Here is a 144,179-nt window from a genome sequence, read left to right as displayed (position 1 = left end):
GGGAGTATATTATGTGGGAGGCAAGTTGCTAGAAGCAGTGAAAAGATTTTATCGAGGACGTAAGGCATGTGTACGAGTAGGAGGAGAGTAAAGTGATTGGTTGTCAGTGAATGTTGGTTTGCGGCAGGGGTGTGTGATGGCTCCATGGTTGTCTAATTTGTTTATGGATGGGGTTATTAGGTGGGAGAAAGCAAGAGTTTTGGAGAGAGGGGTAAGTATGCAGTCTGTTGAGGATGAGAGGGTTTGGGAAGTGAGTCAGTTGTTGTTTGCTGATGATATAGCGCTGGTGGCTGATTCGGGTGACAAACTGCAGAAGCTGGTGACTGAGTTTGGTAAAGTGTGTGAAAGAAGAGACCTGAGAGTAAATGTAAATAAGAGCAAGGTTATTAGGTACATTAGGGTTGAGAGACAAGTCAATTGGGATGTAAGTTTGAATGGAGAAAAACTGGAGGAAGTGACGCGTTTTAGATATCTGGGAGTGGATTTGGCAGTGGATGGAACCATGGAAGCGGAAGTGAGTCACAGGGTGAGGGAGGAGGCGAAAGTTTTGGGAGTGTTGAAGAATGTGTGAAAGGCGAGAACATTATCGCGGAAAGCAAAATTGGGTATGTTTAAAGGAATAGCTGTTCCAACAATGTTATATGGATGCAAGGCGTGGGCTATAGATAGGGTTGTGCGGAGAAGGGTGGATGTGTTGGAATGAGATGTTTGAGGACAATATGTGGTTTGATCGAATAAGTAATGAAAGGGTAAGAGAGATGTGAGGTAATAAAAAGAGTGTGGTTGAGAGAGCAGAAGAGGGTGTTTTGAAATGGTTTGGTCACATGGAGAGAATGAGTGAGTTAAGATTGACAGGGAGGTTGTATGTGTCAGAGGTGGAGGGAACAGGGAACAAGGAGAAGTGGGAGACCAAATTGGAGGTGGAAAGGAGTGAAAAAGATTTTGAGCAATCGGAGCCTGAACATGCAGGAGGGTGAAAGGAGTGCAAGGAATAGAGTTAATTGGAACGATATGGCATACCGGGGTCGACGTGCTGTCAATGGATTGAACCAGGGCATGTGAAGTGTTTGGGGTAAACCATGAAAAGTTGTGTGGGGCCTGGATGTGGAATGTGATCTGTGGTTTCAGTGCATTATACACGACAGCTAGAGACTGAGTGTGAACGAATGCAGCCTCTGTTGTCTTTTCCTAGTGCTACCTCCCTAAGGCGGGAGACAGCGACAGAGTATAATAAATATAGATATGAATAAATAAATGTAGCACTAGGGCCACATTCGTTCACACTCAGTATCTAGGTGTCATTTGGTAAAGCACCGAAACCACAGCTCCCTTTCCACATCCAGAGCCCACAAAACTTTCCATGGTTTACCCAAGACGCTTCACATGCCCTGATTCAATCCACTGACAGCATGTCGACCCTGGCATACAACTTCGTTCCATTTCACTCTATTCCTTGCACGCCTTTCACCCTCCTGTATGTTCAGGCATCGAACGCTCATAATCTGTTTCACTCCATCCTTCCTACTCCAATTTCGTCTCCCACTTCTCATTCCCTCCACTTCTCACATATACCCTCTTTGTCAATCTTTCCTCACTCATTCTCACTATATGTCCAAACCATTTCAACAACACTCTTTTTATTTCCACATATCTCTCTTACCCTTACGTTACTTACTCGATCAAACCACTTGACACCCCATATTGTGCTCAAACATTTCATTTTCAACACATCCACCCTCCTCCGTACAACCCTCTCTATAGCCCATGCCTCACAACCATAAAACATTGTCGGAACTACTATTCCTTCAAACATACCTATTTTTGCTCTCTGAGATAATGTCCTCTACTTCCACACATTCTTCATCACTCCCAGAAACTTTGCTCCCTCCCCCACCCTGTGACCTACTTCCACTTCCATGGTTCTATCTGCTGTTAAGTCCACTCCCAGATATCTAGAACACTTCACTTCCTCTAATTATTCTCTATTCAAACTTACATCCCAATCAACTTGTCCCTCAGCCTTACTGAACTTAATAACCTTGCTCTTATTCATATTTACTCTCAACTTTCTCCTTTCACACACATTTCCAAACTCAGTCACCATCTTCTGCAGTTTCTCACATGAATCAGCTACTAAAGCTGTATCATCTGCAAACAAGCGACTCACTTCCCAGGTCCTCTCAGCTACAGCCGACTGCATACTCGTCCCTCTCTCCAAAATTCTTGCATTTACCTCCCTAACTACCCCATCCATAGACAAACTAAACAACCATGGGGACATCACACACCCCTGCTGCAGACCGAAATTCACTGGGAACCAATCACTTTCCTGTCTTCCTACTTGTACACATGCCTTACATCCTTGGTAAAAACTTTTCACTGCTTCTAGCAACTTACCTCTCATACCATATACTCTTAATACCTTCCACAAAACAGCTCTATCAACCTTATCATATGCCTTCTCCAGGTCCATAAATACTACATACAAATCCATTTGTTTTCCTAAGTATTTCTTACATAAATTCTTGAAAGCAAACACCTGATCCACACATCCTCTAACACTTAAAAAACCAAACTGCTTTTCCCGAATCTGAGGCTCTGTACATGCCTTTACCCTCTCAATCAATATCCTTCCATATAATTTCCCAAGAATACTCAACAAACTTATACCTCTGTGGTTTGGACACTCACCTTTATCCCCTTTTTCTTTGTACAATGGCACTATACATGCATTACGCCAATCCTCAGGCACTTTACCATGGTCCATACATACATTGAATATCCTTACCAACCAATCCACAGCACAGTCATCCCCTTTTTTAATAAATCCCACTGCAATACCATCCAAACCCGCAGCCTTGCTGGATTTCATCCTCCCTGACCATTTCACTTCGTACACCACCCCGACCAAAAAACCCTATGTCTGCCACTCTATCATCAAACACATATAACAAACCTTCAAAATACTCACCCCATCTCCTCACTCCTTTACTATCTGTTATCACTTCCCACTTGCTCCCTTCACCGATGTTCCCATTTGTTCTCTTGTCTTACGCACGTTATTTACCTCCTACCAAAATAATTCTTTATTCTCCCTAAAATCTAATGATACTCTCTCACCCCAACTCTCATTCGCCCTATTTTTCAACTCTTGCACCTTTCTCTTGACCTTGTGCCTCTTTCTTTTATAAATTACCCAGTCATTTACACTACTTCCCCTGCAAATAACGTCCAAACACCTCTCTTTTCTCTTTCACTAACAATCTTACTTCTTCGTCCCACCTCTCACTACCCTTTCTAATTAGCACACTCCCACCTTTCTCATACCACATGCATCTTTTGCGCAAGCAATCAATGCTTCCCTAAATACATCCCAATCCTCACCCACTCTCCTCACAACATTTGCTCTCACGTTTAGGAATTCTACACTCAATCTCTCCTGATACTTCCTCACACAAGTCTCCTTTTCAAGCTCACTTACTTTTACCACTCTCTTTTCCCCAACATTCTCTCTTCTTTTCTGATAGCCTCTACAAATCTTCACCTTCGCTTCCACAAGACTAACATCCAAAAGTCTCTCTTTTACATGCCTATCAATTGACCATCTCTCCCACTGACATATGTAAAGTTATGTATATCTGTCTTTTTTAACCAGGTATTCCCAATCACTAGTCTTTTTTTCAGCACACATATTCACAAGCTCTTCACCATTTCCATTCACAACACTGAACACCCCATGTACATAAATTATACCCTCAACTGCCACATTACTCACCTTCGCATTTCAATAACCCATCACAATAACCCGGTCTCGTGCATCAAAGTTGCTAATACACTCACTCAACTGCTCCCAAAACACTTGCCTCTCATGAACTTTCTTCTCATGCCCTGGTGCTTAGGCATCAATAATCACCCATGTCTTTCTATCCACTTTCAGTTTTACTCACATCAATCTAGAATTTACTTTCTTACACTCTATCACATACTCCCACAACTCCTGCTTCAGGAATATTGCTACTCCTTCCTTAGCTCTTGTCCTTTCATCAACCCCTGACTTTACTCCCAAGACTTTCCCAAACCACTCTTCCCCTTTACCCTTGAGTACCGTTTCACTCAGAGCCAGAACATCCAGGTTTCTTTCCTCAAACATACTACCTATCTCACCTCTCTTTTCCTCTTGGTTACATCCACGCACATTCAGACACCTTAATCTGAGCCTTCGAGGAGGATGAGCACTCCCCGCTTGGCTCCTTCTGTTTTCCTTTCTAGAAATCTAAATAGCGCAAGGAAACAGACGAAAGAATGGCTCAACCTACCTACAAACACATGTATATACATACACGTCCACACATGCACATATACATACCTATTCACTTCAACGTATACATACATACATATATACATATATATATATATATATATATATATATATATATATATTATATATATATATATATATATATATATCTATATATATATATATATATATATATATATATATATATATATATATATATATATATTAGGTACAGTAGGGTTGAGGGTCAATTCAATTGGGAGGTGAGTTTGAATGGAGAAAAACTGGAGGAAGTGAAGTGTTTTAGATATCTGGGAGTGGATCTGGCAGCGGATGGAACCATGGAAGCGGAAGTGAATCATAGGGTGGGGGAGGGGGCGAAAATTCTGGGAGCCTTGAAGAATGTGTGGAAGTCGAGAACATTATCTCGGAAAGCAAAAATGGGTATGTTTGATGGAATAGTGGTTCCAACAATGTTGTATGGTTGCGAGGCGTGGACTATGGATAGAGTTGTGTGCAGGAGGATGGATGTGCTGGAAATGAGATGTCTGAGGACAATGTGTAGTGTGAGGTGGTTTGATCGAGTAAGTAACGTAAGGGTAAGAGAGATGTGTGGAAATAAAAAGAGCGTGGTTGAGAGAGCAGAAGAGGGTGTTTTGAAATGGTTTGGTCACATGGAGAGAATGAATGAGGAAAGATTGACCAAGAGGATATATGTGTCGGAGGTGGAGGGAACGAGGAGAAGAGGGAGACCAAATTGGAGGTGGAAAGATGGAGTGAAAAAGATTTTGTGTGATCGGGGCCTGAACATGCAGGAGGGTGAAAGGAGGGCAAAGAATAAAGTGAATTGGAGCGATGTGGTATACCGGGGTTGACGTGCTGTCAGTGGATTGAATCAAGGCATGTGTATGGGGGTGGGTTGGGCCATTTCTTTCGTCTGTTTCCTTGCGCTACCTCGCAAACGTGGGAGACAGCGACAAAGCAAAAAAATATATATATATATATATATATATATATATATATATATATATATATATATATATATACATACAATGTGTGGTGTGAGGTGGTTTGATCGAGTAAGTAACGTAAGGGTAAGAGAGATGTGTGGAAATAAAAAGAGTGTGGTTGAGAGAGCAGAAGAGGGTGTTTTGAAATGGTTTGGGCACATGGAGAGAATGAGTGAGGAAAGATTGACCAAGAGGATATATGTGTCGGAGGTGGAGGGAACGAGGAGAAGTGGGAAACCAAATTGGAGGTGGAAAGATGGAGTGAAAAAGATTTTGTGTGATCGGGGCCTGAACATGCAGGAGGGTGAAAGGAGGGCAAGGAATAGAGTGAATTGGATCGATGTGGTATACCGGGTTTGACGTGCTGTCAGTGGGTTGAATCAGGGCATGTGACGCGTCTGGGGTAAACTATGGAAAGCTGTGTAGGTATGTATATTTGCGTGTGTGGACGTATGTATATACATGTGTATGGGGGTGGGTTGGGCCATTTCTTTCGCCTGTTTCCTTGCGCTACCTCGCAAACGCGGGAGACAGCGGCAAAAAAAAAAAAGAAATATATATATATATATATATATATATATATATATATATATATATATATATATATATATATATATATATACACACACAGACATATACATTTATACAAATGTACATAATTCATACTTGCTGCCTTTATTAATTTCCGTTGCCACCCGCCACACATGAAATGACAACCCTCCTCCCCTGGCACACGTGCGAGGTAATACTAGGAAAGAAAAACAAAGGCCACATTCATTCACACTCATTTTCTAGCTGTCATGTATAATGCACTGAAACCACGGCTCCCTTTCCACATCCAGGCCCCACAAACCTTTTCATGGTTTACCCAAGACGCTTCATATGACCTGGTTCAATTCACTGACAGCACGTTGACCCCAGTATACCACATCATTCTAATTCACTCTATTCCTTGCACGCCTTTCACCCTCCTGCATGTTCAGGCCCCGATCACTCAAAATCTTTTTTACTCCATCCTTCCACCTCAAATTTGGTCTCCCACTTCTCCTCGTTCCCTCCACCTCTGACACATATATCATCTTTGTCAATCTTTCCTCACTCTTCCTCTCAATGTGACCAAACCATTTCAAAATACCCTCTTCTGCTCTCTCCACTACACTCTTCTTATTACCAAACATCTCTCTTACCCTTTCATTACTTATTCGGTCGAACCACCTCACACCACATATTGTCCTCAAACCACCTCACACCACTTACTGTCCTCAAACATCTCACTTCCAACACATCCACCCTCCTCCACACAACTCTATCTATAGCCCATGCTTCTCAACCATACAACATTGTTGGAACCACTATTCCTTCAAACATACCCATTTTTGCTTTCCGAGATAATGTTCCCGCCTTCCATACATTTTTCAATGCTCCCAGAACTTTTGCCCCCTCCCCCACCCTGTGACTCACTTCCACTTCCATGGTTCCATCCGCTGCCAAATCCACTCGCAGATATCTAAAACACTTCACTTTCTCCAGTTTTTCTCCATTCAAACCTACCTCCCAATTGACTTGTCCCTCAACCGTACTGTGCCTAATAACCTTGCTCTTATTCACATTTACTCTTTGATTTCTTCTTTCACACACTTTACCAAACTCAGTCACCAGCTTCTGCAGTTTCTCGCCCGAATCAGCCACCAGCACTGTATCATCAGCGACCAACAACTGACTCACTTCCCAAGTTCTCTCATCCAGAACAGACTGCATAGTAGCCCCTCTCTCCAAAGCTCTTGCATTCACCTCCCCAATAACCCCATCCAGAAACAAATTAAACAACCATGGAGACATCATGCACATCTGCCGCAAACCACCATTCACTGAGAACCAATCACTTTCCTCTCTTCCTACTCGTACACATGCCTTACACCCTCGATAAAAACTTTTCACTGCTTCCAACAACTTGCCTCCTACACCATATACTCTAAATACCTTCCAAAGAGCATCTCTATCAACTCTATCATATGCTTTCTCCAGATTCATAAAAGCTACATACAAATCCATTTGTTTTTCTAAGTATTTCTCACATACATTCTTCAAAGCAAACACCTGATCCACACATCCTCTACCACTTCTGAAACCACACTGCTCTTCCCCAATCTGATGCTCTGTACATGCCTTCACACTCTCATTCAATACCTTCCCATATAATTTCCCAGGAATACTCAACAAACTTATACCTCTGTAATTTGAACACCCACCTTTATCCCCTTTCCCTTTGTGCAATGGCACTATGCATGCATTCCACCAACCCTCAGGCACTTCACCATGAGCAATACATACACTGAATATCTTCACCAACCAGTCAACGACACAGTCATCCCTTTTTTAATAAATTCCACTGCAATACCATCCAAACCCGCTGCCTTGCCAGCTTTCATCTTCCGCAAAGCTTTCACTACGTCTTCTCTGTTTACCAAATCATTCTCCCTAACCCACTCACTTTGCAAACCACCTCGACCAAAACACCCTATATCTGCCACTCTATCATCAAACACATTCAACAAACCTTCAGAATACTCACTCCATCTCCTTCTCACATCACCACTACTTGTTATTACCTCCCCATTAGCCCCCTTCACTGATGTTCCCATTTGTTCTCTTGTCTTACGCACTTTATTTACCTCCTTCCAAAACATTTTTTTATTCTGCTTAAAATTCAATGATGCTCTCTCACCCCAACTCTCATTTGCCCTCTTTTTCACCTCTTGCACCTTTCTCTTGACCTCCTGCCTCTTCCTTTTATACATCTCCCAGTAATTTCCACTATTCCCCTGCAAAAATCATCCAAGTGCCTCTCTCTTCTCTTTCACTAATAATCTTACATCTTCATCCCACCACACACTACCCTTTTTAATCTGCCCACCTCCCACGCTTATCATGCCACAAGCATCTTTTGTGCAAGCCATCACTGCTTCCAATTCCTCCCCTAATCCCCTCACGTTCTTTGCTCGCACCTTTTTCCATTCTGCACTCAGTCTCTCCTGGTACTTCCTCACACAAATCTCCTCACCAAGCTCACTTACTCTCAACACTCTCTTCACCCCAACATTCTTCTTTTCTGAAAACCTCTACAAATCTTCACCTTCCCCTCCACAAGATAATGATCAGACATCCCTCCAGTTGCACCTCTCAGCATATCAACATGCAAAAGTCCTCTTTCACATGCCTGTCAATCAACAGGTAATCCAATAACGCTCTCTGGCCATCTCTCGTACTTACATCATACGTACAATCATGTATATTTCTCTTTTTAAACCAGGTATTCCCAATCACCAGTCCTTTTTCAGCACACAATTCTACAAGCTCTTCACCATTTTCCTTTACAACACTGAACACCCCATGTACACCAATTATTCCCTCAACTGCCACATTATTAACCTTTGCATTCAAATCACTCATCACTATAACCCGGTCTCTTGTGTCAAAACTGCTAACACACTCACTTAGCTGCTCCCAAAACACTTGCCTCTAATGATCTTTCTTCTCATGCCCAGGTGCATAGGCACCAATAATCACAAGTCTCTCTCCATCCACTTTCAGTTTTACCCATACCAATCTAGAGTTTACTTTCTTACAGTCTATCACATACTCCCACAACTCCTGTTTTAGGAGTAGTGCTACTCCTTCCTTTGCTCTTGTCCTCTCACCAACCCTTGACCTTACTCCCAAAACATTCCAAAACCACTCTTCCCCTTTACCCTTGAGCTTCGTTTCACTCAAAGCCAAAACATCCAGGTTCCTTTCCTCAGAGATACTACCTATCTCTCCTTTTTTCTCATCTTGGTTACATCCACACACATTTAGGCACCCCCAATCTGAGCCTTCGATGAGGATGAGCACTTCCCGCATGACTCCTTCTTCTGTTTCCCCTTTAAAAAAGTTAAAATACAAGAAGGGGAAGGTTTCTAGCCCCACGCTTCCGTCCCCTTTAGTCGCCTTCTACGACACGTGGGAAATGCATGGGAAGTATTTTTTCTCCCTTATCCCTTATATATATATATATATATATATTTTATTTATTTTGCTTTGTCACTGTCTCCCGCGTTAGTGAGGTAGTGCAAGGAAACAGACAAAAGGATGGCCCAACCCACCCCCATACACAAGTATATACATACACGTCCACACACGCAAATACACATACCTATACATCTCAATGTATACATACATATATACACAAAAACATATACATATATACACATGTACATAATTCATACTGTTTGCCTTTATTAATTCCCATCGCCACCCCGCCACACATGAAATAACAACCCCCTCCCCCCTCATGTGTGAGAGGTAGCGCTAAGAAAAGACAACAAAGGCTACATTCGTTCACACTCAGTCTCTAGCTGTCATGTAATAATGCACCGAAACCACAGCTCCCTTTCCACATCCAGGCCCCACAGAACTTTCCATGGTTTACCCCAGACGCTTCACATGCCCTGGGTTAATCCACTGACAGCAAGTCGACCCCGGTATACCACATCGTTCCAATTCACTCTATTCCTTGCATGCCTTTCACTCTCCTGCATGTTTAGGCCCTGATCACTCAAAATCTTTTTCACTCCATCTTTCCACCTCCAATTTGGTCTCCCACTTCACCTCGTTCCCTCCACCTGACACATATATCCTCTTGGTCAATCTTTCCTCACTCATTCTCTCCATGTGACCAAACCATTTCAAAACACCCTGTTCTGCTCTCTCAACCAAACTCTTTTTATTACCACAAATCTCTCTTACTCTATTATTACTTACTCGATCAAACCACCTCACACCACATATTGTCCTGAAACATCTCATTTCCAGTACATCCACCCTCCTGCACACAACTCTATCCATAGCCCACGCCTCGCAACCATATAACATTGTTGGAACCACTATTCCTTTAAACATACCTATTTTTGCTTTCCGAGATAATGCTTTCGACTTCCACACATTCTTCAGCGCTCCCAGAATTTTCGCCCCCTCCCCCACCCTATGATTCACTTCCGCTTCCATGGTTCCAACCGCTGCCAGATCCACTCCCAGATATCTAAAACACTTCACTTCCTCCAGTTTTTCTCCATTCAAACTTACCTCCCAAATGACTTGACCCTCAACCCTACTGTACCTAATAACCTTGCTCTTATTCACATTTACTCTCAACTTTCTTCTTTCACACACTTTACCAAACTCAGTCACCAGCTTCTGCAGTTTCTCACATGAATCAGCCAACAGCGCTGTATCATCAGCGAACAACAATGACTCACTTCCCAAGCTCTCTCATCCACAACAAACTGCATACTTGCCTCTCTTTCCAAAACTCTTGCATTCACCTCCCTAACAACTCCATCCATAAACAAATTAAACAACCATGGAGACATCACACACCCCTGCCACAAACCTACATTCACTGAGAACCAATCACTTTCCTCTCTTCCTACACGTACACATGCCTTACATCCTTGATAAAAACTGTTCACTGCTTCTAACAACTTGCCTCCCACACCATATATTCTTAATACCTTCCACAGACCATCTCTATCAACTCTATCATATGCCTTCTCCAGATCCATAAATGCTACATACAAATCCATTTGCTTTTCTAAGTATTTCTCACATATATTCTTCAAAGCAAACACCTGATCCACACATCCTCTACCACTTCTGAAACCACACTGCTCTTCCTGAATCTGATGCTCTGTACATGCCTTCACCCTCTCAATCAATACCCTCCCAAATAATATATATATATATATATATATATATATATATATATATATATATATATATATATATATATATATTCATTTATTTCATCCCTGGGGATAAAGAATAATTCCCACATATTCCCTGCGTGTCGTAGAAGGCGACTAAAATGGAAGGGAGCGGGGGACTGGAAATCCTCCCCTCTCATTCTTTTTTCTTTTAATTTTCCAAAAGAAGGAACAGAGAAGGGGGCCAGGTGAGGATATTCCCTCAAAGGTCCAGTCATCTGTTCTTAATGCTACTTCGCTAACGTGGGAAATGGCGAATAGTATGAAAGAAAAGAATTCATTCATTAATCATACTTATACATATATATATATATACACACATATACATATATATACACACACAGACATATACATATATACACATGTACATAATTCATACTGTCTGCCCTTATTCATTCCCGTCACCACCCCGCCACACATGTAATGACAACCCCCTCCCCCGCATGTGTGCGAGATAGCACTAGGAAAAGACAACAAAGGGAATGGGGTGCCTGCCGCTGCAGGTTTGGGAATGTCTTACGAGTAAAGTCAGGGGTTGATGTGAGGGCAAAAGCTAAGGGAAGAGTAGCACTACTGCTGAAGGTGAAGTCATGGGAATGTGTAAAAGTGTTAGGAAGTGAGTTCCAGTCTGATGTGGGTGAAAATGTAGGTGGATTGCAAGACAAGGGTGATTCTTAGCATTTATTCACCTGGCCACAAGATGAAAGATGATGAGAGGTGATTGTTTTGTAAGTGGTTGAGCTAGTGTATCAGCAGTTTTGATGTAAGAGATTAAATATCAGTGATGGGTCATTTAACTACAAAAGTGAGTAATGTGGCAGTGCAGACTATAACTGGGGGTTATGATATACTCAGTATTATGAATCAGAATGGTATCAGTTGTTCATTCACTTCTCTTATAACACTTAAGCACATCCACCTTAACCTCAGTGGTGAGGGCCTCATGCTCCTTAGCACAACTAGTATCAAGAGACTCTAAATAAAATTCAAATGAAGTTTTGGTGGCATGACACAGGGGGTGAAGCATATGCAATACAGTACACTAGAGCACAAAATACAGTAACACACCATGACTACAAACTATATCCTTGCCAATGCCTCATCAACACTCTGCCAGTCCAATGATGATCACATTTTTTCACACATAATCCCACATAACTTGAAAATAAAAATTTGGAAGCACACTTTACCCTAAAAACACCATAAATCAAACATCTCTGCAGTTGTCTGTAACAAAAGGCATCTCAGTATACTGAGAAAGTACATCTTTAAATCTAAATGAAGGAATGAAGATGCAACCCATACCCATGCATGTATGGAGAGGTACAAGAACAAATACAGTCCACTAGGGTGATCTCTGCCCATTTTGATACTGCTGCTACTCAAATGAACTTTACACAGTTTAAGTTTACAATATTTACAGTACACACTCATATCACTGTCATCCTCTTTCATCAAGCAGGTCTTTTTATTCTTAAGAGTTTTATCCATAGCACAATCTAACTCATAAAATTCGCATGATTAACTGTGGATTTTCCTCCAATAAATGAAATACTAACAAGATATAATGAATTAGTTGATTGACATAAAATTTACTCAATAAAGTTCTGTGATTGCAGGCAGGTCTCTTTTGGATGTTAAAGCCTCATTCTGCATGGGAATCTATGGACCCTCCTCATTCTGCTATACAGTGATCTATGGGATAATTTCAGGCTTCACATGGCCTCATACTACTATACCAAAGACCTATGAGCCCATCTTAGGTTTCACATAGCTTCACTGCTAAATTGGGAATCTATAGGCCCACTTTCAGCTATATCTGGCCTTACTCTGTTGTACTAAGGATCTACGGGCCCATCTCAGGCTTCACATGGCCTCATTCTGCTGTCTATGTACCCACTTCAGGCTTCACGTAGCTTCACTCTGCTATACTGGTGATCTATGACCCCACCTGTCAAAAACTTAAGTGTATCATGGGCTATAATAGAGAATTTTATAAAGCCCTTCAGATTCGATGACACTAGTATGACAGAAAAGGATATTCCTGTTCAATCTTGTCTTGCAGAACCATAATGGTAATGAGGAAAAATTTGAAAATTCAAGATAATTAAAAAATAGATGAAGACGGATTCAAAGCCCTTGGAAATAATAGAAGTCAGAGCAACAGATCCATGGTTGGAAAGGGTATATAACAGTAACCTTCTTTGGGAAAGGCTATACACTATACACTAATGATAAGAGGAAGAACAGTAAACAAAAAAGTGTAAGTGTGGAGGTACACTCCTTCAAAACACAGGGATGAATACCAGCTGGTCCATGTGCCTTAATTGTATCCAGAGAGAGAACAGCTTTTTGGACAGTATAAATAAACAATACAAGGAAGGATATAATGTTAATAAGCATTAGGGGATGAGGAAATATCAGTCTCTATGGCAGAGTGAGAAAAGAGAACCAAAGGGTTGGTTCATCACTGGGAGAGAAAACTTTTGTACTGTCATAATGGAAATATAAAGTACCTAAGAAAGAGCCATGTAGTTCTTGCCTGTGTAAGACACTTTCTATTGTGTAAACTGGCCTAAAGGCATTATCAGGAACTTATGCCTTAGTTTTCTCACAATGTATATGGCACCAATTTTCATCTATTAATGGTCCTATAGTGTCTTTCACACTACAAATACTATAGTGTCCACATATTCAAAATATGGCTCTTTTTCTCATCCCCATCAGTAAGCTGTTCAGTCTTCAATTAATCAATACAAATAAAAGAATCTTTTGTGATTAACTTTCACTTTATAATCACTTTTCTCTTGTCTCAGAAATCTTTTACATTTCTCGTTAATCAACCATAAGATCATTAGGTTAAATTCCACCTTTTCATCATTCTGCAGAATCCACTTTTTCTGGTCTTAAAGTTCCTTTTCATATTATTCATTTGTCTAGGAGTGTTACAATGCTATAGTAAGTTCTTCCTAATCTTCTGTGAAGATGTTGTCTCTTTCCCTTAATATTTCTAAGTGCTGTTCCACATCTCTTGCCTCGCTTTCTATTAGTGTTAGGTCACCAATTCCTATTCGCCCAAGCTCCTTCTCTTACTGTATTTTAAATCACTGTAAATTGTTTATATGAAATCAACCACTCTAATAATATGTTCCCTTCCATGATTTTGCAATGTCAAAAAAAATTCCCATTAAGTACTTAATTCACAACCGATCTAAGAAGTTCTTATAAGCCTGACTCTGTATGTGGTAGTGTAGAGGAGTGTGCCATCTGGGTGTAAATGGAGTATGTGGAATGCACGTGTGAGTACACTAGTATGTGATATGTGGGTATAGATTATTGATGTTCTCTTGATATGCTGACTTTATGTGTGATCCCTCATTCACACATAATACATTAACTCGAAAGAGAAAAGCTAGTTTTAGAGGGATGATTTTTTTTATTTATCATTTCTGTGATATTGCATAGGAGAGAAATAGTTCTAGGCTTACAATTTTGAACTCATATTGATAAACAGGAAAACCAGCACCAAATATGTGACCTTACATATATGGTGTACCTAAACATAAACCAGAATATATGCCTCACACTACGGCAAATATTAATAACATTGGTCAACAAACTTTTTTTCCCCACAAACTAAAATAGGTGGACCTTAAAGAACTTTTTACACTGAATTTAAATATCTTTTTAAAATTTTCTATCAGGCATGGTTTTTAAGTGATGCAGCAATCAAATCTTATAATAGGTATATATTACTCATTCATAAATAAGGCTGGTATTACGCCTAAAAACTTAACTCAGGAATACAGAAGTGTATAACTTTTGGCTATATTTGGCTTCAGGAACATCTTCCTTAGTGTCCAGCAGTAGCCTGCGAACATAAAGGGGATCCATTTTCCTTGGTACCACATTTCCTTGTCCAAAATCTCTTGGTGAAATCTTTTGTGGTGCTCATCACTGATATTTCAAGAAAAAGTCTAAGTGCAAGTCCAAAAAACGAATTTTTAGACTAATATTGGACCCCAGAGCTTTCTATGAAGTCAATAGATCTCTTACATCACAGGAGTTTTCTGATCAGAGATTACCGAAAAAATCTTTACAAACTCTATAATGACAGCCATGTAGGTTTTTCAACTTCATTTAGCTCTTCATCGAACTTTTCATCCTGAAGCAGTTTCATGATCTGTAGTCCCACAAAAATACCCTCCTTGATTTTTGCATCACAGACTCTGGGGAATTTATTCTTCAAATATGTGAATCCATGGCCAGTTTTATCCATACCTTTGGCCTGAGCTTAATGTACAAAGGAGGCAAATAAACTTTTTCAAGATCAACAAGTGGAGATTGATGACAGTCTTCTTAGATGGAGTCAGTGATGTTCATTTTGGCCACACTTTTTTTACATAATGATTTTTCTTCTCCCAGCTGTCCCATTCACAGAGGAAGCAACAGAACTTCATGTAACCAAGTAGCATTCCCAATAAAACTGTCACTACCTTTATGTCACCACATACATTCCACTTAAAGTCCCCATCCTAAATTTCTTCCAAATAAGCTTCATGTTATCATGCAATTCCTTTATGTTAGCTGCATGAGCCAGAGGAATGAAAGGGAATTCATTTCCATTGTGAGTAGAACTGCTTTCACACTTACTTTTGGAGATTCAATAAACAAGCACTACTCATCTGTGTTATATTCATGGGCAAATACCTTCATAACAGAACAAACATCACTGCAAAAAAACAGACCATCTTCAAGGGAGAAAAATTCGTTGAAAATGACATGGCGACCATGATAACAACAAACTTTAGTTTCATTCTGGAGAAGATTCTAGCTCTTTAACATGGAACCCAAAAGTTTGCTTGCTTCTTGGACAAATTTAAATTGCAGATGAGATCATTAAGATCTCCTTGACTCAACAAATGAGGTTCACTTGAAGAACAGCTTGCTTCAGATGTTGGATCCATATTGTCTTCTATGGATTCCTGGATCACCAGATTCATTGTTACTCAGTATCATGTTTCTTCGAGGCTCTGGCACAGGTAATTCCTGATTGGAAGGTACTGGCCTCATAGCAGATGGTGAATTACGATATCTAACAGTAAGCCTGGATTTTGATGTTATACCATTTATATTTGTCAGGCAAAAGTAGCATTCCAAAGCATGATCTTTGGGTTCTCTCCAAACCATAGGAATGGCAAAAGACATATTGCGTGAAGCTTTTGCCCATGCTGTGAGAAGCCTGACACATGTGACACAATAGATATGGGGGGCCTAACTCTTATGCTGGTCGCCCACTTTACAACCAAAGTAATGCTCATAGCATTTTTTAATGAGGGGTGTGAAAGAATGTCTTTGCAATGGAATTTCAATTCACTGCAGATGTAGGAGAAAGAATTCAGACTATTTACACAGTTTCTTGGCATTATAATTGTGGATGGGGTATCAGCACAACACTTGAATACACAAAAGCACAATCTGTCAACAGAGTGGAAAAGACACAGTTTACACATTGAGTTCTAGCCTGCAACTGACAGAGAACTACTACTCAGGAGTGAGCACTGCCTGAATGTCCCATTTCCAGTTGTGTTTCTACAGGCCCTTAGTGATTCATTTATCAAAATCTGTTCTTTAAAAAAGAAGCTATTGCACTTCACAAACAATGAAAAAACAGTGTTAAACTCCTTGTTTCAAATGCTCTGCGGATCACTGGTACATATATACTGTACTTAATGATATGCGAGTATGCTGGAACAAAAAATTCTTGGTGACAGAGAAATTCTGAAATCATATTTGTATTCAGTGTGCAAAAATTCATAAGAAACAGTAAATATATTTCTGGGACAAAATCTTTGTTGACCAGTGTAATGAAATGTGCTATGAAAAGTGCTTGGCAGAGCAGACACTTAATTGTCCAAATATGTCTAATCTCTTCAACAATGAATAAAAAACTCACATATACTGGGTATCAATGATACTCTAGTTAATATGTTCAAGTAACAGACACTTAGTAATCATATTTCTGCCTTGTATGACTTCAACATTTATAAAATTGATAAGCTTTCATTCAATTCATTATCGATAATAAAAATATACACAACCATTTCCAGGTGTGGTAGTTCCTAACATAGTTTTCCTTATAATGAATCACCATATAAAATATATATATACAGATTGATTCAACATACAAACAATATTACTACTTTACACAGGAATATGATGCAACAGACACACATTTCTCCCTCAACATACTGAAGGTAATTTGTTTTTTAAGGGAACCATAAACAAGTTTATAAACTTTTGTGTGAATCGCCACTTACCTGTTTGATAAATCACAGAATGAATGATGTTTAGATGCACTCATTAATGGAAGAACATTTATAATCCTCTGTTATGAATTTAACTTCAAAAGGCTCAGAACTCTTCCTTAACAATGTCACGATCATCCATTTGAGCCTTTATAGATGGTGGAAAGAGAGTTTTGGGCTGTTCTGAACAATGCTCTGTCTTTATAATGATGGATTCAACACCATTATCGCTTTCTTGTTTCATTCCTTCAGGACTATCAGATTTCTGTACTGCTGAATACATCTGATGTTGAGATGGTTTCATTTTTGCATGAAGACTCAAGTGTTGAACCAAATTACTTCTATGAGAAAAGGCCTTTTGACAGTGTGAGCATTCATATGGTCTCTCTCCTGTGTGAACTGACATATGGTACCCTAAGCTACTCCTCTGGGAAAAGGTCTTTAAACAATGCGCACATCCATATGGTTTCTCCCCAGTATGAATTCTCATGTGCTGCACTAGTGTAGTCTTCTGAGAGAAGGTCTTTGGACAATGTGGACATTCATATGGCTTCTCTCCTGTATGAACTGTCATGTGCCGCATCAAATTACCCCTTTGAGAGAAAGTCTTTTGGCAATGTGAACATTCAAATGGCTTCTCTCCTGTATGAGTAGTTATGTGTTTCACTAAAGAACTTTTTTCAGAGAAGGTCTTTTGGCAATGGGAACATTTATATGGCTTTTCTCCAGTATGAATAGCCATATGCTGCACTAAAATACCTCTTTTGCAGAAAGTCTTTTGACAGTGTAAACATTCATGTAGCTTATCACCTGTATGAACAGTCATATGCCGAACCAACTTACTTTTCAGGCGGAAGGTCTTTTGGCACTGCGAACATTCATATGGCTTCTCTCCTGTATGAATCGTCATGTGCTGCACTAAAGCACCTTTCTGGCTGAATGTTTTATGGCACTGTGAACATTCATATGGCTTTTCCCCTGTATGAAGAGTCTTGTGCTGCATTAAGTGACTCCTTTGTGAGAAGGCTTTTTGACAATGTGGGCACTCATATGGCTTCTCACCTGTATGAATTCTCATGTGCTGCATTAAATTACTGCATTGAGTAAAAGTCTTTTGGCACTGTGAGCATTTATAAGGCTTTTCTCCAGTATGAATAATCATGTGCTGCTTTAACTTACTCCTCTGGCAAAAGGTCTTTTGGCATTGTGCACATTTATGTGGCTTTTCTCCTGTATGAACAGCCATGTGCTGTACTAAAGTACCCTTCTGTCTGAAGGTCTTTTGGCACTGTGAACATTCAAATGGCTTTTCTCCTGTATGAACAGTCATATGTCGCACTAAATTACTCTTCTGGGAAAAGGACTTTTGGCACTGCGAACATATATATTGTTCCTCTCTTGTATGAAATGATACCCGCTTTCTAAGACCATAATGTTGAGTAAAGCTTTCCTGGGTTTGTAAATCCTTGAAGGGCTCCTCAGCTTTGTGTGGAAGCACATGCTCTTTCAAGAAAGAATCCTTTAAAAATGTTTTACTGCATGCTGAACATGCCACTTGGTCACCCTCCATAATGCAGTCCTGTAAAAAATACTGCAGTTCAAAGTACAGCATATGACAGCCTTAAATGTTCAATGAGTGAACAAGAGAGGTAGAGTGAACAACCCTGACAGCTGGAATGTGTAAAGTGAGAATGACAAGACTGGTGAGCGGTGATGTAGTATATGAACAGTTAACCCTACATCATCCAGGATTAACAGCAGTGAGATGAACTGTTCATAACCTGTGCCCAGTGGAGTAAACAGCATCTAAGCCTCAGGTTTGCCTCTCCTATTTAAGATCAAGTGAGGTCAGGTTCACCCACCCCATCCTCAGAGAAACACCAAACCCTCATCAGAACCTGCTGGGAATTAAAGTTCCTGTGTTTTATAACATAGATTATTCCCAACTCATGAGAAGTTCCCACATTTCTTACAAGCAAAATATAGCTAGACTTTGGACATACTTTCTTGTAGAAAACCTGTTTTTTTAAATTGCAAGTCTGCCACTTATGTCTGCTCCCAACTAATGGTGACAATATATGATTAATGTCTTTAAGGTTAATTCCAACAAAAGCGAAAGAAATTTTTTGTTTACACATACCCTTACAATCACCTTTGTTCACATATATCTCAGTCTTTCCATTTGTGATACACATGTCCGGAGTTCATGTTGTGACTTTTGCCAGAAACTTCATATGGCACTGGAAGCAATTAATGAAAAATACACAAGTTCACTTTGATTGTCTAATTCTACCAAACAAGGATATGAGTTCTAAGAAAATACACATATAAATATATTTCAGGACAATATTTCATAAGATCATTTTATGAAAAATTAATTATACAATGGTTCTAGTCACAGAAAGAAGTAACTAACAACAGCATACTTTTTACTTTTTAGTGATTTTGAAAATTACATTAAAAATAAGGCAGTCTTTGTCACTAAAGAAATGAGGCTTATCACAATGCTCTCTAAATGAACTAACTGAATTACATATAAACTGTGGTCCTTTTCATTTCAAAGTTCCTTCCCTCACAATATTCTTTTTACTACATTGCTTGTGATTTACTTACATAATGTATAAGTGCTGTTCCTACTGCCTCTGGTGTTACTATTTCTATATACTTTTACTGTCACTGATGTTTTTCAGCTGGTTCTACTGTTGCTCTTACTTGAACCATAATACATAGTTTCTCATTCATGCACATTTTTTCCTTGTGGCTGAGCAGCTGAATGTTGTTACAAGGCTCTCCATACTAATACAATTATCAAACTACTTTCTTATTGCAGCTTGTCAATTAGGAATGCTTGGAGGCTTATATCACAATCTTCTGAACACCAGGACCTGCCAATGATAGAAGAGTATACATTAGCATAATATATTGATGGTATGACAGATGAGACTGGGCTGCCAAGCCAACAGGAACAGATCACAAATTTACATGAAACCCTGACAGCATACTGAGACAAAGTCAACAACATTGAGATGACAGTATAGAGACGTATAAAAGAAAGAGGCAGGAGGTCAAGAGAAAGGTGCAAGAGGTGAAAAAGAAGGCAAATGAGAGTTGGGGTGAGAGAGTATCATCAAATCTTAGGAAGAATAAAAAGATGTTCTGGAAGGAGGTAAATAAAGTGCGTAAGATAAGGGAACAAACGGGAACATCAGTGAACGGGGTTAATGGTGATGTGAGAAGGAGATGGAGTGAATATTTTGAAGGTTTGTTGAATGTGTTTGATGATAGAGTAACAGATATAGGGTGTTTTGGTTGAGGTGGTGTGTAAAGTGAGAGGGTTAGGGAGAATGATTTGGTAAACAGAGAAGAGGTAGCAAAAGCTTTGTGGAAGATGAAAGTCGGCAACAAGGCAGCAGGTTTGGATGGTATTGCAGTGGAATTTATTAAAAAAGGGAGTGACTGTATTGTTGACTGGTTGGTAAGGTTATTTAATGTATGTATGACTCATGGTGAGGTGCCTGAGGATTGGTGGAATGCTTGCATAGTGCCACTGTACAAAGGCAAAGGGGATAAAAGTTAGTGCTCAAATTACAGAGGTATAAGTTTGTTGAGTATTCCTGGGAAATTATATGGGAGGGTATTGATTGAGAGGGTGAAGGCATGTACAGAGCATCAGACTGGGGAAGAGCAGTGTGGATTCAGAAGTGGTAGAGGATGTGTGGATCAGGTGTTTGCTTTGAAAAATGTATGTGAGAAATACTTAGAAAAGCAAATGGATTTGTATGTAGCATTTATGGATCTGGAGAAGGCATATGATAGAGATGCTCTGTGGAAGGTTTTAAGAATATATGGTGGGAGGCAAGGTGTTAGAAGCAGTGAAAAGTTTTTATCGAGGGTGTAAGGCATGTATTTGAGTAGGAAGAGAGGAAAGTGATTGGTTCTCAGTGATGATGGTTTGCGGCAGGGGTGTGTGATGTCTCCATGGTTGTTTAATTTGTTTATGGATGGGGTTGTTGGGGAGGTAAATGCAAGAGTTTTGGAAAGAGGGGCAAGTATGCAGTCTGCTGTGGATGAGAGAGCTTGGGAAGTGAGTCAGTTCTTGTTCGCTGATGATACAGCACTAGTGGCTGATTTGGGTAAGAAACTGCAGAAGCTGGTGACTGAGTTTGGTAAAGTGTGTGAAAGAAGAAAGCTGACAGCAAATGTGAAGAAGAGCAAGGTTATTAGGCACAGTAGGGTTGAGGGACAAGTCAATTGGGAGGTAAGCTTGAATGGAGAAAAACTGGAGTAAGTGAAGTGTTTTAGATATCTGGGAGTGGATTTGGCAGCGGATGGAACCATGGAAGCGGAAGTGAATCATAGGGTGGGGGAGGAGGCAAAAGTTCTGGGAGCATTGAAAAATGTGTGGAAGTCAAGAACGTTATCTTGGAAAGCAAAAATGGGCATGTTTAAAGGAATAGTTTTTCCAACAATGTTATATGGTTGTGAGGCATGGGCTATAGAGGGTTGTGCGGAGGAAGGTGGATGTGTTGGAAACGAAATGTTTGAGGACAATATGTGGTGTGAGGTGGTTTGATCGAGTAAGTAATGAAAGGGTAAGAGAGATGTGTGGTAATAAAAAGAGTGTGGTTGACAATGCAGAAGAGGGTGTGTTGAAATGGTTTGGAGAATCAGTGAAGAAAGAGGTGGAGGGAAGGAGAAGTGGGAGACCAAATTGGAGGTGGAAGGATGGAGTGAAAGAGATTTTGAGCAATCGGGGCCTGAACATACAGGAGGGTGAAAGGAGTGCAAGGAATTGGAATGATGTGGTATATCGAGGTTGACGTGCTGTCAATGGATTGAACCAGGGCATGTGAAGCATCTGGGGTAAACCATGGAAAGGTCTGTGGGGCCTGGATGTGGAAAGGGTGGTGTGGTTTTGGTGCATTACACATGATAGCTAGGGAGTGAGTGTGAACGAAAGTGGCCTTTTTTTTTGTTTGTTCCTGGTATACCCTCGCTGGATGGGGGATGCTATTTTGTGTGTGGCATGGTGGCGACGGGAATGGATAAAGGCAGCAAGTACGGATATGTTCATGTGTATATATGTATATGTCTATGTATGTATATGTAGGTAAATGTAGAAAAGTACGTTTATGCATATGTGCGTGTATGGGCATTATGTATATACATGTGTATGTGGGTGGGTTGGGCCATCCCTCATCTGTTTCCTTGCGCTACCTTGCTGATGCAGGACACAGTGGTTAAGTATAATAGATAAAATATATATATATATATATATATATATATATATATATATATATATATATATATATATATATATATATATATTTTTTTTTTTTTTTTTTTTTTTTTTTTTTTTTTTTTTTTTTTTTTTATACTTTGTCGCTGTCTCCCGCGTTTGCGAGGTAGCGCAAGGAAACAGACGAAAGAAATGGCCCAACCCCCCCCATACACATGTATATACATACGTCCACACACGCAAATATACATACCTACACAGCTTTCCATGGTTTACCCCAGACGCTTCACATGCCTTGATTCAATCCACTGACAGCACGTCAACCCCGGTATACCACATCGCTCCAATTCACTCTATTCCTTGCCCTCCTTTCACCCTCCTGCATGCTCAGGCCCCGATCACACAAAATCTTTTTCACTCCATCTTTCCACCTCCAATTTGGTCTCCCTCTTCTCCTTGTTCCCTCCACCTCCGACACATATATCCTCTTGGTCAATCTTTCCTCACTCATCCTCTCCATGTGCCCAAACCACTTCAAAACACCCTCTTCTGCTCTCTCAACCACGCTCTTTTTATTTCCACACATCTCTCTTACCCTTACGTTACTCACTCGATCAAACCACCTCACACCACACATTGTCCTCAAACATCTCATTTCCAGCACATCCATCCTCCTGCGCACAACTCTATCCATAGCCCACGCCTTGCAACCATACAACATTGTTGGAACCACTATTCCTTCAAACATACCCACTTTTGCTTTCCGAGATAATGTTCTCGACTTCCACACATTCTTCAAGGCCCCCAGGATTTTCGCCCCCTCCCCCACCCTATGATCCACTTCCGCTTCCATGGTTCCATCCGCTGCCAGATCCACTCCCAGATATCTAAAACACTTTACTTCCTCCAGTTTTTCTCCATTCAAACTCACCTCCCAATTGACTTGACCCTCAACCCTACTGTACCTAATAACCTTGCTCTTATTCACATTTACTCTTAACTTTCTTCTTCCACACACTTTACCAAACTCAGTCACCAGCTTCTGCAGTTTCTCACATGAATCAGCCACCAGCGCTGTATCGTCAGCGAACAACAACTGACTCACTTCCCAAGCTCTCTCATCCCCAACAGACTTCATACTTGCCCCTCTTTCCAAAACTCTTGCATTCACCTCCCCAACAACCCCATCCATAAACAAATTAAACAACCATGGAGACATCACACACCCCTGCCGCAAACCTACATTCACTGAGAACCAATCACTTTCCTCTCTTCCTACACGTACACATGCCTTACATCCTCGATAAAAACTTTTCACTGCTTCTAACAACTTTCCTCCCACACCATATATTCTTAATACCTTCCACAGAGCATCTCTATCAACTCTATCATATGCCTTCTCCAGATCCATAAATGCTACATACAAATCCATTTGCTTTTCTAAGTATTTCTCACATACATTCTTCAAAGCAAACACCTGATCCACACATCCTCTACCACTTCTGAAACCACACTGCTCTTCCCCAATCTGATGCTCTGTACATGCCTTCACCCTCTCAATCAATACCCTCCCATATAATTTACCAGGAATACTCAACAAACTTATACCTCTGTAATTTGAGCACTCACTCTTATCCCCTTTGCCTTTGTACAATGGCACTATGCACGCATTCCGCCAATCCTCAGGCACCTCACCATGAGTCATACATACATTAAATAACCTTACCAACCAGTCAACAATACAGTCACCCCCTTTTTTAATAAATTCCACTGCAATACCATCCAAACCTGCTGCCTTGCCGGCTTTCATCTTCCGCAAAGCTTTCACTACCTCTTCTCTGTTTACCAAATCATTTTCCCTAACCCTCTCACTTTGCACACCACCTCGACCAAAACACCCTATATCTGCCACTCTATCATCAAACACATTCAACAAACCTTCAAAATACTCACTCCATCTCCTTCTCACATCACCACTACTTGTTATCTTGTGTTCAGTGTTGTAAATGGAAATGGTGAAGAGCTTGTAGATTTATGTGCTGAAAAAGGACTGATGATTGGGAATACCTGGTTTAAAAAGCGAGATATACATAAGTATACTTATGTAAGTAGGAGAGATGGCCAGAGAGCGTTATTGGATTACGTGTTAATTGACAGGCGTGCGAAAGAGAGACTTTTGGATGTTAATGTGCTGAGAGGTGCAACTGGAGGGATGTCTGATCATTATCTTGTGGAGGCTACGGTGAAGATTTGTATGGGTTTTCAGAAAAGAAGAATGAATGTTGGGGTGAAGAGGGTGGTGAGAGTAAGTGAGCTTGAGAAGGAGACCTGTGTGAGGAAGTACCAGGAGAGACTGAGTACAGAATGGAAAAAGGTGAGAACAATGGAAGTAAGGGGAGTGGGGGAGGAATGGGATGTATTTAGGGAATCAGTGATGGATTGCACAAAAGATGCTTGTGGCATGAGAAGAGTGGGAGGTGGGTTGATTAGAAAGGGTAGTGAGTGGTGGGATAAAGAAGTAAGAGTATTAGTGAAAGAGAAGAGAGAGGCATTTGGATGATTTTTGCAGGGAAAAAATGCAATTGAGTGGGAGATGTATAAAAGAGAGAGACAGGAGGTCAAGAGAAAGGTGCAAGAGGTGAAAAAAAGGGCAAATGAGAGTTGGGGTGAGAGAGTATCATTAAATTTTGGGGAGAATAAAAAGATGTTCTGGAAGGAGGTAAATAAAGTGCGTAAGACAGGGGAGCAAATGGGAACTTCGGTGAAGGGCGCAAGTGGGGAGGTGATATATATATATATATCACCTACACACATACCTACACAGCTTTCCATGGTTTACCCCAGACGCTTCACATGCCCTGATTCAATCCACTGACAGCACGTCAACCCCGGTATACCACATCGATCCAATTCACTCTATTCCTTGCCCTCCTTTCACCCTCCTGCATGTTCAGGCCCTGATCACACAAAATCTTTTTCACTCCATCTTTCCACCTCCAATTTGGTTTCCCACTTCTCGTTCCCTCCACCTCCGATACATATATCCTCTTGGTCAATCTTTCCTCACTCATTCTCTCCATGTGCCCAAACCATTTCAAAACACCCTCTTCTGCTCTCTCAACCACGCTCTTTTTATTTCCACACATCTCTCTTACCCTTACGTTACTTACTCGATCAAACCACCTCACACCACACATTGTCCTCAAACATCTCATTTCCAGCACATCCACCCTCCTGCGCACAACTCTATCCATAGCCCACGCCTAGCAACCATACAAAATTGTTGGAACCACTATTCCTTCAAACATACCCATTTTTGCTTTCCGAGATAATGTTCTCGACTTCCACACATCCTTCAAGGCTCCCAGGATTTTCGCCCCCTCCCCCACCCTATGATCCACTTCCACTTCCATGGTTCCATCTGCTGCCAGATCCACTCCCAGATATCTAAAACACTTTACTTCCTCCAGTTTTTCTCCATTCAAACTTACCTCCCAATTGACTTGACCCTCAACCCTACTGTACCTAATAACCTTGCTCTTATTCACATTTACTCTTAACTTTCTTCTTTCACACACTTTACCAAACTCAGTCACCAGCTTCTGCAGTTTCTCACATGAATCAGCCACCAGCGCTGTATCATCAGCGAACAACAACTGACTCACTTCCCAAGCTCTCTCATCCACAACAGACTTCATACTTGCCCCTCTTTCCAAAACTCTTGCATTCATCTCCCTAACAACCCCATCCATAAACAAATTAAACAACCATGGAGACATCACACACCCCTGCCGCAAACCTACATTCACTGAGAACCAATCACTTTCCTCTCTTCCTACACGTACACATGCCTTACAACCTCGATTAAAACTTTTCATTGCTTCTAACAACTTGCATCCCACACCATATATTCTTAATACCTTCCACAGAGCATCTCTATCAACTCTATCATATGCCTTCTCCAGATCCATAAATGCTACATACAAATCCATTTGCTTTTCTAAGTAATTCTCAAATACAATCTTCAAAGCAAACACCTGATCCACACATCCTCTACCACTTCTGAAACCATATATATATATATATATATATATATATATATATATATATATATATATATATATATCCCTGGGGATAGGGAATTAAGAATACTTCCCACGTATTCCCTGCGTGTCGTAGAAGGCGACTAAAAGGGGAGGGAGCGGGGGGCTGGAAATCCTCCCCTCTCGTTTTTTTTTTTCAATTTTCTAAAAGAAGGAACAGAGAATTGGGCCAGGTGAGGGTATTCCCTCAGAGGCCCAGTCCTCTGTTCTTAACGCTACCTCGCTAATGCGGGAAATGGCGAATAGTTTGAAAGAAAGAAAAGATATATATATATATATATATATATATATATATATATATATATATATATATATTACTTATATTTTATTTATTTTGCTTTGTCGCTGTCTCCCGCGTTTGCGAGGTAGCGCAAGGAAACAGACGAAAGAAATGGCACAACCCACCCCCATACACAATGTACACACACACACGCCCACACACGCAAATATACATACCTATACCTCTCAATGTACACATATATATATATACACACACAGACACATACATATATACCCATGCACACAATTCACACTGTCTGCCCCTATTCATTCCCATCGCCATCTCGCCACACATGGAATACCATCCCTCTCCCCCCTCCCCCCTCAACCCTATTGAACCTAATAACCTTGTTTTTATTCACACTTACACTCAACTTTCTCCTTTCACACACTTTTCCATACTCAGTCACCAGGTTCTGAAGTTTCTCATTTGAATCAGCCACCAGCTCTGTATCATTGGCAAATAACAACTGACTCACTTCCCAGGTCCTTCCATCCCCAACATAATGCATACTTGCCCCTCTCTCCAAAACTCTTGCATTTACCTCCCTAACCATCCAAACCATAAATGAATTAAACAACCATGGGGACACCCCTGCTACAGACTGACTTTCACTGGGAACCAATCACTCCCCTCTCTTCCTACTCGTACACATGCCTTACATCCTTGATAAAAACTTTTCACTGCTTCCAGCAGCTTACCTCCCACACCATATACTCATAAGACTTCTACAAAGCATCTCTATCAACCCTATCATATACCTTCTTCAGATTCATTAATCTCTCGACATTTCTATCAAGGTCCAGCCTAGATATGGACTTTTAGGACATTACTGGAAGAAAAAAGGAATCATTCTTACATTGGGGCATCCTCATCTTGAACACTGTGTTCAGTTCTGGTTACCCTGCTTGAAAAAAGATAGAATGGAGAGAGTTCAGAGAAAAGCTAACCAGATGATTTTCTGAGAAACACATTATATCAGGTGATTAAAAGACTTAAATCTATGCATCAAAGGGTTCTATACTCTTGATTTAATGAGCTACTTATGGAAAAATTCCTCTGATTTTATTCATAGTAATGGTTAAAAATTCATGGGCAATTATTTTACCTTGTATAAAGCAAAGTACTTTTTCAACAGAACTGTTGATATAAGTTGTGAATATAAGATATAATTAACCAATTACAGTGGTTGGAGGTAGTACCTATGTAGGTATACTTATGACCAGATATTTCATTTTCAATCCATGATTGACATTATTTGTGCCTTCCTAGCTATAGCAAATTTACAGAATCATTCAATCTATGTGTCTTTCTACTCTTAACACACTAATCTATAAGTTTCATATCTCTTCCTCCAACAAAAACAGCCTCAAAGGGATCCAGTAGTCTATTGCAGCTTAAATTCATTTGGAATCAAATTCACAGTATTTTGATGAGCATAGATCTAGTTAGTGACCAGATGGATGAGAGGAATTAATGCTCGTGATGTAAAGAAAGATATCAAAGTCTCAGGAGAAGGTTCAAAATATCTTAAATCTAAATGAGTTCAACTTTAAAAAGATATAAGGATGTCTTGGTTTCAATAAGTTGTTGATGAAAAGAAAAAGCTGCTGGTTATCATTATTTATAGAAAGACACCTAGACATTTCAAACCTAAGCTGGATTTATTACTAAACAATCACAGTAGGTGCAAACTGGAATTTCCCCTAATGGGATAAAGAGCCTATCATAGTAGCCACATTGTCTTATTTGTTGTCCTAATGAAGTATAACGCACAAAGAAAACAGTCAAAGAGGGAGTAACTGCATCTGCCTATAATCTTGAAATATTCATAGGAGAGAGAGAAATGACCAGTGCATATCTATTTGATAAACAGGAAAAGCAGAGCTAATCATACAAATCCACACCAGTGGCAGGCCAAACTATAGAAACAGTTATGGCAAAACTTTAAATACATATCTATGGCAATAATTCAAATCATAACAATCTTGCTCTCTCCCTTACCTCTCCTTCCATACCAACAAACTTACCCATGACAGCTCCAAAATACTTAAATTCTCTAACCTCTTCCAGTCTTTCTTACCCCATATCCAAAGCACAATTTAGCACATTTTCTTCTTTCACTCTATATAGTCTTACAAAATCTATACTTTCACTCTGTTTCCTTTCAAACATCATTACATTCAATCATATACTCTTACACATTACATTCAATCATATACTCTTACACATTACATTCAATCATATACTCTTACACACATCATAAAATACACTTACAACCTTCTGCAACTCCTCTTCACTTTCAGCAAATAACTATCATCCACAAACAGAGTTGCCAAATGCCACCATATCTCATCACCACATTTCATCTCTGTACCCCCTTTCCTTAGTTCTGCTTTCATTTCTCTTATCGATCCACCTATATACGTATACTAAAATGCCACAGTGACATCACACAGCCCTGATTAACACCCACATGTATACTGTAACTCACTCAACTCTCCATCCACTCTTAAACAAGCATTTGATCCTCTATAGAAGGCTTTCACACCATCCCACACTTGTCCACCTACCCCATACATCCATTACAAATCCCACAGAGTATTCCACTCAACTCACTCCATCATACACTTTCTCCAATTCCATAAAAGCTGCATACAACTTCTTAGCTTTTGCTAAATACATTTTCAGTCAACTTTACCACAAAAATCTGATCTACGCACCCCTTAACTTTCCTAAAACCCACTTGCTCCTCACTTATTCTGCATTCAGTCACTTCCATCACTCTATCAATCAATATTTTTGCGTCCAATTTTCCTGGTATACTCAACAGACTTTTTTTTTTTTTTTTTTATACTTTGTCGCTGTCTCCCGCGTTTGCGAGGTAGCGCAAGGAAACAGACGAAGGAAATGGCCCCACCCCCCCCCATACACATGTATATACATACGTCCACACACGCAAATATACATACCTACACAACTTTCCATGGTTTACCCCAGACGCTTCACATGCCTTGATTCAATCCACTGACAGCACGTCAACCCCGGTATACCACATCGCTCCAATTCACTCTATTCCTTGCCCTCCTTTCACCCTCCTGCATGTTCAGGCCCCGATCACACAAAATCTTTTTCACTCCATCTTTCCACCTCCAATTTGGTCTCCCTCTTCTCCTCGTTCCCTCCACCTCCGACACATATATCCTCTTGGTCAATCTTTCCTCACTCATTCTCTCCATGTGCCCAAACCACTTCAAAACACCCTCTTCTGCTCTCTCAACCACGCTCTTTTTATTTCCACACATCTCTCTTACCCTTACGTTACTCACTCGATCAAACCACCTCACACCACACATTGTCCTCAAACATCTCATTTCCAGCACATCCATCCTCCTGCGCACAACTCTATCCATAGCCCACGCCTCGCAACCATACAACATTGTTGGAACCACTATTCCTTCAAACATACCCATTTTTGCTTTCCGAGATAATGTTCTCAACTTCCACACATTCTTCAAGGCCCCCAGAATTTTCGCCCCCTCCCCCACCCTATGATCCACTTCCGCTTCCATGGTTCCATCCGCTGCCAGATCCACTCCCAGATATCTAAAACACTTCACTTCCTCCAGTTTTTCTCCATTCAAACTCACCTCCCAATTGACTTGACCCTCAACCCTGCTGTACCTAATAACCTTGCTCTTATTCACATTTACTCTTAACTTTCTTCTTCCACACACTTTACCAAACTCAGTCACCAGCTTCTGCAGTTTCTCACATGAATCAGCCACCGGCGCTGTATCATCAGCGAACAACAACTGACTCACTTCCCAAGCTCTCTCATCCCCAACAGACTTCATACTTGCCCCTCTTTCCAAAACTCTTGCATTTACCTCCCTAACAACCCCATCCATAAACAAATTAAACAACCATGGAGACATCACACACCCCTGCCACAAACCTACATTCACTGAGAACCAATCACTTTCCTCTCTTCCTACACGTACACATGCCTTACATCCTCGATAAAAACTTTCCACTGCTTCTAACAACTTTCCTCCCACACCATATATTCTTAATACCTTCCACAGAGCATCTCTATCAACTCTATCATATGCCTTCTCCAGATCCATAAATGCTACATACAAATCCATTTGCTTTTCTAAGTATTTCTCACATACATTCTTCAACAGACTTATTCCCCTATAATTATTACATTCTTAGCACCTTTTCCTTTGAATAAAGGAACAGTAATAGATTTCACTGAAACCTCAGATACAACCATCTGTTTCCATGCTTAATAACATATTAGATGCATCCACTCTATCCACTTTCTCCTCCATACTTCAGCATTTCAGCTCTAATCCTATCCACTCCTGGTGCTTTTCCTACCTTCAGCCTCATTATCGCCTTTCTTACCAATATCATAAATGAGAAAACTCTCATAGTCATAGGTTTAGTCATTAAAAAACCCTGCTAAGTGTAATGACTTGGGATTTCTTTTTTCAGTATCTGAGTCATACAAAAGATTTTCTTATTCTTTCTTATCTTTATTATCTTACTTCATTTGTTGGGATCTTTGGTATCACAGGCACTCATTCTTTCCAATCTTGATTGTCTTTTTCTTCAGTTCCTTCAGATCTTTGACTGGCATCATATGCTCTCATTCTTTCCAATATGGACTGTATTTCAGTTTCATTTTTTTTGCACAATGTATTTTCATCTCCTCCTTTTCTAGAATATGACCTTGGTCTTTGGATTTTTGGCAGAGAAAGTAAAATGGAGGTAAGTACAGTAGAGGAAGTTTAGTACAGATAAGTACAGACAAGTATAGCAGAGGTAAGAGCAGCAAAGGAAGTAAAAGCAGAGGTAAATACTGGAGAGGTAAGTGACAGCAGCAGTATCATAACCAATGAGGTTAGGTGCTGTTATTGTGGTAGACTTGAAATAAGGAATAATTCTAAATTTCAGTACCTCTGAGGGGTACTCTAGTTTGTTAGATTATCCAAGTTTTACCCCGCCTTCTCATGGTAACCTTGTTATTACATCCTTAGGGGTGGAACTGAAAGGGGAGGCATTCCCTAATAACCCAGGCAATAGTTGTTGTAGTTTTCTTTTTACAAACACTTGAGGTGTGCTAGAGTTTTTAGTTTTCAAATAATCGAAGAGCCCCACTGCCTCTGGGAAACACTGTGCTAGAGTTGCCCTCTGCCAGTGGCCTGTCAAAGGTGAGGCTTTTTAGCCTCACCTTTGAAGTGGCACTGGAGTCTATCAAATATGCCGAGAAATAAAGGATGAGCAATTGAGGGTAAGACACTGAATGTAAATGGGATGACTATTTAGAGTAGAAGGAGGGAGCTTATGGAGAAAAGTTATTGTTTGGATGTGCTAGGGATTAGGGAAACTCATATCATTGGACAGGATGTATGGAGTGAAAATGGATATGATGACTACAAGTTAGAGGAGGGTGTGGAAGGAGTGGTATGGATGGAAATTTATGAATGCTATCAGACAAAATAGAAAGAAAGATATGCTATTCTGCTATCACTGGGAGTCCGGGATGGTGTTGCAGAGAATAGGATCAAGAATAGTGTGGGGAAAAGGAAGACTGGAATTATGAAGTATGCATGGGTATGTGTATATCCCCTCGCGAATATGAAGAATGTACAAGGTAGGGATGAAATAAGCATTTCTTGAGAAATTTGAATAATTGTATAAATGGTTCTGAGAATGAGAAAGACTAAGTTGTAATGGGTGATATAAATGCAAAACTGGGACGGGATGAAATTGGTAAGATCATTGGTAAATGGGGAGTGCCTGGAGTAAGTGAGAATGGAAGTTATCTTGCGGATGTCTGTGCTGAGAGGGGTTTATTCCTTGTAAATAGCTTTTTCAGCACAAGATGTTCCACAGGCATACATGGATGAGAAATATTGGAAGAGAAGAGCAAAAGAGTTTGACTGACTATGTGGCAGTGGATAAAAGACTGAAAAAAGGATGTGCTAGACGCTAGAGTTATGAAAGAATTTTTTGGAGACTGACTATTTTGCAGTTTTTGTGGGGATGCATATCAAGAAAAGTGGAGGTATGGTGTAAGGAAGAATGGAGAGAAAAAAGTATTGGCAAGCAAGAAGATGAAAGAGAAAAAATGCAGGGAGGTTACCCAAAAGTTTAGATGGAAGTGCAGTGAATGTAGGAATCTAGTCATGTGTGAATGAGGCATTTACAATGTTTAAAGAAAGACTACCAAAGGTCACAGAATTAGTAGATGGATACAAGGTCATGAGACATAGGAAGAGAAAAAGATATGCATGGTGGATGGAAGAGATTAGAAATCCTGTGGAAGAGAAGAAAATAGCACATGGTGGATTGCTCAAAAGGAATTTACCAGAGAAAGTTCAACAAAGGAGGAGGGAAGAATATAAAATGTTTATGCAGAATGTTAGGAAGTTGACTAGGGAAAGCAAAGAAAGAGTAGATGAAGATTTTGGAAGAAAGTCAAGTGAAAAGTTTGGAAAATAAACTACACTGGAAGGAGGTGAATTAAGAAAGAGGAGGATGTAAGAGAGGAAATGTTAATGTGAGATGAAGGAAGGGAAGTTGCTGAATCAAAAGGAGAAAGTGAAAGGAAGATAGAAAGAGTAGTTTGAAGAACTGATGAAAGTGGGAGACGGTGAGGCAGCTGTTGTTATATGCATGGGTGCGGAAGATGGAAGAAAAAGGACACAACTGCAAGGGCCTGTAGCAAAAAGGGAGGTAAAAAGAGCAATAATGAGGCTGAAGGTAGGAAATACACCTGGACTGGATGGGATTATGGCTGAAATGCTCTAGTATGCAGAAGAAAGTGTCATAGAGTGGATGCATCTGATATGCAACTTGGCATGGAGACAGAAGGTTGTGCCTGAGGTTTGCGTGAAATTTGTTATTGTTTTATTAACCAAAAGAAAAGATGCTAAGGATGTATGTAGCAATTACAGGGGAATAATTCTGTTAAGTATATCAAGAAAAGTGTATGCAAAAATGTTAATTGATAGAGTGATGGAACATGGGGGTTTTAGGAAAGGTTCTAGGTATAAAAATAAGAAGACACAGAAAATACCAACTACAAACACACAAAATTTTCATAAAACAAATAATTGTCCATTGAAATGGCTTCAAAGAAAGTAAGTTATTTACAGTATTATGAACTTATTCAAGCAAAGCATGCAAGATCTGATGATAAGTTTTCAAGGAATGACCAAAGTATGGATAAGTTCCATGAAATTTCACAGATGAAATAACCTGAAAAATCAAACTTCTACATCAAATGGCAATAAATTACACATTATAGTTTTCATGACAGAGAGACCCTAGGTCTGATTGAGAACTAGTTTCTTGCTTTTGTTTCATATGGTCTTGAATGGTGTAACTCAAATTTCCTTAACAGTCTCATTAACATTCCAGTCATATCCAAATATAATGATGAAATACAAGATAACTATCTTTAACTGGAAACTGTAGATAAAAAGACAGTAATCTATTTAAAAATCTATTTAAAAAGCTGGACAAATCCTGTATAAAAAATCATATAAATACCTTACTACTAGTGTTTGATTAATAGTATGCCAGATTTTAACTGATACATGCAAATACATATGGCTATGACTAAGCCTAAGCTCCCTTAACTTGGATTTGATGAAACAAAACGGTTTTGCCTCAAAATACTTGATCAAAACAATCTTGAACGTATCCATTTCTACAGAAACCATATCCTTTCAATGCATTGAAGGCTTTTGGAGGTTATAATGAGTAAACGGTAAGTGTGTCAATAACAAATTTCGTGATGTCAGACCAGGATATATCTGGCAACATGATAACATCATTTAATCATCCATCAACGACGTGATACGGATCTTCGTTTCACTCACTTGCAAGAGTTAGCTATCATTATAACGCTGCGTATCGTCTGTCAGCAGTAAATCAGAACACTCAGTACCTACGTTCAGCATAATATATGCAAGAATACATTGGACAGTGGCCCTCAATGTTGTCAAACACTTTTTCTTTGCCTGTGGGCATGAGCAGGCAGCATTTTATTAAGTAACAGTGAAACTTGTCCATGACATATTCTTCTTTTTCACCCTTATTACAAAAGGATTCGGCTTTTTTTCTGCAAGGGGCAATTGGTCTAACTGTACCATTTTTTCCTGAATGAACAATAAACATATCATTGCATGTGCACAAATGTATTCTGTAACATCAGCTGGTCGCCTGCATTTACCGCCGATGGCGACGACACCCTAGTCAGCCTTAAGATATGTAATTTATACAGTATAAACAAACTACAGGTCTTACCTGATTGCTGAGTGGCAACTGCGATCTATAGCATCCAGCCATTGCACATACAAACTGAGACAATATACCCAATGGGTACAGTTTATGGAATAACACCGACTCCTGTGATCTATAACTTATCGTCAATATTATTGTTTATGTAGTAACGGATGCTGCCGCTAGATGTCACAATCTCTGATGTTGATGCACAATATAGTTGCCACCTTCTGTTTTTATCCCTGAACATAATGAATATAATCTTAGTATTGTCCAGTTCTGAATTGCATGAAGTAAACATACAATCTACCTGCCATAATTAACATCCATGTGTAGATGAGGCACAAACAACCGTTCAGGTCACTCAAATATCCTTATCCAATGACCAGCGTATATATATATATATATATATATATATATATATATATATATATATATATATATATATATATATATATATATATATATATATATATCTTTTCTTTCTTTCATACTATTCGCCATTTCCCACATTAGCGAGGTAGCGTTAAGAACAGAGGACTGGGCCTTTGAGGAAATATCCTCACCTGGCCCCCTTCTCTGTTCCTTCTTTTGGAAAAAAAAAGAAAAAAAAAATGAGAGGGGAGGATTTCCAGCCCCCCGCTCCCTTCCCTTTTAGTCGCCTTCTACGACACGCAGGGAATACGTGGGAAGTATTCTTTCTCCCCTATCCCCAGGGATATATATATATATATATATATATATATATATATATATATATATATATATATATATATATATATATATATATATATACTTAGAAAAGCAAATGGATTTGTATGTAGCATTTATGGAACTGGAGAAGGCATATGATAGAGTTGATAGAGATGCTCTGTGGAAGGTATCAAGAATATATGATGTGGGAGGCAAGTTGTTAGAAGCAGTGAAAAGTTTTTATCGAGGATGTAAGGCATGTGTACGCGTAGGAAGAGAGGAAAGTGATTGGTTCTCAGTGAATGTAGGTTTGCAGCAGGGGTGTGTGATGTCTCCATGGTTGTTTAAATTGTTTATGGATGGAGTTGTTAGGGAGTTGAATGCAAGAGTTTTGGAAAGAGGGGCAAGTATGAAGTCTGTTGTGAATGAGAGAGCTTGGGAAGTGAGTCAGTTGTTGTTCGCTGATGATACAGTGCTGGTGGCTGACCCATGTGAAAAACTGCAGAAGCCGGCGACTGAGCCTGGCAAAGTGTGTGAGAGAAGAAAGGTAAGAGTAAATGTGAACAAGAGCAAGGTTACCAGGTACAGCAGGGTTGAGAGTCAAGTCAATTGGGAGGCAAGTTTGAATGGAGAAAAACTGGAGGAAGTGAAGTGTTCCAGACATCCGGGAGTGGACCTGGCAGCGGACGGAACCACGGAAGCAGAAGTGAATCATAGGGTGGGGGAGGGGACGAAAATCCTGGGAGCCCTGAAGAACGTGTGGAAGTCGAGAACATTATCTCGGAAAGCAAAAATGAGTATGTTTGAAGGAACAGTGGTTCCAACAACGTTGTATGATTGCGAGGAGTGGGCCACGGACAGAGTTGTGCGGAGGAGGACGGATGCGCCGGAAACGAGATGCTCGAGGACAACGTGCGGTGTGAGGTGGCTTGATCGAGCAAGTAATGTAAGGGTAAGAGAGATGTGTGGAAATAAAAAGAGCGTGGTTGAGAGAGCAGAAGAGGGCGCCCTGAAATGGCCTGGGCACATGGAGAGAATGAGCGAGGAAAGATTGACCAAGAGGACATATGTGTCGGAGGCGGAGGGAACGAGGAGAAGTGGGAGACCAAATTGGAGGTGGAAAGATGGAGCGAAAAAGATTTTGAGTGATCGGGGCCCGAACATGCAGGAGGGCGAAAGGCGGGCAAGAAGCAGAGTGAACTGGATCGATGTGGCACACCGGGGCCGACGCGCTGTCAGCTGTTAATTTCGCTGTCTCCCGCGTTTGCGAGGTAGCGCAAGGAAACAGACGAAAGAAATGGCCCAACCCGCCCCCATACACATGTATATACATACACGTCCACACACGCAAATATACATACCTACACAGCTTTCCATGGTTTACCCCAGACGCTTCACATGCCCTGATTCAATCCACTGACAGCACGTCAACCTCGGTATACCACATCGATCCAATTCACTCTATTCCTTGCCCTCCTTTCACCCTCCTGCATGTTCAGGCCCCGATCACACAAAATCTTTTTCACTCCATCTTTCCACCTCCAATTTGGTCTCCCACTTCTCGTTCCCTCCACCTCCGACACATATATCCTCTTGGTCAATCTTTCCTCACTCATTCTCTCCATGTGCCCAAACCATTTCAAAACACCCTCTTCTGCTCTCTCAACCACGCTCTTTTTATTTCCACACATCTCTCTTACCCTTACGTTACTTACTCGATCAAACCACCTCACACCACACACTGTCCTCAAACATCTCATTTCCAGCACATCCATCCTGCGCACAACTCTATCCCTAGCCCACGCCTCGCAACCATACAACATTGTTGGAACCACTATTCCTTCAAACACCCATTTTTGCTTTCCGAGATAATGTTCTCGACTTCCACACATTCTTCAAGGCTCCCAGGATTTTCGCCCCCTCCCCCAACCTATGATCCACTTCCACTTCCATGGTTCCATCCGCTGCCAGATCCACTCCCAGATCTCTAAAACACTTCACTTCCTCCAGTATTTCTCCGTTCAAACTTACTTTCTCGCGGTCTCCCGCGTTAGCGAGGTAGCGCAAGGAAACAGACGAAAAATGGCCCAACCCCCCCCCCCCACATATACATATACATACATACACATCCACACACGCAAATATACATACCTATACATCTCAACGTACACATATATACACACACAGACATATACATATATACACATGTACATAATTCATGCTGTCTGCCTTTATTCATTCCCATCGCCACCCCGCCACACACGAAATAACAACCCCCTCCCCCCAAATGTGCGCGAGGTAGTGCTAGGAAAAGACAACAAAGGCCACATTCGTTCACACTCAATCCCTAGCTATCATGTATTAAGGCACCAAAACCACAGCTCCCTTTCCACATCCAGGCCCCACAGAAATTTCCATGGTTTACCTCAGACGCTTCACATGCCCTTGTCCAATCCATTGACAGCACGTCAACCCCGGTATATCACATCATTCCAATTCACTCTATTCCTTGTACGCCTTTCAACTTCCTGCATGTTCAGGCCCCAATCACTCATAATCTTTTTCACTCCATCTTTCCACCTCCAATTTGGTCTCCCACTTCTCCTAGTTCCCTCCACCTCCAACACATATATCCTCTTGGTCAATCTTTCCCCACTCATTCTCTCCATGTGACCAAACCATTTCAAAACACCCTCTTCTGCTCTCTCAACCACACTCTTTTTATTACCACACATCTCTCTTACCCTATTATTACTTACTCGATCAAACAATCTCACACCACATATTGTCCTCAAACATCTCATTTCCAGCACATCCACCCTCCTCAGCACAACTCTATCCATAGCCCATGCCTCGCAACCATATAACATTGTTGGAACCACCATTCCTTCAAACATACCCATTTTTGCTTTCCAGATAATGTTCTCGACTTCCACACATTCTTCAACGCTCCCAGAACTCTCACCCCCTCCCCAACCTATGATTCACTTCCGCTTCCATGGTTCCATCTGCTGCCAAATCCACTCCCAGATATGTAAAACACTTCACTTCCTCCAGTTTTTCTCCATTTAAACTTACCTCCCAGTTGACTTGACCCTCAACCCTACTGTACCTAATAACCTTGCTCTTATTCACATTTACTCTCAGCTTTCTTCTTCCACACACTTTACCAAACTCAGTCACCAGCTTCTGCAGTTTCTCACATGAATCAGCCACCAGCACTCTATCATCAGCGAACAACAACCGACTCACTTCCCAAGCTCTCTCATCCACAACAGACTGCATACTTGCCCCTCTTTCCAAAACTCTTGCATTCACCTCCCTAACAACCCCATCCATAAGCAAATTAAACAACCATGGAGACATCACACATCCCTGCCGCAAACCAACATTCACTGAGAACCAATCACTTTCCTCTCTTCCTACACATACACATGCCTTACATCCTCGATAAAAACTTTTCACTGCTTCTAACAACTTGCCCCCACACCTATATTCTTAATACCTTCTACAGAGCATCTCTATCAACTCTATCCATTTGCTTTTCTAAGTATTTCTCACATACACTCTTCAAAGCAAAGCACCTGATCTACACATCCTCTACCACTTCTGAAACCACACTGCTCTTCCCCAATCTAATGCTCTGTACATGCCTTCACCCTCTCAATCAATACCCTCCCATATAATTTCCCAGGAATACTCAACAAACTTATACCTCTGTAATTTGAGCACTCACTCTTATCCCCTTTGCCTTTGTACAATGGCACTATGCAAGCATTCCGCCAATCCTCAGGCACCTCACCATGAGTCATACATACATTAAATAACCTTACCAACCAGTCAACAATATAGTCACCCCCTTTTGTAATAAATTCCACTGCAATACCATCCAAACCCGCTGCCTTGCTGGCTTTCATCTTCCGCAAAGCTTTTACTACCTCTTCTCTGTTTACCAAATCATTTTCCCTAACCCTCTCACTTTGCACACCACCTCGACCAAAACACCCTATATCTGCCACTCTATCATCAAACACATTCAACAAACCTTCAAAATACTCACTCCATCTCCTTCTCACATCACCACTACTTATTATCACCTCCCCATTATCCCCCTTCACTGAAGTTCCAATTTGTTCCCTTGTCTTACGCACTTTATTTACCTCCTTCCAAAACATCTTTTTATTCTCCCTAAAATTTAATGATACTCTCACCCCAACTCTCATTTGCCCTTATTTTCACCTCTTGCACCTTTCTTTTGACCTCCTGCCTCTTTCTTTTATACATCTCCCACTCATTTGCATTATTTCCCTGCAAAAATTCTCCAAATGCCTCTCTCTTCTCTTTCACTAATACTCTTACTTCTTCATCCCACCACTCGTTACCCTTTCCAGGAAACTTATATATATATATATATATATATATATATATATATATATATATATATATGGTGCAAGAGGTGAAAAAGAGGGCAAATGAGAGTTAGGGTGAGAGAGTATCATTAAATTTTAGGGAGAATAAAAAGATGTTCTGGAAGGAGGTAAATAAAGTGCGTAAGACAAGGGAGCAAATGGGAACTTCAGTGAAGGGCACAAATGGGGAGGTGATAACAAGTAGTGGTGATGTGAGAAGGAGATGGAGTGAGTATTTTGAAGGTTTGTTGAATGTGTTTGATGATAGAGTGGCAGATATAGGGTGTTTTGGTCGATGTGGTGTGCAAAGTGAGAGGGTTAGGGAAAATGATTTGGTAAACAGAGAAGAGGTAGTAAAAGCTTTGCAGAAGATGAAAGCCGGCAAGGCAGCAGGTTTGGATGGTATTGCAGTGGAATTTATTAAAAAAGGGGGTGACTGTATTATTGACTGGTTGGTAAGGTTATTTAATGTATGTATGACCCATGGTGAGGTGCCTGAGGATTAGCGGAATGCGTGCATAGTGCCATTGTACAAAGGCAAAGGAGATAAGAGTGAGTGCTCAAATTACAGAGGTATAAGTTTGTTGAGTATTCCTGGTAAATCATATGGGAGGGTATTGATTGAGAGGGTGAAGGCATGTACAGGGCATCAGACTGGGGAAGAGCAGTGTGGTTTCAGAAGTGGTAGAGGATGTGTGGATCAGGTGTTTGCTTTGAAGAATGTATGTGAGAAATACTTAGAAAAGCAAATGGATTTGTATGTAGCATTAATGGATCTGGAGAAGGCATATGATAGAGTTGATAGAGATGCTCTGTGGAAGGTATTAAGAATATATGGTGTGGGAGGCAAGTTGTTAGAAGCAGTGAAAAGTTTTTATCGAGGATGTATGGCATGTGTACGTGTAGGAAGAGAGGAAAGTGATTGGTTCTCAGTGAATGTAGGTTTGTGGCAGGGGTGTGTGATGTCTCCATGGTTGTTTAATTTGTTTATGGATGGGGTTGTTAGGGAGGTGAATGCAAGAGTTTTGGAAAGAGAGGCAAGTATGAAGTCTGTTGGGGATGAGAGAGCTTGGGAAGTGAGTCAGTTGTTGTTCGCTGATGATACAGCGCTGGTGGCTGATTCATGTGAGAAACTGCAGAAGCTGGTGACTGAGTTTGGTAAAGTGTGTGAAAGAAGAAAGTTAAGAGTAAATGTGAATAAGAGCAAGGTAATTAGGTACAGTAGGGTTGAGGGTCAAGTCAATTGGAAGGTAAGTTTGAATGGAGAAAAACTGGAGGAAGTAAAGTGTTTTAGATATCTGGGAGTGGATCTGGCAGCGGATGGAACCATGGAAGCAGAAGTGGATCATAGGGTGGGGGAGGGGGCGAAAATCCTGGGAGCCTTGAAAAATGTGTGGAAGTCGAGAACATTATCTCGGAAAGCAAAAATGGGTATGTTTGAAGGAATAGTGGTTCCAACAATGTTGTATGGTTGCGAGGCGTGGGATAGGGATAGAGTTGTGCGCAGGAGGATGGATGTGCTGGAAATGAGATGTTTGAGGACAATGTGTGGTGTGAGGTGGTTTGATCGAGAAAGTAACGTAAGGGTAAGAGAGATGTGTGGAAATAAAAAGAGCGTGGTTGAGAGAGCAGAAGAGGGTGTTTTGAAATGGTTTGGGCACATGGAGAGAATGAGTGAGGAAAGATTGACCAAGAGGATATATGTGTCGGAGGAGGAGGAAAGAGGAGAAGTGGGAGACCAAATTGGAGGTGGAAAGATGGAGTGAAAAAGATTTTGTGTGATTGGGGCCTGAACATGCAGGAGGGTGAAAGGAGGGCAAGGAATAGAGTGAATTGGATCGATGTGGTATACCGGGGTTGACGTGCTGTCAGTGGATTGAATCAGGGCATGTGAAGCGTCTGGGGTAAACCATGGAAAGCTGTGTAGGTATGTATATTTGCGTGTGTGGACGTATGTATATACATGTGTATGGGGGTGGGTTGGGCCATTTCTTTCGTCTGTTTCCTTGCGTTACCTCGCAAATGCGGGAGACAGCGACAAAGCAAAAAGAAAAATATATATATATATATATATATATATATATATATATATATATATATATATATATATATATATATATATATATATATATATATATATCCCTGGGGATAGGGGAGAAAGAATACTTCCCACGTATTCCCTGCGTGTCGTAGAAGGCGACTAAAAGGGGAGGGAGCGGGGGGCTGGAAATCCTCCCCTCTCTCTTTTTTTTTTTTTCTTTAATTTTCCAAAGGAAGGAACAGAGAAGGGGCTGGATGAGGATGTTTCCTCAGAGGCCCAGTCCTCTGTTCTTAACGCTGACGTGGGAAATGGCGAATAGTATGAAAGAAAGAAAAAAGAAATATATATATATATATATATATATATATATATATATATATATATATTATATTTTTTTTTTTTCTATTATACTTTGTCGCTGTCTCCCGCGTTTGCGAGGTAGCGCAAGGAAACAGACGAAAGAAATGGCCCAACCCACCCCCATACACATGTATATACATACGTCCACACACGCAAATATACATACCTACACAGCTTTCCATGGTTTACCCCAGATGCTTCACATGCCCCGATTCAATCCACTGACAGCACGTCAACCCCGGTATACCACATCGCTCCAATTCACTCTATTCCTTGCCCTCCTTTCACCCTCCTGCATGTTCAGGCCCTGATCACACAAAATCTTTTTCACTCCATCTTTCCACCTCCAATTTGGTCTCCCTCTTCTCCTCGTTCCCTCCACCTCGGACACATATATCCTCTTGGTCAATCTTTCCTCACTCATTCTCTCCATGTGCCCAAACCACTTCAAAACACCCTCCTCTGCTCTCTCAACCACGCTCTTTTTATTTCCACACATCTCTCTTACCCTTACGTTACTCACTCGATCAAACCACCTCACACAACACATTGTCCTCAAACATCTCATTTCCAGCACATCCATCCTCCTGCGCACAACTCTATCCATAGCCCACGCCTCGCAACCATACAACATTGTCGGAACCACTATTCCTTCAAACATACCCATTTTTGCTTTCCGAGATAATGTCCTCGACTTCCACACATTCTTCAAGGCCCCCAGAATTTTCGCCCCCTCCCCCACCCTATGATCCACTTCCGCTTCCATGGTTCCATCCGCTGCCAGATCCACTCCCAGATATCTAAAACACTTCACTTCCTCCAGTTTTTCTCTATTCAAACTCACCTCCCAATATATATATATATATATTATCCCTGAGGATAAGGGAGAAAGAATACTTCACACGTATTCCCTAAGTGTCGTAAAAGGCGACTAAGAGGTAGGGAGCTGGAGCCTGGAAATCCTCCCCTCCAGTTTTTATTTTTCAAAAGAGGGAACACACAAGGGGGCAAGTGAGGATTTTCTCTCTAACCCTCAGTCCTCTGTTCTTAACTCTGCCTAGCTAATGCAGGAAATGGTGAATATGTATGAAAAAAAAGAAAATATACATAAATATATATGAGTGAGGAAAGATTGACAAAGAGGGTATATGTGTCAGAGGTGGAGGGAAAGAGGAAAAGTGGGAGACCAAATTGGTGATGGAAGGATGGAGTGAAAAAGATTTTGAGCGATCGGGGCCTGAACATGCAGGAGGGTGAAAGGTATGCAAGGAATAGAGTGAAATGGAACAATGTGGTATACTGGGGTCGATGTGCTGTCACTGGATTGAACCAGGGCATGTGAAACGTCTGGGGTAAACCATGGAAAGTTGTGATGAGCCTGGATGTGGAAGGGGATCTGTGGTTTTGGTGCATTATCCATGACAGCTAGAGAATGAGTGTGAAGGAATGTGGCCTTTGTTGTCTTTTCCTAGCGCTGCCTCACGTGCATGCAGGGAGAGGGGGTTGTCATATCATGTGTGGCGTGTGGCGATGGAATTGAATGAAGGCAGCAAGTATGAATTATGTGCATGTGTATATATGTATATGTCTATGTATGTAAATATATGTATATGTTGAAATATATAGGCATGTATATATGCGTGTGTGGACGTGTATGCTTTATACATGTGTATGTGGGTGGGTTGGGCCATTCTTTCATCTATTTCCTTGCGCTACGTCACTAACACAGGAGACAGCGACAAAGTATAATAAGAAAAGAAATTATATATATATATATATATATATATATATATATATATATATATATATATATATATATATATATATATATATACATATATATATATATTTGCGTGTGTGGACATGTATGTATATACATGTGTATGTGGGTGGGTTGCGCCATTCTTTCGTCTGTTTCCTTGCGCTACCTCGCTGACACGGGAGACAGCAACAAACCAAAACAAATGAAATAAATAAATAAATATACATATTATCTATTTATTTATTTTACTTTGTCGCTGTCTCCCACGTCAGTGAGTTAACACAAGGAAACAGACGAAAGAATGGCCCAACACACCAACATACACATGTATATACATACATGTCCACACACGCAAGAATACATACCTATACATCTCAACGCATACATATATATACACACACAGACAAATACACATATACACATGTACATAACTCATACTATCTGCCTTTATTCATTCCCATCGCCACCCCGCCACACAAGAAATAACAACCCCCTCCCCCCTCATGTGTGTGAGGTAGCGCTAGGAAAAGACAACAAAGGCCACATTCGTTCACACTCAGTCTCTAGCTGTCAGGTAATAATGCACCGAAACTACAGCTCCCTTTCCACATCCAGGCCCCACAAAAATTTCCATGGTTAACACAGACACTTCACTTTTCCCTGGTTCAATCCATTGACAGCACATCGATCCCAGTATACCACATCGTTCCAATTCACTCTATTCCTTGCACGCCTTTCACCCTCCTGCATGTTTAAGCCCCGATCACTCAAAATCTTTTTCACTTGATCTTATCACCTCCAATTTGGTCTCCCACTTCTCGTTCCCTCCACCTCCAACACATATATCCTCTTTGTCAATCTTTCCTCACTCATTCTCTCCATATGACCAAACCATTTCAAAACACCCTCCTCTGCTCACTCAACCACACTCTTTTTATTACCACACATCTCTCTGACCCTATCATTACTTACTCGATCAAACCACCTCATACCACATATTGTCCTCAAGCATCTCATCTCCAGCACATCCACCCTCCTCAGCACAACTCTATCCATAGCCCATGCCTCGCAACCATATAACATTGTTGGAAAAACTATTCCTTCAAACATACCCATTTTTGCTTTCCGCGATAATGTTCTCGGCCTTCACACATTCTTCAACACTCCAAGAATTTTCACCCTCTCCCCCACCCTATGATTCACTTCCGCTTTCATGGTTCCATCCTCTGCCAAATCCACTCCCAGATATCTAAAACACTTCACTTCCTCCAGTTTTTCTCCATTCAAACTTACCTCCCAATTGACTTGACCCTCAACCCAATTGTACCTAATAACCTTGCTCTTGTTCACATTTACACTCAGCTTTCTTCTTTCACACACTTTACCAAACTCAGTCACTAGCTTCTGCAGTTTCTCACATGAATCAGCCACCAGCACTGTATCAACAGTGAACAACAACTGATTCACTTCCCACGCTCTCTCATCCACAAGAGACTGCATACTTGCCCCTCTTTCCTAAACTCTTGCATTCACCTCCCTAACAACCCCATCCATAAACAAATTAAACAACCATGGAGATGTCACACACCCCTGCCGCAAACCTACATTCACTGAGAACGAATCACTTTCCTCTCTTCCTACACGTACACATGCCTCACATCCTCGATAAAAACTTTCCACTGCTATATATATATATATATATATATATATATATATATATATATATATATATATATATATATATATATATATATTTTTTTTTTTTTTTTTTCATACTATTCGCTATTTCCCGCGATAGCGAGGTAGCGTTAAGAACAGAGGACTGGGCCCTTGAGGGAATATCCTCACCTGGGCCCCTTCTCTGTTCCTTCTTTTGGAAAATTAAAAAAAAAAACGAGAGGGGAGGATTTCCAGCCTCCCGCTCCCTCCCCTTTTAGTCGCCTTCTACGACACGCAGGGAATACGTGGGAAGTATTCTTTCTCCCCTATCCCCAGGGATAAATATATATATATATATATATATATATTTATATATATATATATATATATTTTTTTTTTTCATACTATTCGCCATTTCCTGCATTAGCGAGGTTAGCGTTGAGAACAGAGGACTGGGCCCTTGAGGAATATCCTCACCTGGGCCCCTTCTCTGTTCCCTCTTTTGGAAAATTAAAAAAAAAAGTGAGAGGGGAGGATTTCCAGCCCCCCGCTCCCTCCCCTTTTCGTTGCCTTCTTACGACACGCAGGGAATACGTGGGAAGTATTCTTTCTCCCCTATCCCTAGGGATAAATATATATATGGTGGAATCGGAACTTATCCGGAAAGCAAAAATGGGAGTTTAAGGGATAGTGGTTCAACAATGTTGTTGGTTGCGAGGCGTGGATAGGATAGAGTTTGCGCAGGAGGATGGATGTCTGGAAAAAAGGAATTTTGGGGACAATGTGTGGTGTGAGGTGGTTTGATCGAAAAGAAAACGTAAGGGTAGAGAGAGTGTAAAATAAAAGACGGGTTTGAAGAGAAAAGGAGGGTGTTTTGAAATGGTTTGGGGGCACAGGGAGAATGAGTGAGGAAAGTTGACCAAAAAGGATATATTGTCGGAGGAGGAGGAAAGAGGAGAAGTGGGAGACCCAATTGGAGGTGGAAAGAGGGAGGGGAAAAAAAATTTGTTTTGTTTGGGCCGACAGCAGGGGGGTGAAAGGGGGAAAGGGGGAATAGATTTAAAAAGGGATCGATGTGGAAATACCGGGGTTGACTTTGCTGTCAGGGGAAATTGAATCAGGCAGGGTGAAGGGGTCTGGGGTAAACCATGGAAAGTTTGTGTGGGTTTTATGTAAAATTTGCTTTTTGGGACGTATGTATATAATGTTTTTGGGGGTGGGTTGGGCCCCAAATTATTTTTTCCGTTGTTTCCTTGCTTTACCTCGCAAATGCGGGAGACAGCGAAAAAAGCAAAAAAGAAAATATTTTAATAAAAATATAATATATATAAATTTAATATTAATATATATATATATATATTATATATTATATTTATAAATAAATTTTTTCCCCTGGGGATGGGGAAGAAAAAATACTTCCAACGTTTTCCCCCCGGGGCGGGTGGGTAGAAGGCAAAAAAGGGGGAAAGGGAAAGGGGGGGGGCTGGAAACCTCCCCTCTCTCTTTTTTTTTTTTTCTTAAATTTTCCAAAGAGGAACAGAAAAAGGGGGGCGGTGAGGAGTTCCTCAAGGCCCGGGTCCCGGGTTTCTTACCGGGACGGGGGAAAGGGCCCGGAAATAGTATGAAAGAAAGAAAAAAAAAAAAAAATATAATATATATTTATATATATTTTTTTTAAATATATATATGTTTGAGGGAATATTTGGGGTTTAAAAACCCAAATGCTGTATGGTTCGCAGGCGTGGGCAATGGATAAGATTTTGCGCGGAGGAGGATTGCTGGAAAATGAGATGTTTGGGGGGACAAGGGTTTTGGTGTGAGGGGGTTTTTTGATCGGGAGTAGATAAGTTAAGGGGAAGAGATGTGTGGAAATAAAAAGAGCGTGGTTGAGAGAGCAGAAGAGGGTGTTTTGAAATGGTTTGGGCACATGGAGAGAATGAGTGAGGAAAGATTTGGGGCCAAAGGGGAAAATGTTTCGGAGGTGGGGGGGGAACAGGAGAAGAGGGAGAAAAACCAAAATTTGGGGGTGAAAAAATGGAAATGAAAAAGATTTTGTTTTTTGATTTGGGGGCCCTGACATGCAGGGGGGGTGAAAGGAGGGCAGAAATAGAGTGAATTGGGTCAGTTTGGATTTTTCAGGGGTTGACGGCTGTCAGTGGATTGAAGCAAGGCAAAGTGAAGCGTCTGGGGTAAACCCGGAAAGCTGTGTTTGGTTTTTTGGGATATTGCGGTTTTTTGGACCGTTTTGTTTTTTGTACATTGGTTTTGGGGGGGGGGGGTTTGGGGGCCATTTCTTTTCGTTTTGTTTCTTGCGCTCCTCGCAAACGGGGGGGAGACCCGCGACAAAGTAAAAAAAAAAAAAAAAAAAAAAAAAAAAAAAAATATAATATTTTATATCCTGGGGGTAGGGGGGAAGGGAAAACTTCCCACGATTCCTGCGTGTCGAGAAGGGCCCCAAAAGGGAAGGGACAGGGGGTGGAAATCCTCCCCTCTCATTTTTCTTTTTTTTTTTTTCCAAAAGAAGGGGCGGGAGGGGTGGGTCAGGTGAGAATATTCCCCCTGGGGGCCCCGTTTCCCCTGTTCTTGCGCTCCTTTTCTATGCGGGGAAAAAGGCGAAAAGTTGAAAGAAAAATATTTATATATTTTATTTTTTTTTTTTTCTATTATACTGTCGCTGTCCCGGGGTTTGCGAAAAGGGAGCGCAAGGAAACAGACAAAAAAAAAAAAATGGCCCAACCCCCCCCCAACACAAGTTTTACCATACCGGGCCCCCACACGCCCAAAAAAATACCTACACAACTTTCCAGGTTTAAACCCCAAACGCTTCACATGCCGATTCAATCCACTGACAGCACGTAACCCGGTATACCCATCGCTCCATTTTTCCCCCTAATTCCTTCCTCCTTTTACCCTCCTGCTTTTTGGGGGCCCTGATCACACAAAATCTTTTTTACTCCATCTTCACCTTTCCCCTTTTGGTCTCCCCCTTCCCCCCCTCGTTCCCTCCACATCGGACACATAATCCTTCTTGGTCAACTTTCCTCACTCATTTTCTCATGTCCCAAACACTTCAAAAACACCCTTTCCCTTTCTCTCTCACCCGCTCTTTTATTTCCAAACTTTTTTCTCTTACCCTTACTTTTAACTCACCTCGTTTCAAACCCCCCCACACACCCCACATTGTCCAAAAACATCTATTTCCCGGGCACCCCACTCCCTGCGCACAACTCTATCTTTTGCCCCACCCCCTCGCAACCAAAAAATTTTACAAGGGAAAACCAAACTTTCTTCAACTTACCCATTTTTGTTTTCCCGAGATATTCTTTTTTCCACAACTTTCTTCAAGGCTCCCAATTTTTTCGCCCCCTCCCCCACCCTATGATATTTCGCTTCCTTGGTTCCATCCGCTCCATCACTCCCAGTTATTCTAAAACATTTTTCACTTCCTCCAGTTTTTTCTCTTTTCAATTCACCTCCCAATATAATATAATATATTATCCCTGGGGGTTTAAGGAGAAAGATTACTCACACGTTTTCCCCTTTTAGTGTGGGAAAAAAGGGGAACAAAAAAGTAGGGGGGGGAACCGGGGAAATCCTTCCCTCCAGTTTTTATTTTTAAAAAAAGGAAGGGAACACAAACAGGGGCAAGTGGGTTTTTTAATCTCTTCCCTCAGTCCTCGGGTTATTCTTAACCCCTTTACAATGCGGGAAAAAGGGGTTTTAAATATTTTTAAAAAAAAAAGAAAAATATAAATAAATATAAGGGGAAAAAATTGAAAAGGGGAGGGTATTTTGTGTCCAGGGGGTGGAGGGAAAAGGGAAAAAATGGGGGAAAACCAAAATTTTTTGGGTATGGAAAGATGTTAAAAAAAAGTTTTTTTTGAAGCGATGGGGGCCCTTTGAACATGCAAAGGGGGTGTGAAAGGAAGCAAGGAATGAGTGAAAAAGAACAAGGGGTATACTGGGGGCGGGTGTGCTGTCACTGGATTGAAAAAAAAGGGGATGTGAAACGTTTTGGGGTAAAACCCTGGAAAGGTTTGTTTGAGGCCTGGGTGTGGAAGGGGACGTTGGGTTTTTGGGGCATTATCCTGACAGCAGAGAATGAGTGTGAAGGAAAAGTGGCCCTTTTTTGTCTTTTCCTAGCGCTGCCTCACGGCATGCAGGGAGAGGGGGGGTTTTTCATATCATTGGGTGTGGCGGGGGTTTGGGAAATTGGGAAGAAGGGGGAGCAAGTTAATTATGTGCATGTGTTATATGTATATGTCTTGTATTTTAAATTTATATTTTGTTGAAATAATAGGGGAAGTATTTTTTAGTTTTTGGGAAGGTATGCTATACATGTGTATTTTGGGTGGTTGGCCATTCTTTCATCTATTTCCTGCGCTACGTCACTAACACAGGAGACAGCGACAAAGTATAATAAGAAAAGAAATTATATATATATATATATATATATATATATATATATATATATATATATATATATATATATATATATATATATATATATATACATATATATATATTTGCGTGTGTGGACATGTATGTATATACATGTGTATGTGGGTGGGTTGCGCCATTCTTTCGTCTGTTTCCTTGCGCTACCTCGCTGACACGGGAGACAGCAACAAACCAAAACAAATAAAATAAATAAATAGATATACATATTATCTATTTATTTATTTTACTTTGTCGCTGTCTCCCACGTCAGTGAGTTAACACAAGGAAACAGACGAAAGAATGGCCCAACACACCAACATACACATGTATATACATACATGTCCACACACGCAAGAATACATACCTATACATCTCAACGCATACATATATATACACACACAGACAAAGACACATATACACATGTACATAACTCATACTATCTGCCTTTATTCATTCCCATCGCCACCCCGCCACACAAGAAATAACAACCCCCTCCCCCCTCATGTGTGTGAGGTAGCGCTAGGAAAAGACAACAAAGGCCACATTCGTTCACACTCAGTCTCTAGCTGTCAGGTAATAATGCACCGAAACTACAGCTCCCTTTCCACATCCAGGCCCCACAGAAATTTCCATGGTTAACGCAGACACTTCACTTTTCCCTGGTTCAATCCATTGACAGCACATCGATCCCAGTATACCACATCGTTCCAATTCACTCTATTCCTTGCACGCCTTTCACCCTCCTGCATGTTTAAGCCCCGATCACTCAAAATCTTTTTCACTTGATCTTATCACCTCCAATTTGGTCTCCCACTTCTCGTTCCCTCCACCTCCAACACATATATCCTCTTTGTCAATCTTTCCTCACTCATTCTCTCCATATGACCAAACCATTTCAAAACACCCTCCTCTGCTCACTCAACCACACTCTTTTTATTACCACACATCTCTCTGACCCTATCATTACTTACTCGATCAAACCACCTCATACCACATATTGTCCTCAAGCATCTCATCTCCAGCACATCCACCCTCCTCAGCACAACTCTATCCATAGCCCATGCCTCGCAACCATATAACATTGTTGGAAAAACTATTCCTTCAAACATACCCATTTTTGCTTTCCGCGATAATGTTCTCGGCCTTCACACATTCTTCAACACTCCAAGAATTTTCACCCCCTCCCCCACCCTATGATTCACTTCCGCTTTCATGGTTCCATCCTCTGCCAAATCCACTCCCAGATATCTAAAACACTTCACTTCCTCCAGTTTTTCTCCATTCAAACTTACCTCCCAATTGACTTGACCGTCAACCCTATTGTACCTAATAACCTTGCTCTTGTTCACATTTACACTCAGCTTTCTTCTTTCACACACTTTACCAAACTCAGTCACTAGCTTCTGCAGTTTCTCACATGAATCAGCCACCAGCACTGTATCAACAGTGAACAACAACTGATTCACTTCCCACGCTCTCTCATCCACAAGAGACTGCATACTTGCCCCTCTTTCCTAAACTCTTGCATTCACCTCCCTAACAACCCCATCCATAAACAAATTAAACAACCATGGAGATGTCACACACCCCTGCCGCAAACCTACATTCACTGAGAACGAATCACTTTCCTCTCTTCCTACACGTACACATGCCTCACATCCTCGATAAAAACTTTCCACTGCTATATATATATATATATATATATATATATATATATATATATATATATATATATATATATATATATATATATATTTTTTTTTTTTTTTTCATACTATTCACCATTTCCCGCATTAGCGAGGTAGCGTTGAGAACAGAGGACTGGGCCCTTGAGGGAATATCCTCACCTGGGCCCCTTCTCTGTTCCCTCTTTTGGAAAATTGAAAAAAAAAGTGAGAGGGGAGGATTTCCAGCCTCCCGCTCCCTCCCCTTTTAGTCGCCTTCTACGACACGCAGGGAATACGTGGGAAGTATTCTTTCTCCCCTATCCCTAGGGATAAATATATATATATATATATATATATATATATATATATATATATATATATATATATATATATATATATATATATATATATATTATCCCTGGGGACAGGGGAGAAAGAATACTTCCCACGTATTCCCTGCGTGTCGTAGAAGGCGACTAAAAGGGGAGGGAGCGGGGGGCTGGAAATCCTCCCCTCTCAATTTTTTTTTAATTTTCCAAAAGAAGGAACAGAGAAGGGGGCCAGGTGAGGATATTCCCTTAGTGGCCCAGTTCTCTGTTCTTAACGCCACCTCGCTAACGCGGGAAATGGCGAATAGTTTGAAAAAAAAAAAAATATATATATATATATATATATATATATATATATATCCCTGGGGATAGGGGAGAAAGAATACTTCCCACGTATTCCCTGCGTGTCGTAGAAGGCGACTAAAAGGGGAGGGAGCGGGGGGCTGGAAATCCTCCCCTCTTGTTTTTCTTTAATTTTCCAAAAGAAGGAACAGAGGATTGGGCCAGGTGAGGGGATTCCCTCAAAGGCCCAGTCCTCTGTTCTTAACGCTACCTCGCTAATGCGGGAAATGGCGAATAGTTTGAAAGAAAAAAGAAGAAAGAATATATATAAATATATATAAATATATATATGAAGTCTGTTGGGGATGAGAGAGCTTGGGAAGTGAGTCAGTTGTTGTTCGCTGATGATACAGCGCTGGTGGCGGATTCATGTGAGAAACTGCAGAAGCTGGTGACGGAGTTTGGTAAAGTGTGTGGAAGAAGAAAGTTAAGAGTAAATGTGAATAAGAGCAAGGTTATTAGGTACAATAGGGTTGAGGGTCAAGTCAATTGGGAGGTGAGTTTGAATGGTGAAAAACTGGAGGAAGTGAAATGTTTTAGATATCTGGGAGTGGATCTGGCAGCGGATGGAACCATGGAAGTGGAAGTGGATCATAGGGTGGGGGAGGGGGCGAAAATTTTGGGAGCCTTGAAAAATGTGTGGAAGTCGAGAACATTATCCCGGAAAGCAAAAATGGGTATGTTTGAAGGAATAGAAGTTCCAACAATGTTGTATGGTTGCGAGGCATGGGCTATGGATAGAGTTGTGCGCAGGAGGATGGATGTGCTGGAAATGAGATGTTTGAGGACAATGTGTGGTGTGAGGTGGTTTGATCGAGTAAGTAACGTAAGGGTAAGAGAGATGTGTGGAAATAAAAAGAGCGTGGTTGAGAGAGCAGAAGAGGGTGTTTTGAAATGGTTCGGGCACATGGAGAGAATGAGTGAGGAAAGATTGACCAAGAGGATATATGTGTCGGAGGTGGAGGGAACGAGGAGAAGAGGGAGACCAAATTGGAGGTGGAAAGATGGAGTGAAAAGGATTTTGTGTGATCGGGGCCTGAACATGCAGGAGGGTGAAAGGAGGGCAAGGAATAGAGTGAATTGGAGCGATGTGGTATACAGGGGTTGACGTGCTGTCAGTGGATTGAATCAAGGCATGTGAAGCGTCTGGGGTAAACCATGGAAAGCTGTGTAGGTATGTATATTTCCGTGTGTGGACGTGTGTATGTACATGTGTATGGGGGGGGTTGGGCCATTTCTTTCGTCTGTTTCCTTGCGCTACCTCGCAAACGCGGGAGACAGCGACAAAGTATAAAAAAAAAAAGAAAAAAAAATATATATATATATATATATATATATATATAAATATATATCTATATATATATATATATATATATATATATATATATATATATATATATATATATAGAATGTGTGGAAGTCGAGAACATTATCTCGGAAAGCAAAAATGGGTATGTTTGAAGGAATAGTGGTTCCAACAATGTTGTATGGTTGCGAGGCGTGGACTATGGATAGAGTTGTGCGCAGGAGGATGGATGTGCTGGAAATGAGATGTTTGAGGACAATGTGTGGTGTGAGGTGGTTTGATCGAGTAAGTAACGTAAGGGTAAGAGAGATGTGTGGAAATAAAAAGAGCGTGGTTGAGAGAGCAGAGGAGGGTGTTTTGAAATGGTTTGGTCACATGGAGAGAATGAGTGAGGAAAGATTGACCAAGAGGATATATGTGTCGGAGGTGGAGGGGACGAGGAGAAGAGGGAGACCAAATTGGAGGTGGAAAGATGGAGTGAAAAAGATTTTGTGTGATCGGGGCCTGAACATGCAGGAGGGTGAAAGGAGGGCAAGGAATAGAGTGAATTGGAGCGATGTGGTATACCGGGGTTGACGTGCTGTCAGTGGATTGAATCAAGGCATGTGAAGCGTCTGGGGTAAACCATGGAAATCTGTGTGGGTATGTATATTTGCGTGTGTGGATGTATGTATATACATGTGTATGGGGGTGGGTTGGGCCATTTCTTTCGTCTGTTTCCTTGCGCTACCTCGCAAATGCGGGAGACAGCGACAAAAAAGAAAAAAAGAAAAAAAAAATATATATATATATATATATATATATATATATATCCCTGGGGATGGGGAGAAAGAATACTTCCCACGCATTCCTCACGTGTCGTAGAAGGCGACTAAAGGGGACGGGAGCGCGGGGCCAGAAACCCTCCCCTCCTTGTATTTTGACTTTCTAAAAGGGGAAACAGAAGAAGGAGTCATGCGGGGAGTGCTCATCCTCCTCGAAGGCTCAGATTGGGGTGTTTAAATGTGTGTGGATGTAACCAAGATGAGAAAAAAGGAGAGATACATAATGTATTTGAGGAAAAGAACCTGGTTGTTTTGGCTGTGAGTGAAACGAAGCTCAAGGGTAAAGGGGAAGAGTGGTTTGGGAATGTCTTGGAAGTAAAGTCAGGGGTTAGTGAGAGGACAAGAGCAAGGGATGGAGTAGCACTACTCCTGAAACAGGGGTTTTGGGAGTATGTGATAGAGTGTAAGAAAGTAAATTCTAGATTGATATGGGTAAAACTGAAAGTTGATGGAGAGAGATGGGTGATTATTGGAGCATATGCACCTGGGCATGAGAAGAAAGATCATGAGAGGCAAGTGTTTTTGGTGCAGCTGAATGAGTGAGTTAGTGGTTTTGATGCACAAGACTGGGTTATAGTGATGGGTGATTTGAATGCAAAGGTGAGTAATGCGGCAGTTGAGGGAATAATTGGTATACATGGGTGTTTAGTGTTGTAAATGGAAATGGTGAAGAGCTTGTAGATTTATGTGCTGAAAAAGGACTGGTGGTTGGGAATACCTGGTTTAAAAAGCGAGATATACTTAAGTATACGTATGTAAGTAGGAGAGATGGCCAGAGAGCGTTATTGGATTACGTTTTAATTGATAGTCCTGCGAAAGAGAGACTTTTGGATGTTAATGTGCTGAGAGGTGCAACTGGAGGGATGTCTGATCATTATCTTGTGGAGGCGAAGGTGAAGATTTGTAGGGGTTTTCAGAAAAGAAGAGAGAATGTTGGGGTGAAGAGAGTGGTGAGAGTAAGTGAGCTTGGGAAGGAGACTTGTGTGAGGAAGTACCAGGAGAGACTGAGTACAGAATGGAAAAAGGTGAGAACAAAGGAGGTAAGGGGAGTGGGGGAGGAATGGGATGTATTTAGTGAAGCAGTGATGGCTTGCACAAAAGATGCTTGTGGCATGAGAAGCGTGGGAGGTGGGTTGATTAGAAAGGGTAGTGAGTGGTGGGATGAAGAAGTAAGAGTATTAGTGAAAGAGAAGAGAGAGGCATTTGGACAATTTTTGAAGGGAAAAAATGCAATTGAGTGGGAGATGTATAAAAGAAAGAGGCAGGAGGCCAAGAGAAAGGTGCAAGAGGTGAAAACAAGGGCAAATGAGAGTTGGGGTTAGAGAGTATCATTAAATTTTGGGGATAATAAAAAGATGTTTTCGAAGGAGGTAAATAAAGCGTGTAAGACAAGGGAGCAAATGGGAACATCAGTGAAGGGGGCTAATGGGGAGGTGATAACATGTAGTGGTGATGTGAGAAGGAGATGGAGTGAGTATTTTGAAGGTTTGTTGAATGTGTTTGATGATAGAGTGGCAGATATAGGGTGTTTTGGTCGATGTGGTGTGCAAAGTGAGAGGGTTAGGGAAAATGATTTGGTAAACAGAGAAGAGGTAGTAAAAGCTTTGCGGAAGATGAAAGCCGGCAAGGCAGCAGGTTTGGACAGTATTGCAGTGGAATTTATTAGAAAAGGGGGTGACTGTATTGTTGACTGGTTGGTAAGGTTATTTAATGTATGTATGATTCATGGTGAGGTGCCTGAGGATTGGCGGAATGCTTACATAGTGCCATTGTACAAAGGCAAAGGGGATGAGAGTGAGTGCTCAAATTACAAAGGTATAAGTTTGTTGAGTATTCCTGGTAAATCATATGGGAGGGTATTGATTGAGAGGGTGAAGGCATGTACAGAGCATCAGATTGGGGAAGAGCAGTGTGGTTTCAGAAGTGGTAGAGGATGTGTGGATCAGGTGTTTGCTTTGAAGAGTGTATGTGAGAAATACTTAGAAAAGCAAATGGATTTGTATGTAGCATTTATGGATCTGGAGAAGGCTTATGCTGGAGTTGATAAAGATTCTTTGTGGAAGGTATTAAGAATATATGGTGTGGGAGGCAAGTTGTCAGGAGGGAAAAGTTTTTATCGAGGATGTAAGGCATGTGTACGTGTAGGAAGAGAGGAAAGTGATTCGTTCTCAGCGAATGTAGGTTTGACGCAGGGGTGTGTGATGTCTCCATGGTTGTTTAATTTGTTTATGGATGGGGTTGTTAGGGAGGTGAATGCAAGAGTTTTGGAAAGAGGGGCAAGTATGAAGTCTGTTGTGGATGAAAGAGCTTGGGAAGTGAGTCAGTTGTTGTTTCTTCTCATGCCCAGGTGCATAAGCACCAATAATCACCCATCTCTCTCCATCAACTTTCAGTTTTACCCTTATCAATCTAGAATCTACTTTCTTACACTCTATCACATACTCCCACAACTCCTATTTCAGGAGTAGTGGGAGTGGGAGATGTATAAAAGAAAGAGGCAGGAGGTCAAGAGAAAGGTGCAAGAGGTGAAAAAGCGGGCAAATGAGAGCTGGGGCGAGAGAGTATCATTAAATTTTAGGGATAATAAAAAGATGTTTTAGAAGGAGGTAAACAAAGTGCGTAAGACAAGGGAGCAAATGGGAACTTCAGTGAAGGGGGTTAATGGGGAGGTGATAACAAGTAAAGGTGATGTGAGAGGGAGATGGAGTGAGTATTTTGAAGGTTTGTTGAATGTGTTTGATGACAGAGTGGCAGATATAGGGTGTTTTGGTCGAGGTAGGGTGCAAAGTGAGAGGGTTAGGGAAAATGATTTGGTAAACAGAGAAGAGGTAGTAAAAGCTTTGCGGAAGATGAAAGCCAGCAAGGCAGTGGGTTTGGATGGTATTGCAGTAGAATTTATTAAAAAAGGAGGTGACTGTATTGTTGACTGGTTGGTAAGGTTATTTATTATATGTATGTCTCATGTTGAGGTGCCTGAGGATTGGCAGAATGCTTGCATAGTGCCATTGTACAAAGGCAAAGGGGATAAAAGTGAGTGCTCAAATTACAGAGGTATAAGTTTGTTGAGTATTCTTGGGAAATTATATGGGAGGGTATTGATTGAGAGGGTGAAGGCATGTACAGAGCATCAGACTGGGGAAGAGCAGTGTGGTTTCAGAAGTGGTAGAGGATGTGTGGATCATGTGTTTGCTTTGAAGAATGTATGTGAGAAATACTTAGAAAAGCAAATGGATTTGTATGTGGCATTTATGGATCTGGAGAAGGCATATGATAGAGTTGATAGAGATGCTCTGTGGAAGGTATTAAGAATATATGGTGTGGGAGGCAAGTTGTTAGAAGCAGTGAAAAGTTTTTATTGAGGATGTAAGGCATGTGTATGTGTAGGAAGAGAGGAAAGTGATTGGTTCTCATTGAATGTAGGTTTGCGGCAGGGGTGTGTGATGTCTCCATGGTTGTTTAATTTGTTTATGGATGGGGTTGTTAGGGAGGTAAATGCAAGAGTTTTGGAAAGAGGGGCAAGTATGCAGTCTCTTGTGGATGAGAGAGCTTGGGAAGTGAGTCAGTTGTTGTTCACTGATGATACAGCACTGGTGGCTGATTCATGTGAGAAACTGCAGAAGCTGGTGACTGAGTTTGGTAAAGTGTGTGAAAGAAGAAAGCTGAGAGTAAATGTGAATAAGAGCAAGGTTATTAGGTACAGTAGGGTTGAGGGACAAGTCAATTGGGAGGTAAGTTTGAATGGAGAAAAGCTGGAGAAAGTGAAGTGTTTTAGATATCTGGGAGTGGATTTGGCAGCGGATGGAACCATGGAAGCGGAAGTGAATCATAAGGTGGGGGAGGGGCCGAAAGTTCTGGGAGCGTTGAAGAAATTGTGCAAGTCGAGAACATTATCTCGGAAAGCAAAAATGGGTTTGTTTGAAGGAATAGTTTTTCCAACAATGTTATATGGTTGCGAGGCGTGGGCTATGGATAGAGTTGTGCGGAGGAGGGTGGATATGCTGGAAATGAGATGTTTGAGGACAATATGTGGTGTGAGATTGTTTGATCGAGTAAGTAATGTAAGGGTAAGAGAGATGTGTTGATATAAAAAGAGTGTGGTTGAGAGAGCAGAAGAGGGTGTTTTGAAATAGTTTGGTCACATGGAGAGAATGATCGAGGAAAGATTGACAAAGAGGATATATATGTCACAGGTGGAGGGAACGAGGAGAAGTGGGAGACCAAATTGGAGGTGGAAAGATGGAGTGAAAAAGATTTTGAGTGATTGGGGCCTGAACATGCAGGAGGGTGAAAGGCGTGCAAGGAATAGAGTGAATTGGAACGATGTGGTATACCGGGGTCGACGTGCTGTTAATGGAATGAACCAGGGCATGTGAAGCGTGTGGGGTAAACCATGGAAAGTTCTGTGGTGCCTGGATGTGGAAAGGGAGCTGTGGTTTCAGTGCATTATTACATGACAGCTAGAGACTGAGTGTGAACTAATGTGGCCTTTGTTGTCTTTTCCTAGCGCTACCTCCCGCACATTTGGGGGGAGGGGGTTATTTCATGTGTGGCGGGGTGGCGATGGGAATGATTAAGGGCAGACAGTATGAATTATGTACATGAGTATATATGTATACATCTGTGTGTGTATATATATGCATACGTTGAGATGTATAGGTATTTATATTTGCGTGTGTGGACGTGTATGTATATACATGTGTATGTGGGTGGATTGGGTCATTTCTTTCATCTGTTTCCTTGCACTACCTCACTAACGCGGGAGACAGTGACAAAGCAAAATAAAAAATAAATAAAAATAAAGATATATATATATACGAAAATGCTATGACGCACACTAACCCTCATACCTAATGATGTACTGTGGTGTGAAAGACTTCCCATTAGTAGCTCTTGTGCTTATTAGCAGCCACACTTTGCACCTAACACTTGTGTATGATATCACTTTCAGAGACAATCTCCAATGCTGTTCGAGCAATGTGCATGAAGTAAGTAGCAACGGATCTCATGTCATAGTAATGTGACAGTAGAAAATTCTCATCTAAAGTCATATTTTTCTTTGTGTATACATTTACTGATATTGTGGTTTTCAACATTAGAGACATAATGCATGTAATTCTTCCAATTCCTTCTTTATATAGACTTTCTAAATTCATGTTTTGCAGTTGATTATACCAACAGAAGAATAGGTGCTGTGACTGACAGTACTAGTAGTAAGCTGGAAATGGACAAACAACAGAAAACTCCAAACTGTTGAGGAAATTCCTCCAAAGATTATTTACAAATGACAAAGTCAGATATTCTATATAAATACCACATTTTGCATAAACAGAATTTTCAAAAGTTTGAGTCTGATAATCAAAGGACTATCCTTCTCACAACAATTTTCACAAACTTGCAAAAGAATTGACATTTTAATTTCCAATTTCATGTGTATATATACTTGATATATCAAGTCGACCAATAGCTTATGTTTTTACAGATTATGATCCACATTATCTCCTAAAGACGTGGTTCTACATCAGTGATATGGACTGAAATGCATGTTTTGAGGAAGACTATCAATAATTCTCATATCCAAAATTAATTCTATGAATATAATGAAATAATAACTGACACCCTAAATAACTCAGGAAGAATCCACATGTATTCTCATTACAAAAGCAATTGTTTCCAAGGCCAATATTTAAATGTGGGATGTAATTTCAGGAGCCAAAGGATTTAAGAATGATAATCATTTTTTTTCAAGAGAGGCAAACTAACTCCTTCAGTCTAGGAGACTGGTTATCATTAAAAATCATGTTGAAAGGGAATGGTAACTCAAACATGCTTACTGGTGAAGAAAGCGACGTCATAATACGTGATCCAATTGTTCAAGTGTCCATCACCCTCGTTAATCTTTCAGAACCTATCATTCTAAGTCGATCATATCTGTGTATCTAATTGTGCTGATATTACTTACTTATATTACTTAAATATTATTTTACCGCACTTTATGATCACTTATTTTAGTTGAAGAACATGTTAGAAAATTTGTTTTCTTTTTATTCTGTCTCATTAATTATATTTACTGAAATGTATATCTCAACAGAAATTCTAGGATTTCCTTTTCAAACCATGTAACAACACAGTGATTTCCCTGCGTGGCGTACTAGGAACCTAAAAGGGGAAAGGAGTAAAGAACTAGAAATCTTCCTTTTCTCGTCATTTCCCCTCAAAAGCTGCAGTTGGAGACCTGAATATGTGTATATGTAAACAGGATGAGATGATGGGAGAGTTGGGTAGTATGCTTGAGGAGAGGAACCTGGATGTTCTGGCTCTGAGTGAAACAAAGCTCAAGGAGAGGATGGAAGAATAGTCTGGGAATGCCTCCTGGGTAAAGTCAGGGATTAGTGTGAGGGTGGGAGTTATGAAATGGAAGTACTTTAGCTGAAGGAGGAGATGTGGGTATGTGTGAATGAATGAGCCCCAGACTGATGTGGGCAAGATGAGAGTGGAATACAAAAGGTGAGTAATCATAAGTGCTTATGCACATGGAAACAAGATGCAAATATTTTGGGAGGAGGCAAGAGAGTACATCAGCAATTTGGATGTGAGGGATCAAATGTTAGCAGGGAGTGATTTACATGTGACACAGAGTAACGGGACAGTTGAAGGATTAACTGGGAGGGATAGGCCTGGGATTTTCAGTTATGTCAAGGACAATGGCCAACAGGACAGATCCCCATTATTGCAGAAAAAGGCCACATGAAGCCATAGGCAGGCCCATTGATCACCAGTACGGCAGAGTGAAGCCACGTGAAGCCTGGGAGGGCCCCATAGATCACCAGTACGGCAGAATGAGACCACTTGAAGCCTGAGGTGGGCCCATAGATCGCCATTATGGCAGACTGAAGCCACATGAAGCCTCAGGTAGGCCCATAGATCACCAGTATGGCAGAATGAGGCCACTTGAAGCATGAGGTGGGCCTATAGATCACCAGTATGGTAGAGAGTGAGGCCACGTGAAGCCTGAGGGAAGGCCCATAAATCACCAGGAGGGCAGAGTGAGACCACTTGAAGCCTGAGGTGGATCCATAAATCACCAGTGTAGTGGAATGAGGAGGCCAGGTAAAGCCTGTGATTATCTCATATAGCACCAGTAGACTGAGGCCATATGAAGCTTGAGGCTGGCACATAAATCACCAGTAAAACAGACTGAAGCCACACGAAGCCTGAGGTGGGCCATAAATCACCAGTATAGTAGAGTGAGGCCAATTGAGGGGCCTGAGATAGGCCCATAAATCACCAGTGTAGCCAATTGGAGCCACGTGAAGCCTGAGGTGGGCCCATAGATCACTAGTATAGCAATCACCAGTAGCAGAATGAGGTCACGTTAAGCCTGAGGTGGGCCATAATTCACCACTGTAATGGAATAAGGACACATGAAGCCTGAGTTGGGCCCATAGATCAGTGTAACAGAGTTAGGCCATGTAAAATAGTATACAGAAAAAAAAATAGTTGGACATTAGGAGGGAAAGACCAAGGGAATACCTCCACCTAAATGATACATCAGCTGAGTCACTTCCATGGTAAATGAAAACAGAATTCACTGACATATGTGACACAGTTAGATGACATATAGCATATGGGTAACATAAATGATGAACATAGTTAAATGCCTCATAATAAATGAAATGAGGTGACTGATAGGCCCTTGGATAGCTATGATGTTCATTTCCTGTAGTACAGAGATGGCTGTATGTGATGACCGGTACTGCATGACATTCATTACCTATAGCACAGGGGTGATTATATGTGATGACCACTACACCATGACAGTCACTGCCTATATCAGAAGGGAGGCTTTATGTGATAAATGGTACATCATACTGTTCACAGCCTATAGCACAGGGGTGGCCACATTTGCTGAATGGCACACCATGATGTTCACTGCCTATATCACTGGGGTGGTTATATGTAATGAAAGGTACTACATACAAATATTAGGAAGGAGGTTAAAAAGGAAAGAGGTGGATGTAAGAGTGGAAATGTTAATGAGAGAAGTAAGGAAGAGGAATTGCTGAATCAAAAGGAGGAAGTGAAAGGAAAATAGACAGATAGAATGGCCATATGACACACTAAAGCATATTTCAGACTCTAGAGCAGTGTTGTCCAAACTAGGGTACATGTACCCCTGGGGGCACACAGCATTGTTCAAAGGGGTACATGATAAGATAATGAAAAAAACATTGTTTTTTAAACTATCACATATAGGTCATGTAGCATCTTGGATCAGTAACTTTACTGAACATGTGTATGTGTTCATGGGTGATTGTTAAGGAATATGGAACAATTGAATAACCACAACACTTATGCAGTTTCCAACTTAAGTAAATGACAAGAGAACATAGTAAGAATTAAAATGAATGAGAAAGAAATTGAGGGGAGATGGGAGTAGGGAGTAGGGAGAAGGGAGAGGAAACAAGACTGGGTGTGTATGGAAACAGTGCCAAACTCCTTGCTCAAGTCACTCTTGCTCAGTTTCATCTTAAGAGTGAAAGTGTGAACACCTTTTTTCTTTTCAAATTCACATGTAAGCTTACAGACACAATTATTTTCTTAACAGCAACAAATGTGGGTAGGTGGTTAAAATGTGATAACTGTAGCAGCTGCAGCAGCAATGCAAATGAAGAAAATCAAGCAACTGTGAAGAAAAAGAAATCAAACCTACCTAAATATTAGCAATACAAGGAAGATTATTTGCTTTTTAGATTTACTTCTATGAATTCTGATCCTCCAGAAGCTTTGTACTTCTTTTGTGGGGAGAAGTTGGCAACTGTAGTATGAAACCAGCTCACCTCCAACATCACCTTAACACAAAACATCAGTGTCACATTGGCAAACCAATGGAATTTTCTAAAAGAAAACTTTCTGATTTTAAGTGCTCCCAGACTACAATTAAGAAAGCCTCTGCAACATCAAGTAAAGCTCTACAAGCATCTTTAGCTGTATCTTTAGTAGTTTCTAAGGATAAAATGCCATTTAACATCGCTGAAGAACTGATATTGCCAGCTGCAGTTGTGATGGCTAAAAAAATGCTAGATAAAAGGCAGCTTACCAACTAAAGGCTGTTTCTTTGTCCCACCAAACTTTCTGAAATGAGTACAGATATTTTTGATCAAGTTGTGAACAAGCTCAAAACAAGACAATCTTTTTCACTTCAACTTGATGAATCGACTAATGTCTCATTTGTGAGATACATTGATGTAAATGATATAAATGAACATATATTTTTTTTTTTGCGAAGAATTAGAACACAAAACATGGGAAGCAATTTTCAGTGTCATAAATCAGTTCATCGTTGAACAAGGGCTTATTTGGAAATCTTACATTAGAGTATGTACAGCTGCTGCATCCATGACCGGGAAAGTGAAGGGACTTGTTGCATGGATTAAGAAGGAAAAACCTGATGTGGAGTGGACTCACTGCATCATTTACAGAGAATCCTCAGCATCCAAGAAAAAATGAGTTCAGAGTTGCATGGGATACTGAGTGATGGTGTCAAAGTAATCAACTTTATAAAGTCAAGGCCACTTCATGCTCGCCTGTTTCACAGACTGTGTGAAAGCACAGGGTCAGAGCACTTAGAGCTATTACTACACACAGAAGTGTGCTGGCTGTCAACATGTTGGTACTTGCCAGGTTGTTCGAGTTGCAAGATGGGCAGGCTCTTTATCAGAACATTGATCTTTTGCCACATTTTTTGAAAACACTACTTGGCTTGCAAAACTGGCATATCTTGCCGACAAATTTAGCAAACTGAATGAGTTAGATTTGTCTCTGCAGAGCAATGATATAAACATTCTCAACTTATATGATATAGTTGGTGGTTTTCAAAAGAAAATAGAGTTGTGGAAGAAGATATGCTCAGGGAAAGATTTTACATGTTTTCCTCTGTCAGATGCTTATTTTTCTAGTAAAGATGGTGAGAGAGAGACAGTGAAACCAGTTATTGTGGAACATTTGATCAACCATATTTGTGCTTTTAAATCTTACTTTTTTGAAATATATGAGAGATCTGTATGGCTGGATTGGGTTAGAACTCAATTCTTCCTACCTGAAAATAATATGAAGAAGCTTCCTATTTGCCTTCAGGAAGCACAGTTGAAAGTTTGTTCAGATTGTGGCCTCAAACTGATATTTGGAAGCTTAACCCTCACACGGATTTGGAGCTGTGTAAAGAAGGAAAACACTGACCTAAAAAAGAAGGCTTTGGAAAACCTTCTGCCCTTTGGATCTACCTACCTTTGTGAGGCATCTTTCTCTGCAATGAGTAATATCAAGTCAAAATAGAGAAACAGACTAAATGTAAAGCTGGAAGAAAACCTGATCACTGCAGTAGCCTCTACCACCCAGAATGGCAAAAATCATCGGTGAACATCAACCTCACATTTTACAGAGAGTTGTAAGTAATTTTCAAGCATTGTTATATTATTTCATTAGTCATTTCCCTTTAGTGTACTGAATAATAACCTTTGAAATAATTTGAACTGTCCTTCCAAATATTGAGTTTAATCAGTCATGGGAGTATTTAATGGTTAGAAAAAAGTAACATGGGGTACAATAGGCATAAAAGTTTGGACAACACTGGTCTAGAGAATGTTCTTGAGACACTGAAGTTTTGAATTAGGGCCTGAACTAATGACCAGCTGAAGTTGTGGTCAACCTCTGAACTGTTGGGCATTTAATTCCTCCTGTACAGGAATAAGACTTTCTGATTAGACTGATGTAAGATATTTTTGTCATAAGCTATGGATTGCTTGTCATACTGTGTTTTATATCATTACCATTTATGTAATTTCCTCTTCACAAAGAGTAGAACCAGTAACTTAATGTCTACCTAGGATATTTAGTCTTGTTCGTGACATTTATGATGGGGGGGCTCTAGTATTACAATATTCAAAGGTGATCTGTTTGGTTTCATGTGACATAGGAGAGATGTACGACTGCATATTAGTTTATGTCCTTGTAATACAGGTATTAATGCTGTAACCACTTTTATTAATGTTTTCTATACAAAAAAACAGTCAGAAAATATCATGGATATGAGTAAGTTATATGAAATAAGAAAGTCAATGAGTTATTCATTTGAGGATCTGAAAGAGTTCATCGAGAATAAGAAGTTCACAAAGAATAAGAAAGAGAAAGCACAGTATTACAATATTCAAAGGTGATCTGTTTGGTTACCTGTGACATAGGAGAGATGTATGACTGCATATTAGTTTACGTCCTTGTAATACAGGCATTAATGCTGTAACCCCTCTTAATGTTTTCTATACAAAGAAACAGTCAGAAAATATCATGAATGTGAGTAAGTTATATGAAATAAGAAAGTCTATAAGTTATTCATTTGAGGATCTGAAAGAATTCATCAAGAAGATCACAAAGAATAAGAAAGAGAAAGCACAGTATTAGTAAGCTGAAAAGTGGGAAGTATTAACATTAGAAATGCACTGACATGAAGAAAAGGGCTGGTGATGACGGTATTTCATTGACTGGGTCAGGGTCATTCCAGATAAAGGTGCCTAAATTTCCAAAGTTTAATTTATTTACTGAGATTTGTCCTTGTACACAGGTAAAGCCTTACATACATACTATCATTTGGATGACAGCAGTGGTGGTCTATGACACAATCGAGGAGGAACTATTGAAGAGGTTCATTCTTCTGACAGACAAAAGGCTTTACTGAAGAGGTTCATCCTTATGATAGAAGAAGAGGCACTAGTGTAGAGGTTCAACCTTGTAGCAGATAAAGAGGCACTACTGGATAGGTTCGTTCTTATGGCAGAAGAGGCACTACTGAAGAGGTTTATCTTTAGAGCAGGAAATAGAGGCACTACTGAAGTTCATCCTTATGGCAGAAAGTCTGTTTATCAAGATTCATGAAGGAACAACTGGTCTAACAATTTGTTAATAGGACGCAGAATTATGTGAAAAAATTACATAAGCTAGAGAAAGGTGGGCCTCCATATGAAAGGAATGTCAAGTGTAGTGATGAGGAAGCAATTCTGTAATAGCTGATCTAGGAAGGTGCAGTTGCTTGGTGAATGCAAGCCTTCTGATGTAGCTGGAGTGGCAGAACTTGTTGAAACAATATGAGGATGGGGACTTTGAAAGAAATGGGTCACTATAAAAATATCTTGAGATTAAAAGTGTAACATATATAACCAAGGTAAGCAAGCAGAAGTAAGTCAAGGGTTTCTGGTACACGTATTGTGTGAGAAATATGGAAACCAAGAGAAGTATTGCCACACTGCAAGAAAGGGTAAATAACGTGGCTTGACTATAGGTACAAGAACTATAAAATGAGCAGCATAAGGAAAAGCGGGTGCAGTACATATCAAGAGGAAGTAAAATGTGGACAAAAATTCAAACGCACTTCTGAGAGAGAACCAGGGACAAGCAGGAAAGGTGAAACATGACACCCAACCAAGAGAGGATATTGTTGTATGTATGGTGGTGGACATATCACAAAATGCTCTATGCATGGTGGTAGACAGATAACCAAATGCTGTATGTGTGGTAGTGGGCAAATCACCAGATATGTATGCAGCCTTAGAAATGTAAACATCATGAAACTAAGAGGAGATGGGACACATCAAGTTTTGAAGGATGTATCTGGAGTTAAAAAGATGCCAGTCATCAAAGGTAGTCTAAATGAGAAGAATATAAAGGTGCCAAGGAACACTGGTTGTTTGACAGTAGAGATTCATACTTAGTGAAGGAAGGAATCTCAAAGGCAAGACCAAAACTTGTGTATAAGTTGTGTAAAACTTGTGAGGAGAGTTCCCACAATTTGTGGCAAGGCAGATACTCCATAATACAAGGGCAACCTGCATGACTAGCCCAGTATGTGATTTAATTTTATCTAGGCAACCTTACTAAAGTCAGGGAACCTTCAAACCCCAATGCTGACATGATTCAATCTGATCAAAAAGGGTGTGCTGTGGAAAGCAGGAGCCACTGAGGGGAAGCGAGCAAGCCATGATCTCCACCAATAATTTCAACAGAAGAACTTTGGAAGAGCCAAGAGGAGGACATTACACTTGCACTAGTCCAGATGTTGGAAGAAACCATGGCACTGAAGACAAATAAGTAAAGAGGCACTATTTCTATATAGCAGGGGTATGCTATACATGGATTTACAGTAGGAACAAAGTAAGGAGACTGGGTACATCAGGTGGTGGTGCCAACAAAAAGTTCAGAAATTGAGTATTTTAACCAACTCATACATATACTTTTGAGGGTCACTTAGGTGCAAAAAAGACAACAGAGAAGACTTTACATAATTTCTTTTGGCCAGGGGTACAAGCTGATACACTAATGTATTACAGTTCATGTTGGGTCTGTCAATGCTCTATATCAAAGGGATGGGTGAAAGTTACCACCAGGAAGTATTCCAGTGATAAATGAGCCCTATCAGCCAATAATATTGGTATGTCTGTACCAGCTTCTTAGATGCAAAACATATATATATTCACCTTAGTAAACTACACAAATCTCCTACCCATAGGCTGGCCCCATAAAACATAGTGATATGTAGTCTGCAGAAGAAGCCTTGATAGATGTAGAGTCAACAGTGGCAGTACTCAGGGAGGTATTAACTGATCAGGATAAGCAATTTACATTAAATGAAAAGAAGTGAGTAGACCCTTGTCCATACATACATATGATGATATGTTAATATTCATAAAGAATGTTTCAATAATACAGATTCAAAAAGACACGATAAAGTGTTGGTTTTGATACAGAGTTACAGATGAGTGAAACAGATTACAACATAATATCAGAAGCACACAGGCACTGGGTATGAAACATAGTTTGGGTATGTGAATGAACAGTAACAGTATGGTGTACACAGAAAACGTCTGTAATGGCCAAAGTGCCAAATGCAATTTCAATATTCTCTTAACTTTTATGTGTTGTAATAAAGTTGTATTTATAAAAAGAGCAATTCTGAAGATACTTTAATGATATATGTAAGAAGGAAATAATATGACTATGTATCTCCTGAAATTGTAGAATGCAACTATGAGAGGCCAGAGAGAGGAGCTGAAAATCCTCTTCTTTTGTGATCTTACTTTCCAAAAGTAGGGATGGACAGAATCAACCAGGCATTTTCTTCTACAGCTCGGTCAAATGTCTGCTCAAGGTGCAACTTTGCTAAGCAGGAATTGGCAAACAAGTATGGAAGACTTCTTTATAATTAGAGTCTTTATTGATGAATAGGAAAAGCAGCACCAGGTACATAAGCATAGACTAATAGCATACTAAAATGTATGCTCGAAATATAAGCGTCATTCTAAAGCAGACTGTAACAATTAAATGTGTTGTAAACGTTGTTTGGCAAAAATAACTAAAGATATCTTTCGATCTTTGTATCAATAAATAACTAATTGTACATTACAATTTCTACCATATATATATCAGCCTAATAACCATGTTCAATTAACCTCACACCCAGCTCTTCCACCAATGGCTTAACACTAGTTTACTGCTATCATGAATATGATACAAAGATAACCAAGAAAAAATATCACCAAACTGACTCAAGGTGTAAAAATTGCCTTCCTCTAGCACAAACAGGTTTTAGATAACTGTTACTTGTACAGAGAAAAATGATGGAGGTGACACAATGTTTTCCCTAGACAAGACATAATTCATGTATCTTCTCAATGCTCCATTGTCTAGCAGCTCTTGGATTAGTTGCTGCTCTGTGATTTGATGAATTGCAGAATGGCAATGAGTTTTCCTTAAGTCATCATATTCAGAGAGGTTTTATATGAGTGAGATTAACTTTATAGGGATCAGACCTCTTCCTTAACAATGTCAATATTGCCAATCTCAGCCCTTAAAGACAAATAAGGGCCAGTGTTGGTTAATAGTTCTTGACTGTGAGGCATATTTTTGACAGATTCTGCACTACAATCTTGTAGTTCTTCAGCACTGCTAGAATTCTTTACTGATGGGTGAAGCATCAAATTGTCCTCAGATGTTTGGCTCTGTGAGAAATCATAAGGTTTCTCTCCTGTACAAATATTCAAGTGTTCCACCAAACCACTCTTTTGAGAAAAGGAATTTTGGCATTGGTAATATTCATAAGTTTTCTCTCCTTTATGGACTGACATGTGCTTCATAAAGTATCCCCTGTGGAAGAAACATTTTTTGCAGTGTAAACATTCATATGGCTTCTTTCCTGTATGAACTTCCATATGCTCTGCTGAACTACTCTGTGAAAATGTCTCTTGGCACTGTGACCAATCATAAGGCTTCTTTCCTGTATGAAGTCTTGTGTGCCGCACTAAAGAACTCTTTCTTGTGAAGTTTTTTTGGCAATGTGAACACTTATATGGTGTTTCTCCTGTATGAACTTTCATGTGCACCTCTACATGACTCCTACGTGAGAAGGTCTTTTGGCAATAGGAACATTCAAAAGGTTTTTCTCTTGTATGAACTTTCAAGTGTTGCACTAAAGTACTCCTTTGTGAAAAAGTCTCCTGACACTGTGGACATTCGTATGGTTTCTCTCCTGTATGAACTCTCACATGCTGCACTAAGTAACATTTCATGGAAAAGGACTTTTGGCACTGTGAACATTTATATGGTTTTTCTCCTGTATGAATTTTGATGTGCTTTGCTAAAGAATTCTTCTGTGCAAATGACTTTTGGCACTGTGAGCATTCATATGGTTTCTCTCCTGTATGAATTTTGATGTGCTTCATCAAAGAATTCTTCTGTGAGAAGGACCTTTGGCACTGTGAACATTCATATAGCTTCTCTCCTGTATGAAGTCTCTCATGCTGCACTAAATTACTCTTCATCGAGAAGGGCTTCTGGCAATAGGAACATTTGTGTGGTTTCTGTCCTGTATGAACTGCCATGTGCATCACTAAATGACTGCTACGTGAGAAGGTCTTTAGGCACTGTGAACATTCATATGGTTTCTCTCCTGTATGAACCCTCATATGCTGCACTAAAGTGCTCCTATGAGAAAAGGCCTTTTGGCACTGTGAACATTCATATGGCCTTTCTTTTGTATGAACTCTCATGTGCTGTGCTAAATAGCCCCTTTGTGAAAAGGTCTTTTGGCAGAGTGAACACTGATATGGTTTCTCTTCAGTATGTGCAATCATGTGTTGTGCTAATTTAGTCCTGTCCAAGAAGGTTTCTCGGCACTGGAAACATTCATGTGGCTTCTCTCCTGTATAAATATTCATGTGCTGAATTGAATCATTCTTCTGGGAGGACTCGGCACTGTGATTATTCATGTTGTTTCTCTTGTACACTTCTCAAGACTATAATATAAGGCACAACTTTTCTAGCATGACTAACTCATGTAAGATTTCTTACCTGTGAGTTTCATATTTTTTTTTCCTGATGAATTTTTTACAGACATGAAATGCCAGTCAGATGTCCTTCATGATGTAACATAACAATATCACAGTCCCCAGGTGCAGCCTTGGGAGCCTCAAATATTCAATGAGTGAGCACCAGAGGTGGAATGAATGATCTTGGCAGAAGTGGTGTATGGGATGTTCATAAGATGAGTAAGTAGTTTGCTGCTACCAACCTAACCAATTCTAGGTCAACCAGAGTCAACTGGAGAAAGCTGAACTGTTCACAAATCATGTGGAGAGTGTAGCAGCTGTCAATGTCTGCCTTCCCCAGTAAAGTTACAGAAGGTCAGGCCCTCCCTCCTTCTTGTCCACACATTGAAACACCACACCCGGTTAACAGTGGCAGTTCCAATTTACTACCTATACTTCTCCTGGCTTTTGTTTACATGAAAAATCATTAGTTTCTTCCCTGCAGACTGCTTGCTTTTTACCCTGATGGTCTTCCACTTAAGTCAGGTTTCTACTATTGTTGACAATAACTGAACTGATTTTTGTACTTAATACCAACATAATTTGTAGAACATTTTCTTGTATATCTCATATAATCACCTTCAGAGGACATGGACAAGCATTTACATCTCAGACTTTCCATATGTGATGTACCATTCATAGTTCATGTGGAATTTCTGGAAGAAAGTTGTCATTAACAAAGATATTTGAATATATGAACTTTAATTGCAAAATAGTAAGGAGACATAGTAAGGAGACAATTTCTCAGATAAAATACAAAGTCCCATTAACAGAGTTTTAAGACATAATATGAGCAGCCTGACTGTACTTGATATTAACAGGTTCTTTATCCATAAGAAATGTGGCTTTGATAACAGAATTTTGATAAAAATGAAGTTTGATAAACAGAATATCAATTACAGACTTTCTAGGTAAAAGGTTAAATCCTTTCCTTCAATTTCTTAACCACATTTTCATCTAATGTGTCCTTTTTATACCACTGTCACTCTACTGTTGTCATTAATGCTGTTTCTGTTGCTCCTGTTACTGATGTCACCCTTTTGATTTTATTAATGCTTATGTTTATTAATGTTACTGTCACTATAGTGTTGTTATCAATACTATTTCTGTATCTTCTGTTTCTATATTTTCTCAGTCATTATTGTTTTTCAACTGTATCTACTGTTGTTGCTGTTCTTTTTATTACAGACATGCATATTGGTCCCATTTCTGCTTTCATGGAGCTGGTAGTATAAATACCTAAGTTCAATTTCTTAACCACATTCTCATTTAATGTGCCCTTTTTGTCATTATCACTCTACTGTTGTCATTAATACTGTTTTTGTTGCTTCTGTTACTGATGTCACCCTTTTGTCTTTATCAATGGTGTTTCTGTTGTTAATGTCACTATAGCATTGTTATCAATACTATTTCTTGCTTGTTTTTATATTTTCTCAGTCATTATTGTTCTTCAACTGTATCTACTGTTGTTGCTGTTCTTTTTATTACAGACATGTTTATTGGTACCTTTTCTGTTTTCATGTAGCTGGTAGTATACATGTAGAATGTTATTGTTATAATGCTCTTCTCTTCATACTGCAACACTTGCCAAATTTCATTCCTATGGCAGCTTGTTGGTCAGGAAAGATTGGAGGCATACATCACATTCTTGTGTTAAACACCAGGACCTGTCAATGATGTGAAAGAATTAGCATTGGATATTCAGGGTTATACAGATGAGACCCTTAACATGATGGGCTACCAACAGGTAGAGATAAGACTTTTACATTACATAATGACATTATACCAAGATGAGGTCATTAACATCAAGTTCTGACAATGTAAGAATCTCAGATATTTAATGATTGATATTATTGAATGTGCAGGGATACGATTCAACTCTGCATTTTTTTTGTATTTAGACAAACAATCCTTCACATCAAATACTGACGATATAAAGAGATCAGATACCTATCATTGAATATCGAACATGAACAAAGATCAGGCTCCTTATCTTAAATACTGATGATATAAAGATATCAGATACCTATTATCAAATACTGACTATAAACAGAGATCAGACACCTTACATCATATACTGATGACCTACAAAAATCAATAACAATCCAAGAAGACTACAGGCCAATAGCAAAGACATAGCATATTACTGAAGTTGTTTAGTCTTAAGAAGTAAACTCATTATATTTATGGAATCAAGTAATCTACATAACCTAGGACATCATGGTTTTAGGGTAGGAAGATCATTTGCTTGACCACAGAAATAAAATTGCTGAAGCCCTAAAGAACTAACAAAATGAAAGTGTATTTCATAAATGTGACCAAGGTGTTACTGCACATAAAATGTGTAAGACTGGGATAACCAGCAAAAGTAGATCATGGATATACAACTTGTTAAATACAGATCACAATAGTTTGTTGTAAGTCAGGCAGTTTCCAGTGCCTTCAAGGTACACAGCTCAGTCCCCCAAGGAATTGTACTTGCAGTTGCACCCCTCTTGTTCCTCACTTTTATATCTGAGATTGACACAAACATGAATCACAGATATGTATCATTCTTTGAAGATGATACTAGAATAAGTATGAATGTCTCATCAGTAGAAGACCCTAATAACATTCACAACCATAAAAAAAATCTTCCTCTAGGCCACCAAAAGAGTTTTGTTTCTGGGATGCGGTCAATATGGAAGGGGATTATGAAGTTGCCTACACAATGAGCTATCCCTCTATCTACATCTCTGATGCCTGTTTCTTCCAGGAACTTCTCCATGGCGGTGCCCAAGGCAAAAGAGTCTCCACAAGTGGTGAACTTCAGTGCCACTACTTAGACTTTAGCGCCTCTCTCCTAACAGGCCACTGGCAGACAGCAAATCAAGCACAATGATGAAAAGTTTAATAAAAGAGTGATACATATGGGAATATTGTATCTTACAGAACTTCATGCTTTTGAGTTATTTAAACAATAAATTCAATCATAGATAGTCAAATACAGTAAAACCTCTGTTATCCGATATGCTTGGGGGAATCAGCTATTCTAGATAACATGATTTTCAGTAATATTAGGGATTTTAGAATATCAAATAATTCAGAAGTTGTAATATCTCAAAATATTTTACACATTTATAAGTACTTCACAAGGACATATAAATATATGCAAACAAGCAAATGATGAAGTCATTTATGGTGGAAAGGATCACAATTTTGTGCGTGATCAAGATATTCCTATGAGTCCACGGGGAAAATGAAACACGAAAAGTTCCCAAGTGCACTTTCGTGTAATAATCATATCATCAGCGGAGACGCAAGAGAGAAATATAGCAGTCAGTTGATATACATCAAAGAGACGAAGCTAGGACGCCATTTGGTAAACATGTGATTGTCCAAAACATACAACAAGCATTCATAAACTTATCATTTTGCAAATTTTATCAACAATAAAGTTATCTAATTTGTACAGACCATCACTAATATTAAGATTATAATTCTTTGTGTATTTAAAAATAGAAGATTCAGTGATATTTCTCTTGGTAATAGAGTTAGAGTTAACAACTGAGATGGCGTTACTCCAGTCAATACAATGATCATAGATTTTAACATGATTAAACAAGGCATTTGATTCTTGTCCTGTTCTTATACTATATTTATGTTGCTTAAGTCTAACAGAAAGATCCTTACCAGTCTGACGAACATAAAATTTATCACAGTTTCCACAAGGAACTTTATAGATGCAATCAAGAGAATTTTCTGGTGAATTCCTGATTAAGATATTCTATTGTTGCTAAAGGCAAAATTTACATTAAAGGATTTAAGCAACATGGGAAGCAAAGTGAAATTATTATTAAAAGGGAGAACTAAAAGATTCTTGGTGTCAATGGGAGGTTTGGGCTCAACTCTATAAAATGATTTCTTTGCTAACTTAAGGGATTTATCAATGAAAGATCTAGGGTACTTTAACTTAGATCCAATAGAATATACCATCTCCAACTCATCATCAATAAACTCTGGACTGCAAATACGTAATGCCCTAAGGAACACAGATTGAAATGATGATAATTTAACTTTGTCATGTTGAGATGAGTAATAATGGATATATGAGCATACATTGGTGGGTTTTCTGTATATGCTAAACTTAAACTTGTTTCCTTGTCTATGGATCATGCAATCTAAAAATGGTAACATACCATTATTCTCATTTTCTACAGTAAATTTGATGGAAGGTACTAAATTGTTAAGTAAGGGGAGAAATATTTGTAAATTTTCATTTGTTGGCCAAACAAAAAGAACATCATCTACATACCTAAACCAAATTGCATTAGAAGGTAAGATATCCTTTAGTAATTTTGTTTCAAAAAATTCCATATAAAGATTACTTAGTACAGGTGAAAGAGGGTTACCCATTGCCATACCAAATTTTTGAGCATAATAATCTCCATTAATTTGAAATACACAATCTTTTATGCACAATTTTATCAGCTCAATGAAATTAGACTTTGAAACTGGTAAATGAATATCATCCAAGACATCAAATAGATATTCTAAAAGGTTATCAACTGGAGCTTTAGTGATAAGTGAGGAAACATCAAAGCTAACTAGTTTGAAACCAAAATTAACATTGATATTGTTTAGCTTGTTGACTAAATCTACATTGTTCATGATATTAGAATTTGATACCTTACCCACTTAAAGGGTAAGGTATTTGATACCTTAAGAATTTGATACCTTAAGAATTTGATACCTTACCCACTTAATGGGTAAGGTATTTGATACCTTAAGAATTTGATACCTTAAGAATTTGATACCTTACCCACTTAATGGGTAAGGTATTTGATACCTTAAGAATTTGATACCTTAAGAATTTGATACCTTACCCACTTAGTGGGTAAGGTATCAAATTCTAATATCATGAACAATGTAGATTTAGTCAAGCTAAACAATATCAATATTAATTTTGATTTCAAACTAGTTAGCTTTGATGTTTCCTCACTTTTCACTAAAGTTCCAGTTGATAACCTTTTAGAATATTTATTTGATGTCTTGGATGATATTCATTTACCAGTTTCAAAGTCTAATTTCATTGAGCTGATAAAATTGTGTATAAAACATTGTGTATTTCAATTTAATGGAGATTATTAGGCTCAAAAATTTGGTATGGCAATGGGTAACCCTCTTTCACCTGTACTAAGTAATCTTTATATGGAATTTTTTGAAACAAAATTACTAAAGGATATCTTACCTTCTAATGCAATTTGGTTTAGGTATGTAGATGATGTTCTTTGTGTTTGGCCAACAAATGAAAATTTACAAATATTTCTCCCCTTACTTAACAATTTAGTACCTTCCATCAAATTTACTGTAGAAAATGAGAATAATGGTATGTTACCATTTTTAGATTGCATGATCCATAGACAAGGAAACAAGTTTAAGTTTAGCATATACAGAAAACCCACCAATGTATGCTCATATATCCATTATTACTCATCTCAACATGACAAAGTTAAATTATCATCATTTCAGTCTATGTTCCTTAGGGCATTACATATTTGCAGTCCAGAGTTTATTGATGATGAGTTTGAGAAGGTATATTCTATTGGATCTAAGTTAAAGTACCCTAGATCTTTCATTGATAAATCCCTTAAGTTAGCAATGAAATCATTTTATAGAGTTGAGCCCAAACCTCCCATTGACACCAAGAATCTTTTAGTTCTCCCTTTTAATAATAATTTCACTTTGCTTCCCATGTTGCTTAAATCCTTTAATGTAAATGTTGCCTTTAGCAACAATAATACTATAAAGAATATCTTAATCAGGAATTCACCAGAAAATTCTCTTGGTTGCATCTATAAAGTTCCTTGTGGAAACTGTGATAAATTTTATGTTGGTCAGACTGGTAAGGATCTTTCTGTTAGACTTAAGCAACATAAATATAGTATAAGAATGGGACAAGAATCAAATGCCTTGTTTAATCATGTTAAAATCTATGATCATTGTATTGACTGGAGTAACGCCATCTCAGTTGTTAACTCTAACTCTATTACCAAGAGAAATATCATTGAATCTTCTATTATTAAATACACAAAGAATTATAATCTTAATATTAGTGATGGTCTTTACAAATTAGATAACTTTATTTTTGATAAGATTTGTAAAATGATAAGTTTATTAATGCTTGTTGTATGTTTTGGACAATCACATGTTTACCAAATGGCGTCCTAGCTTCGTCTATTCGATGTATATCAACTGACTGTTATATTTCTCTCTTGTGTCTCCCCTGATGATTTGTAAAATAAGTTTATGAACGCTCGTTGTATGTTTTGGACAATCACATGTTTACCAAATGGCGTCCTAGCTTCGTCTCTTCGATGTATATCAACTGACTGTTGTATTTCTCTCTTGTGTCTCCCCTGATGATGTGATTATTACACGAAAGTGCACTTGGGAACTTTTCGTGTTTCATTTTCCCCGTGGACTCATAGGAAGTCATTTATGTGTAATTCCTTGGACTTGCCTTTTGCCAACCTCTTGCACAACTCCATCTTCTTTTTGAGGCTTAAAATGTTCCTTTTGCACCTCATGCTAAACATAGACAACTTCAAGGAGCTGTCAGGCGATTGCTGACAATACTTGAAAAGAACCATTGTCTACCACAATAATCCAGGGTGCACAAAATACACAAATATGCAAGACCAGTGAACAACACAGCACCAAAAAGCATATGGGAGACAGTACCCTATCACCAGCACCACAAAACATTGGGTGGTCAGTACACTAATTGCTGTAGCATGGTGTGCTCACAACCCAAACTACTTTTAAATGCTTTTAAATTTTTTGAACAACAAAAATTGAAAAACTATGTTGTTTTAAGGATTTTGTTTGGTAAAATAAAGAATAATAGAGGTTTTACTGCATACATGAAACTGAATCCAATTTTTGTGTAGAAGTAAATTCAATACAAATCTGGCAACCAGTTTAGAATAAAAACAGATTTATAATATCTAACAATATAAAACAGCTAATAGCTATAACTAATAAAACGAATCAATACACTTTTGTAAGTACAAAAATTTTTTTATTAGAGAATTGTGTAATTGTTTTCAGAAGGTGATGAAACAGACGATTTTCCATTAATCACTGAAAAAGTTAGATGTACATAGATATACATTTAGTCTCCTTTCAAGAGACTAAAGAGTTAAAATAAATAAAATAATTTAGTCCCCTTTCAAGAGACTAAAGAGTTAAAATAATTGTAAAAATATACTACTCATCATTACTGCTGAGTAAGTTTATTATGTATTGTACAGCTCAAGAGGGAAAGTACCCTCATGTCTCCCACTTAAATGTGCCCCTTTACCTAAAACAACATGCTTTTCAACATGGATAAGTTCCAACTCCTCTGATATGGTAAGAATGAAGAAAATACATGCAGTACAGGACAAGCAGACACCATCGTATCATGATTCAACAATGCAAAAGAGATAAAAAAGGGCAACAGTTTCCTCTTAAAAAGATGGTAAGATGGATTCTGGTGACTTTCATGACAATGTAGGAGTGATGATGGTTTTCAAAGCACTAAAGCTTTCACAAACAGCATACTGCTGTGTACTGACATCGACTTACAAGGATGGAGAAACTGCCAAGTTAGAAAGTGTTCAAAGATCTGTCACAGCCCATACTAACATGGTAGAGCAAAAAAACTAATAAGATTGGATGAAATCACTGAGGATGCAATCCCTCAAGCATAGACAGAAAGGTATAATATTATTTACGCTTGGAAAATCGCCTTATCTGGAACAGCGCCTTATCTGGAACAATTGGCTACATATCTAGAACAACAGGCATCATACCTAGAACAACCAGCATCATGCCTTGAATTGGCATTGTAATAGACCAACTGTCACCATACACAGAGCAACCAGCAATGTTCCTTGACCAACCAGCACCATAACTAAAACAATCGAAAACATACCCAGAACAACCAGCGCCATACCTAAAACAACTGGCACCATACCTAGAACAATCAGCATTGTACCTAGAACAAATGGCACCAGGCATAAAACAACTGGCACTATATCTAGAACAACTGGCATCATATCTAGAACAACCAGCACTAACCCTAGAACACCCAGTAATGTACTTAGAACATCCAACAATGTACCAAGAACAACCAGCAACATACCTAAAAAAAACTGACACCAAACAGAAAAACCTACAGAGTGCCTAGAACATTTGGTACGATACCAAGAACAACTATAACCAAATCTAGAACAACCAGCACCATACCTAGAATAACCAGTAACATACCTAAAACAACAGGGACCATAACTAGAACAGGCAACAAACGTAGAATAGTCACATAAGTGTATAAAACATCCAGTATAATACCTAGAACAACTGGGACCACACTTAGAACTGACACCACACCTAGACAGCCAACATAGTACTTAAAACAACCAGCACCATGCCTTGAAAAACCAGTACCATATCTAGAACAGCCAACACTGTACCTAGGACACCCAGCAATGTACCTAAAACAACTGGCACCATACCTAGAACATGCACTGTACCAAGGACAAATAGTAACATGCCTAGAACAAGAGGCAATGTACCTACATTATCTGGAACTGCACCTACAACAACCAGCATTGTACCTAGAACAATTAGCAACATACCTAAAACAACCTGCAACATATCTAGAGTCAGCAACATACATGGAAAGACTGGCATTTTGCCTAAAACAACCAGCACCGTACGTGGAACAACTTAAAATGTACTTACAACAACCAGCATCATACCTACAATAAACATCAGCATACCTAGAACAACTAGCATTGTATCTTGAAAACTGACGTCATACCTGGAATATCCAGCATCACACCTAGATCTGGCACCACACCTTGAATAAACAACAACATATCCAGGACAACCAGCATCAACCCTACAACTGGTATTGCACCTAGAACCACCCACATTGCTAAAATTACCACCACTGTACCTAGAAACAGCAAAGTAATTGAAACTGGCACCAAACATAGCATCAAACATGGCACAATTTCTAGAAAAAACAGCAGCATGACTATAACAAGACAATATACTTATATAGAAAACTTGGAGCTGTGGTATTGGTGCATTATTACATGACAGCTAGAGACTGAGTGTGAACAAATGGGGCCTTTGTTGTCTTTCCTAGCACTACCTCGCACACATGAGGGGGGAGGGGGTTGTTATTCCATGTGTGGCGAGGTGGCGATGGGAATAAATAGAGGCAGACAGTATGAATTATGTACATGTGTATATATGTATATGTCTGTGGGTGTATATATATGTGTACATTGAAATGTATAGGTATGTATATTTGCGTGTGTGGACATATATGTATATATAAGTGTATGTGGGTGGGTTGGGCCATTCTTTCGTCTGTTTCCTTGCGCTACCTCACTAACACGGGAGACAGCGACAAAGCAAAACAAATAAATGAAATAAATAAAGAAAACTTGGTACCATACACAAAACAAATGGCACCATATCTAGAACAAACAGCACCATAACTAAAACCACTGGTACCATAACTAGATCAATCAGAACCTTACTTATAAAAGCTGTCACCAAAAACAGAGTGGCCAGTATGTTATCTAAAAACAAACTGCAACATCTAATACAACCAGCATCAAACCTTAAACAACAGGTACTATAAAGAGAGCAATCAGCACCTTACTTAAAGCAACTGGAACAATACCTAAAGCATTCAGTACCATAATTGGAACAACCAGTGCCAAACTTTAAACAACTGGCACCACATCTTAAGCATCAGGCATTGTACATAAACACACAGAAATGTACCTACAACTACTGGTACTATGTCCAGAGCAACCATAACATCCCAAAACAACCAAAATCATACTTAAAATAACCAGCACCTACCTCATCCAACAGAGATTATACCTAAACAAATGCAACATACCTAAAACAGCTGTTACCGTAATCAAACAAACAGCACTGTACCTAAACAACTGGCACCGAAGCAGCAAAGTTCTAAGTTGGCCACAGAAGCAAGTGCATAGTTGTGTGACAGTGGAGGATGCTGATTTAATGTTACATTGTCAAGATGACATAATCATGAATAATCAATGAAGTGAAAATGTCTAGACATAGCTTTCAAAATGTGATGGATCACATTTACTGAAGCCAAATGCCACTTTTTTCTCCCATTAAGCTGAAGGTTGCTCACTACTCATTCAAACACTAAAAGTCCTCTATGCAGGTGATTTCACTTTACATGAGAGGGATTGGTTAGGCTCTACTCAGAATAATCTCGATGGAGTCGGAGCTCTCTCTTTTTTCCTCCTTCAAGATCTGGAACAAAAACACCAAACAAGAGTTCCCAACTGTCATGACCAGTCTTCCAATACATTTTATTTCTTTTACCTGAGATGCCTTCCCCTTTCCCCATCATGCATACACTTCTAACTAGGCATGCCCATTGTACTACCCTTGAAAACCCTAACTCTGGGATTCTTGGAAAGCTCAGCGAACATCCCTGGATAGCTTCTAAACAAATTTTCCTTGGGATGAGTACTACTTTGGTGGTTGGGATGCCTCGAGCTATGCTACCCAAATAGCAGAGATAATCTTGGCTGGAATGGAGTTCTAGGTCCCTTCTTCTACCAGTTCCTTGGCACCATCCTTCTTTAGTTTGGTGCCATCCTGCCTAGCAGTCTGCAATCCTGTGTGCTCCTCATAAATGATAATCTTGATAAGATATAATATCTTTTGCTATGTTCTTTCAGTGTATAATTACTGCATCTTTGAGCAAAAATTTTTTGAGTGTCTTTAAGCATTTAGCTAATACCGTTTCAAATTATAATAAAGAAAAGTGCTATAAAATGTGACATAAAGGGGGAAAAAGTTCCCTTAGGTTGTGTGTGCTAAAGGAACACTCTGGATTTGAGGAAATGCGAGGCTCTCTTGATGTGCAAGGGAATGTTTTTTTTGTAAGTCATCGCTTCATCTTTCCAAATAGGACTTTTGTATTTTTCTATTTTTTTCTTTTGTTAACTACTTTCATATTGCAGTGCTGAAAAGTGCTATAAATTGGGAAAATACAATAAGGAAAAGCTCACTGTCAGGTTACTTGAACTGAGGAAACAATATGATTGCCTGAAGTGTAAAAACTTGGTCACTGCTGATAAGGTTGAAAATTTGGTGACCTAAAATTCAGTTCGCTGATAAGGTTGAAAATTTGGTGACCTAAAATTCAGTTCATGTACTAAGCTTTACCTTCTTTAATCTTGAATCTCTTCCCTGAGTGCTGTAGGAATTTTGACGACCAGTTTTTCAATTATCTTGTAATGCCTTTAATTTGCAGGTTTTGCATAAACTCTACCATTCCTTCACCCCATTGCTCCTCTTACTAATCCTATTCTCCTCCCATAATCTCTTTTTGGACTTCTGAAAAGTCCTTCTCTCTCTGGACACAAGCAAGGATTATGGTCCTGATGATACCCAACCCTGTGTCCTGAAAGAATGTGCCTCTGAGCTTGCACCTGTGCTTGCTCGTCTGTTCCATTTCTGTTTAAAAAATTAAAACTTTTCCTTCATCTTGGAAGCAGGCCTTGATACATCCTATCCCTAAGAAGGGTGACCATTCTGACCCCTCTAACTATCATCCTACTGCTTTGACATCAACTATTTCCAAAGTCTTTGAATCCCTCCACAACTCCCATATCCTTAGACACCTTGCCTCTCACAGTCATCTCTCTGATAACCAGTACATTTCTGTAAGGCAAGATCCACTGGTAATATTCTTTCTTATCATACTGCTGTCCAGTCATCATCCCTGAAAGATATTTGGGAGTCTTATGTAGGTACCCTTGACACATCCAAAGCTTTTGACAGGGTGTAGCATTGGGGTCTCCTCTCTAAGCTCCCCTCTTTTGATTTCCCTTCCTCGCTTTTCTCCCTTCATATCTAGCTTCCTCTCTGGCCGATCTGTCTCTGTGGTTGTTGATGGATCAGCCTCCTCACTTTCTCCATTAACAGTGGTGCCTCTTAAGGTTCTGTCTTGTCCCCTACACTTTTTCTCCTTTTCATCAACGATTTTTCTTTTGAACAAATAACCAAAAGCACTCATATGCTGATGACTCAACACTGCATTCATCCAGATCCTTCAATTCTGCTCCTTCTCTCACTCGATCTGCATTGCGTCTTAACTTCCTCAATAAACTCAGACTTGGACAGGATACCTCAGTGGGTAGATAAAATCTAGGTAAGTTTAATGCCTTCAAGGCCCAGCTTCTACCCATTTTTCTATCGAAAACTCCTCACAACTTGTCTCTCTTTTGATAGTTCTGTTACTCTACCTCTTCACTCAATGAACATATTTGGTATTACTGTAATATTCACTCTTTCTTGGAAACCCATAATACAGAAATAGCTAAGTTTGCCTCTATGAAACTATGAGCCTTGTTAAGGTCTAAAAATTTCTTTTCTTCTGAACAGTAAGTTTTGTTTTGTTTTAAGTTGACAGCACAGGTAACTAAGGGCCTAATGAAGGCCTTCTCATTAATACTAAATATATACAAGACTAAAGGGGATGGAAGCGGAGGGCTGGAAACCCTCCCCTCCTTGCATTTTAACTTTCCAAAAGGGAAACAGAAGAAGGAGTCATGCGGGGAGTGCTCATCCTCATCGAAGGCTCAGATTGGGGTGTCTAAATGTGTGTGGATGTAACCAAGATGAGAAAAAAGGAGAGATTGGTAGTATGTTTGAGGAAAGGAACCTGGATGTTTTGTCTCTGAGTGAAACGAAGCTCAAGGGTAAAGGGGAAGAGTGGTTTGGGAATGTCTTGGGAGTAAAGTCAGGGGTTAGTGAGAGGACAAGAGCAAGGGAAGGAGTAGCACTACTCCTGAAACAGGAGTGGTGGGAGTATGTAATAGAGTGTAAGAAAGTAAACTCTAGTTTGATAAGGGTAAAACTGAAATTGGATGGAGAGATGGGTGATTATTGGTGCACATGCACCTGGGCATGAGAAGAAAGATCATGAGAGGCAAGTGTTTTGGAAGCAGCTGAGTGAGCGTGTTAATCGTTTTGATGCATGAGACTGGGTTATAGTGATGGGTGATTTGAATGCAAAGGTAAGTAATGTGGCAGTTGAGGGAATAATTGGTGTACATGGGGTGTTCAGTGTTGTAAATGGAAATGGTGAAGAGCTTGTAGATTTGTGCTGAAAAAGGACTGGTGATTGGGAATACTTGGTTTAAAAAGAGAGATATACATAAGTATATGTATGTAAGTAGGGGAGATGGCCAGAGAGCGTTATTGAATTACGTGTTAATTGATAGGTGCGCAAAAGAGAGACTTTTGGATGTTAATGTGCTGAGAGGTGCAACTGGAGGGATGTCTGATCATTATCTTGTGGAGGCAAAGGTGAAGCTTTGTAGAGATTTCAGAAAAGAAGAGAGAATGTTGGGGTGAAGAGAGTGGTGAGAGTAAGTGAACCTGGGAAGGGGACTTGTGTGAGGAAGTACCAGGAGAGACTGAGTACAGAATGGAATGAGGTGAGAACAAAGGACGTAAGGGGAGTGGGGGAGGAATGGGATGTATTTAGGGAAGCAGTGATGACTTGCGCAAAAGATGCTTGTGGCATGAGAAGCATGGGAGGTAGGCAGATTAGAAAGGGTAGTGAGTGGTGGGATGAAGAAGTAAGATTATTAGTGAAAGAGAAGAGAGAGGCATTGGGACGATTTTTGCAGGGAAATAATGCAATTGAGTGGGAGATGTATAAAAGAAAGAGGCAGGAGGTCAAGAGAAAGGTGCAAGAGGTGCAAAAGAGGGCAAATGAGAGTTGGGATGAGAGAGTATCATTAGATTTTAGGGAGAATAAAAAGATGTTTTGGAAGGAGGTAAATAAAGCGTGTAAGACAAGGGAACAAATGGGAACGTCAGTGAAGGGGGCTAATGGGGAGGTGATAACACGTAGTGGTGATGTGGGAAGGATGGAGTGAGTATTTTGAAGGTCTGTTGAATGTGTTTGATGATAGAGTGGCAGATATAGGGTGTTTTGGTCAAGGTGGTGTGCAAAGTGAGAGGGTTAGGGAAAATGATTTGGTAAACAGAGAAGAGGTAGTAAAAGCTTTGCAGGAAGATGAAAGCCGGCAAGGCAGCAGGTTTGGATGGTATTGCAGTGGAATTTATTAAAAAAGGGGGTGACTGTATTGTTGACTGGTTGGTAAGGTTATTTGATGCATGTATGACTCATAGTGAAGTGCCTGAGGATTGAAGGAATGCTTGCATAGTGCCATTGTACAAAGGCAAAGGGGATAAAAGTGAGTGCTCAAATTAAAGAGGTATAAGTTTGTTGAGTATTCTTGGGAAATTATATGGGAGGGTATTGATTGAGAGGGTTAAGGAATGTACAGAGCATCAGATTGGGGAAGAGCAGTGTGGTTTCAGAAGTGGTAGAGAATGTGTGGATCAGGTGTTTGCTTTGAAGAATGTATGTGAGAAATATTTAGAGAAGCAAATGGATTTGTATGTAGCATTTATGGATCTGGAGAAGGCATATGATAGAGTTGATAGAGATGCTCTGTGGAAGGTATCAAGAATATATGGTGTGGGGAGCAAGTTGTTAGAAGCAGTGAAAAGTTTCTATCTAGGATGTAAGGCATGTGTACATGTGGGAAGAGAGGAAAATGATTGGTTTTCAGTAAATGTTGGTTTGCGGCTGGGGTGTGTGATGTCTCCATGGTTGTTTAATTTGTTTATGGATGGGGTTGTTAGGGAGGTGAATGCAAGATTTTGGAAAGAAGGGCAAGTATGCAGTCTGTTGTGGATGAGACAGCTTGGGAAGTGAGTCAGTTGTTGTTCGCTAATGATACAGTGCTGTTGGCTGATTCGTGTGAGAAACTGCAGAAGCTGGTGACTGAGTTTGGTAAAGTGTGTGAAAGAAGAAAGCTGAGAGTAAATGTGAATAAGAGCAAGGTTATTAGGTTCAGTAGGGTTGATGGACAAGTCGATTGGGAGGTAAGTTTGAATGGAGAAAAACTGGAGGAAGTGAAGTGTTTTAGATATGTGGGAGTGGATTTGGCAGCAGATGGAACCATGGAAGCAGAAGTGAATCATAGGGTGGGGAAGGGGGCGAAAGTTCTGGGAGCGTTGAAGAATGTGTGGAAGTCGAGAACATTACCTTGGAAAGCAAAAATGGGTATGTTTGAAGGAATAGCGGTTCCAACAATGTTATATGGTTGCGAGGCGTGGGCTATAGATAGAGTTGTGCGGAGGAGGGTGGATGTGCTGGAAATGAGATGTTTGAGGACAATATGTGGTGTGAGGTGGTTTGATTGAGCAAGTAATAATAGGGTAAGAGAGATGTGTGGCAATAAAAAGAGTGTGGTTGAGAGAGCAGAAGAGGGTGTTTTGAAATGGTTTGGTCACATAGAGAGAATGAGAGGAAAGGTTGACCAAGAGGATATATGTGTCAGAGGTGGAGGGAACGAGAAGTGGGAGACCAAATTGGAGGTGGAAAGATGGAGTGAAAAAGATTTTGAGTGATCGGGGCCTTAACATGCAGGAGGGTGAAAAGCGTGCAAGGAATAGACTGAATTGGAACGATGTGGTATACCGGGGTCGATGTGCTGTCAATGGATTGAACCAGGGCATGTGAAGCGTCTGGGGTAAACCATGGAAAGTTCTGTGGGGCCTGGATGTGGAAAGGGAGCTGTGGTTTCACTACATTATACATGACAGCTAGAGACTGAAGGTGAACGAATGTGGCCTTTGTTGTCTTTTCCTAGTGCTACCTCACGCACAAGCAGGGGGAGGGGGTTGTTATTTCATGTGTGGTAGGGTGGCGATGGGAATGAATAAAGGCAGACAGTATGAATTATGTACATGTGTATATATGTATATGTCTGTGTGTGTATATGTATGTATATGTTGAGATGTATAGGTGTGTATATTTGTGTGTGTGTATGTGTATGTATATACATGTGTATGTGGGTGGGTTGGGCCAAACTTTCGTCTGTTTCCTTGCGCTACCTCGCTAGCACGGGAGACAGTGACAAAGCAAAATAATAATAATAATAAAAATACAAGTCTGATTTATCTTTGTAGGAAATACTACTCTCACACCTGGGATGATTCTAGTTATACAGGTTGAGCATCTCTAATCCGAAATCTCGAAATGCTCCAAAATCCAAAACTTCTTGAGCAGCGACATGATGTTACAAGTTGAAAATTCCACACCTGACCTTGCCTATGCTGGGCTTTGATGCTCACTTGGCACCAGTTTGTTACAAACCATCATCACCGCTAGACCTAAGTGCATTACTCACTGTTTTTTGCTTATTCTCTGCTCTGTGTGAGAAAGTGTAACAAAATGATTGTTTATCAGTGGCATATGAATTCATAGTAAGGAATGAAGGTGATGCCAAACAACCACAGGTTATCCATGTGGGTGGCAAAGGTTGTGACACCTTAGCTTTCTAATGGTTCTGAGTTACACAAACTTTGTTTCATGCTCAACATTATCGAAAAATATTGATGAGTCACCTTAGGGTTATGTGTATACATTGTATATGAAATTTGTATGGATTTTGTGTGTAGACTTAAGTCCCATCCCCAATATATCTCATTATCTATTATCCATTATGACAAATATGCAAAACAGGATGGTATGGAAACAAATGGGTTAGAGCTGAGATATACCTCAACATTTCGACAGTTCAACTGTCTTCCTCAGGAGATACTGATTCCAGCATTCAGCGGGACCATATTCCCCAGCAAGTAATGGTCTCCCAGTCAGACACCTTGGTGTCTCACTCTCTGATTGGATCATTAGCCCTGCTCCCTTCATCCCTTCACTGCGGTCTCAAATATTCCAAAATCCAAAATCTGAAACACTTCTGGTTCCAGGCATTTCAGATGAGGGATACTCAACTTATACTTCCTTGCTAAAGTTGATTCTAAAGCAATCTGACACAGCAACTCTCCCAGGATAATCTCACAACTTGAACCACTTGCCCTTCATCACAGTGTCGGCTCAGTTTCTCTCTTCTACAGCTATTATTTTGGATTTTCCTTCCAAGAGCTGGCTGCTAGTGTCCTCCTACTGTTAGGTAGATCATATAATGCTCGTCAAGCTACCGTCACATAATTATAGTGAGACAACTGGCTACTCAAGGGTGTCATTATAATGACTGTCTCTTTCTCTACATCTCAAACCTTTGGACTTCTCTGCCCCCTCATGTCTTTCCTAACAACTGTAACATGGTCCTTTTTAAAACTTAGGTTTTCTATTTCTTCCAAAATTCTTGTATACTTTTCCTTGTCTCCCCTTTCTCCTTAGTAACCATCTTTATATCTCTATTAAGGCCTGGCTTACAAAAAAAAGTACTCTCCCAACTCAACATAAGTAAAGTGTGTTGCCCAGGTGGCAAATCTTTTTAAGTGCGCCTCTCTCACCTATCCTTGAGCACTTTTTCACATCAACTTAAAAACCATGAAGCATGGATTTGGTGGAGCCCATCATTAAGAAAGGAGACCACTCAAACCCCTCCAACTATTGCTTTGGAGGCATATACCCATATTCCTTGCTCACTTGAAGCTCAAAGAGTACAAGGATGATCCTGAATGAGGCAAATATCACTGGGAGGTGAGAGGGGTGGACTAGATGCAGAATCATGCAGAGCAGAATTAGAGAAAAATAATGTACTGAAAAAAGCAATTCAATCTGTTGGAGAAATCACTACAGATTGATTGTGTAAAAGAAGAAAGATTAGGAAAGTTTGAATCACAGAAGTTATTGGAGATGCTATAGGTTAAGGACCAGAGTAATCTATCAGCAGAGGTCAAATCACCATACTTCCTTTTTATGAAGGTGTGCTAAAATCTAAAAAGAATGGTTTATGGTGATTCCAAGCTGAAATGAAAGTGGGCTGGATTTCAGGAAGATAAGAGTTTCATGTCTCAGTCCAAGCTTTCCTTAATAAGAAAGACATCAGGAGTGGTCAAAATATGACAGAGAGTGAGGGGAAAGAAAAATCATATGATAACTAATACACAGTCAGAAAAGCCAAAAGCATCTCAACCAGTATCTGTCTCAAGGAAATCTATATAAAAGCAGGGAAGAAATGTTTGCCAAGGCCTCCCAGTGCGCTAAAATTGATATTTCAAAAGTGGGTGGGATAGGATTTGGGGTTGGCAAGCCCAACTGGAAGTGAAGATACAACTGTGGTTAATTGGCCCTAAGGAGGCAGAATTAGCACATGTAAGTGCATTTATTCCAGGCAAGTACACCCATCCCTTCCTCTATGCAAGGATTACACTCTGCAGAGACCTCCCACAAAGAGAAATCACATATACCGAACCAATAAACCAGGACCCATGCTTACTCCATTCGCCAACCCTTCCTGAAGTTTTGGTGCAGCTTCAATCACACACATGTATAGCAGCAAATTTTGACAGGACAAAAATAGGGACTATAAAAGCAAGTTCCTTGCAGAATAGCAATATTGCATACAGTGATCCCACATAAATCAAGGGATGGGTGTATAATGACAAGATTTAGCTAAAGGAAGGGATAGTGCATTGCATTCATCACAGGAAAATGAAATATGAGTCATGTGATCTACATGTTGAGGGTTATGTGTGAGAAGGAGAGATTGAATGTTTGTGGAATGAAAGCAAGCAGCCTATGCATAAGTGAGGCAGAAAGAAAAGACAGCTTCCTTAGCCAAAGAAGTAACATTTGACAGCCACTAAATAGCTGACTCATTGCACAACTGCCATTAACCTTCCCCATAACTAGAGTACCAGTAGTACACTTCCTTGGTTGATGGATGCCTACCACCTTTTACCCCAGGGAGGATATAAGGGTAAAAGAAGTCAAGAGTGCTATAAGGATGGTTGTGATGGTCAGGAACTCGTATTGGATGTTTCATTATCTGTTACAGATCACTGAGGAAAAAAAAAAAGCTTTGCCCCCACTATGATCATTCGGGGTACAACCTGTCCATTCCTTGTGACATGCATTGCAGTATCCTGCATACAGGATTTCAATGTTTGGATGTGATGGAGGTACTACTAAATGGTAAGAAGTATAATGGTTGACGATTTGTACATTGCTGGAGGAACTCGAAGGAAACTTTAAAATGAAGATGCAAATGTTACGGAAATTTTGAACTAGATGGCTTCAACATTGGGAGACTAAAGATCTATAAGGCAAGTGTTAGATTTGTGTACTTAACAGTAAACAAAAATATCCCTCTTGATGTGGAATTTCTGGTATTGGTTGTAGATAAAGATTTGATACTGTAAAGAAACAATATTGGAGAATTGAGTTAGAGAGATATCTGGGGAGAAGTAGACAGATGGTACCTGGCAGGGAGGAGGATGGATTTAAGACTACAAATTTTGCAGAAATGAATAGAGAAAAAGCCAAGTCTAACTGCAGTATCTATAGAAATGAGGTGGCTCCCAGCCTTAGGAACCATCTGGCTCTCCTCAAACAGTAGTGCAGCTGCTTGGAGCATACCATTGCTTTGAGCTTTGTTTCACAATAAGCTGATGCCTGGCTGCAAGCGAAGTGGAATGATTTACAACAAAAAGAGATGGGATCCTGAATGAAGGCCCTGGCAATGACACATGCCACTCAGACAAAGGTGGGTACCCCTCGGGCCACAGTATGTGCTGTGATGGAATCAATACGCTGGAGTGCTGCTGAGAATTTTCATTGTATAAAGAACAGAAAAAGCTATAGTAAAGTTGTGCAAGTTACATGTTGTGAAGTGACATGCAAACGATAAAGAGCAAGATTTTGTTGATAGGATGCTAGCAACCCACATGTGGGTAGAACAATGAGAAAAGATCTAGTTGGGCAAGGGGGAAGTTTCAGAGTTAAAAAGATGCTATATAGGGAGTATTGGCTTTTATCTGTCATTCTGAAATACTTTAGGAGAGGAAGTATGTAACAGGACAAGGAAGAAAGCATGCTACCCACTTATCACCTTTATGTTATAAAAGGCAACAGAGATAAATGAGAGGGGGCAGGAATGGAGAACAGGCTGCAAATCCTCCCATCCTATATTATCAATACCCAACAGAAAGAGCAAAGGAGACAAAACAGAAGTTTTCCTTTATGGTTCAGAGGTCTGTTCATGATGCTACCTCACCACAGCAAGAAACTGGGAACAGGTATGAAAGAAAGGTATGCATTCCATTCATTTATTGATGAATAGGAAAAACTCTACATATATAAAGATACATCAATAGTATACCAATATATAAACTTGAAATACACGCATCCTTTTAAAAAGACCCTAAGAGTGCAAAGTGATGTAGAAATTGTTTGGAAGAGCTGACGACTATGAATAAATATAAAAAATATAATTCACATAATGTAACATTATCACTTTTGTCAACAATACACATGTTCAATTACCTTGTCCAAATAATCAGCACTAAATGATCCCTGCCATTCCATCAGTGTTTTATGCTAGTAATCATGAGTAAAATTTGCATTAAATACACTAAGAAAAAAAAATTCTAAATCAAAGTGTTAAATAACTGTTACCAGATACTCAGGGAAATTATGGAGTCCAGTAGAATTCCTTGAACACAATCTGTGTAATGATATCTTCAAAGTGATCCAAAGTTGTGTTCAGTGACTTGAATGAGTTGCTGCTTCTGTATTTGATGTTGCATATGCTGAATTTCACTCATCACATCTGTATTCACTAGCTTTTAGTTTTCAGCACTGAGATTATAAGGTTCAGAACTCTTCTTTGATGTCAATATCATTCATCTCAACCCTTTCGCATAACTGAGGGACAATCTGTGCTACTTTTGGCCAAGGTTCCATCTTGACAATGAGAGATTCTGCATCATTACCAACTTCACGTTTCACTTCCTCAGGACCACTGGACTTCTTTATTTTCAGGTGACATATCAAATCATCCTCAGATATATGACACTGTGGAAATTCATATGGTTTCTCTCCTGTGAGAATATTCAAGTGCTCTGCTAAAGCACTATTTTGAGAGGACTCTTGGTTTTGAAAAGATTCATATGGCTTATCCCTTGTATGAAGTGTCATGTGCCGTGCTAAACTACTTTTCTTAAAGAAAGACTTTTGGCACTGTAAACATTCATATGGATTCTTTCTTGTAGAAATATTCAAGTGCTCCACTATAGAACTCTCTTCAGAGGATGCTTGATAATGTGAAGATTCATAAAACTTCTCTTCTGTATGAAGAATCACATGTTTTGCTAAATGACTCCTCTGTGAAAAGGTCTTTTGACATTGGGAACATTCATATGGCTTCTCTCCAGTATGAACTCTCATGTGCTGCACCAAAGTACTTTTCTGTGTGAAGGCCTTTTGGCACTGGGAGCATTCATATGGTTTCTCTCCTGTATGAAGCCTTATGTGCTCTACTAAATGGCTCTTCTTTGAGAAGGGCTTCTGGCACTGTGAACATTCAAATGGCTTCTCTCTTGTATGAAGAATCAAATGCCGCACTATATTGCTTTTCCTAGAGAATAACTTTTGGCACTGTAAACATTCATATGACTTCTTTCCTGTATGAACATTTAACTGTTCTACAAAAGAACTCTTTTGAGAGGATGTTTCATAATGTGAACATTCATTGAATTTCTCTGTATGAAGAATCATGTGTTTTGCTAAATGACTCCTCTGTGAGAAGGTCTTTTGGCACTGGGAACATTCATATGGCCTCTCTCCTGTATGAACTCTCACATGCTGCACTAAAGTACTCTTCTGTGTAAAGGTCTTTTGGCATTGTGAACATTCATATGGTTTCTCTCCTGTATGAAGTCTTATGTGCTCTACTAAATGGCTCTTCTTTGAGAAGGACTTTCGGCAGTGTGAACATTCATATGGTTTTTCTCCTGTATGCATAGTCATGTGCTGTACCAAAGAACTATTCTTAGCAAAGGTCTTCTGGCACTGAGAACATTCATATGGTTTCTCTCCCGTATGAACTCTTCTGTGCTGCAGTAATGCACTCCTATCTGAGAAGGTCTTTTGGCAATGTGGACACTCATGTGGCTTCTCTCCTGTATGAACTTTCAAGTGCTGCACTAAAAAACTTCTCCGTGAGAAGGCTTTATGGCATTGTGAACATTCATAAGGTTTCTCCCCAGTATGAGTATTCATGTGCTGCTTTAAAATACTCCTCTGTGAGAAGCTCTTTTGGCACTGTGAACATTCATATGGCTTCTCTCCTGTATGAATATTCATGTGCTGCATTAAATTACACCTCACTGAGAAGGACTTTTGGCAACATGAACATTCATGCAGTTTCTCTTGTGAATGAACTTTCATGTGTTTCACTACAGCACTCCTTAATTTGAAGGTCTTTTGACACTGTGAACATTCATATGGCTTCTCCTCTGTATGAACTTTTATATGTTGCACTAAATGACTCTTCTGTGCAAAGGTCTTTTGACAATGTAAACATTTATGTGGTTTTTCTCCTGTATTAACTTTCATGTGCCTGCACTATGTGACTCCTCTGTGCAAAAGTCTTTAGGCACTGTAAACATTCATATGGTTTTTCTCTTGTATGAACCCTCATGTGTAGCACTAAAGAACTTGCATATGAGAAAGTCTTTTGACACAGTGAACATTCGCATGGCTTCTCTTCAATACCAACTTTCATGTGTTTCACTAAACCACATCTCTGCTTGAATGTCTTTTGACAATGTGAACACTGGTATAAATTCCCTCCCACATGCACAGTCATGTGCTGTTCTAACTTGTTCCTGCTTGAGAAAGTTTTTTGGATCTGAAAACATTCATATGGCTTCTCTCCTGGGTTGTAACTCATGTGTAAAACCAACTCACTCATTTGGGAAGACTTGGGAATGCGAATATTCAAATTTCTCATCAGTGCTTCTCAAGGCTAAAATATTTGGTAAAGCTTTTCTAGCCCTATAAACTTTACTTTGTAAGATCTCACCAATTTATGTAAGCATATAACTTATCTTTCCATATTCAAAAAGATATTTTTCTTCTCTTCTTGGTGAAAATTTGTAACAACAATACTGCAGTCCACAGCTGCACCTCCTGAAAGCCTCAGATGTTCAGTGAAAGGGCACCAGAGGTGGAGTGATAACCATGGTAGATGTGATGTTTCAGATGAGAACACAATTAATGAGTGGTGTGCTAGTGTTGATCTAACCAACTCTAGGTCACTCAGTGTCATTTGAAGTGAGCTGAATTGCTCACAGCCAGTGTGTGGTGGAGTGTGCTGCAGCTGTTCCCATCTGCCTTCCCCTAAAAGGTCTGATAACATCAGATCCTCCCCATTCTTATCCAGATTGAAATACCACACCCAGTTTGCTATGGGAGTTTCAGTTTACTATCCATGTTTCTTCCAGCTTTTGTTTACAATACTCTTACATATGAAGAATCAGTGCTCTCTCTACATGTACTTGCAAGCACTCTGCTGGCTTCCTTATCCTGCTGGTCTCCTAATTAGGTCTAATATCTACTACTGTCAACAATAACCAATGTGATTCATGTATTTAATTCCAGAATCAATAGCTGAACATTTTCCTGCATATATCTTACAATCACTTCCAGGGTATATGGATTAATGTTTACATCTCACGCTTTCCATATGTGATATGCTAGTTCAGGGTTCATCGTTGAACTTTTGACAGAAAGTGATTCTTGAATATATGAACATTTCAAGTAAAAATCTGAATCGGCCTTGTAATACGATGACACACAAAGAAAATATACAATCTCAATAGAATGATTATGATATATATATATATATATATATATATGCACTCTGCACTTACTCTTGACCTTAACAGGCTCCTTGTCATAAAGAAATGCAGTAATGGTAAGAGAATTTTAAAAAGTATTATCAACACAAGCTACAATATTTTTCAGCAAAGTTTAAAGCTTTATTCTAAATTCTTTTTAACTATACCCTGCTTGCTAATGTTTCTTTTTTATGCCATTGTCACTCTACTGCTATTATTAATGTTATATCTGATGCCCTTGTTATTAGTCACTAAATATTTGTACTATTATTGTTGTTATTCAGCTGCTTCTGCTACTATTTCTGGTCTTGTCATAAGAGACTTGTTTAAATTGGTGTTGTTTCTGTTTTCTTGTAGGTGGCTACAAAGTTAGTTGTTGAATGGTGTAGTTACAATGTTCTTCGTACTGATAAAGTTGCCATATCCTTCTTGTGCCTGTCATTTAGGAAAGCTTGAATGCATTTATCACATTCTCATGTTGAACATCAGGATCTGCCAATGACAAGAAAATAGATATTAGCATTAAAAATTGAAGGTACTATATACAACATCCTTGACATCGAGGACTGCTAACAGGTTGAGATAAGCCTTTTACATGATATGCTGACAATGTATCAAAATGATGTTACATCTAGTGCTGAAAACATAAGAATCTTACATCTTTAGTGAATGATGTTAGCACTGCATATGTATAGAGCTACAGTTCCTAACATTAGATACTTACATTTTACAGAGATTAGATACCTTTTATCAAATTTGGACCATAACAGATATCAGATATCTTACATGAAATACTAATGATATACATAGAATATATTACCGCCCAATATTAAAAACTGATGATATACATACATCATCGCCTGAACTCAAATACTAATATTACTGTCTAACATCAAAAACTGATGATATACATACATCATAGCCTCAACTCAAATACTAATAAAATACTATAAAGTGCTAATGATAAACAAAAACCACTGCCTAACACTAATAACTAATGATATACAGAAATCATTTCCTTTTCATGAAATACTTATGATAAATATTGCTGGAAGGCAACAAAGAGACATAAACATAGTCTAACTGCATAACAAAAAAATAACTTGCTTTTCAATACAGATATGTTCCAACTCATCCAGAATACTGCAGAGACGCTTCCATAAACAAGTTGAATAATGTGAAAGACCTCAGAGTAATAATAACAATGGTTGCATAATGCAGAGGAATGGTAGGCTGGATCCTATGGACCTTTAAGGAAAGGGAAGAAAAAACAATGATGATATAATTCACAGCACTAATTCTTTCACAAATTGAATCTTGCTGCATTCTAACATCACCCTACAAGGCAGCTGAAACTGTGGAATCACAAAGAGTTCAAAGACCTTTCACAGCCCATACTAATGTGGTAAAGGAACTAAATCACTGGAAACAACTAAAATCTTGGGCTGTTCTGCCTGGAGTGCAGATGGGAAAGGTATATCATAATCTGTACCTGGAAAATTCTTGAAGGTATGGTTCTCAATTTACATATGAAAATAACATCCTAGTGGCATGAAAGGCCCATATGGATAACTTTATAGAATACTACCTCTGAAATCCAAAGGTGCAATATGCACAAAAAGAGAGAACACCTTAAACATCCAGGGCCTGAGCACTTTCATACCTTGCCTCTTATCATCAGAAACAGAAAAGGATGCACAGAAGAGAAGTGCACTGGATAATATTTACAAAGCATACCAGACTAGCTGGGCTGTGGAGGCTAAACTGGACTGTGGGTTGCAGCCTCCAACAGCTTGGTCAACTAACGACCCAATCCAACAGCCTGGGCCCATCCCACAGTGTGGGGGTGAAATCCCTGAATACTTTACCAGGAATTCATCAAGTATCAGATCTTTATACAAACACCACACTTTTATCCTGAAGCATTCGAGATTTATAAGGCCTATGCTCTTAAGATCAAGTGTTAACTCTACTGTGTGTAGAGATAAAAAAAAAATTGTATAAGATGCCAGTAAAATTTAGAAAGCAGACCATTAAGATCAATTGTCTGAAATATCAAAAGATGGGGCCCAATGAGTGTAGAATTCCCTCCTGATACTGCACAAAAGTATAATTACAAATACAGTAAGTAATCACACCAAATTTGATAAACATTTTTTGACAATATAGAAATCAACTGGATCCTATGGACCTTCAAGGAAAGAGAAGAAAAAACAATGATGATATAATTCACAGCACTAATTCTTTCACAAATTGAATCTTGCTGCATTCTAACAACACCCTACAAGGCAGCTGAAACTGTGGAATCACAAAGAGTTCAAAGACCTTTCACAGCCCATACTAATTGATCTTAATGCTCTGCTTTCTAAATTTTACTGACATCTTATACCATTTATTTAATCTATACACACAGTAGAGTCAACACTTGATCTTAAGAGCATAGGCCTTATAAATCTTGAATGCTTCAGGATAAAAGTGTGGTGTTTGTATAAGGATCTGATACTTGATGAATTCCTGGTAAAGTATTCAGGGATTTCACACCACACTTTTATTCTGAAGCATTCAAGATTTATAAGGCCTATGCTCTTAAGATCAAGTGTTGATTCTACTGTGTGGATAGATCAAATAAATAGTATAAGATGACAGTAAAATTTAGAAAGCAGACCATTAAGATCAACTGTCTGAAAAATCAAAAGATGGGGCCCAATGAGTGTAGATCTCCCTCCTGGTGCTGCACAAAAGTATAATTACAAATACAGTAAGTAATCAAACCAAACTTATACCTCTGTAATTTGAGCACTCAATCTTATCCCCTTTGCCTTTGTACAATGGCACTATGCATGCATTCCGCCAATCCTCAGGCACCTCACCATGAGTCATACATACATTAAATAACCTTACCAACCAGTCAACAATACAGTCACCCCCTTTTTTAATAAATTCCACTGCAATACCATCCAGAACTGCTGCCTTGCCGGCTTTCATCTTCCGCAAAGCTTTTACTACTTCTTCTCTATTTACCAAATCATTTTCCCTAACCCTCTCACTTTGCACACCACCTCGACCAAGACACCCTATATCTGCCACTCTATCATCAAACACATTCAACAAACCTTCAAAATACTCACTCCATCTCCTTCTCACATCACCACTACTTGTTATCACCTCCCCATTAGCGCCCTCACTGAAGTTCCCATTTGCTCCCTTGTCTTACGCACTTTATTTACCTCCTTCCAGAACATCTTTTTATTCTCCCTAAAATTTAATGATACTCTCTCACCCCAACTCTCATTTGCCCTCTTTTTCACCTCTTGCACCTTTCTCTTGACCTCCTGTCTCTTTCTTTTATACATCTCCCACTCAATTGCATTTTTTTCCCTACAAAAATCGTCCAAATGCCTCTCTCTTCTCTTTCACTAATAATCTTACTTCTTCATCCCACCACTCACTACCCTTTCTAATCAACCCACCTCCCACGCTTCTCATGTCACAAGCATCTTTTGCACAATCCATCACTGATTCCCTAAAAACATCCCATTCCTCCCCCACTCCCCTTACTTCCATTGTTCTCACCTTTTTCCATTCTGTACTCAGTCTTTCCTGGTACTTCCTCACACGTCTCCTTCCTAAGCTCACTTACTCTCACCACCCTCTTCACCCCAACATTCACTCTTCTTTTCTGAAAACCCATACAAATCTTCACCTTAGCATCCACAAGATAATGATCAGACATCCCTCCAGTTGCACCTCTCAGCACATTTACATCCAAAAGTCTCTCTTTCGCGCGCCTGTCAATTAACACATAATCCAATAACGCTCTCTGGCCATCTCTCCTACTTACATATGTATACTTATGTATATCTCGCTTTTTAAACCAGGTATTCCCAATAACCAGTCCTTTTTCAGCACATAAATCTACAAGCTCTTCACCATTTCCATTTACAACACTGAACACCCCATGTATACCAATTATTCCCTCAACTGCCACATTACTCACCTTTGCATTCAAATCACCCATCACTATAACCCGGTCTTGTGCATCAAAACTATTAACACACTCACTCAGCTGCTCCCAAAACACTTGCCTCTCATGATCTTTCTTCTCATGCCCAGGTGCATATGCACCAATAATCACCCATCTCTCTCCATCAACTTTCAGTTTTACCCATATTAATCGAGAATTTACTTTCTTACATTCTATCACATACTCCCACAACTCCTGTTTCAGGAGTACTGCTACTCCTTCCCTTGCTCTTGTCCTCTTACTAACCCCTGACTTTACTCCCAAGACATTCCCAAACCACTCTTCCCCTTTACCCTTGAGCTTCGTTTCACTCAGAGCCAAAACATCCAGGTTCCTTTCCTCAAACATACTACCTATCTCTCCTTTTTTCACATCTTGGTTGCATCCACACACATTTAGACACCCCAATCTGAGTCTACGAGGAGGATGGTAAATTATATGGGAGGGTATTGATTGAGAGGGTGAAGGCATGTACAGAGCATCAGATTGGGGAAGAGCAGTGTGGTTTCAGAAGTGGTAGAGGATGTGTGGATCAGGTGTTTGCTTTGAAGAATGTATGTGAGAAATACTTAGAAAAGCAAATGGATTTGTATGTAGCACTTATGGATCTGGAGAAGGCATATGATAGAGTTGATAGAGATGCTCTGTGGAAGCTATTAAGAATATATGGTGTGGGAGGCAAGTTGTTAGAAGCAGTTAGAAGCAGTTTTTATCGAGGATGTAAGGCATGTGTACGTGTAGGAAGAGAGGAAAATGATTGGTTCTCAGTGAATGTAGGTCTGCGGCATGGGTGTGTGATGTCTCCATGGTTGTTTAATTTGTTTATGGATGGGGTTGTTAGGGAGGTGAATGCAAGAGTTTTGGAAAGAGGGGCAAGTATGAAGTCTGTTGTGGATGAGAGAGCTTGGGAAGTGAGTCAGTTGTTGTTCACTGATGATACAGTGCTGGTGGCTGATTCATGTGAGAAACTGCAGAAGCTGGTGACTGAGTTTGGTAAAGTGTGTGAAAGAAGAAAGTTAAGAGTAAATGTGAATAAGAGCAAGGTTATTAGGTACAGTAGGGTTGAGGGTCAAGTCAATTGGGAGGTAAGTTTGAATGGAGAAAAACTGGAGGAAGTGAAGTGTTTTAGATATCTGGGAGTGGATCTGGCAGCGGATGGAACCATGGAAGCGGAAGTGAATCATAGGGTAGGGGGAGGGGGCGAAAATCCTGGGAGCAGTGAAGAATGTGTGGAAGTCGAGAACATCATCTCGGAAAGCAAAAATGGGTATGTTTGAAGGAATAGTGGTTCCAACAATGTTGTATGGTTGCGAGGCGTGGGCTATGGATAGAGTTGTGCGCAGGAGGGTGGATGTGCTGGAAATGAGATGTTTGAGGACAATGTGTGGTGTGAGGTGGTTTGATCGAGTAAGTAATGTAAGGGTAAGAGAGATGTGTGGAAATAAAAAGAGAGTGGTTGAGAGAGCAGAAGAGGGTGCTTTGAAATGGTTTGGGCACATGGAGAGAATGAGTGAGGAAAGATTGACCAAGAGGATATATGTGTCGGAGGTGGAGGGAACGAGGAGAAGTGGGAGACCAAATTGGAGGTGGAAAGATGGAGTGAAAAAGATTCTGAGTGATCGGGGCCTGAACATGCAGGAGGGCGAAAGGCGGGCAAGAAATAGAGTGAATTGGATCGATGTGGTATACCGGGGTTGACGTGCTCTCAGTGGATTGAATCAGGGCATGTGAAGCGTCTGGGGTAAACCATGGAAAGTTGTGTGGGGCCTGGATGTGGAAAGGGAGCTGTGGTTTCGGGCATTATTGCATGACAGCTGGAGACTGAGTGTGAACGAATGGGGCCTTTGTTATCTTTTCCTAGTGCTACCTCACACATATGAGGGGGGAGGGGGATGGTATTCCATGTGTGGCGAGGTGGCGATGGGAATGAATAAAGGCAGACAGTGTGAATTGTGTGCATGGGTATATATGTATGTGTCTGTGTGTGTATATATATGTGTACATTGAGATGTATAGGTATGTATATTTGCGTGTGTGGACGTGTGTGTATATACATGTGTATGGGAGTGGGTTGGGCCATTTCTTTCTTCTGTTTCCTTGCGCTACCTCGCAAATGCGGGAGACAGCGAGAAAGCAAAATAAAAATATAAATAAATCAAACCAAATTTGATAAACATTTTTTGACAATATAGAAATCAGCCCTGTATGTCAATAACAAGAGATTGAAAAAAGCTTTAGGATGAAACAGTGATTATAAAATATGAATAGTTCAAACCATCAACAGCATGTGTTAATGATGTACAATGCTCAGAGCCTAGATATCAAGATTTGACTACAAATAAAGAGCTGACCCACAAAATTCTTGCCCTATTGAACAGAAAAAGCTTTATATCATTTTCATCAAGAACCTTTTCTGCAATTTCATTTAAATTCATTTTCAAAAAATACAAATTCTGGAATATATTTACAGATATGTATTAATTCATTCATTCACTTTGAATTATCTAAGGACCTCTTTTTAAGAGTGTATCCTTGTGTTATCCTGGACCTCTTTGCAGAGGCTCCTGTAGCCCAGCAGTGGTGAAATGTGACAAACATTGGAGTGAGAAGGGAGAAAGAAGTTCTTTGATGATATAGCCTTGTCAAGGGTGAACTTTATTTGTGATGCAACTTCTTGTAGGTGAAGTTCAGTAACATCCATTTGTGTGTGTGTGTGTGTGTGTGTGTGTGTGTACCCACATCAGCGAGATACTGCTGTGAACAGAAAGAAAAGGCCTTATTTGTTCACATCCATTCCCTTGCTGTCATGTATAAAGCACTAAAACCAAAACCCCCTATCCACAACCAGGCTCAACAGACATTTCTGTGGTTTCCCCCAACTGCACCATATGCTTGGTTCAGCCCACTGACAGCATGTCATCTGTAAACCAAATTGCTCCAATTTGCTCTATCCCTGGCACGCCTACATCCTCCTGCATGTTCAGGCCACCAAGCCTTCAAAAATCTTTCACTCCATCCTTGGTTTCCTCCATTTACCTCGTTCATTCCAATTCTGACATGTATACTCTCTTAGTAATCCTTTCTTCATTCATCCTCTCCATATGTCCACACCATCTTAACATGATGCCCTCTTCAGCTTTCACTTACATATTCCTCTTATTATCACACTCCTTTTCTTACCCTATCATTTCTCTTGCATATCATACACCACATATTGTCCTCAACATTTCATTTCCAGCACATGACCCTATCTTTTACATCTGTCAAAGGTTTGCATTATACATCTTTGTCGAAGGTTTGCATTCATACAGCATCAATGGACCTACAATACCATGAAACATACCTATTTTTATCCTTAAAGACATTGACCACTCTTTCCACACATTCCTGCATCACCCAAGACCTTTGCCCCCTCACCCATCCTATGTCTTACTTCAGTTCCCTTCATTCCTTTTGCTGCAATATCCACTTCCTCCAAGTTCACTCCAATCAAACTCACACTCCAAATAACATGTCTCTTTTCAGTGCTAAACTTAATAACCTTGCCTTTATTCACATTTACTCTAGCCTTCCTCCTTTCACACACTCCCCCAAACTTATGACACCAGCTTGTTCAGTTTCTCATTCAAATTTGTCACCAGTGCTGTGCCATCAGCCAACAACAAATGACTTACTAAGGACCCCTAACCCCAACAGACTGCATACCTCCTCCTCTCTCCATCACCCTTGCATTTATCTCCCTCATCAGCCCATCCAAACACAGATTAGCAGCCATCACACACCCATGATCCAGCACGATCTTCACCTTGCACCACTTGTCCTCCTCTCTACCTATTCATCTCTATAAACCATAGGCTTTTACTACAACCATACATGTTATAAACAAATCCCTCTGTTTATCTAAGTATGTCACATACATTATTCAAAGCAAACTACTGTTCCATATACCCTCTGCCACACCAGAACCTATGTTATCTTCCCCATTCTGATGTTCTATGCATGCTGCTCTTCTGTATAACTTACCTGGGGCACTCAATAACCTTTGCAATTCAAACACTCAACTTTATCCCTCCTTGCCTTTATACTATGGCAATACACAGGTATTCTGCTAATCCTCAGGCAACTCACCATGATCCATGCACACAGTGAAAATCTTCACCAACCAATTCATCATACAGTTACTTCTTAAGAAATTTTATTGCAATACCATCCACAAATGCCCAAAGCAACATCACAAAATGCGATGAACTTATATCCTATACAGTTATTAAAAAACCAAACATTACTGCAATCTCAGAAACGTCAGTAAACTCTGAGAATAAACACTTAATCACCAAGTTAGCAATACCCGGATACAAACTAATCACCAAGTTAGCAATACCCGGATACAAACTATCAACGAAAGACTGTTTATATAGGGTAGGTGGTGGAGTTTTGATCTATGTTGATAACAATCTAGGTGCTATTAAGATTAGCAAAGTAGACATGCACATTTATGACTCTCTTTATATTGACATTAACAACTAAGTTCAAAAGTAAACAATGTCTTGGCATTATTTACAGACCTCCTAAGCAAAAAGATGACGATAAGATGCTATACAATAAAATCAAAACTACAGTAAACAATAAAAAGGTTATATTAGTAAGAGACTTCAACAGTCCAAACATAAACGGGAACATGTTAACAGGTGAAACGAGACTAACGGAACTGATTGAAGACACTTTTCTAGAACAGTTAATTAAAAACCAACTAGAGGTAAAAACATTCATGATCTTATCCTCACCAGAGAAACAAACTTAATCAACTCTTGCAAAGTAGGCAAGAATTTGTCAAACAGTGATCACAGTTTGATTAGATTAGAGATGAATTTATATTATGAAATAAATGACAACAAACTCTTGATCCCAGATTACAGGCGATCAAATTTTAAAATCATTAGACACAAAATTCACAGTACCAATTGGACAAAACTTCTTGACTTTCACAGAGTAGAGGATATGTGAAATAATTTCAAAAACACACTACTTGAGATTGAAAATAAACACAGTCCACAAATTACGAAGAGAACTTGCAATATTTCAAAACCATCATGGATGAATAGGAGAATAGAAGGACTAATTTGTCAAAAGAAGAAAACACATAAATTTAAATAAATGGGAACTGATGAAAATCACCAGGAAGTAATCAAAATTCAAAGAAAGTGTAAGAAGGTCATAAACAGAGTAAACATGAGGAGAAAAAAATAGAATTTCCTTGAAAGTTACGAATAATCCTAAGGAATTTTTCAAATATTTAAGACAAAGGAAGACGTTAAAAGATGGAATTGGACCTTTACGAAATGAACTTGACACAAAAACTATTGACAAGGAAATGGCTATCATATTAAATCATTTCTTTAAATCCATATTCACAATTGGAGAAACATCTTGACTACTAAAACCAATGAAAATGCTTTATGGATCTGATGAAGGATCTCATGAAGAAGAGTTAAAGGTTAGAGAAATAAAGAGCTCTGAAGTACTTAAATACCTGGACCAATTAAATCTTAACAAATCCAATGGCCCACCTAACTTAGCTCCAAGATTCTTACAAGAAGTCAGGAGACAGCTGATACACTCCATATCAAAAATATTTAACAAATCTCTATCGGGTGGTCAGATGCCAACTGACTGGAAACTAGCAAATGTTACTCCTATATATAAAAAAATAGACAAAAAATGTGATTTGAACTACCACCCACTTAGCCTTATGTCAGTGTTAGGTAAAATGATGGAAAAATGATACAAGATAAAACTGTCATGTTTCTAGAAGTTCACGAATTGCATTGGATAAAAACACAGTTTCAATAATAGAAGATCCTGCCTGGCAAATTTGCATAAATTTTCTCATGACATTTATCAGAACTGGGATGAAAAAGTACTGTCTGATATAGTATACTTAGGTTTCCACATGTGTACGTGTAGGAAGAGAGGAAAGTGATTGGTTCTCAGTGAATGTAGGTTTACAACAGGGGTGTGTGATGTCTCCATGGTTGTTTAATTTGTTTATGGATGGGGTTGTTAGGGAGGTGAATGCAAGAGTTTAGGAAAGAGGGGCAAGTATGCAGTCTGTTGTGGATGAGAGAGCTTGGGAAGTGAGTCAGTTGTTGTTCGCCAATGATACAGCGCTGGTGGCTGATTCATGTAAGAAACTGCAGAAGCTGGTGACTGAGTTTGGTAAAGTGTGTGAAAGAAGAAAGTTGAGAGTAAATGTGAATAAGAGCAAGGTTATTAGGTACTGTAGGGTTGAGGGCCAAGTCAACTGGGAGGTAAGTCTGAATGGAGAAAAACTGGAGGAAGTAAAGTGTTTTAGATATCTGGGAGTGGATTTGGCAGCGGATGGAACCATGGAAGCTGAAGTGAATCATAGGGTGGGGGAGGGGGCAAAAATTCTGGGAGCCTTGAAGAATGTTTGGAAGTCGAGAACATTATCTCAGAAAGCAAAAATGGGTACGTTTGAAGGAATAGTGGTTCCAACAATGTTGTATGGTTGCGAGGCATGGGCTATGGATAGAGTTGTGCGGAGGAGGGTGGATGTGCTGGAAATGAGATGTTTGAGGACAATATGTGGTGTGAGGTGGTTTGATCGAGTAAGTAATGTAAGGGTAAGAGAGATGTGTGGAAATAAAAAGAGTGTGGTTGAGAGAGCAGAAGAGGGTGTTTTGAAATGGTTTGGTCACATGGAGAGAATGAGTGAGGAAAGATTGACCAAGAAGATTTATGTGTCAGAGGTGGAGGGAACGAGGAGAAGTGGGAGACCAAATTGGAGGTGGAAAGATGGAGTGAAAAAGATTTTGAGTGATCGGGGCCTGAACATGCAGGAGGGTGAAAGGCGTGCAAGGAATAGAGTGAATTGGAACGATGTGGTATACTGGGGTCGACGTGCTGTCAATGGATTGAACCAAGGCATGTGAAGCGTCTGGGGTAAACCATGGAAAGTTCTGTGGGGCTTGGATGTGGAAAGGGAGCTGTGGTTTCGGTGCATCATTACATGACAGCTAGAGACTGAGTGTGAACGAATGGGGGCTTTGTTGTCTTTTCCTAGCGCTACCTCGCACACATGAGCGGGGAGGGGCTTGTTATTCTATGTGTGGCGAGGTGGCGATGGGAGTCAATAAAGACAGATAGTATGAATTATGTACATGTGTATATATGTATATGTCTGTGTGTGTGTGTGTATATATATATATATATATATATATATATATATATATATATATATATATATATATATATATATATATATATTTTTTTTTTTCTTTTTCTTTTAAACTATTCGCCATTTCCCGCGTTAGCGAGGTAGCGTTAAGAACAGAGGACTGGGCCTTTTTGGAATATCCTCACCTGGCCCCCTCTGTTCCTTCTTTTGGAAAATGAAAAAAAAAAAACGAGAGGGGAGGATTTCCAGCCCACCGCTCCCTCCCCTTTTAGTCGCCTTCTACAACACGCAGGGAATATGTGGGAAGTATTCTTAATCCCCTATCCCCAGGGATAATATATATATATATATATATATATATATATATATATATATTTTTTTTTTTTGCTTTGTCGCTGTCTCCCGCGTTTGCGAGGTAGCGCAAGGAAACAGACGAAAGAAATGGCCCAACCCACCCCCATACACATGCCTTGATTCAATCCACTGACAGCACGTCAACCCCGGTATACCACATCGCTCCAATTCACTCTATTCTTTGCCCTCCTTTCACCCTCCTGCATGTTCAGGCCCCGATCACACAAAATCTTTTTCACTCCATCTTTCCACCTCCAATTTGGTCTCCCTCTTCTCCTCGTTCCCTCCACCTCCGACACATATATCCTCTTGGTCAATCTTTCCTCACTCATTCTCTCCATGTGACCAAACCATTTCAAAACACCCTCTTCTGCTCTCTCAACCACGCTCTTTTTATTTCCACACATCTCTCTTACCCTTACGTTACTTACTCGATCAAACCACCTCACACCACACATTGTCCTCAAACATCTCATTTCCAGCACATCCATCCTCCTGCGCACAACTCTATCCATAGTCCACGCCTCGCAACCATACAACATTGTTGGAACCACTATTCCTTCAAACATACCCATTTTTGCTTTCCGAGATAATGTTCTCGACTTCCAAACATTCTTCAAGGCTCCCAGAATTTTCGCCCCCTCCCCCACCCTATGATTCACTTCCGCTTCCATGGTTCCATCCGCTGCCAGATCCACTCCCAGATATCTAAAACACTTTACTTCCTCCAGTTTTTCTCCATTCAAACTCACCTCCCAATTGAATTGACCCTCAACCCTACTGTACCTAATAACCTTGCTCTTATTCACATTTACTCTTAACTTTCTTCTTCCACACACTTTACCAAACTCAGTCACCAGCTTCTGCAGTTTCTCACATGAATCAGCCACCAGCGCTGTATCATCAGCGAACAACAACTGACTCACTTCCCAAGCTCTCTCATCCCCAACAGACTTCATACTTGCCCCTCTTTCCAAAACTCTTGCATTCACCTCCCTAACAACCCCATCCATAAACAAATTAAACAACCATGGAGACATCACACACCCCTGCCGCAAACCTACATTCACTGAGAACCAATCACTTTCCTCTCTTCCTACACGTACACATGCCTTACATCCTCGATAAAAACTTTTCACTGCTTCTAACAACTTGCCTCCCACACCATTTATTCTTAATACCTTCCACAGAGCATCTCTATCAACTCTATCATATGCCTTCTCCAGATCCATAAATGCTACATACAAATCCATTTGCTTTCCTAAGTATTTCTCACATACATTCTTCAAAGCAAACACGTGATCCACACATCCTCTAACACTTCTGAAACCACACTGCTCTTCCCCAATCTGATGCTCTGTACATGCCTTCACCCTCTCAATCAATACCCTCCCATATAATTTGCCAGGAATACTCAACAAACTTATACCTCTGTAATTTGAGCACTCACTCTTATCCCCTTTGCCTTTGTACAATGGCACTATGCACGCATTCCGCCAATCCTCAGGCACCTCACCATGAGTCATACATACATTAAATAACCTTACCAACCAGTCAACAATACAGTCACCCCCTTTTTTAATAAATTCCACTGCAATACCATCCAAACCTGCTGCCTTGCCGGCTTTCATCTTCCGCAAAGCTTTTACTACCTCTTCTCTGTTTACCAACTCATTTTCCCTAACCCTCGCACTTTGCACACCACCTCGACCAAAACACCCTATATCTGCCACTCTATCATCAAACACATATATATATATATATATATATATATATATATATATATATTTTTCTTTTCTTTCATACTATTCGCCATTTCCCGCATTAGCGAGGTAGCGTCGAGAACAGAGGACTGGGCCCCCGAGGGAACATATATATATATATATATATATATATATATATATATATATATATATATATATATATATACATTGAGATGTATAGGTATGTATATTTACGTGTGTGGATGTGTAGGTATATACATGTGTATGTGGGTGGGTTGGGCCATTCTTTCGTCTGTTTCCTTGCGCTACCTTGCTAACAAGGGAGACAGCGACAAAGCAAAATAAATAAATCAATAAATAGATAAATAAATAAATAAATACAAAGCTTTTGATAAAGTACCTCACAAGAGACTTTTATATAAAATCAAAGCACTCAGAATCGGTGAAGAACTCTGTACATGGATCAGAGACTGGCTTACTGGAAGAAAGCAGCACATAGTATCCAATGGTGAAGCCTCAGATTGGTTAGATCTAATGAGTGGTGGGCCATGGGTTGGTGGTGGGACTGGAAAATTCAAAGATCTTGACTTACCAGCAGAGTGGTCAAACAGATGGCAAATACAGCTTAATGGAAACAAGTGTAAAGTTATGTACTCTGGAGACAAGAATATTCATTCCGACTACAAACTATTAGGAAACTCTCTAACTAAAGTAAATAAAGAAAAGGACCTTGGAATTGTCACTAGCAACAATCTGAAGTGCACTAAACAGCATCAAGCAGCAAGTAAAAAAAGGCAACCAAATGTTAGGTTTCATAGCCAGGAAAACAGATTAAAAGGCACCAGAAACAATTCTCACACTTTATAATTCTCTAGCAAGAACACATCTTGAATATGCATTCCAGTTTTGGTCTCCAAACATAAAGAAGACCATGAAAAATTACAGTAAGTAGAAAGATGTTGATCCCATCCCTTAGATCTGGTATATAAAGAAAGGCTAAAACAATTGGACCTCTTCTCCCTTAAAAAGGTAGACTTTGTGGCAACTTAATCAAACTGTTCAAAATTCTGAACAAGCTCAATAAAGTAAATCATGAACATCTTTTCAAAATACAAGAAAATACGGTTACCAGGACATAGGTAATAAAACTCAAATCTTTAAGATGTAGTACAGACATGGGAAAAAGCTTCTTTTCCTATGGGTGTGTTGAGCACTGGAATAAGTTACCGTCAGACATAATGAATGCAAAGACTAAATACCTTCAAAATTCAATTAGACAAATATTCTATAAATTCAGGTATGATATTAGAAAAATACCAGAAATAAACTGCATAAACAACAGTGCTAATGGGGACAGCAGAAGGTTAATGTGCAACAGAGAGTTGGTGACGGCTTACAAAACTGCTGAGCAGATTTAGATTTCCTTGTCAAGTTAAAATCCTTTTTCTTTTTTTTTTAACCACACAACCCATTTGTGGGCCAATCAGGCCTACTGCTGTCTGTCTTTCTCATGCAAACTTCACCATATCTACTCCTTTTACCAAACCACTTGGTATGACTCTCTCACTTCACATACCTCCCTGACCCAAACTCTCTCACTCTGCATACCGTACTGATTCAAACACCCATGTGTCATCTGTCATCAAACACATTCAGCAATCCTTCAAAGTATTCACTCCATCTCCTATTCCCTTCATCTCTGTCTATTACCACCATCACAATGGCCCCCTTCAACAATGTTCCCATTCTCCTGTTTTTCTCACACTACTATTTTTCTCTGAAACAATTTTCTAAGTCTCCCTGAAGTTAGTTGATATATATCCCTCGGGAAAGAGGAGAAAGAATACTTTTCATGCATTCCCCGCGTGTCATAGAAGGCGACTAAAGGGAACGGGACCAGGGGAGTAGAAATTTTCCCCTCCACATATTTTAACTTTCTAAAAGGGGAGACAAGAAGGAGTCATGTGGGGACTGCCACCCTGCCATACATGAAATGACAACCCCCTCCCCCTGCATGTGCACAAGGTAGTGCTAGGAAAAGACAACAAAGGCCACATTCGTTCACACTCAGTCTCTAGCTGTCATGTATAATGCACCAAAACCACTGCTCCCTTTCCACATCCAGGCCCAACAAAACTTTCCATAGTTTACCCCAGATGCTTCACATGTCCTGGTTCAATCCAATGACAGCACGTCAACCCTGGTATACCACACCGTTCCAATTCACTCTATTACTTGCACGCCTTTCAGCCTCCTGCATGTTCAGGCCCCGATCACTCAAAATCTTTTTCACTCCATCTTTCCACCTCCAATCTGGTCTCCCACTTCTCCTCGTTCCCTCCACCTCTGACACATATATCCTCTTTGCCAATCTTTCCTCACTCTTTCTCTCCATGTGACCAAACCATTTCAAAACACCCTCTTCTGCTCTCTCATCCACACTCTTTTTATTACCACACATCTCTCTTACCCTTTCATTACTTACTCGATCAAACCACCTCACACCACATACTGTCTTCAAACATCTCATTTCCAGCACATCCATCCTCCTCTGCACAACTCTATCTATAGCCCATGCCTCACAACCATATAACATTGTTGGAACCATTATTCCTTCAAACATACCCATTTTTGTTTTTCTAGATAATGTTCTCGCCTTCCACACATTTTTCAATGCTCCCAGAACTTTCGCCCCCTCCCGCACCCTGTGACTCACTTCCGCTTCCATGGTTCCATCCGCTGCCAAATCCATCCTCAGATATTTAAAACATTTCACTTCCTCTAGTTTTTCTCCATTCAAACTTACCTCCCAATCGATTTGTTCCTCAATCCTACTGTACCCAATAACCTTGCTCTTATTCACATTTACTCTCAGCTTTCTTCTTTCACACACTTTACAAAACTCAGTCACCAGCTTCTGCAGTTTCTCACCTGAATCAGCCAGTGGTGCTGTATCATCAGTGAACAACAACTGACTCACTTCCCAAGCTCTCTCATCCACAACAGACTCCAAAAGTCATGCATTCACCTCCCTAACAACCCCATCCATAAACAAATCAAACAACCATGGAGACATCACGCACCCCTGCCGCAAACCGACATTCACTGAGAACCAATCACTTTCCTCTCTTCCCACTCGCACACATGCCTTACATCCTTGATAAAAACTTTTCAATGCTTCTAACAACTTGCCTCCCACACCATATATTCTTAACACCTTCCACAAAGCATCTCTATCAACTCTGTCATATGCCTTCTCCAGATCCAGAAATGCTAAATACAAATACATTTGCTTTTCTAAGTATTCATCAGACACATTCTTCAAAGCTAACACCTGATCCACACATCCTCTACCACTTCTGAAACCACACTGCTCTTCCCCAATCTGATGCTCTGTACATACCTTCACCCTCTCAATCAATACCCTCCCATATAATTTCCCAAGAATACTCAACAAACTTATACCTCTGTAATTTGAGCACTCACTTTTATCCCCTTTGCCTTTGTACAATGGCACTATGCAAGCATTCCGCCAATCCTCAGGCACCTCACCATAAGTCATACATACATTAAATAACCTTACCAACCAGTCAACAATACAGTCACTCCCTTTTTTAAGAAATTCCACCGCAATACCATCCAAACCCACTGCTTTGCCAGCTTTCATCTTCCGCAAAGCCTTTACTACCTCTTCTCTGTTTACCAAATCATTTTCCCTAACCCTCTCACTTCGCACACCCTTCGCATGTCCTTTGTTCTCACCTTCTTCCATTCTGTACTCAGTCTCTCCTGGTACTTCCTCACACAAGTCTCCTTCCCAAGCTCACTTACTCTCACCACTCTCTTCACCTGAACATTCTCTCTTCTTTTCTGAAAACCTCTACAAATCTTCGCCTCCACAAGATAATGACTGGACATCCCTCCAGTTGCACCTCTCAGCACATTAACATCCAAAAGTCTCTCTTTTGCACGCATATCAATTAACACGTAATCCAATAACGCTCTCTGGCCATCACCCCTACTTACATACGTATACTTATGTATATCTCTCTTTTTAAACCAGGTATTCCCCATCACCAGTCCTTTTTCAGCACACAAATCTACAAGCTCTTCACAATTTCCATTTACAACACTGAACACCCCATGTACACCAATTATTCCCTCAACTGCCACATTACTCACCTTTGCATTCAAATCACCCATCACTATACCCAGTCTCATGCATTTCTTGCGAGGTAGCGCAAGGAAACAAGAAAGAATGGCCCAACCCACCTACATACACATGTATATACATAAACGTCCACACATGCATATATACATACCTATACATTTCAACATGTACGTACATATACATTTTTTTTTTTTTTTTTTTTTTTTTTTTTTTTTTTTTTATACTTTGTCGCTGTCTCCCGCGTTTGCGAGGTAGCGCAAGGAAACAGACGAAAGAAATGGCCCAACCCCCCCCATACACATGTACATACACACGTCCACACACGCAAATATACATACCTACACAGCCTTCCATGGTTTACCCCAGACGCTTCACATGCCTTGATTCAATCCACTGACAGCACGTCAACCCCTGTATACCACATCGCTCCAATTCACTCTATTCCTTGCCCTCCTTTCACCCTCCTGCATGTTCAGGCCCCGATCACACAAAATCCTTTTCACTCCATCTTTCCACCTCCAATTTGGTCTCCCTCTTCTCCTCGTTCCCTCCACCTCCGACACATATATCCTCTTGGTCAATCTTTCCTCACTCATTCTCTCCATGTGCCCAAACCATTTCAAAACACCCTCTTCTGCTCTCTCAACCACGCTCTTTTTATTTCCACACATCTCTCTTACCCTTACGTTGCTTACTCGATCAAACCACCTCACACCACACATTGTCCTCAAACATCTCATTTCCAGCACATCCATCCTCCTGCGCACAACTCTATCCATAGCCCACGCCTCGCAACCATACAACATTGTTGGAACTACTATTCCTTCAAACATACCCATTTTTGCTTTCCGGGATAATGTTCTCGACTTCCACACATTTTTCAAGGCTCCCAAAATTTTCGCCCCCTCCCCCACCCTATGATCCACTTCCGCTTCCATGGTTCCATCCGCTGACAGATCCACTCCCAGATATCTAAAACACTTCACTTCCTCCAGCCTCTCACCATTCAAACTCACCTCCCAATTGACTTGACCCTCAACCCTACTGTACCTAATAACCTTGCTCTTATTGACATTTACTCTTAACTTTCTTCTTCCACACACTTTACCAAACTCCGTCACCAGCTTCTGCAGTTTCTCACATGAATCCGCCACCAGCGCTGTATCATCAGCGAACAACAACTGACTCACTTCCCAAGCTCTCTCATCCCCAACAGACTTCATACTTGCCCCTCTTTCCAAAACTCTTGCATTTACCTCCCTAACAACCCCATCCATAAACAAATTAAACAACCATGGAGACATCACACACCCCTGCCGCAAACCTACATTCACTGAGAACCAATCACTTTCCTCTCTTCCTACACGTACACATGCCTTACATCCTCGATAAAAACTTTTCACTGCTTCTAACAACTTGCCTCCCACACCATATATTCTTAATACCTTCCACAGAGCATCTCTATCAACTCTATCATATGCCTTCTCCAGATCCATAAATGCTACATACAAATCCATTTGCTTTTCTAAGTATTTCTCACATACATTCTTCAAAGCAAACACCTGATCCACACATCCTCTACCACTTCTGAAACCACACTGCTCTTCCCCAATCTGATGCTCTGTACATGCCTTCACCCTCTCAATCAATACCCTCCCATATAATTTACCAGGAATACTCAACAAACTTATACCTCTGTAATTTGAGCACTCACTCTTATCCCCTTTGCCTTTGTACAACGGCACTATGCAAGCATTCCGCCAATCCTCAGGCACCTCACCATGAGTCATACATACATTAAATAACCTTACCAACCAGTCAACAATACAGTCACCCCCTTTTTTAATAAATTCCACTGCAATACCATCCAAACCTGCTGCCTATATACATATACATATATATACATATATATATACATATATATACATATATATATATACATATATATACATATATATATACATATGTATATACATATACAGACATATACATACTTAGACATGCACATATTCATACTAGCTGCATTCATCCATTCTCGTTGCCACCTGCCACACACGAAATAGCATTCCCCCCTCTCCCTCCAGTGAGGCAGTACCAGGAACAGACAAAAAAGGCCACATTCGTTCACACTCAGTCTCTAGCTGTTATGTATAATGCACCAAAACCACAACTTTCCACATCCAGGCCCCACACAACTTTCCATGGTTTACCCCAGATGCTTCACATACCATGGTTGAATCCACTGACAGCACATTGACCCCAGTATACCACATCATTCTAATTCACTCCATTCCTTGCTCACCTTTCATCCTCCTCTATGTTCAAGCCCTGATCATTCAAAATCTTTTTTACTCCATCCTTTCACCTCTAATTTGGTCTCCCGCTTCTCCTTGTTCCCTCCAACTATGACACATAGATCCTCTTTGTCAATCTTTCCTCATTCATTCTCTCCATGTGTCTAAACCATTTCAACACACCCTCTTCTGCTCTCTCAACCACACTCTTTCTATTACCACATATCTCTATAGCCCTTTCATTACTTGATCAAACCACCTAACATCAAATACTGTCCTTAAACATTTCATTTCCAACACATCCACCTTCCTCTGCAAAACCCTGTTTATAGCCCATGCCTCCCAACCACATAACATGGTTGGAACCATTATTCCTTCAAACATACCTATTTTTGCTCTCCGAGATAACGTTCTCACCTTCCACACATTCCTCAATGCTCCCAGAACCTTCGCCTCCTCCCCCACCCTGTGACTCACTTCCGCTTCCATGGTTCCTCCTGCTGCTAAATCTACTCCAAGATATCTAAAACACTTCACTTCCTTCAGTTTTTCTCCATTCAAACTTACCTCCCTCAACCCTACTGAACCTAATAACCTTGCTCTTATTCACATTTACTATCAACTTTCTTCTTTCATACACTTTACCAGACTCAGTCACCAACCTCTGCAGTTTCTCATCTGAATCACATGTGATTTAAGTGAAATGAGTTGCAATGAGAGGCTGAGGGCTATAAAGCTGCCCACAATGAAGGAAAGGGGAGAGCTTTTAAGGTTATAAATTAGCTGAATGACACTGACTGGGAATAATTCTTTATGAGATGCAGAGCCACAGTAACCAGAGGCCATAACAAAAAGCTGAGTAAAAATCTTGTTTGAAAGGTTGCTGAGAATGTGGTTTAATGTTAGGGTGGGCAGTGAATGCTGACATTTATAAAGGTTTTTATATGCTACTTGACAGCATAGAAATTTCAAGAGATGGGGTACCATAAATGTAGGACTCTCTCCCCATACTGTACAAATAGGTAATTAGAAATAGGCAGAGATATTCACCCTTTTCCATACATTCTCATACACAGCCCATGCCTTGCATCTGTACAACATTGTCAAGACTATAACTTCACCTTCTCTCCCATCTTATGACTCACTTCAGTTCTCATGACTCCATGCACTGCCGTGTCCACTCCTAGGTATCTAAAATACTTCATTTCTGCCTAGTTTTCTCAGTTCAAACTCACACCCCAACTCACCAGTTTCTGCACTACTATGCCTAATAAGCCTGTTTTTTATACTCATTCTTAACTTTCAAATACTCCCAAAGTCAGACACCAGCTTTTTCAGTTCCTCACCTTGATCTAATGACTGCAGCAGCCCTATATATCATGTCCAACCCCACTGCAAGACTTTTAGAAATTTAAAAAAATATGTTTCATTTTTCTATGCCATATGAAAGATTCACTTTTTCTAAAACACACATATATAAGAAAATGTAATAACTTTGTACTCACATGTGTAACGAGGATCACAGATGATTATCTATTCAGGCGAGTCAAGGTCAGTGCCAGAGCCAACTCTTCCAGCCGTACAATGCATCCGTTGCCACATGATGCAATAAGTTTGTACTTTACAACACAAAAGTTGTAGTTTCCTTACACAAAAATACTATTTCTCCCTTTGCAAATGATAGATGCTTTATTTCTTTTTATATATTTAAATTCATATATTTACATATTTACACACTAAACTTTTCTATCTTCAGTAACTGCTTTTAAATGGTACGTCTAAAAACATGAATGTATGTACAGAGGCACATCATATTCAGGATATATTTACATATTCACACACTGCACTCTCTTCTATATTTAGTAAAGTAATTTTGCTTTTGTGTGGTGCATCACAAAAATTGAACACATGCACAGAGGCACATCACTTCCAGAACACATACAGACTGTTATTTGCACTCTTCTCTGCCCTTGAGTGATGTTGGCACAAACATTACATATGTGCCAGGGGTACTTGGAGATGCTGGATGCAATTCCTTCACAAAACCATAACAGTGGTTTTTTTCTGTAACTATCATGTCTATCAAACCACTAAAAAAAAATTTACCAAGATACAGTTCAGGTCTTCAAAATTCTCAGTGAAAGAACAAGCACCTCCCTGCCTGACTTATTTCTATCTAAAACAAATTGTGTTAATGAGTGAAGATGGCATCTGTCTATGCACATGAGGCATACTGCTGATACAACAATGCCACTTCCTTTTGCTACCACCTACCCTCCTCACACTGGGACTCAGATCATCTTCACACTCACTGTTGGTATTATGATGTCTTCATTCTTCTATATAATCATGAAAACTGTTCCTTAGATAAACTATCATTCTCCTTCTAAACTCTCCAAGTCAAGCATATCTTATAAGTCCACGTAATAATTTGGATTTTCTTGTATGGCTTATGCAAGGTAAAATTGCTATACCATACACTTTGGGATTATGATGGTCACTGGCCACTCGAGCAGATGAAATATGGATTAACATCAGAAAATACACTCTGAGATGCAAGTAAAAGAATTATGACTAATTAACAACCCTAGTGCCATGTGCAAACTTCTTAAAAATGAGATTCCATGTATAGGATACTTGCAGTCAGCTCCTTTAGGCAAAGCATTCCGCAGGTGATACCAGTGGTCAAAGGATAATTTGCCATTGGTGCTGAGTCATCAGCACACAACAAACAGCATACCTGCTCCTCTTTCTAGGACCACTGGATCTAACTCTCTCATCATGCCATCCATAAACAGATTAAATAGCCATGGTGCCATCATACACTTATACAGCAAACCCACCTTCACCGAGAACCACTTTCTCTCCTCTCTACTTACTTGCACAAATACCTTACTCTCTTGATAGAAACCCCTCACTGCTTCAAACAAATTTCCTTCAACACCATGTGTTCATAACACCTTTCAAAAAGTACCTCTATCAACCCTTTCGTGTATTTTCTCCATATCCAACACATTCTTTAAAGCAAAAATCTGGTCCAAATGTCCACAACCGCCCTTGAATCCATACTGTTCCTCCCGAATATGATACTCTGAGCATGCCACTATCCTCTTAATCATCACTTTTCCATACAGCTTATGTGGTACACTCAACAAAATTATATCTCATTAATTAAAATATTCACATTCATCCCTTTCTTTTAATACAGTGGCACTATATAAGCATTCAATAATCCTCAAACATCTCACCAAGAACTTTACACACACATTGAAAATGCTGACCAACCAATCAACAACACAAGTCACCCTCTCTAAAGAAATTCAACTGCTATCTACTCTATACTATACTATCTACTCCAGCTACCTTTCCCTATTTAATCATACAAAAAGCTTTCACCACCTCCCATCTTTTCATCAGACCACTTACCATGACTCTATCACTTTGCATACCTCCCCATACTCAAATATCTTACATGTGCCGCCCTATCATCAAACATTCATCAATCCTCCAAAGTACTCTCTCCATCTCATCTTCACCACATCTCTGCCTGTAACCACTTCCCCATTTGCTGCTTCACCAGTGTTCCCAGTTGTTCTCTTGTTTACCTCACACTTGTCATTCTCTTTCCAAAACATTTTCTTTTTCTTTCTGATGTCTGCCGCCACTCACTCTCTATTGCCCTCATCTTCAGCCCCTGCACCTTTCTCTTGACCTCCTGTCCTTTTTTCTCAAACCTCTCCTAATCACTAGTACATCTTCCCTGTAAATAATGCCCATACATCTCTCTTTTCACTTTCACAAGCAACTTTACTTCTTTATCCCACAATTCCCTACCCTTTCTCACCTTCCCACCTCCTACAGGCGACACACTTCTCTCATAATTGCCAGCACTGCTTCCCTTAATACTTCCCATTCCTAACCCATTCCCCCAGCTTCATTTACTCTCATCTTTTGCCATTCAACACTCAATCTCTCCTGGTAGCCCTTCACACAATCCTATTTTTCAAGCACACTTCCACTACCCTCTCCTCATCCATGTCATTTTCTCTTTTTCAATATCCTCTACAAATCTTCACCTTGGTGCCCATCAGGTAATGATCAAATATCCCATCACCTGCTTTTCTCCTCACATTCATACTCAGGAGAGTCTCTTTTCCATGTCTATCAATTAGTACATAGTCCATTAATGCCAGCTTACCATCTTTCCTACTCCTCATATACTTAGGTATGTCTTTTATCTTTAACCATATATTCCTTATCACCAGTCCTTTTTCAGAACACAATTCCACAAAATCTTCATCATTTCCATTCATCTTACTGAATACCTCATGCCCCTGATTATGCTCTTAATTGCCATATTACCTACTTTTGCATTCAAGTCATCCATCAGTATTACCCGATCCCTCACATCAAAACTGATGATACACCACTCAGCTTCTCCCAAAACAGTTGGCTCTATTCATCAATCTTCTTGTGGCCAGGTGCATAGGCACTTACAATCACCCACCTCTTGTAATCCACTTCATTTTCATCCATGTCAGTCTATAGTTCATTTCCTTACACAAACACATTCCCACAACTCATCCTTTGGAAGTACTAAGCCTTCCTCAGCTCACTCTTACACTAATCCCTTACTTTACCCCTCACCACATTCCTTTCCTCAAACATACTAACTAATCCTTTCTCTACCTTCTTCTCATCTTGGTTACATTCACACACATTCAGACAGCCTGGCTTGAGTCTTCTAGGTGGACAAGCACTCCTCAATTGGCTCCTTCCAACTTTTAGAAACTGTAATGCCACTCCTGCCCCTCTTAATCGCCTTCTACGATATACAGGGAACATGTGGGAGGTATGTATATGTGCGTGTGTGGGCATTTATGCATATACATGTGTGCATGGGTGGCTTGGGCCATTACTCATCTGTTTCCTAGCACTACCTCGCTGATGTGTGGAAGTCGAGAACATTATCTCGGAAAGCAAAAATGGGTATGTTTGAAGGAATAGTGGTTCCAACAATGTTGTATGGTTGCGAGGCATGGGCTATGGATGGAGTTGTGCGCAGGAGGATGGATGTGCTGGAAATGAGATGTTTGAGGACAATGTGTGGTGTGAGGTGGTTTGATCGAGTGAGTAACGTAAGGGTAAGAGAGATGTGTGGAAATAAAAAGAGCGTGGTTGAGAGAGCAGAAGAGGGTGTTTTGAAGTGGTTTGGGCACATGGAGAGGATGAGTGAGGAAAGATTGACCAAGAGGATATATGTGTCGGAGGTGGAGGGAGCAAGGAGAAGAGGGAGACCAAATTGGAGGTGGAAAGATGGAGTGAAAAAGATTTTGTGTGATCGGGGCCTGAACATGCAGGAGGGTGAAAGGAGGGCAAGGAATAGAGTGAATTGGAGCGATGTGGTATATCGGGGTTGACGTGCTGTCAGTGGATTGAATCAAGGCATGTGAAGCGTCTGGGGTAAACCATGGAAAGCTGTGTAGGTATGTATATTTGCGTGTGTGGACGTATGTATATACATGTGTATGGAGGGGGGGTTGGGCCATTTCTTTCGTCTGTTTCCTTGCGCTACCTCGCAAACGCGGGAGACAGCGACAAAGTATAAAAAAAAAAAAAATATATATATATATATATATATATATATATATATATATATATATATATATATATATACTATCCCTGGGGATAGGGGTGAAAGAATACTTCCCGTGCATTCCTCGCGTGTCGTAGAAGGCGACTAGAGGGGACGGGAGCGGGGGGCCAGAAATCCTCCCCTCCTTGTATTTTTTAACTTTCTAAAATGGGAAACAGAAGAAGGAGTCATGTGGGGAGTGCTCATCCTCCTCGAAGGCTCAGAATGGGGTGTCTAAATGTGTGTGGATGTAACCAAGATGTGAAAAAAGGAGAGATAGGTAGCATGTTTGAGGAAAGGAACCTGGATGTTTTGGCTCTGAGTGAAACGAAGCTCAAGGGTAAAGGGGAAGAGTGGTTTGGAGGACAAGAGCAAGGGAAGGAGTAGCACTACTCCTGAAACAGGAGTTGTGGGAGTATGTGATAGAATGTAAGAAAGTAAATTCTCGATCAATATGGGTAAAATTGAAAGTTGATGGAGAGAGATGGGTGATTATTGGTGCATATGCACCTGGGCATGAGAAGAAAGATCATGAGAGGCAAGTGTTTTGGGAGCAGCTGAATGAGTGTGTTAGTGGTTTTGATGCACGAGACCAGGTTATAGTGATGGGTGATTTGAATCCAAAGGTGAGTAATGTGGCAGTTGAGGGAATAATTGGTATACATGGGGTGTTCAGTGTTGTAAATGGAAATGGTGAAGAGCTTGTAGATTTATGTGCTGAAACAGGAGTTGTGGGAGTATGTGATAGAATGTAAGAAAGTAAATTCTCGATTAATATGGGTAAAATTGAAAGTTGATGGAGAGAGATGGGTGATTATTGGTGCATATGCACCTGGGCATGAGAAGAAAGATCATGAGAGGCAAGTGTTTTGGGAGCAGCTGAATGAGTGTGTTAGTGGTTTTGATGCACGAGACCGGGTTATAGTGATGGGTGATTTGAATCCAAAGGTGAGTAATGTGGCAGTTGAGGGAATAATTGGTATACATGGGGTGTTCAGTGTTGTAAATGGAAATGGTGAAGAGCTTGTAGATTTATGTGCTGAAAAAGGACTGGTGATTGGGAATACCTGGTTTAAAAAGCGAGATATACATAAGTATACATATGTAAGTAGGAGAGATGGCCAGAGAGCGTTATTGGATTACGTATTAATTGACAGGCGCGCGAAAGAGAGACTTTTGGATGTTAATGTGATGAGAGGTGCAACTGGAGGGATGTCTGATCATCATCTTGTGGAGGCTAAGGTGAAGATTGGTATGGGTTTTCAGAAAAGAAGAGTGAATGTTGGGGTGAAGAGGGTGGTGAGAGTAAGTGAGCTTGGGAAGGAGACTTGTGTGAGGAAGTACCATGAGAGACTGAGTACAGAATGGAAAAAGGTGAGAACAATGGAAGTAAGGGGAGTGGGGGAGGAATGGGATGTATTTAGGGAATCAGTGATGGATTGCGCAAAAGATGCTTGTGGCATTAGAAGAATGGGAGGTGGGTTGATTAGAAAGGGTAGTGAGTGGTGGGATGAAGAAGTAAGATTATTAGTGAAAGAGAAGAGAGAGGCATTTGGACGATTTTTGCAGGAAAAAAATGCAATTGAGTGGGAGATGTATAAAAGAAAGAGACAGGAGGTCAAGAGAAAGGTGCAAGAGGTGAAAAAGAGGGCAAATGAGAGTTGGGGTGAGAGAGTATCAATAAATTTTAGGGAGAATAAAAAGATGTTCTGGAAGGAGGTAAATAAAGTGCGTAAGACAAGGGAGCAAATGGGAACTTCAGTGAAGGGCGCACATGGGGAGATGATAACAAGTAGTGATGATGTGAGAAGGAGATGGAGTGAGTATTTTGAAGGTTTGTTGAATGTGTTTGATGATAGAGTGGCAGATATAGGGTGTTTTGGTCGAGGTGGTGTGCAAAATGAGAGGGTTACGGAAAATGATTTGGTAAACAGAGAAGAGGTAGTAAAAGCTTTGCGGAAGATGAAAGCCGGCAAGGCAGCAGGTTTGGATGGTATTGCAGTGGAATTTATTAAAAAAGGGGGTGACTGTATTATTGACAGGTTGGTAAGGTTATTTAATGTATGTATGACTCATGGTGAGGTGCCTGAGGATTAGCGGAATGCTTGCATAGTGCCATTGTACAAAGGCAAAGGGGATAAGAGTGAGTGCTCAAATTTCAGAGGTATAAGTTTGTTGAGTATTCCTGGGAAATTATATGGGAGGGTATTGATTGAGAGGGTGAAGGCATGTACAGAGCATCAGATTGGGGAAGAGCAGTGTGGTTTCAGAAGTGGTAGAGGATGTGTGGATCAGGTGTTTGCTTTGAAGAATGTATGTGAGAAATACTTAGAAAAGCAAATGGATCTGTATGTAGCATTTATGGATCTGGAGAAGGCATATGATAGAGTTGATAGAGATGCTCTGTGGAAGGTATTAAGAATATATGGTGTGGGAGGCAAGTTGTTAGAAGCAGTGAAAAGTTTTTATCGAGGATGTAAGGCATGTGTACGTGTAGGAAGAGAGGAAAGTGATTGGTTCTCAGTGAATGTAGGTTTGCGGCAGGGGTGTGTGATGTCTCCATGGTTGTTTAATTTGTTTATGGATGGGGTTGTTAGGGAGGTGAATGCAAGAGTTTTGGAAAGAGGGGCAAGTATGAAGTCTGTTGTGGATGAGAGAGCTTGGGAAGTGAGTCAGTTGTTGTTCGCTGATGATACAGCGCTGGTGGCTGATTCATGTGAGAAACTGCAGAAGCTGGTGACTGAGTTTGGTAAAGTGTGTGAAAGAAGAAAGTTAAGAGTAAATGTGAATAAGAGCAAGGTTATTAGGTACAGTAGGGTTGAGTGTCAAGTCAATTGGGAGGTAAGTTTGAATGGAGAAAAACTGGAGGAAGTAAAGTGTTTTAGATATCTGGGAGTGGATCTGGCAGCGGATGGAAACATGGAAGCGGAAGTGGATCATAGGGTGGGGGAGGGGGCGAAAATCCTGGGAGCCTTGAAGAATGTGTGGAAGTCGAGAACATTATCTCGGAAAGCAAAAATGGGTATGTTTGAAGGAATAGTGGTTCCAACAATGTTGTATGTTTGCGAGGCGTGGGCTATGGATAGAGTTGCGCGCAGGAGGGTGGATGTGCTGGAAATGAGATGTTTGAGGACAATGTGTGGTGTGAGGTGGTTTGATCGAGTAAGTAACGTAAGGGTAAGAGAGATGTGTGGAAATAAAAAGAGGGTGGTTGAGATAGCAGAAGAGGGTGTTTTGAAATGGTTTGGGCACATGGAGAGAATGAGTGAGGAAAGATTGACCAAGAGGATATATGTGTCGGAGGTGGAGGGAACGAGGAGAAGTGGGAGACCAAATTGGAGGTGGAAAGATGGAGTGAAAAAGATTTTGTGTGATCGGGGCCTGAACATGCAGGAGGGTGAAAGGAGGGCAAGGAATAGAGTGAATTGAATCGATGTGGTACACTGGGGTTGACGTGCTGTCAGTGGATTGAATTCAGGGCATATGAAGCGTCTGGGGTAAACCATGGAAAGCTGTGTAGGTATGTATATTTGCGTGTGTGGACGAGTATGTATATACATGTGTATGGGGGTGGGTTGGGCCATTTCTTTCATCTGTTTCCTTGCGCTACCTCGCAAACGCGGGAGACAGCGACAAAGCAAAAAAAAAAAAAAAAATATATATATATATATATATATATATATATATATATATATATATATATATATATATATATATATATATATATATATTTTTTTTTCATTATATTTTGCTTTGTTGCTGTCTCCCGCGTTTGCGAGGTAGCGCAAGGAAACAGACGAAAGAAATGGCCCAACCCACCCCCATACACAATGTAAATACATACATGTCCACACACGCAAATATACATACCTATACATCTCAATGTACACATATATATATACACACACAGACACATACATATATACCCATGCACACAATTCACACTGTCTGCCTTTATTCATTCCCATCGCCACCTCACCACACATGGAATATCATCCCCCTCCCCCCTCATGTGTGCGAGGTAGCGCTAGGAAAAGACAACAAAGGCCCCATTCGTTCACACTCAGTCTCTAGCTGTCATGCAATAATGCCCTAAACCACAGCTCCCTTTCCACACCCAGGCCCCACAGAACTTTCCATGGTTTACCCCAGACGCTTCACATGCCCTGATTCAATCCATTGACAGCATGTCGACCCCGGTATACCACATCGATCCAATTCACTCTATTCCTTGCCCGTCTTTCATCCTCCTGCATGTTCAGGCCCCGATCACTCAAAATCTTTTTCACTCCATCCTTCCACCTCCAATTTGGTCTCCCACTTCTCCTCGTTCCCTCCACCTCCAACACTTATATCCCCTTGGTCAATCTTTCCTCACCCATTCTCTCCATGTGCCCAAACCATTTCAAAACACCCTCTTCTGCTCTCTCAACCACGCTCTTTTTATTTCCACACATCTCTCTTACCCTTACATTACTTACTCGATCAAAACACCTCACACCACATATTGTCCTCAAACATCTCATTTGCAGCACATCAACCCTCCTGCGCACTACTCTATCCATAGCCCACGCCTCGCAACCATACAACATTGCTGGAACCACTATTCCTTCAAACATAGACATTTTTGCTTTCCAAGATAATGTTCTCGACTTCCACACATTCTTCAAAGTTCCCAGTATATATATATATATATATATATATATATATATATATATATATATATATATAATCCCTGGGGATAGGGGAGAAAGAATACTTCCCACGTATTCCCTGCGTGTCGTAGAAGGCGACTAAAAGGGGAGGGAGCGGGGGGCTGGAAATCCTCCCCTCTCACTTTTTTTTTTAATTTTCCAAAAGAGGGAACAGAGAAGGGGCCCAGGTGAGGATATTCCCTCAATGGCCCAGTCCTCTGTTCTCAACGCTACCTCGCTAATGCGGGAAATGGCGAATAGTATGAAAGAAAGAAAAGATATATATATATATATATATATATATATATATATATATATATATATATATATATATGTCTGCTTTGAAGAATTTATATGAGAAATACTTAGAAAAGCAAATAGATTTGTATGTAGCATTTATGGATCTGGAGAAGGCATATGATAGAGTTGATAGAAATGCTCTGTGGAAGGTATTAAGAATATATGGTGTAGGAGGCAAGTTGTTAGGAGCAGTGAAAAGTTTTTATCGAGGATGTACGGCATGTGTACGTGTAGGAAGAGAGGAAAGTGATTGGTTCTCAGTGAATGTAGGTTTACATCAGGGGTGTGTGATGTCTCCATGGTTGTTTAATTTGTTTATGAATGGGGTTGTTAGGGAGGTGAATGCAAGAGTTTTGGAAAGTGGGGCAAGTATGCAGTCTCTTGTGGATGAGAGAGCTTGGGAAGTGAGTCAGTTGTTGTTCGCTGATGATACACCGCTTGTGGCTGATTCATGTGAGAAACTGCAGAAGCTGGTGACTGAGTTTGGTAAAGTGTGTGAAAGAAGAGAGTTAAGAGTGAATGTGAATAAGAGCAAGGTTATTAGGTACAGTAGGGTTGAGGGTCAAGTCAATTGGGAGGTAAGTTTGAATGGAGAAAAACTGGAGGAAGTGAAGTGTTTCAGATATCTGGGAGTGGATCTGGCAGCGGATGGAACCATGGAAGCAGAAGTGAATCATAGGGTGGGGAAGGGGCAAAAATTCTGGGAGCCTTGAAGAATGTGTGGAAGTCGAGAACATTATCTCAGAAAGCAAAAATGGGTATGTTTGAAAGAATAGTGGTTCCAACAATGTTGTATGGTTGCGAGGCATGGGCTATGGATAGAGTTGTGCGGAGGAGGGTGGATGTGCTGGAAATGAGATGTTTGATGACAATATGTGGTGTGAGGTGGTTTGATCGAGTAAGTAATGTAAGGGTAAGAGAGATGTGTGGAAATAAAAAGAGCGTGGTTGAGAGAGCAGAAGAGGGTGTTTTGAAATGGTTTGGTCACATGGAGAGAATGAGTGAGGAAAGATTGACCAAGAGGATATATGTGTCAGAGATGGAGGGAACGAGAAGTGGGAGACCAAATTGGAGGTGGAAAGATGGAGTGAAAAAGATTTTGAGTGATTGGGGCCTGAACATGCAGGAGGGTGAAAGGCGTGCAAGGAATAGAGTGAATTGGAACGATGTGGGATACTGGGGTCGACGTGCTGTCAATGGATTGAACCAGGGCATGTGAAGCATCAGGGGTAAACCATGGAAAGTTCTGTGGGGCCTGGATGTGGAAAGGGAGCTGTGGTTTCGGTGCATTATGACATGACAGCTAGAGACTGAGTGTGAACGAATGTTGCCTTTGTTGTATTTTCGTAGCGCTACCTCGCATACATGAGGGGGAAGGGGGTTGTTATTCCATGTGTGGCTAAGTGGCGATGGGAATAAATAAAGGCAGACAGTATGAATTATGTACATGTGTATATGTCTGTATGTGTATGTGTACATTGAGATGTATAGGTATGTATATTTGCGTGTGTGGACGTGTATTTATATACATGTGTATGGGGGTGGGTTGGGCCACTTCTTTCGTCTGTTTCCTTGCACTACCTCTCAAACGCGGGAGACAGCGACAAAGCAAAATATATATATATATATATATGGAAAAAGGTGAGAACAATGGAAGTAAGGGGAGTGGGGAGGAATGGGATGTATTTAGGGAATCAGTGATGGATTGCGCAAAAGATGCTTGTGGCATGAGAAGAGTGGGAGGTGGGTTGATTAGAAAGGGTAGTGAGTGGTGGGATGAAGAAGTAAGAGTATTAGTGAAAGAGAAGAGAGAGGCATTTGGACGATTTTTGCAGGGAAAAAATGCAATTGAGTGGGAGATGTATAAAAGAAAGAGACAGGAGGTCAAGAGAAAGGTGCAAGAGGTGAAAAAAAGGGCAAATGAGAGTTGGGGTGAGAGAGTATCATTAAATTTTAGGGAGAATAAAAAGATGTTCTGGAAGGAGGTAAATAAAGTGCGTAAGACAAGGGAGCCAATGGGAACTTCAGTGAAGGGCGCAAATGGGGAGGTGATAACAAGTAGTGGTGATGTGAGAAGGAGATGGAGTGAGTATTTTGAAGGTTTGTTGAATGTGTTTGATGACAGAGTGGCAGATATAGGGTGTTTTGGTCGAGGTGGTGTGCAAAGTGAGAGGGTTAGGGAAAATGATTTGGTAAACAGAGAAGAGATAGTGAAAGCTTTGCGGAAGATGAAAGCCGGCAAGGCAGCAGGTTTGGATGGTATTGCTGTGGAATTTATTAAAAAAGGGGGTGACTGTATTGTTGACTGGTTGGTAAGGTTATTTAATGTATGTATGACTCATGGTGAGGTGCCTGAGGATTGGCGGAATGCGTGCATAGTGCCATTGTACAAAGGCAAAGGGGATAAGAGTGAGTGCTCAAATTACAGAGGTATAAGTTTGTTGAGTATTCCTGGCAAATTATATGGGAGGGTATTGATTGAGAGGGTGAAGGCATGTACAGAGCATCAGATTGGGGAAGAGCAGTGTGGTTTCAGAAGTGGTAGAGGATGTGTGGATCAGGTGTTTGCTTTGAAGAATGTATGTGAGAAATACTTAGAAAAGCAAATGGATTTGTATGTAGCATTTATGGATCTGGAGAAGGCATATGATAGAGTTGATAGAGATGCTCTGTGGAAGGTATTAAGAATATATGGTGTGGGAGGCAAGTTGTTAGAAGCAGTGAAAAGTTTTTATCGAGGATGTAAGGCATGTGTACGTGTAGGAAGAGAGGAAAGTGATTGGTTCTCAGTGAATGTAGGTTTGCGGCAGGGGTGTGTGATGTCTCCATGGTTGTTTAATTTGTTTATGGATGGGGTTGTTAGGGAGGTAAATGCAAGAGTTTTGGAAAGAGGGGCAAGTATGAAGTCTCTTGTGGATGAGAGAGCTTGGGAAGTGAGTCAGTTGTTGTTCGCTGATGATACAGCGCTGGTGGCTGATTCATGTGAGAAACTGCAGAAGCTGGTGACTGAGTTTGGTAAAGTGTGTGGAAGAAGAAAGTTAAGAGTAAATGTGAATAAGAGCAAGGTTATTAGGTACAGTAGGGTTGAGGGTCAAGTCAATTGGGAGGTGAGTTTGAATGGAGAAAAACTGGAGGAAGTGAAGTGTTTTAGATATCTGGGAGTGGATCTGGCAGCGGATGGAACCATGGAAGCGGAAGTGGATCATAGGGTGGGGGAGGGGGCGAAAATTCTGGGGGCCTTGAAGAATGTGTGGAAGTCGAGAACATTATCTCGGAAAGCAAAAATGGGTATGTTTGAAGGAATAGTGGTTCCAACAATGTTGTATGGTTGCGAGGCGTGGGCTATGGATAGAGTTGTGCGCAGGAGGATGGATGTGCTGGAAATGAGATGTTTGAGGACAATGTGTGGTGTGAGGTGGTTTGATCGAGTGAGTAACGTAAGGGTAAGAGAGACGTGTGGAAATAAAAAGAGTGTGGTTGAGAGAGCAGAAGAGGGTGTTTTGAAGTGGTTTGGGCACATGGAGAGAATGAGTGAGGAAAGATTGACTAAGAGGATATATGTGTCGGAGGTGGAGGGAACGAGGAGAAGAGGGAGACCACATTGGAGGTGGAAAGATGGAGTGAAAACGATTTTGTGTGATCGGGGCCTGAACATGCAGGAGGGTGAAAGGAGGGCAAGGAATAGAGTGAATTGGAGCGATGTGGTATACCGGGGTTGACGTGCTGTCAGTGGATTGAATCAAGGCATGTGAAGCGTCTGGGGTAAACCATGGAAAGTTGTGTAGGTATGTATATTTGCGTGTGTGGACGTATGTATATACATGTGTATGGGGGGGGTTGGGCCATTTCTTTCGTCTGTTTCCTTGCGTTACCTCGCAAATGCGGGAGACAGCGACAAAGTATAATAAAAAAATAAAAATATATATATATATATATATATATATATATATATATATATATATATGGGGAGGTGATAACAAGTAGTGGTGATGTGAGAAGGAGATGGAGTGAGTATTTTGAAGGTTTGTTGAATGTGTTTGATGATAGAGTGGCAGATATAGGGTGCTTTGGTCGAGGTGGTGTGCAAAGTGCGAGGGTTGGGGAAAATGAGTTGGTAAACATAGAAGAGGTAGTAAAAGCTTTGCGGAAGATGAAAGCCGGCAAGGCAGCAGGTTTGGATGGTATTGCTGTGGAATTTATTAAAAAAGGGGGTGACTGTATTGTTGACTGGTTGGTAAGGTTATTTAATGTATGTATGACTCATGGTGAGGTGCCTGTGGATTGGCGGAATGCGTGCATAGTGCCATTGTACAAAGGCAAAGGGGATAAGAGTGAGTGCTCAAATTACAGAGGTATAAGTTTGTTGAGTATTCCTGGTAAATTATATGGGAGGGTATTGATTGAGAGGGTGAAGGCATGTACAGAGCATCAGATTGGGGAAGAGCAGTGTGGTTTCAGAAGTGGTAGAGGATGTGTGGATCAGGTGTTTGCTTTGAAGAATGTATGTGAGAAATACTTAGAAAAGCAAATGGATTTGTATGTAGCATTTATGGATCTGGAGAAGGCATATGATAGAGTTGATAGAGATGCTCTGTGGAAGGTATTAAGAATATATGGTGTGGGAGGCAAGTTGTTAGAAGCAGTGAAAAGTTTTTATCGAGGATGTAAGGCATGTGTACGTGTAGGAAGAGAGGAAAGTGATTGGTTCTCAGTGAATGTAGGTTTGCGGCAGGGGTGTGTGATGTCTCCATGGTTGTTTAATTTGTTTACGGATGGGGTTGTTAGGGAGGTGAATGCAAGAGTTTTGGAAAGAGGGGCAAGTATGAAGTCTGTTGGGGATGAGAGAGCTTGGGAAGTGAGTCAGTTGTTGTTCGCTGATGATACAGCGCTGGTGGCTGATTCATGTGAGAAACTGCAGAAGCTGGTGACTGAGTTTGGTAAAGTGTGTGGAAGAAGAAAGTTAAGAGTAAATGTGAATAAGAGCAAGGTTATTAGGTACAGTAGGGTTGAGGGTCAAGTCAATTGGGAGGTGAGTTTGAATGGAGAAAAACTGGAGGAAGTGAAGTGTTTTAGATATCTGGGAGTGGATCTGGCAGCGGATGGAACCATGGAAGCGGAAGTGGATCATAGGGTGGGGGAGGGGGCGAAAATTCTGGGGGCCTTGAAGAATGTGTGGAAGTCGAGAACATTATCTCGGAAAGCAAAAATGGGTATGTTTGAAGGAATAGTGGTTCCAACAATGTTGTATGGTTGCGAGGCGTGGGCTATGGATAGAGTTGTGCGCAGGAGGATGGATGTGCTGGAAATGAGATGTTTGAGGACAATGTGTGGTGTGAGGTGGTTTGATCGAGTGAGTAACGTAAGGGTAAGAGAGATGTGTGGAAATAAAAAGAGCGTGGTTGAGAGAGCAGAAGAGGGTGTTTTGAAGTGGTTTGGGCACATGGAGAGAATGAGTGAGGAAAGATTGACCAAGAGGATATATGTGTCGGAGGTGGAGGGAACGAGGAGAAGAGGGAGACCAAATTGGAGGTGGAAAGATGGAGTGAAAAAGATTTTGTGTGATCGGGGCCTGAACATGCAGGAGGGTGAAAGGAGGGCAAGGAATAGAGTGAATTGGAGCGATGTGGTATACCGGGGTTGACGTGCTGTCAGTGGATTGAATCAAGGCATGTGAAGCGTCTGGGGTAAACCATGGAAAGTTGTGTAGGTATGTATATTTGCGTGTGTGGACGTATGTATATACATGTGTATGGGGGGGGGTTGGGCCATTTCTTTCGTCTGTTTCCTTGCGCTACCTCGCAAACGCGGGAGACAGCGACAAAGTATAAAAAAAAAAAAAAAAAATATATATATATATATATATATATATATATATATATATATATATATATATATATATATATATATATATATATATATATATATATATATATATATATATATATATATATATATATATATATATATATATATATATATATATTCAAAGTATGTGAGAAATACTTAGAAAAGCAAATGGATTTGTATGTAGCATTTATGGATCTGGAGAAGGCATATGACAGAGTTGATAGAGATGCTCTGTGGAAGGTACTAAGAATATATGGTGTGGGAGGCAAGTTGTTAGAAGCAGTGAAAAGTTTTTATCGAGGATGTAAGGCACGCGTACGTGTAGGAAGAGAGGAAAGTGATTGGTTCTCAGTGAATGTAGGTTTGCGGCAGGTATGTGTGATGTCTCCATGGTTGTTTAATTTGTTTATGGATGGGGTTGTTAGGGAGGTGAATGCAAGAGTTTTGGAAAGAGGGGCAAGTATGAAGTCTGTCGGGGACAAGAGAGCTTGGGAAGTGAGTCAGTTGTTGTTCACTGATGATACATCGCTGGTGGCTGATTCATGTAAGAAACTGCAGAAGCTGGTGTCTGAGTTTGGTAAAGTATGTGAAAGAAGAAAGTTAAGAGTAAATGTGAATAAGAGTAAGGTTATTAGGTACAGTAGGGTTGAGGGTCAAGTCAATTGGGAGGTAAGTTTGAATGGAGAAAAACTGGAGGAAGTAAAGTGTTTTCGATATCTGGGAGTGGATCTGGCAGCGGATGGAACCATGGAAGCGGAAGTGAATCATAGGGTGGGGGAGGGGGCGAAAATCCTGGGAGACTTGAAGAATGTGTGGAAGTCAAGAACATTATCTCCGAAAGCAAAAATGGGTATGTTTGAAGGAATAGTGGTTCCAACAATGTTGTATGGTTGCGAGGTGTGGGCTATGGATAGAGTTGTGCGCAGGAGGGTGGATGTGCTGGAAATGAGATGTTTGAGGACAATATGTGGTGTGAGGTGGTTTGATCGAGTAAGTAATGTAAGGGTAAGAGAGATGTGTGGAAATAAGAAGAGCGTGGTTGAGAGAGCAGAAGAGTGTGTTTTGAAGTGGTTTGGGCATATGGAGAGAATGAGTGAGGAAAGATTGACCAAGAGATATATGTGTCGGAGGTGGAGGGAACGAGGAGAAGTGGGAGACCAAATTGGAGGTGGAAAGATGGAGTGAAAAAGATTCTGAGTGATTGGGGCCTGAACATGCAGTAGGGTGAAAGGCGGGCAAGGAATAGAGTGAACTGGATCGATGTGGTATACCGGGGTCGACGTGCTGTCAATGGATTGAATCAGGGCATGTGAAGCGTCTGGGGTAAACCATGGAAAGTTGTGTGGGGCTTGGATGTGGAAAGGTAGCTGTGGTTTCAGGCATTATTGCATGACAGCTAAAGACTGAGTGTGAACGAATGGGGCCTTTGTTGTCTTTTCCTAACGCTACCTCGCACACACGAAGGGGGAGGGGGATGTTATTCCATGTGTGGCGAGGTGGCAATGGGAATGAATAAAGGCAGACAGTGTGAATTGTGTGCATGTGTTTATATGTATCTGTCTGTGTGTGTATATATATGTGTACATTGAGATGTATGGGTATGTACATTTGCGTGTGTGGACATGTAGGTATATACATGTGTATGGGGGTGGGTTGGGCCATTTCTTTCATCTGTTTCCTTGCACTACATCACAAACGCGGTAGATAGCGACAAAGCAAAAAAAGAAATATATATATATATATATATATATATATATATATATATATATATATATATATATATATATATATACATATATATATATATATATATATATATATATATATATATATATACATATATATATATATATATATATATATATATATATATATATATATATATATATATATATATATATATGTGTATATATATATATATATATATATATATATATATATATATATATATATATATATATATATATATTTTTTTTTTTTTTTTCATACTATTCGCCATTTCCTGCGATAGCGAGGTAGCGTTAAGAACAGAGGACTGGGCCTTTGAGGGAATACCCTCACCTGGCCCCCTTCTCTGTTCCTTCTTTTGGAAAATTAAAATAAAAAAATGAGAGGGGAGGATTTCCAGCCCCCCGCTCCCTTCCCTTTTAGTCGCCTTCTACGACACGCAGGGAATACGTGGGAAGTATTCTTTCTCCCCTATCCCCTATATGTGCTTGAACAGTTGCATTTTTGTAAATGAAAAACATAAACATAATAAATATACTTATTAGTGAAAAGAGAATAACTCTGCTGCAAAGACACGAGCAGTAATTATGGTACTGCAGACTATACTGCAAGTCCTACAGCAGCTACGGCTTGTGTTTCACTATATATATATATATATATATATATATATATATATATATATATATATATATATACATATATATATATATATATATATATATATATATATATATATATATATATATATATATATATATATACATATATATATATCATCCCTGGGGATGGGGATAAAGAATCCTTCCCACATATCCATTGCATGTCATAAAAGGGGTGGGAGCGTGGGGCTGGAAATCCTTCCCCTCCCATTTTATAAATTTCCAAAAGAAGGAACAAAGAATGGGGCCAAGTAAGGATATTCCCTCTAGGGCCCAGTCCTTTGTTCTTAACACTACCTCACTAATGCGGGAAATTTTGAATATGTAAAAAAAAATATATATATCTTATACTATCATGATTATACTTAGTCGCTGTCTCCCGCGTTAGCGAGGTAGCACAAGGAAACAGACATGCATATATAGAAATGCCCATACATGCATATATACATATATTCACATTTCAACGTATTCATACATGTACACACACAGACATATGCATACATACACATGCACATATTCAAACTTGCTGCTTTCATCCATTCCCGTTGCCACCCTGCCACACACGAAATAACATTCCCCACCCCACCAGCGAGGTAGCACCATGAAAAGACAAAAAAGGCCACATTCATTCACACTCAGTCTCTAGCTGTCGTGTAATGCACCAACCGAAACCACAGCTCCCTTTCCACATCCAGGCCCCAGAGACTTTTCCATGGTTTATTCCAGATGCACATGACTTGGTTCAATCCACTGACAGCACGTTGACCCCGGTATACCAAAATGTTCCAATTCACTCCATTTCTTGCATGCCTTTCACCCTCCTGTATGTTCAGGCCCCAATCATTCAAAGTCTTTTTCACTCCATCCCTCCACCTCCAATTTGGTCTCCTGCTTCTCCTTATTCCCTCAACCTCTGACACATACATCCTCTTTGTTAATCTTTTCTCACTTAATCTCTCTATGTGTCCAAACCATTTCAATACACCCTCTTCTACTCTCTCAACCACACTCTTTTCATTATCACACGTCTCTCTTACCCTTTCATTACTTACTCGATCAAACCACCTCACACCACACAATGTCCTCAAACATTTAATTTCCAGCACGTCCACCCTCCTTTGCCCATGCCTTGCAACCGTATAACATTGTTGGAACCACTATTCCTTCAAACATACCCATTTTTGCTCTCCGAGATAACATTCTCACCTTTCACACATTCTTCAACACTTTCAGAACCTTTGCTCCCTTTCCCAGCCTGTGACTCACTTCCGCTTCCATAGTTCCATCTGCTGATAAGTCCACTCCCAGATATCTAAAACACTTCACTTTCTCCAGTTTTTTGCTGTTCAAACTTACCTCCCAATCAACTTGTCCCTGGATATATATTGGATATATATATAGGATATATTGGATATATATTAGATAATTGAGATGACCTTGATTAAGGCATTTAATTGCCTGTGCTGTTTCAGATAACATAAAACAAAAAGTGTGGAATGTCTGTATTTCACTGTAAAAGTTGAGTTTAGCTGCACATGAAAACAAACTTTGAAAAATGGCCTTTTATAGTTTAGATGCTTTAAATAATTCACTAGAATTACAAAAATAAGAGCAGAGAAAATTTTTTAGCATTATATTCACTGAACAATAGTAAACAAGGAGACCGTGGTATATCCACAAAAATATGGGGTTAATTAAAGCATAAGGGGCTTATCAAAATATATAATAGGTGAACTCTCCTTTGGATTCAAGCAGAGGCATAGGAAATGGGGGAAGGGGGTACAAGAAGAGAATGTATCCCTCAAAGTAATTTTTCTGGAGGGGTAAACGTATCTCTTTGCCCCTCAATAATTTCCTTTGCAGGCAATCCTCTTTAAGTGATGTTTTATGAATTATGGCAACCCCTGGTGCAACGTTCAGAGTATGTCATGTGCAATTACAACCTATTTGTACAGTAAGGGGAGAGAGTTCTACATTCATATGATCCCTCCCAATAATCTTTCTGAAGGGGCAAAAGTATCTCTTTGCCCCTCAATAACTTTCTGTGCTGGAACCCCCTTTAAACGATGTCTTATGAATTACAGCACCCCCATAACAAGTGCAACGTTCAGTATTTGTGCAGTAATGGAAAAAAGCTCTATATTCATGAGACCCATCTCCTGAACTTACTTATAAACTGCCAGCAATTACTGCCTAATTGATTACTCTATTCCAAACATCTGCCACCCTAACACTAAACTAGTATTTCTTAGCGTCTTACTAACAAGCTGTTGACCCTTTTTTTTTTGTTATGGTCTATGGTTACTCTGGTGCTGCAACTCTTGAATCATTCCCATTTTTCTTCTCTCCAATATGGTGGACAGTTTTGTAACCATCAGCCTCTCATTGTACACCATTTCCCTTAATTCAATTATCTTCTTAATTGCTCTTCTCTGTTCCCTTGCAATTAGACCTTTGTGCTTCTTTAGGTGCAGTGACCAGAATTGTAAGGTACATTCTAGTTTTGGTGTGATACGTGAAGTGAAAATTTCATGAACACATCTTCGTCCATGTAACAAAATTTGATTCTTATATTTGTCAGCAGACAAGTTGTCTCTTTTGCAATTCTCCCAATGTGTTCTAGATCTTTTCCATCATGCAAATTCCTATATTCTATTTCCTACTAAGTAATAATCACAATGAAGCCTTCCTTCACCCAGTCTAATCATCATCTCTGCACTTACCGGAAATGAATTTCGCTGTCATACTTCATTTCCCTAATGATCTTGCCTTTTTAATCAACCTCATCAGGCTTTTAAACAACCTCTGATGAGGAAATGCATCACAGGCTTCTTGGCATTCCAAAAGCAGATTCAATCTATCCCTCTCTTTGATCTAAGATGGAGCTCACCCTGTCATAAAAGTCTAGAAGAATGATTATGCATGACCTTTCCCTAAAGCCATGATGTCTCCCATATCAAAAGTTTTTCCTATGGAAGTCATCTATTCACTTTTTGATTATCTTTTCTATTGCTTTACATATCACACTTGTTAGTGAGACTTACCTGTAGTTCAATACATTTTCCTGACCCCTTTTCTTAAATACAGCCTCAACATTTGCCCTTTTTTCACATCTTTGGAATTATACATTCCACTATTGACTTCTTGAACATTATAAATGGTCCAGCAAGTGCCTTGAAACATATTTTCAGTGTGTATGTGAAGACTTGATCAGGAATAAGAGTTTTATGTGGGCCAATTTGCTGTTTTAACATCCCAATTTCCTCATTTCTGTTGAATACTAAACATTCCAAGAATTCATACACCTTCCACCTTTGTAATGCTGGTAAATAATTGTCTTCCACAGTGAAAGCACTTTCGAACTTTTCATTCATCTCCTTACATATTCCCTCATCATCATTAACATTTCTTCCCTACAAGCCCCTTAGCCTGATTACTTGCAATTTCACAGAGTTTGTTTCAGATGAGCTTGTATAAAGCTTTTGGTAGGTCTGCCATTTCCACAATGCTTTTTTCAAAATCCCTCTGCTCCTCCCTCCTTACTTTGCAATTCTGATTCATTGCTCTGTTGTATCTTTCACATGCTGGCTGGCTGCAGTGCCTTTCTATAACTCCTCCATAGTAAATTCCTGAGCTCTCTCTCTCTTTATGACATATCTCAACAAACCATGTCTTTCTCCATTATGGTCATCCTTCCCTATTGGCCATCAAAGGTACCCATATTCTAACTGCCTTCAATGTAGATTTTACAGAAGCTTCTGCAGCACTGGTCCATATTCTTATCAAAGAAATCCCTCTTCCAATGAATACTCTCAAAGAACTTAATCAGTTCAACATAGTTGCCGTGATTGTACTTCCTCTTTGGTTCTTGTGCCTACTCTAACTTCCCTCTTGCATCCTCCAACACCACATATTCTAAAACAAGCACTACATGATCACACTTTCCAATGGGAGCATCATACTTCATGGGATCTATCTTCACGTTCCAGCATGCAAAGGTAAGGTCATATTTTGAAACATGTTGACACAGGAAGTTCTCTTGTATACTTTCCAGGAATTTGAGTCTCTAAGACATGGCATCTTTGTCCAAGGAAATATTAATTCTCCCAATGTACTTCACTGTAACTGAAATCCCCCATTATCAGTACTTTACCATTTCCTAGGAGGAAGTATCTTGTTGCTTCCTCCATTATTCCCAATATACACTTGTTCTTCAGTGCTACCTTTTTTGGAGGATTGTAAACTAAGAGCATTACTTTACATTTTCTAGCAGCAGTAAGGTGTTACCTGACCCTGCATGCTCAGGATTACACAGCAAGTGAAAAGATCACCTTTCGTAAGGCTGTATCACTGGAAGTACAGTCTTGTCAAAAAAACTTTTCACTCCAAAGGTTTCTACATTTTCATGCTGCTGGAGGTAGCACAGCCTAAGGTTGCAGGATGCAGGAGCCTTTAGAAAGGTCCTGGATGACACCAGAACTCTTACAGAAATTGTTCCTGGGGTAATTATGTTTTATATCCATATTAATCTTTCTAATTACATATCTAGTCTGAAGGCACCATCTACTAATATTTCCTAGAATCTAATAGAATCCCTTATTAAGAAGGCTTATTCCCACCTCCTTTCTTTCCTCTATCTCATCTTGCTATTTTAGATTCCTCTAGACTGATTAGAAAAGAGTTAAGTTTGTGTGTTTTGTCTTCACCAATTTCACAAAGTCTGGGTTGCAATCTTGTAAACAGTCCCTAACCTCTAGCCTCTTCACATATGTCACCAGGCCATCTGCATTGTGAACAGAATCCTCCTTAGACTACAGGTGGGTGGTGTTGCTCCTTCTGGCTTAATCTGACTTCTCATCTTTGGCCAGTTCTCTTCAGCTATCTCTCACACTTCTCTCAGTTTTTTCTAGTAAGTTTATGTGCCTGCATAAGTACCTCATGGTTACACATCATATCAACTGTTACCCAATATGGCCTTTCCTTGCTGTCTTGTCTATATTCCCCCATTCCCCTAATTTCTATTACTTCTATCTATCCATACCTCTGACACCTGTTCCCTTAAGGAACTTCCAACAAGGGAGTAGTCACAGCAGTCTCCACTTATCCCTGTCCTTACATGCCTCCTTGGCATACATCATTCCACATATTCTTCCACCATTTCTCTCTCTCCAGTACTCTTACACTATTTCCCTATCACTGGTGATCTTCCTCTCAAACCAACCCCTTTAACTATACTATCATACATTCTCCTTGTAAACTCTCCATCTTCCATTCTTTCAACATACCCAAATCACCTCAAGGTATTATGTATCATCCACCTACAACTTATTCCCTTTGCATTCCCTGCTATACCACATCTGTCATAAACCCCCAGAATTCATCCTTCATTCTAGTCATACCACATGCTTTTCTCAAAAAGCTCACCTCTACATCCTGGATTCTTAAATGCTATGACTCATTCCATGTCCATGTTTCAAGTGAAAAGGTCAGGGTTGGGAGGACTGTGCTGTCCATTAATCCTTTCTTCGCTTCCAGACTCACACCTTTATCCTTCATCATTCTATTGTGGGCCCTAGTAACTTCTATGCTGAACTGCTTTCTCCCTTATCTCTCCTCCCAAAGCATAAAAATTACCAAATACTTAAAATATTTCATCTCTTCCAATCTTTCTCCCCCCAAATCTACAACAAAGTGGACTAAACTTTCTTCTTTAACTCTATAGGGTTTTGCAGAATCTATACTTTCATTCTTTCCTTATAAATACCATTACTTTACTTTTACTTGCATTTACCTTCAATTGCCTACATTTCAAACATCATAGCACAAACTGAAACTCCTCTTCACTTTCAACAAACAACAAAGTATCAACCTCAAACAGGTTTGTCACTAGCCACCATACCTAACCACCACACTCCATCTCTGCACCCACTTTCCCCAATTTTGTTTTCACTTCTCTTATCACTCAATCCATTTACATCTTACAAGCAATGGTGACATCACACAGCCCTGCCTCACGCCTATATGTATAACAAAGCTTTTGCTCCTTTATTCAACCAGTCTTACACATGCATCTGATACTCTATATAAGGCTTTTGCACTGTCCAGCAGTTGTCCCCCTATCCCATATATCCTTATCACATCCCATAAAACATTCCACTTGACTCTGTCGTTAGCTTTCTCCATATCTGTAAAATCTGCAAATGACTTTATCTTTTGCTAGATACATTTCCGTGGTCATTTTCACCACGAATTCTGATCCGTGAGGTACTTATACATAAAACCCCCTTGCTCCTCACATATTCTGCGTTCAATCACTTCCATCACTCTATCAATCAACACTTGCAAACACTTTTCCTGGTATCCTTAGCAGACTTATTCCTCCATAACCACTACATGCATCCATAGGACCTTTCCCTTTGAAGAGAACAACAGTTCTCATCCAACCCTTAGGTACAACCTTCTGTTTCACTGCTAAGTTACATAGATTACAATCCATCAGGCCTTCTTCTCCATACATCAGCATTCCAGCTGTAATCCTATTCACTCATGGTGCCTCTCCTACCTTCAACCTCGTTATTGCCCTTTTTGCCTCCCTGCTTGCTATAGGCCCATGCAATTGTATCCTTTTCCATTCCTCCTCCTTACTCATGCATGAACAAACTGTTGTCTCACCTTCTCCCACATTTATCAGTTCTTCAAAGAACTCTTTTCCACCTTACCTTCACTTCCTCCTTTTCATTAAGTAACTCCCATTCATTACTTCTCACATTAACATTTCCACTCTTACATTCACTTCTTTCCAGTAAAATTTCTTATTTTTCCCAAACTTTTCATTCAACTTTCTTCCAAAATCTTCATCTACTCTTTCTTTGATTTCCTCTACCAACTTCCTAATATTCCATTTACACATCCTATATTCTTCCCTTTTCTGCTGAACTTTCACTGGCACATTCCTTTCGAGCAATCTACCATTTGCCTTTTCTTTTTAACATCATTTCTAATCTCATCCATCCACCATGCATTTCCCTATATATTCTTACATCTTGAAGTCTTGCATCCATCCACTAATTTTACAACCTTTAAGAGTTTTGTTCTAAACAGTTTAAACACCTTATTCACACATGACTGCATCCCTACATTTACAGCAGTTCTATCAAAACTTTTGGTCACCCTCCTTTCATACTCCTTGCAGTCATTCTGATTCATCTTCTCCTATGCTAACACTTTTACCTTTCCATTCTTCCTTACACCATACCTCCATTACTCCCCAATGCTCACCCCCACAATAACCACAAAATAGTCGGTCTCCAAAGGATCCTCTCAGCTCTAACATCTAACACAGCCTTTCTCAACCTTTCCTCCAATGCCATATAGTTAGTAATTCTTCCATTCCTTGACAATATTACCCTTTTAACTCCTTTATCTCATCTACCACATGCTACCTTAATGTACCTGTCTCTTACTGCATCTTCTGCTTCCTTAACACCCTACACAAAATTTCACTTTGCCAATCCACTTCAAGATTTCTATATTAATGTTATTCACTTGCTTCAACTTCTACTAAGCAGTCATTTTCCATTCTAAAATCCTGTCAGGGTCTTTTATCATTTTCTACTTAGGTACCCATACTTAGTGCATCTTCAGTTTTTTGTTTACTGTAATGCTCCACCATAGATCTGCTTAACTTGTCAACCTCTTTTTCCCTGTGGTATTTCTAAATGTCTAGCATAGACCTCCCTGATTAGTTAATAAGGAATTAGTTTATATCAGTCTTCGATTACAGGAGGCACCATAGAATAAGACTAACACCATTCTTTACAATCAAAAAATGTCTTTAGCAGTATTACGGGGAATGTCATGGTTTTCTGATGATATGCTTAGTAATGTAAATCAAAGAGGGATAACGAAACAAGGTTGCAACAACGACAGTGATTTATCATGTACAAAGGTGATGGAGCTAAAGTAGCGCTGCTTGTGTGGGACTGTGGCAGGTACGTGCAGCGCCATGAGTCACAAGGAGGACTACTATCGATGTCTGGAAAAGCCACGGTCATGGCAGATGTAAAAGCGCTAGCCAGTGTGTTTGAAGACCAGGTTGACAGATAGATGGCGATCCACGATCATGTCCAGGAATATGAGTGGTAAGAAGGTCAAGTGACAAAGGCAGTCTGGGAGAAGCTATTTCCCATGGGAAGATATGTTGCTTATCGAAGCAAACTTGGAAAAGTTGGGCTTTGTTCATAAAAGTAGAGGTTGCTTGATAGGGTCGAAAAATCAAACTTTCTTCTCATTCAATGGTGCTAGACTGTGTGAGGTAAGGTATTCTGTAGGAGATGGGCCACAAAGCTAATTCCTCTGGGGATTTGGATGTCAAGTAAGGTTACATGCCGTAACTTGTCAATACGTCAGGTAGCCGTCATTAATGTAACACTTTGTGAAGCAACGCTGGGAAGGTAAAATGTGCTACAATTCTATCACTTTCCGTCATTTCTTTTTTCGAGATAAAGATTCGGATGGACATCATGCACATGGTGCAGTCGGTTGGTCGTCCAGCGTTGTTGGGGTTGGTGTGGCTGGAGGTCAGGTGCGAAGTGAGAGTACATTAGCCTTACTAAATAATTAGTGCATCGCTGAACTGGTGATCCTACAAGTCAATCATTATTACCTAACATTAATCTACTGAACATTATACACAAAAGGGCAAAGAGCATGTTGAACAAACGACGATGAAGCGTAGTTGATACGATTACAGGAGTGTGTCGATGAAAAGACAAAACATGTTGAAATGACATGGAAATTAATTAAACTGTCAACAAACAGACGACGCAGTACGGTCCTTTACATAAACTGTCAACAAACAGACGACACATTACGGTCCTTTACATAAACTGTCAACAAACAGACGACAAAGTACGATCCTCTACATGTAACAAATGTTCGTAAATGTCTTCAATAATTTCGGCAACTTGGTGAGGTTTTTATTGGTTCTCTTGATATATTACTACTAAATGAGGTTTTTACAGGTTCTATTGATAAATTAAAAGTGTATGCCACTAATCCATCCCATACTTTCTTTTTGACACTTAAGTTATCAACTTATCTAATACAGATCAGTTAATTCAATGATCCAAATTCTGTTCCGCAGTTATTTCTATCACAATGAACTATATAAAACACATTAGGCGTAATTTTGCACATCGTTTGGATGCGGAGTTAAACTTGAACTTTAACCGTCTTGGCCATATTTCTATACATGGTTAATGGCCTCATGTTTGAGGAACAATGATAAATATTTCACTTTATATGGATAAATAATAATCAGTAATATCAACTAGTCGCTCAAGCTTACCATCGATTGTACCAATATCTCTGGGAGCTTTAAAAAAATATATGTGGTTTGTACATTGTACATTAGGCAAACTTTAGTACTTACCTGAGTGATGAGTAGTGCTATATCCTACAGATTCAAACTATTGCACCCACAAAATAATGAAATAACTCGTAAAACTTGTAAGTAATGGTTTGTAATAACATTGGTAACTGTATACACCATCTGTGGAAACTAGTGTTGTGTGGATAGTAACGGTCGCTGCCGCCAGAGGTCAGCATCTCTCGGATGTTGCCATTGAAGAAAGTTGCTGCCTGTTTATCTATGCCTGACCATCATGAGTTTAGCCATAGCTTTTTTCCATTTTGAGTTGCGTAAGTCACACACACTTATATATGAATTATATTCTATCTGCCAATCACTATCAACTCATGCCCATAGGGTATATTACGCACATACAATCTCTCAGAACACTTTAACAAACCCCCATCCTATGATTGATGTTGAAATGTGTGTTGTAAAGTTTGAGTTTGTTGAGTGTTCACGGTAAATTGAATGAAAGGTTGGTGACTGAGAGGATGGTGGCGTGCACAAACAATCACACTGGGTGATTTCCGGAGCGGCTGTGGATGTGAAGATCAGGAGTTTGCTTTGAAGAATGCGTTTGTGAAATACTTAGAGGAACTGAAGAATTTGCATGAGGCATTTATGTATCAGCAGAAAACATATGAGAGGGTTGATAGAGATGCTTTGTGGAAGGAGTTACAGGGGTTTTCACCAAGAGATTAAGGCGTGCGTGCGAATTGTTAGGGAGGAGGGTCAGTGGTTATAGGTGAAAATGGGTCTGTCACAA

General features: G+C 40.0%; 3 protein-coding genes across 4 annotated transcripts; all 3 read right to left on the bottom strand.

Annotated features, from left to right (window-relative positions):
- Nucleotides 1-17,095: 17,095 nt before the first annotated feature.
- On the bottom strand, nucleotides 17,096-35,539 carry LOC139755499 (uncharacterized). 2 transcript variants are annotated; one of them, XM_071673850.1, is made up of 2 exons: nucleotides 35,370-35,539; nucleotides 17,096-20,301 (listed from the first exon to the last, which is right to left on the bottom strand). In XM_071673850.1, exon 2 carries the CDS (start codon nucleotides 19,026-19,028, stop codon nucleotides 17,523-17,525), a length of 1,506 nt encoding a protein of 501 aa, XP_071529951.1. In that variant the 5' UTR covers nucleotides 19,029-20,301; nucleotides 35,370-35,539; the 3' UTR covers nucleotides 17,096-17,522. The 2 variants fall into 2 exon arrangements, with proteins under 2 accessions (XP_071529951.1, XP_071529952.1); XM_071673851.1 differs by lacking the exon at nucleotides 35,370-35,539 and adding an exon at nucleotides 27,898-27,936.
- Nucleotides 35,540-68,492: 32,953 nt separating this feature from the next.
- Nucleotides 68,493-143,630, bottom strand: LOC139755500 (uncharacterized). Its single transcript, XM_071673852.1, has 2 exons — nucleotides 143,432-143,630; nucleotides 68,493-73,250 (listed from the first exon to the last, which is right to left on the bottom strand). Exon 2 carries the CDS (start codon nucleotides 71,482-71,484, stop codon nucleotides 70,024-70,026), a length of 1,461 nt encoding a protein of 486 aa, XP_071529953.1. The 5' UTR covers nucleotides 71,485-73,250; nucleotides 143,432-143,630; the 3' UTR covers nucleotides 68,493-70,023.
- On the bottom strand, nucleotides 91,781-120,723 carry LOC139755497 (uncharacterized). The gene is made up of 2 exons (XM_071673838.1): nucleotides 116,641-120,723; nucleotides 91,781-95,862 (listed from the first exon to the last, which is right to left on the bottom strand). The coding sequence occupies exon 2, from the start codon at nucleotides 94,082-94,084 to the stop codon at nucleotides 92,342-92,344; it is 1,743 nt and encodes a 580-aa protein (XP_071529939.1). The 5' UTR covers nucleotides 94,085-95,862; nucleotides 116,641-120,723; the 3' UTR covers nucleotides 91,781-92,341.
- Nucleotides 143,631-144,179: the final 549 nt, after the last annotated feature.

This window comes from Panulirus ornatus, chromosome 19, assembly GCF_036320965.1.
Source record: "Panulirus ornatus isolate Po-2019 chromosome 19, ASM3632096v1, whole genome shotgun sequence".
NCBI lineage: Eukaryota > Metazoa > Arthropoda > Malacostraca > Decapoda > Palinuridae > Panulirus > Panulirus ornatus.
Note: the sequence above shows the minus strand (reverse complement) of the source record. Positions and strands in the feature narration are given on the sequence as shown.

Coding starts and splice junctions, on each gene's coding strand:
- LOC139755499 (XM_071673850.1), bottom strand. CDS start 19,028: ATGCTGTACTTTGAACTGCAGTATTTTTTACAGGACTGCATTATGGAG.
- LOC139755500 (XM_071673852.1), bottom strand. CDS start 71,484: ATGAATAATCACAGTGCCGAGTCCTCCCAGAAGAATGATTCAATTCAG.
- LOC139755497 (XM_071673838.1), bottom strand. CDS start 94,084: ATGAAAGTTAATACAGGAGAAAAACCACATAAATGTTTACATTGTCAA.